This window comes from Bos indicus x Bos taurus, chromosome 6 (assembly GCF_003369695.1).
Source record: "Bos indicus x Bos taurus breed Angus x Brahman F1 hybrid chromosome 6, Bos_hybrid_MaternalHap_v2.0, whole genome shotgun sequence".
Classification (NCBI taxonomy): domain Eukaryota; kingdom Metazoa; phylum Chordata; class Mammalia; order Artiodactyla; family Bovidae; genus Bos; species Bos indicus x Bos taurus.
Window position 1 is genome coordinate 22054925 of NC_040081.1, and position 117428 is coordinate 22172352.

General features: G+C 38.2%; 1 protein-coding gene across 3 annotated transcripts; it reads left to right on the top strand.

Moving 5' to 3' along the window:
• The first annotated feature begins 6632 nt into the window (after window positions 1–6632).
• On the top strand, window positions 6633–91205 carry SLC9B1 (solute carrier family 9 member B1). 3 transcript variants are annotated; one of them, XM_027543944.1, is made up of 12 exons: window positions 6633–6731; window positions 46059–46128; window positions 47977–48115; window positions 62925–63095; window positions 64512–64654; window positions 65757–65884; window positions 73911–74086; window positions 80004–80110; window positions 80959–81108; window positions 88843–88951; window positions 89480–89616; window positions 90863–91205. In XM_027543944.1, the coding sequence occupies exons 2-12, from the start codon at window positions 46060–46062 to the stop codon at window positions 91073–91075; spliced, it is 1542 nt and encodes a 513-aa protein (XP_027399745.1). In that variant the 5' UTR covers window positions 6633–6731; window position 46059; the 3' UTR covers window positions 91076–91205. The 3 variants fall into 3 exon arrangements, with proteins under 3 accessions (XP_027399745.1, XP_027399746.1, XP_027399747.1); XM_027543945.1 differs by having other exon boundaries at window positions 6637–6735; XM_027543946.1 differs by lacking the exon at window positions 46059–46128 and having other exon boundaries at window positions 6639–6731.
• The last annotated feature ends 26223 nt before the right edge of the window (window positions 91206–117428 follow it).

Consider the following 117428-nt stretch of genomic DNA (forward strand, 5'->3'; position numbering starts at 1 on the left):
CAAATAGTTGGACAGGACTGAATGACTAACACTTCCACTTTCTCTGTGCGGTGTTGGTCTCTGCAGGACTCACTGTGAAGTCTCAGGTTTGTTTTGTCACCACAAAGTAAACCACAGCTCTTTTCTTGGTTGGTAAACTCAGAGTTAACTTGATACAGAATGCTGACTCAAGCCAATCAAACTTACCCCACCCCACCACAGATAGAAACCATTGCTCTAACCTCTGGGTGACTGAAAGAAAGGTGTATCATATACATACTTCTATCAGAGTACTTGTAGTCCTTTTTTCAGTTTGTTTCTGGGTTTGTTGCCTATTAAATTAACCCTTGAGGGGTGGGAGCCTTATCTTGGTCATCTTTGAAACCTCAGCAATTTTTACAGGGTATGGAGCAGGGTGGGCATTTAGTAAATTGTAATGAACTGAATCAGTGAGGAGATTCTCTTTCAGTATCAGAAACCTACCTGCCGCATAACAGTTTAGATTTTAGTCCACTTAGTGCATCTAAGCTGCTCGGGCTACTACAACAAAATACCATAGACTGAGTGACTTAAACAACCAGTAATTATCTTCTCACAATTCTGAAGCTGGAAGTCAAATGTGAGAGTTGCCAGCAATGATCAGGCTCTGATGAGAGCTCTCTTCCTGGCGTGCTAATAGCCTCCTTCTCACTGGGTTCTCACGGGGTGGTGGAAGGAGTGGGGTTGTGAGGGGATGGGAATGGAGGAGAATATGCAAGCTCTCTGTTGTCTCCTCTAATAAAGTCACTAATCCCACCATGAAGGCTCTAGCCTCATGACTTAATCTAATATAATTACCTCTCAGATTCTCCCTGTCCAAACACCATCACGTTGAGGGGTTATGGCTTCAGCTTATGAATTTAGTTGGGGGACAGAATTCAGTACACATCAAGGGCTTCATACTTTCAAGGACAGCGCCAAGCAAACACTGTAAACTTGCTCTCTTCAACACCCTTTTTTCCTAAGGTGGGTGCTGTCAACCTCTCCTCTGAGAAGTGTTTGTTTCTCTTTAGGCAGACTGATTAGGTTTCTGCTTTTTAAGTTATTTTCGCCTTCCCGTGTTTTCCTTTCTGGTATTAACTTCATATAACATGGACTGGACTTGAGTGTTCTCAAAATGTCCTCAGTCATGTGTTTGCAAATGATCTCACCCATTACATTCTTTAAAAATAGTAATGATTATTTTGTCTGATTACAAAATAATACATTTCCATTGCAGAAAATCTAGAAGGCAGAAAAGCACAAGAAAGAAAATGAAACTACTGTTAATGCAAACACCCATTTTATTTTGATTCTTTTAAATTTTACTTTTGCGGTCTGGGGGATGTCTTATTTTCAGAATGATACCTCATCCACTGAATTCGTTGGGTGAAAGGCAATATAAATATATTTGACTTCTGTGAAGATATATAGATTGAAAATTTTTTGTTGTATATAATGAATGCTAAGCCTTCCAAAAATTACTTATTCACCCTGTAATATTCAAATATTAATTTTGCAATGAATAAAACAGACAAATCCCTGCCTTTACGGAGTTTATGTTCTAAAATCCATTCATTCACTCAAAATACACTTGTAACTTTCCTACTGTGTGCCAGTTTTGCTAGGTCCTGGGGAACACAGTGATGAAGAATACATTCAAGATGGAACTTGAATTCTAGTAGGAGACTGACTCTAATACTTGCCTTCAGAAAGCTTTCAAGGAAGCAAGATGTGTACAAATAGCTGTAATCCAAATGAACGATTCAAAACTGTTCTCAGTGAAGAAAACTTCTTAAAGGTGATACGTGAACTGGATCTAGAAGAGTGGGCATGATTTGGATTGATGAGTTGATATTAGGGAGTAAGGCAAAGAAAGGAACAGCTAGGTAGAGGGTTGGTATATTAGTGAAGTGTGAAAACAGTAAAGCCAGGGGTACAATAAATGACTGACACTTAAGGTTGATAAAGAGAAGTAGTGAGAAGTAAGACTGGAAAAGAAAGTTGGCACTTAAATCATACCAAACTGGTCATTGGCCAAATTTCTATTTTTATTGAAGTGCTTTCAGAAGTACAGAACTATTTATATAGAAGATATTTTTGAAACTACTTTCATATCAAACTTAGGGAATACTGCTATCATGATTAAGGTTCTCTTTGTTCCTCAAAAGGTTTTTTGTTTTGCTTTTGATGACATTGTTGCAAATATAACCAATTTAACTATTTTTAACTTATCCTTGATTTTTTTTTCTTACCAAAAAGGCTTCAGATGTTTCTTTAGGTATTTTTAAGTGATTATTATTAAATTTTTATTATATTGTCTTTAAGTAAATGAAGGACATTACTTTTGAAACTTTTCAGAATATATTTCTATATGAATAATCTGTGTAGTTTTGTGTAACAGATGGGAACTGCTTCCTACCATTTTGGGAGCAAGTGATATCACGTGCTTTAGTTGACTAAAATTAAATACGGCCTGAATCCTCTGACCTGGTGAGAATTTCAAAACTCTATTTGTTGATATGCCTCCCATTTTCCTTCAGTAAACCCTAAAGCACTTGAACTCCAGCAGTCCATGGCACGTGAGGCTTAGAGCAGTGTCTTGGAGGCAAGCAGGCTCCTCTCAAAGATCCTTCTTCCCAGCTTAACCGTTTGGTCTTCATCCCAGTAACCCTGGGAGTCTCCTTGCTTTTTCCTTTCCTACCATGAGAACAAAGCATTTCCTTAACCCTATAAATCACAAAGGACCTTGTCTACTCTTATAAAATAAGGAAGAAAATGACTTTCAGTCCTTATTTTCTGACTTTCAGAAAACAGAAAATGAGCTACCTATACCATGCTGAAGGTAGGAAGGGGTTACAATGCAAGAATTTCTTAGTCATCCAAGAAAGAGTTGTGATTTGAATAAAATCTTAAATGATAAATAAGAAAAGGGGTAAAGGAACACTCCCCATAAACTGAATGACTTAAGAAAAAACATGGAGGCAAAAAGGAATTTGTGTGTGTGTGCAGGAGAAAAAGTCGTTTGGAGTATCAAAGAGGGAGAAAAAAGGAAAGGTGAGTTTGTCTTTCTAAGAAGTTTGGACTTTCTGTAATTTGTCTTTGTCTATGTTGTAGGAAGCTTGGGGATTCCAGAGAGGGAACTTTAAGACCACCTTTGGCACTGAGAACCCAAACTTTCTGGGCCCATCTTCAAGAGCAGTTCTGCTTCTATTTGTTTCATATGAAGGTTTCCACATAAGATTTCACGGTGCGGGGGGGAGGGGGGGGGCGGCGGGGGCGGGGCGAGGAGACAAAGCAAAGGTTTTACACTGATAATAGGATATTGAATGTTTACTTTGTACTAAGCTCTGTTCCAACAAGAGATGGCAAGAGTGAATGTCGACATTCTAGGAATCAGTGAACTAAAATGGACTGGAGTGGGTGAATTTAACTCAGATGACCATTATATCTACTACTGCGGGCAGGAATCCCTCAGAAGAAATGGAGTGGCCATCATGGTCAACAAAAGAGTCCGAAATGCAGTACTTGGATGCAATCTCAAAAACGACAGAATGATCTCTGTTCATTTCCAAGGCAAACCATTCAATATCACAGTAATCCAAGTCTATGCCCCAACCAGTAACGCTGAAGAAGCTGAAGTTGAACGGTTCTATGAAGACCTACAAGACCTTTTAGAACTAACACCCAAAAAAGATGTCCTTTTCATTATAGGGGACTGGAATGCAAAAGTAGGAAGTCAAGATACACCTGGAGTAACAGGCAAATTGGGCCTTGGAATACGGAATGAAGCAGGGCAAAGACTAATAGAGTTTTGCCAAGAAAATGCACTGGTCATAACAAACACCACCTTCCAACAACACAAGAGAAGACTCTGTACATGGACATCACCAGATGGTCAACACCGAAATCAGACTGATTATATTCTTTGCAGCCAAAGATGAAGAAGCTCTATACAGTCAGCAAAAACAAGACCAGGAGCTGACTGTGGCTCAGACCATGAACTCCTTATTGCCAAATTCAGACTGAAATTGAAGAAAGTAGGGAAAACTACTGGACCATTCAGGTATGACCTAAATCAAATTCCTTATGATTATACAGTGGAAGTGAGAAATAGATTCAAGGGCCCAGATCTGGTAGAAAGAGTGCCTGATGAACTATGGACTGAGGTTTGTGACATTGTACAGGAGACAGGGATCAAGACCATCCCCATGGAAAAGAAATGCAAAAAAGGCAAAATGGCTGTCTGGGGAGGCCTTACAAATAGCTGTGAAAAGAAGAGAAGCAAAAAGCAAAGGAGAAAAGGAAAGATATAAACATCTGAATGCAGAGTTTCCAAGAATAGCAAGAAGAGATAAGAAAGCCTTCCTCAGCGATCAATGCAAAGAAATAGAGGAAAACAACAGAATGGGAAAGACTAGAGATCTCTTCAAGAAAATCAGAGATACCAAGGGAACATTTCATGCAAAGATGGGCTCTATAAAGGACAGAAATGGTATGGACCTAACAGAAGCAGAAGATATTAAGAAGAGATGGCAAGAATACATAGAAGAACTGTACAAAAAAGATCTTCATGATCCAGATAATCACAACGGTGTGATCACTGACCTAGAGTCAGACATCCTGGAATGTGAAGTCAAGTGGGCCTTAGAAAGCATCACTACGAAAAAAGCTAGTGGAGGTGATGGAATTCCAGTTGAGCTATTTCAAATCCTGAAAGATGATGCTGTGAAAGTGCTGCACTCAATATGCCAGCAAATTTGGAAAACTCAGCAGTGACCACAGGACTGGAAAAGGTCAGTTTTCATTCCAATCCCAAAGAAAGGCAATGCCAAAGAATGCTCAAACTACCGCACAATTGCACTCATCTCACACGCTAGTAAGGTAATGCTCAAAATTCTCCAAGCCAGGCTTCAGCAATACGTGAACTGTGAACTTCCAGATGTTCAAGCTGGTTTTAGAAAAGGCAGAGGAGCCAGAGATCAAATTGCCAACATCCACTGGATCATTGAAAAAGCAAGAGAGTTCCAGAAAAACATCTATTTCTGCTTTATCGACTATGCCAAACCCTTTGACGGTGTGGACCACAATAAAGTGTGGAATATTCTGAAAGAGATGGGAATACCAGACCACCTGATCTGCCTCTTGAGAAATCTGTATGCAGGTCAGGAAGCAACAGTTAGAACTAGACATGGAACAACAGACTGGTTCCAAATAGGAAAAGGAGTACGTCAAGGCTGTATATTGTCACCCTGCTTATTTAACTTATATGCAGAATACATCATGAGAAACGCTGGACTGGAAGAAGCACAAGCTGGAATCAAGATTGCAGGGAGAAATAGCAATAACTTCAGATATGCAAATGACACCACCCTTATGGCAGAAAGTGAAGAGGAACCAAAGAGCCTCTTGATGAAAGTGAAAGAGGAGAGTGAAAAAGTTGACTTAAAGCTCAACATTCAGAAAACGAAGATCATGGCATTTGGTCCCGTCACTTCATGGGAAATAGATGGGGAAACAGTGGAAACAGTGTTAGACTTTAGTTTTTTGGGCTCCAAAATCACTGCAGATGGTGACTGCAGCCATGAAATTAAAAGACGCTTACTCTTTGGAAGGAAAGTTATGACCAACCTAGACAGCATATTCAAAAGCAGAGACATTACTTCGCCAACAAAGGTCCGTCTAGTTAAGGCTATGTTTTTCCTGTGGTCATGTATGGATGTGAGAGTTGGACTGTGAAGAAGGCTGAGGGCTGAAGAATTGATGCTTTTGAACTGTGGTGTTGGAGAAGACTCTTGAGAGTCCCTTGGACTGCAAGGAGATCCAACCAGTCCATTAGAAGGAGATCAGCCCTGGGGTTTCTTTGGAAGGACTGATGCTAAAGCTGGAACTCCAGTACTTTGGCCACCTCATGCGAAGAGTTGACTCATTGGAAAAGACCCTGATGCTGGGAGGGATTGGGGGCAGGAAGAGAAGGGGACGACAGAGGATGAGATGGCTGGATGGCATCACTGACTCGATGGACGTGTGTCTGAGTGAACTCCGGGAGTTGGTGATGGACAAGGAGGCCTGGCGTGCTGCGATTCACGGGGTCGCAAAGAGTCGGACACGACTGAGCGACTGAACTGAACTGAACTGAAGCTCTGTTCCAGACACTTGCCACGCATCAATTTATTCTCACAACACCACCACATCCTTTACAGAGAAGAAAAACCCAAAGCTCAGAGAGATTATATATTTCCCTGTGGCCCCAAAGCTACAAAGTGGCAGTGAATTTTGAGCGCAGTCCTAACCCCAGAAAGTGCTCCTTTTAAGGCTGTACTAAAATTGACGTAAAGAGAAACACCGTCTAAAGTTTTGACAAGGTACTTCCGGCACATGCATCCCGTGGCGTTGCTTTTTGGCTCATCGGCCCTCTGAGGTCAACGCCATCTCCGGACTTTTACAACACAAAAAGTCAATACTCTGAAGAGACGTGGAACGGGTAGAATAAACTGAAAACACACCAGGCGGTTCCAGAGGGCTCCAGAAACCTCCGTCTCCGAAGGATGGGGCGACCGTGACGCCACTTAAACGCGTCAGCTCAGCCCGCAGTCGGCAGCCCCGCCCCTTCGCATTAGCCCCGCCCATACTCTGGCGATCTGTAGCGTTTGCCTCAGGGCTGCGCGTGGGCCCGGTGGCGGTTGCTGTGCTCCCGCGTCGCTCCCTGGGCAGCGGGAGCTGCTGTAGAGATTGTAGGTACAGCCAATTTGTCTTTACCCTCCCTTTCGGCACTAGTCCCTCGTTTCCCGGGGTCTTTCCTCTCCGGTGGCGCCCAGGAACGCCTTCCCGTCTCCTTCGCTCTAAGGAGCGTACGCCTGCTCCTTTGCCGGGCTCTAGGGAAACAGCCACAGATGTTTATTTCTTCTGTCCTCTCTCTGACTCGTTTCTTTGCTCCCTCACCCCACGTGTCTCTCTATTCTCTCCGTTCCTCTTCCATTTCTTTCTCTCATTTTACGGAGTACTCGCAGATAAGAAAGAAGAGGTTTGTCAGTCAAGACTGACAGAAAAATTAATTTTATTAAGCGCAGACTCTCGTACAGATGGTGAATATCTGCAAATGAACGTTCGCAAGCTCCTGTGATTGAAGGTGTGCTCCAGGATTGGTTGCTGATACTGGAAGGCTCACCTCCCTCCTCCCGCGCCCCTCACCCCGCCTGTTTCTTTCGGCTTTGATCGCCGTGGACAAGCCCTTCAGATCAGTGCTTTTGAAGGATAGAGGGCTGTTGTTGCACAGGTACCATGTGTCAGGCTTATCGTGTAGGAGTCCTTGTGAGAGGCCTAGACCTGGCCCCCGACGCCGCTCTGTGTGTGTCCTGTAGTCTATAAAAGATCAGATGGGATGATGGAGAGGAAAGATTGGCTTGGGTCGCACCGAGAAAGGTCAGACCCCACTAAATAATTTTCCATAAGAATAAATAGTATTGTTATTTGTGCAACAGAAGTATGGGAAATTAACACGTTACTCTCACACGTAAAGAATTCAAACCCCAGACGTTTTGGTCACTGTGCCTATGAAATGGATATTCATATTTACTACCTTCTGTGAGTACTAGAATTTATACCACTGGTTTTGTCAGTTGACTCTCTTGTTTTAACTCCTGCCCAATACCAGACAAAAGGATAGAGGCAGGTGCAGTAATAGCAATATATAAAGTAACATTTTTATTGCACTTCCCATTTTGTACATTATTTTCATACTCATCCTGTTTATACAACCTGTGAGATAAAGCTGGTTAACAAAGCTCCATTTTACTGAAGAGGGAACTAAACACTGAGATTAGGCAGTCCCTGGAACATAGTACTTCCCCGTCCCTGGAACATAGGCTTCCCTGGAGGCTCAGACGGTAAAGAATCTGCGTACAGTGTGGGAGATCTGGGTTCGATCCCTGGATTGGGAAGATCACCTGGAGTAGGGCACCACAACCCACTTCAGTATTCTTTCTTGGAAAATCCCATGAAGAGGGGAGCCTGGCGGGCTACAGTCCGGGGGTCACAGAGTTGGACACCACTGAGCAACTAAGCACAGCACACTGAAACATAGTACGATATACAGTAAATACATTCAGTAAATAATTTAAAAGGGAAGATTTTCAAGGAGCTACACCATATTTTCTTTTGTATTCTCTAGACCCAGAGGTAAGTCTAGCAATGGTAAGCTCACAAATATAAGCTAGAGAGGTCGAGTGACTTGCTCAGGTCAGTGACTTGCTGAGATATTTTTAGGGGATTTGCCAGGCATTGTGAATATCATGGTTAAAAAAGACTGGCAAGATTCCTGTCTCATGGAACTTACATTTTAATGAAGATACAAAATAAACAGGTAAACAGTGTATGTATAAGGAAACTTGGATAATGGTGAGTACAGTGAAGAAGTAAAACAGTGTGAAGTGAGAGGACCTCAGAGAGTGGTTACTTTAGATTGATTGGTTAGGGAAGGCCTCTCTGAAGAGTTGATGTTTGTGCTGAGACCTCAGTGACATAAAAAAGCCAGCCAAGGAAATACTGGGGATCAGAATATTGCAGGTAAAAGAAATTACAATTGCAAAAACCCAAGGTAGGAAAGAACTTGACTCTTTCAAAGAACATCATTAAGAATGCTGTAGCTGGAAGGTAGAAAAAGTGGAACAAGATGAGCTTGGAGAGCATAGGTAGGGGCCCAAGCATGTAGGGCTTTGAATCGGTCATGGGGATCTACGCATAAGCTAGGAATTTATGTATTAAAAGTGTGATGAGAAACCAACAGGGAGTTTTTTTGGTAGGGAGTAATACAATCTGATTTATTGTATAAAGATTTGTTCCACCTGTTATGTGGTGAATGGGCCATAGGGGATGGGGGGCAAGAGTAGGAGCAGAATGTGGTAATCCAGGAAGGAATGACCATAGTTTTGGCTAATGTGGTATAAACCACATCATTGGGTGTGAGATATATTTGGTGGCATAACCTACAGACTTGATGATGTTTTAAATACAGGAGTGAAAGAAAGAAGCTTCTGGATTTTTGTATTGAGCCTTCAATCAGTTCAGTTCAGTTCAGTCGCTCAGTCATGTCCAACTCTTTGCGACCCCATGAATTGCAGCACGCCAGGCCTCCTTGTCCATCACCAACTCCCGGAGTTCACTCAAACTCACGTCCATTGAGTTGGTGATACCATGCAGCCATCTCATCCTCTGTCGTCCCCTTCTCCTCCTGCCCTCAATCCCTCCCAGCATGAGAGTCTTTTCCAATGAGTCAACACTTCGCATGAGGTGCCCAAAGTACTGGAGTTTCAGCTTTAGCATCATTCCTTCCAAAGAACACCCAGGACTGATTGAGCTTTAGTGCATGATTTTTCCACTTACCAAAGAATCTGCCTGCAATGCAGGAGATCTGGGTTCAATCCCTGAGTCAGGAAGATCCCCTCCCTGGAGAAGGGAATGCCACTCCTGTATTCTTGCCTGGAAAATGCCCTGGAGAGAGGAACCTGGTGGGCTACAGTCCATGGGGTTGCAAATAATCAGACACGACTGAGCAACTAACACTTTTCCATTTACCAAATAGTAAAAACTTGGGAAGAAAATGTGTATAGGGGGAGTATTTTTATTTTGCTCACCTTACATTTGATCTGCTTATTAAAAATCTAAAGTTCTGAATTTTGAGTTGTGTATATGGGACCAAAGATACAAAGTTGAGAGACATCAGCATGAATTAATAGATAAAACTGCCTAGGGAAAGTGTGTTCATAGAGAGCATTCCAGTGATTAGAGGTAAAACAGAGGAAAAGAAGCAAGCGAAGGAGATGGAGTAAGCAGTGAGATAAGAAGAAAACCCGAAGCATGTGGTGACTTAAGAAACCAAGATGACAAAGCATGGCTAATGGTACTGACACATGCTGAGAGGTAATGTAAAATAAATGACTGCTGAGTTTTGATAAGCGCAATAAAGAGTATGTGTGATGTGAAGAAATGGACGTAGCTCGTGGATATCTCAAGATATTTCACTATGAAGAAGAACTGAGAAATGGCATATATGGGGTCGAAGTAGAATTCTTAACCATGGGGATGCTTAAGTATGTTTTTAAGCTAATGGGAGTGATCCAGTGTAGAGGGAGAAAATATTGTACAAGAGAGAAAATGTATCTCTTAAAAGTGGGGTCTCTCAGAAAGTGAGAGGGAATTGAGTCCAGGGAATATGTAGAAATGTCGACCTAGAAACATGAACATAAAACATAGTAACGAGAAGAAAAGCAGTGAGTATAGGTAGAGATGCAGATACAGGGGTGGATTCAGTGATCAGAAGATGAGTTTCTGCCTGAAGTTCGTAGGAGAAGGAACATTTGGATGAAAGTTTTAAGAGGTGAAGAGAAAATATAAAAATAGTCATTTTGAACACAGAAGCAGTCATACTTGTCTTAGTTCGTTCAAGCTGCTATAACAACAACAAAAAATACAGTCTGGTTGTCTTACAAACAGAATTTTTTTCTCACGGTTCTAGATGCTGAGAGGTCCAAGATCAAGGTGCCAGCAGATTCAGTGTCTGGTGAGGGCTCAATTCTTGGTTCATATGTGTCTGAAAAAGGCAAGGGAGCTCTCTGGGTCTCTTTTATAAGACCATTAATCACATTCATGTGTGCTCTGCCCTCATGAACTAATCACCTCCCAAAGGCCCACCTCCTAATACCACCATCACAATGAGGGTTAGGATTTCTACATATGGATTTTGAGGAGATACAAATATTCAATCTGTAGCAATACTAGAGAAGCATAGTAGCATAGCTGGGCAGAATTGAGTGGCCATTTGATGTTTGTGGCCTTGTGAGTGTGTAGCTAAGATAGGATGGAAAAAGGATCATAGGAGCCAAGGAGATCAAGAAACTGAAAGATGAGAGTGGTGGGTGGGCAGCACTTGGGTGTCAGTAGGTAAGTTAGTGGCTAACCTAGTCCTTGAACCCACATATCCTGCCTTAGCATAACGTGGTACTATTTTACTGACAGAAATGATTCAAATTGTTACTGTTTTGTGCCACCTACACTTCCAGTTAACATTTTCTCAAAAATTGTGGCCTGATATTTTTTGTTCCATATGTCTAAATTCTAGACTTTCAATGACTGGTATTTCTAACTCTTTTGTCCCTTTAATATTTACTTGTTAAATGTTTTGGCTTGTTTATCTGTGTGTGTGTGTGTTTTGTTTTTGTTTTAAATCAAATTTATTATTCATATATCATACTATTCATAAACTATTTGTTTATTTAAAGTATACATTTCAGTGCTTTTGGTGTATTCACAGATATGAATAACTATCACTATGGTTTTGGAACATTTTCATCACCTTAAAAAGAAACCCCATGCCTTATTGCTAAAAACTTTGTGTCCTCCCCATTCCTAACCCTGCTGCTGCTGCTGCTGCTGCTAAGTCGCTTCTGTCTTGTCCGACTCTGTGTGACCCCATAGACGGCAGCCCACCAGGCTTCCCCGTCCCTGGGATTCTCCAGGCAAGAACACTGGAGTGGGTTGCCATTTCCTTCTCCAATGCATGAAAGTGAAAAGTGAAAGTGAAGTCACTCAGTCGTGCCCGATTCTTAGCGAACCCATGGACTGCAGCCCACCAGGCTCCTCCATCCATGGGATTTTCCAGGCAAGAGTACTGGAGTGGGGTGCCATTGCCTTCTCTGTTCCTAACCCTACCCAACTACTAATCTACTTTCTGTCTCTGTAGATTTCCCTATTATATACTTTCACATAAATGGATAATATGTAATCTTTTGTGATTGGCTTTTTTCATTTAGTATGATGTTTTTTTTTTTTTTTTTTTTTTTAGTCATCCATTCAAAGATTTTTATTTTTTGTTTAAACAATAATATAGACTAATTGCAGAAGCACTTTGGCAAATTTATAGAAAGACACTGATTATTTTTAAATGCATAGTTTTAAATTTTACAATGCATGTAACTGGAGTTAACCTAGAAATTAAAGACATTTTTCAATAAAAAGTATGTTTATGTTAAACTCCCAGTAGTCTTACTGTAAATATTTTTACAGTCAGTGAGTCATTTAAAAAAATAATTTTCTAAGTACCTTGTATACACTATAGAGTCCTATTTTACTTTATTTAGCAAGTATATCTTTATAGATAGTGGAAAGACAAATTCATCCCTGCCCTGAGTGAATTTTCACAAATTTTAAAAGTACAAATGAGCAATGTTAATTACACTAGAAACAAAATAAATTGCATTTGTTTAATTAACAAAGAGAAATCCCTGGTACTGTTAATTAAAAGTTCTCTCAAACAACACTGATCTCACTCTCACAGAACAAACGACATACAATTTTTATGGCTATGCAAAAATAAGCAAGTGATATTTTTATAAATTCATAGATATTATAGTTCTAAATTAAATCTTGAAAGATTTTAGCCATTAATTTTTATTATTTTTTTTTCTTTTTTTTTTAGAAAAATTTAATTAGTATACATGTGTTCCCCATCCTGAACCCTCCTCCCTCCTCCCTCTCCACACCATCCCTCTGGGTCGTCCCAGTGCACCAGCCCCAAGCATCCAGCATCGTGCATTGAACCTGGACTGGCATCTCGTTTCATACATGACGTTTCACATGTTTCAATGCCATTGTCCCAAATCTTCCCACCCTCTCCCTTTCCCACAGAGTCCATAAGACTGTTCTATACATCAGTGTCTCTTTTGCTGTCTCGTATACAGGGTTATCGTTACCATCTTTCTAAATTCCATATATATGCGTTAGTATACTGTATTGGTGTTTTTCCTTCTGGCTTACTTCACTCTGTATAATAGGCTCCAGTTTCATCCACCTCATTAGAACTGATTCAAATGTATTCTTTTTAATGGCTGAGTAATACTCCATGTAATACTCCATTGTGTATATGTACCACAGCTTTCTTATCCATTCATCTGCTGATGGACATCTAGGTTGCTTCGATGTCCTGGCTATTATAAACAGTGCTGCGATGAACATTGGGGTACACGTGTCTCTTTCCCTTCTGGTTTCCTCAGTATGTATGCCCAGCAGTGGGATTGCTGGATCATAAGGCAGTTCTATTTCCAGTTTTTTAAGGAATCTCCACACTGTTCTCCATAGTGGCTGTACTAGTTTGCATTCCCACCAACAGTGTAAGAGGGTTCCCTTTTCTCCACACCCTCTCCAGCATTTATTATTTGTAGACTTTTGGATCGCAGCCATTCTGACTGGTGTGAAATGGTACTTCATAGTGGTTTTGATTTGCATTTCTCTGATAATGAGTGATGTTGAGCATCTTTTCATGTGTTTGTTAGCCATCTGTATGTCTTTGGAGAAATGTCTATTTAGATCTTTGGCCCATTTTTTGATTGGGTCATTTATTTTTCTGGAGTTGAGCTGTAGGAGTTGCTTGTATATTTTTGAGATTAGTTGTTTGTCAGTTGCTTCATTTGCTATTATTTTCTCCCATTCTGAAGGCTGTCTTTTCACCTTGCTAATAGTTTCCTTTGATGTGCAGAAGCTTTTAAGTTTAATTAGGTCCCATTTGTTTATTTTTGCTTTTATTTCCAATATTCTGGGAGGTGGATCACAGAGGATCCTGCTGTGATGTATGTCAGAGAGTGTTTTGCCTATGTTCTCCTCTAGGAGTTTTATAGTTTCTGGTCTTACATTGAGATCTTTAATCCATTTTGAGTTTATTTTTGTATATGGTGTTAGAAAGTGTTCTAGTTTCATTCTTTTACAAGTGGTTGACCAGATTTCCCAGCACCACTTGTTAAAGAGATTGTCTTTAATCCATTGTATATTCTTGCCTCCTTTGTCAAAGATAAGGTGTCCATATGTGCGTGGATTTATCTCTGGGCTTTCTATTTTGTTCCATTGATCTATATTTCTGTCTTTGTGCCAGTACCATACTGTCTTGATAACTGTGGCTTTGTAGTAGAGCCTGAAGTCAGGTAGGTTGATTCCTCCAGTTCCATTTTTCTTTCTCAAGATCGCTTTGGCTATTCAAGGTTTTTTGTATTTCCATACAAATTGTGAAATTATTTGTTCTAGCTCTGTGAAGAATACTGTTGGTAGCTTGATAGGGATTGCATTGAATCTATAAATTGCTTTGGGTAGTATACTCATTTTCACTATATTGATTCTTCCAATCCGTGAACATGGTATATTTCTCCATCTATTAGTGTCCTCTTTGATTTCTTTCACCAGTGTTTTATAGTTTTCTATATATAGGTCTTTAGTTTCTTTAGGTAGATATATTCCTAAGTATTTTATTCTTTTCGTTGCAATGGTGAATGGAATTGTTTCCTTAATTTCTCTTTCTGTTTTCTCATTATTAGTGTATAGGAATGCAAGGGATTTCTGTGTGTTGATTTTATATCCTGCAACTTTACTATAATCATTGATTAGTTCTAGTAATTTTCTGGTGGAGTCTTTAGGGTTTTCTATGTAGAGTATCATGTCATCTGCAAATAGTGAGAGTTTTACTTCTTCTTTTCCAATTTGGATTCCTTTTATTTCTTTTTCTGCTCTGATTGCTGTGGCCAAAACTATGTTGAATAGTAATGGTGAAAGTGGGCACCCTTGTCTTGTTCCTGACTTTAGAGGAAATGCTTTCAATTTTTCACCTTTGAGGATAATGTTTGCTGTGGGTTTGTCATATATAGCTTTTATTATGTTGAGGTATGTTCCTTCTATTCCTGCTTTCTGGAGAGTTTTTATCATAAATGGGTGTTGAATTTTGTCAAAGGCTTTCTCTGCATCTATTGAGATAATCATATGGTTTTTGTTTTTCAATTTGTTAATGTGGTGTATTACATTGATTGATTTGCGGATATTGAAGAATCCTTGCATGCCTGGGATAAAGCCCACTTGGTCATGGTGTATGATCTTTTTAATGTGTTGTTGGATTCTGATTGCTAGAATTTTGTTTAGGATTTTTGCATCTATGTTCATCAGTGATATTGGCCTGTAGTTTTCTTTTTTTGTGGGATCTTTGTCAGGTTTTGGTATTAGGGTGATGGTGGCCTCATAGAATGAGTTTGGAAGTTTACCTTCCTCTGCAATTTTCTGGAAGAGTTTGAGCAGGATAGGTGTTAGCTCTTCTCTAAATTTTTGGTAGAATTCAGCTGTGAAGCCGTCTGGACCTGGGCTTTTGTTTGCTGGAAGATTTTTGATTACAGTTTCAATTTCCGTGCTTGTGATGGGTCTGTTAAGGTTTTCTATTTCTTCCTGGTTGAGTTTTGGAAAGTTGTACTTTTCTAAGAATTTGTCCATTTCTTCCTCGTTGTCCATTTTATTGGCATATAATTGTTGATAATAGTCTCTTATGATCCTTTGTATTTCTGTGTTGTCTGTTGTGATCTCTCCATTTTCATTTCTAATTTTATTGATTTGATTTTTCTCCCTTTCTTTCTTGATGAGTCTGGCTAATGGTTTGTCAATTTTATTTATCCTTTCAAAGAACCAGCTTTTGGCTTTGTTGATTTTTGCTATGGTCTCTTTTGTTTCTTTTGCATTTATTTCTGTCTAATTTTTAAGATTTCTTTCCTTCTACTAACCCTGGGGTTCTTCATTTCTTCCTTTTCTAGTTGCTTTAGGTGTAGAGTTAGGTTATTTATTTGACTTTTTTCTTGTTTCTTGAGGTGTGCCTGTATTGCTATGAACTTTCCCCTTAGGACTGCTTTTACCGTGTCCCACAGGTTTTGGGTTGTTGTGTTTTCATTTTCATTCGTTTCTATGCAAATTTTGATTTCTTTTTTGATTTCTTCTGGGATTTGTTGGTTATTCAGCAGCGTGTTGTTCAGCCTCCATATGTTGGAATTTTTAATAGTTTTTCTCCTGTAATTGAGATCTAATCTTACTGCATTGTGGTCAGAAAAGATGCTTGGAATGATTTCTATTTTTTTGAATTTACCAAGGCTAGCTTTATGGCCCAGGATGTGATCTATCCTGGAGAAGGTTCCATGTGCGCTTGAGAAAAAGGTGAAATTCATTGTTTTGGGATGAAATGTCCTATAGATACCAATTAGGTCTAACTGGTCTATTGTATCGTTTAAAGTTTGTGTTTCCTTGTTAATTTTCTGTTTAGTTGATCTATCCATAGGTGTGAGTGGGGTATTAAAGTCTCCCACTATTATTGTGTTATTGTTAATTTCTCCTTTCATACTTGTTAGCATTTGTCTTACATACTGCGGTGCTCCCGTGTTGGGTGCATATATATTTATAATTGTTATATCTTCTTCTTGGATTGATCCTTTGATCATTATGTAGTGACCTTCTTTGTCTCTTTTCACAGCCTTTGTTTTCAAGTCTATTTTATCTGATATGAGTATTGCTACTCCTGCTTTCTTTTGGTCCCTATTTGCATGGAAAATCTTTTTCCAGCCCTTCACTTTCAGTCTGTATGTGTCCCCTGTTTTGAGGTGGGTCTCCTGTAGACAACATATGTAGGGGTCTTGTTTTTGTATCCATTCAGCCAGTCTTTGTCTTTTGGTTGGGGCATTCAACCCATTTACGTTTAAGGTAATTACTGATAAGTATGATCCCGTTGTCATTTACTTTATTGTTTGGGGTTCGAATTTATACACCATTTTTGTGTTTCCTGTCTAGAGAATATCCTTTAGTATTTGTTGGAGAGCTGGTTTGGTGGTGCAGAATTCTCTAAGCTTTTGCTTGCCTGAGAAGCTTTTGATTTCTCCTTCATACTTGAATGAAATCCTTGCTGGGTACAATAATCTGGGCTGTAGGTTATTTTCTTTCATCATTTTAAGTATGTCTTGCCATTCCCTCCTGGCTTGAAGAGTTTCTATTGAAAGATCAGCTGTTATCCTTATGGGAATTCTCTTGTGTGTTATTTGTTGTTTTTCCTTTGCTGCTTTTAATATTTGTTCTTTGTGTTTGATCTTTGTTAATTTGATTAATATGTGTCTTGGGGTGTTTCGCCTTGGGTTTATCCTGTTTGGGATTCTCTGGGTTTCTTGGACTTGGGTGATTATTTCCTTCCCCAGTTTAGGGAAATTTTCAACTATTATCTCCTCAAGTATTTTCTCATGGTCTTTCTTTTTGTCTTCTTCTTCTGGAACCCCTATGATTCGAATGTTGTAGCGTTTAATATTGTCCTGGAGGTCTCTGAGATTGTCCTCATTTCTTTTAATTCGTTTTTCTTTTATTTTCTCTGATTCATTTATTTCTACCATTCTATCTTCTAATTCACTAATCCTATCTTCTGCCTCTGTTATTCTACTATTTGTTGCCTCCAGAGTGTTTTTAATTTCATTTATTGCATTATTCATTATATATTGACTCTTTTTTTATTTCTTCTAGGTCCTTGTTAAACCTTTCTTGCATCTTCTCAATCCTTGTCTCCAAGCTATTTATCTGTGATTCCATTTTAATTTCAAGATTTTGGATCAATTTCACTATCATTATTCAGAATTCTTTATCAGGTAGATTCCCTATCTCTTCCTCTTTTGTTTGGTTTGGTGGGCATTTATCCTGTTCCTTTATCTGCTGGGTATTCCTCTGTCTCTTCATCTTGTTTAAATTGCTGAGTTTGGGGTGTCCTTTCTGTATTCTGGCAGTTTGTGGAGTTCTCTTTATTGTGGCTTTTCCTCACTGTGTGTGGGTTTGTACAGGTGGCTTGTCAAGGTTTCCTGGTTAGGGAAGCTTGTGTCGGTGTTCTGATGGATGGAGCTGTATTTCTTCTCTTTGTTCAGTCGCGCTCCTTTCGAAGAGTTGGGTTGCTTTTCTGGGTGCCTGATGTCCTCTGCCGGCATTCAGAAGTTGTTTTGTGGAATTTACTCGACGTTTAAATGCTCTTTTGATGAATTTGTGGGGGAGAAAGTGTTCTCCCCGTCCTACTCCTCCGCCATCTTGGCTCCTCCCCTCTAGTATGATGTTTTCAAGGTTTATCATAGCATGTATTTTTAATGGCTGGATAATATTCCGTTGTGTAGGTGTACCACATTTTGCTTATCCATTCATCTGCTGATGAATATTTGGGTTGATCTGCCTTTTGGCTATTATTAATAATGCTGATATAAATATTTGTTTATAGATTTCTGTGTGGACATATGTTTTCTTGAGAATATACCTAAGAGTAAAATTGCTAGGTCATCTGGTAACTATGTGAAATCATTTCAGGAACTGCCAGATTGTTTTCCAAAGTGGCTGTATCATTTAGCATTATCACCAGCAGTAGAGGAGGATCCTATTTCTCCAAATCATTGTCAATACTTGTTATGTGACTTTTATTTTAGAGAGATATAGTTGATATATGATATTATATAAGCTTCAGGTGTACAGCATAGTGAGTCACAATTTTTAAACGTTGTACTCCATTTATAGCTATTACAATACATTGGCTGTATTCCCTGTGCTGTACAATATATCATTGCAGCTTGTTTATTTTATACATAGTAGTTTGTACCTCTTAATCTGCTACCCCTATATTGCCCCTCCTTCTTCCCTCTCACCACTGGTAACCACTAGTTTGTTCTCTATGTCTGTCTGTTTCTTTTTTGTTATATTCATTAGTTTGTTTTAGATTCCACTTATAAGTGAAATCATACAGTATTTACCTTTGTTTTTTAAAACATTCCCATGCATATGTGTTTATTAAAGTACAAAAGCCAACATTTTAGGTGCTAAAGGGAAGATGAAGGAGGAGATTTGGAACTCCTGTTTATAGAGCTGAGATGGCCAATAACAGGAAGACCTGATCTGTAGTCCTTCTAATAACAATAATAATAATATCATCTGGATACTCCTTTACATTTTGTGTTATACTTTCATTTTCTCTTATCTCATTTGAATTTATAACTACCTTTTTCGGATAAGAAAACTGAGGCTTAGAGAGGTTAAGGATCTTGACAAAGGACACATAATCAGAAAGCAGCAAAATTATTAACCATGGTATTCTGATAATAAGTCCCATATCTTTCACAGTAGCAGTTTGCTTTTACACTTTTTACACTCCATTATATCCAAAGTGATAGCAAAGAAAAACTCTGCTAAGTAGAAAGTCATGGTTGCCTGGAGTCCTCATACAATGTGAAAACATTTTGTACGTGTTTAAAATCCAACAGTTAATGGGATTAGGTATTTATCCACCATTTATTATGTTAGGTAATTCAAAGAACTCAGAAATGATTATGAAATCAGCACTGATTCAGTCTACTGAGAAAACAGGTGAAAATGCGAGTCTCTGAGAAGCATTTCTTGGATCCCATGTATCGTACATGGAGAAGAAAATGACAGCCCACTCTAGTATTCTTGCCTGGAGAATCCCATAGACAGAGGAGCCTGGCATGTTATAGCCCATGGGGTCACAAGAGTCAGACACGACTTAACAACTAAACTACCACTACCATATATCATATGTGCTTCCACAATACCCTGCTGCTGCTGCTGCTAAGTCGCCTCAGTTGTGTCCGACTCTGTGCAACCCCATAGACAGCAGCCCACCAGGCTCCTCTTCCCATGGGATTCTCCAGGCAAGAACACTGGAGTGGGTTGCCATTTCCTTCTCTGCCACAATACCCTATACTGACTAAATTCTATATAAGGAAGAATACAGTGCCAGTTACTTAGTGTACTCTCAATATTTATTAAGTGAAAAAGGGATGGTAATCAAACATGCAGTTATCATACTGGGGTGGATCCTACCATAAGAATGCAGACTGAAGGGAGCTTCTACTAGAATAACTTCTTAAACTATGTAGAATTAGCTGGGCCAAAAGCCAGGGTGTGGAGTGAGGAGACAACATATAAAATTGATAAAGTCTTGAAGATGTAAAGCATGACCACAGTGAAGAACTACAGTTTAGTACAGTTGAAGTTTAGAATGCCAAGTGAAGAATAAGGAGATACACAAGGACAAAGTTAGCTGTTATAACAGAGGGCTGTGTAAGCTGAGTTTGAGGAGTCTGGATGTTTTTCTTCTATGGGAAGCTATTCAAGAATATTAAGCAGGTCACTCTACATTTTAGAAGATTACTCTGCATTATGAAAATTACAGTAGGGAGGACCAAGGCTTGAAAAATGGGGAAAACCATTGGAAAGGCCATTATGGTGTTTAGGGAGAAAGGTTCTTATGGCCTGGACTGTGGTAGTGGCAATTTACATGGAGAAAAGTGGAAAAAATTTTTAAATATTTAGGACCTTGTGTTATGATTTAGTAACTCACTAAATGTTGGCAGAAAAGGAGAAGTGGGGAGAAGGAATGACTCCTTAGTTTCTAACTTGAGCAACTAGGTAGATGGTAGCTTTACTCTGAGATAGTAAATTTTCTGAAGAAGGAATAGATTTGGTGGGGAAAGGTCTTGGGTTCAGTTGTGCATAGACTGAGCTTAAGATACTTATAAAGGTGGTCAAGTAGAGATATTAAATATTTTGGTAAATATACCAGATAGAATCTCAGGAGGGCTTCTCTAGCCCAGACTCATCAGCTTACTGGTCATAATTAGAGCCATTGGGAGTAAAGTAAATTTCTTAAAAAATAGAGTGATAAGAAAAAAGGGCATAAGGCAAAATCCCAAGGAACTTCCACATTTAAGGGATAGATAGAAAGAAAGAAGCTTGTAAAGAAGCCCAAGGATAAACAACTAGAGAGAGAAAGGGAGGGTAGAGAAGTGACCAAATGATGTGAGAGTTCAAAAGAGATGACTTCCAGTTTTGGGTGTACCTTGCAGGAAGCTTTTCTTGAAATAACCCTTAAGCAACAGATATAATTTGCAAAAAAAGAGATGCAATAGAAAGGTATTCCAAGCAAATAAAAGTAAACAAATAAAACATAGACGAGCAGTTAACAGTTAGCCTTAAATATATTGTCAAAATAGCTACAGAGAAAGCGGACAAGATGGTTTGATGCCATGTTGTGAAAAACCTTGGATTCTGAGTAAGTTACTACTGTAGGTGAGAAAAACCATTGTGTTTGGTACTAAGGAAAAGACAAGAATATAAAACATACTCTGAATCCTGGAATACCTTACCATTTTATTGTGGAGACAACATCTGGGCACCTTAAAAGAATAAAAATTCACGATAATATCTGATTAATGAGAACTGAATATCCATAGAAATTTTAATAGTGGCAGAGTCCATTTGAATTGGAGTAGTATTGTTCAGATTTGTATTGTCCTTATTAAACAGTAATGCTAGCTAATCATTACCTTAAAAAAAACTGATCTAGATTGATTGTTCTTTATAAAAGGTAGTCTCATTAAATATAACTTTTATTTTTTTTAATTTATTTATTTTAATTAGAGGCTAATTACTTTACAATATTGTATTGGTTTTGCCATACCTCAACATGAACCTGCCATGGGTGTACACATGTTCCTGAACCCGCCTCCCACCTCCCTCTGCATACCATCCCTCTGGATCATCCCAGTGCACCAGCCCCAAGCATCCTGTATCCTGCATCGAACCTGGACTGGCGATTCGTTTCTTATATGATATTATACATGTTTCAATGCCATTCTCCCGCCTCCACAGAGTCCAAAAGACTGTTCTATACATCTGTGTCTCTTTTGCTGTCTTGCATACAGGGTTATCGTTACCATCTTTCTAAATTCCATATATATGTGTTAGTATGCTGTATTGGTGTTTTTCTTTCTGGCTTACTTCACTTTGTATAATTGGCTCCAGTTTCATCCACCTCATTAGAACTGATTCAAATGTATTCTTTTTAATGGCTGAGTAAATACTCCATTGTTTATATGTACCACAGCTTAAATATAACTTTTAAATTAATTTGTTCAGAAAGAATTATACTGTTACTTGTTTTCACTTGATGATCTTGATGTAAACTCAAAAAGACTTCTGTCTGAAAGGCAGCAATAGTTCCAAAGATTCTAAAGGCATACATGTGAACCCAGACATTGACATATATACTTTATCTAATGTTCATTTAACAAATATATGCGTCAGTAATGTGTGAACCGTGAACTTCCAGATGTTCAAGTTGGTTTTAGAAAAGGCAGAGGAACTAGAGATCAAATTGCCAACATCCACTGGATCATCGAAAAAGCAAGATTTCCGGAAAAACATCTATTTCTGCTTTATTGACTATGCCAAAGCCTTTGTGTGAATCACAATAAAGTGTGGAAAATTCTGAAAGAATGGGAATACCAGACCACCTGACCTGCCTCTTAAGAAACCTGTATGCAGATCAGGAAGCAACAGTTAGAACTGGACATGGAACAAGAGACTGGTTCCAAATAGGAAAAGGAGTACATCAAGGCTGTATATTCTCACCCTGCTTATTTAACTTTTATGCAGAGTACATCATGAGAAACGCTGGCCTGGAAGAAGCACAAAGTGGGATGAAGATTGCCGGGAGAAATATCAATAACCTCAGATATGCAGATGACACCACCCTTATGAAAAGCCTCTTGATGAAAGTGAAAGAGGAGAGTGAAGAAATTGGCTTAAAGCTCAACATTCAGAAAACGAAGATCATGGCATCTGGTCCCATCACTTCATGGCAAATAGATGGGGAAACAGTGGAAACAGTGTCAGACTTTATTTTTGGGGGCTCCAAAATCACTGCAGATGGTGATTGCAGCCATGAAATTAAAAGACACTTACTCCTTGGAAGGAAAGTTATGACCAACCTAGAGAGCATAGTCAAAAGCAGAGACATTGCTTTGCCAACAGAGGTCTGTCTAGTCAAGGCTATGGTTTTTCCAGTAGTCATGTATGGATGTGAGAGTTGGACTGTGAAGAAAGCTGAGCACTGAAGAATTGATGCTTTTGAACTGTGGTGTTGGAGAAGACTCTTGAGAGTCCCTTGGACTGCAAGGAGATCCAACCAGTCCATCTTAAAGGAGATCAGTCCTGGGTGTTCGTTGGAAGGACTGATGCTGAAGCTGAAACTCCAGTACTTTGGCCACCTCAATCGAAAAGTTGACTCATTGGAAAAGACCCTAATGCTGGGAGGATTGGGGGCAGGAGGAAGAGGGGACGACAGAGGATGAGATGGTTGGATGACATCACTGACTCGATGGACATGAATTTGGGTAAACTCTGAGAGTTGGTGATGGACAAAGAGGCCTGGCGTGCTGCGATTTATGGGGTTGCAAAGAGTCGGACACGACTGAGCGACTGAACTAATGCTTAGTAGCTAAGGGCATGCACTACATATTGAAACACATCTGAACTCAGCTCTTGTACTGCCACTCTCAAAGGAAGGAAAAAAGTTCAAATCTCTCTTAAAATAGTTAATGTATAATTCTGTATACATTATGATTTTTTGAAGAAATTTTCTTCAAATGTTATGTGTCCAGTTAGTGCACCTGTCAAATTTAATTGATGTTTCTTAAATCTGTAGGGACAAGAGATGAGGAATGGTTTCAGGTGTTTAGCTAAGTCACAAAATGAATCACCCACATTTAGAAGGGTCTTCCCTGGTGGCTCAGATGGTAAAGAATCTGCCTGCAATGCAGGAGACTTGGCCATAAACTTTTGCTAAATAATATGTATAGTCACTAGATGTCACTATTGTCAACATTGCTCCAAAAGAATAAACCCAAAGTACATTATACACTACAGGAACACACACCAAGAGAAAGACAAGAAGTTGTTTCTATTAAGTGACAGAAGACGTGTGTGTGTGTGTGTGTGTGTGTGTGTATACACACATGATGTTTATATAAGATGTGAAGTTCCCAAGCAGCATGTATTGGTATTTTCTCACACTGTTTGTTTTGCAGTAGGTCCATAAGGGAATAGAAAGTGAAAGAAAAGTGAAAGTGAAGTCACTCAGTTGTGTCCAACTCTCTGCCACCCAGTGGAGTGTAGCCTACCAGACTCCTCCATCCATGGGATTCTCCAGGCAAGAATACTGGAGTGGGTTGCCATTTCCTCCTCCAGGGGATCTTCCCAGCCCAGGGATCAAACCCAGGTCTCCTGCATTGCAGATGCTTTACCCTCTGAGTCATCAGGGAAGCCCAAGGGAATAGAAGCATAGCCTTAAAACTGATAAAGGCATTAGATTATCTAACACCCTTCCACCTTACCCATTGTATAGGTTTGGAATTGAAGTACAGGAAGGTGAAGTACCAGGAAATTTACTCCAATTTAACAGATTAAAATAAATAAAACAGATTTACTCCATAACAGATTTAAAACAGAGAACTTAGATTGCCCAGCTCTTTTGTAGTACAAGCTTTTATAGTACAAGCTGTGTCCATTATTTATATGAACAAAGAGACATTGTAATAAAAACAGATGAAAACAGAACTTCTAAATCAATCAAAATTTTCCACAACTTTAAAAGCAAAGCTTAGTAATATGATGATAGTATATACTTTTAATAAAAATTATCAATTGAATAACCATACTTTTGCTATGAGCTGTAAAAACATCTCACTAAAAAAACAAAACAAAAAAACTCACTTTATCCCCCAATAGCAAGATATGTAGTATGTATGTATTTATACTGTACCTCATTCCAAAAGGGATTTTAAGAAACTTACTTCAATAAAGCATAATTTTTTTTGAATACTGAGGTGATTATAAATATACTGGAATAAAATTACAACGAAGTCATCTTTTAGTTTACAAAAAGCATGATGTCCAGTAAACTTAAATTTGGATGTGGTTTAGTTGCTCAGTCGTGTCCAACTCTGACCGCATGGACCACAGCCCACCAGACTCCTCTGCCCATGGGATTTCCCAGTCAAGAATACTGAAGTGGGTTGCCATTTACTTCTCCAGGGGATACTCTCAACCCAGGGATTGAACCTGTGTCTCCTGCATTGCAGGCAGATTCTTTATCCTAAATTTGGATAATTGTTCCCAAATTTGATTCTGCTTTCTCTAGCTGTGAGCACAAAGTAAGAAAAGTATATATATAGTACTATACCCATTAAAAGATGACAGAAGATTGTTATTTACCCAAGGTCATACAAATAGCATATTTCTGATTTCAAGTCCCTAATTCCTTGCATTATGCCAGCTATCCAGGTACACAGAGCACTCCTATTCCAGATATACAATGAGAGTACTCCTGTCATCGAACCAAGCTTGGGTCTGTTCACATGATATGTAGTAAAGCCAATCTACTGACACAGCATTGTGGTGAAAGAAAGTACAGTTTATTGCAAGGCACCAAGCAAGGGGAACAGGCATCTAATGCTCAAGAGACCCCAACCCCTTGATGGATTTCAGGGAAGGGTTTTTAAAGGCACGGTGAGGTAATGGTCAATGGTACGTAGTCAGCTTATGTACATCCTTCTGATTGGTTGGTGGTGAGGTAACAGGGTGATACTTTGGGAGTTGGCATCATCAGTCTTGTTGCAGTCAGTCTGGGTCTGTGAACTTGTGGGCAGCATGCTGTTAACTTCTTTCACCTGGTAGTGGTTTTGGTGGTGGTGGTTTAGTTGCTGAGTCATGTCTGAATCTTTGCAAACTCATGAACTGTAGCCCACCAAGCTCCTCTGTCCATGGGATTTCCCAGGCAAGAATTCTGAAGTGGGTTGCCATTTTTCCAATCCTGGAGTGGGTTTAGTATCTGCAAAACAACTCAAGGATATGGCTCAGAATATTATCTGTAGCCTTTGAGGAAGAACTAAGGGTCTTTTACTTTGTTTTATGGCTAAACTATTATTACTTTATCTTGCTTGACTGTTTTCCTCTGTTTCTGTATTTTCTCACTTCTGTGATTAAGTACGCTCTTTGGAACTTGCTGAAGGCCTAGGAGGCTAAAGCTTTTCTACAATCAAGGAGTGGAGGACATGGTGCTGGTGGTTTGTGCCTGCAAAGGCCCTGCAGGGTCCTGCCTGGTTTCACTCCTAACAGAAGACATTCACTATAACCATCAGACACTTGGATTACCACAGTTACTTCTAAATTACACAACAAGGCTTTTGCTTATGTCAAGTTTATTTCAGATAGTTGCACAGAACTGTTAACAGGAGTTTTTCTATCAAGAAATTTCAACTCCCCCCAAAACCAACTGTTAAGAGAAAGGTAAAATTCATTAATTTATCTGCATTTTAAATTACAAAATTCATCTTAAGGAAATAGGCATTTTTTAAAGTGTCAGAAAAAAAAGATGTGTCCAGGGAAAGTGAGAAGTCCAAAGGAAAATAGAGATAAGGAGCTATCTAGAGCAAAGAAGAAAGCAGACAGGCACAATATTAAAAAGGGGGGAAGGGAAAATGGGATGAGATCTAAGGCCCATGTGTTCTGCCCAGTCAGCTTCTGATCCCTACATTCCTCACATATTTGGTTTTTCCCCTTCAACTTGCCCCATTAAAGTTATGCCAAAAATCTATCCTAGGCAGAGTCTTAGTTCTTCAAAAGTTCCAATCTTTTAAGTTTTTGTTCTGTAGGACCAGAATCTTTTTCTTAGTTGTCCTGTTAACTTCTTATCTATCTTTACAGCATAGTCTTTAAGGATCTTATTCTTATCTTAGTCTTTAAGGATCTTTATTTTTCTTAATGTATTTGAAATGCTTATGATTGATGTTAGAATCTCTTTTCTTTCAAAGATGTCCTTCCTGTTAACCATGCAGAATGTTTTTGTTGTATTTTCAGTATCTGGTATACTTTTATTCTCAGTTCATTCCACAAATATTTATTGAGTGCCTTCCATTTATCAAGTATTGTGAAGATCAAGGGTGCTGCTGCTGCTGCTGCTAAGTCGCTTCAGTTGTATCCAACTGTGCGACCCCATAGACAGAAGCCCACCAAGCTCTCCCGTCCTTGTGATTCTCCAGGCAAGAACACTGGAGTGGGTTGCCATTTCCTTCTCCAATACATGAAAGTGAAAAGTGAAAGTGAAGTCGCTCAGTCATGTCCCACTCAGTGACCCCATGGACTGCAGCCTACCAGGCTCCTCCATCCATGGGATTTTCCAGGCAAGAGTACTGGAGTGGGTTGCCATTGCCTTCTCCGGAAGATCAAGGGTAAAAAACCCCATATGGTCCCTACTGTCCTGAAGTACGGAGGCTTCCAGTTCCACTCAAGATGGAGTAAGTCCACTACAACCTCTTTTTCACTGCTCATGACCCAAAACTGAAGGAAATGCAAAGAGCAACTACCTGAGGACTCAGAAAGTAAACAAAAGCAGGTAGATTGGGAAGGAGAGTCAAAACTATGAAGGTCAATTTCTCTTGCTCTTGTGGCTTTAACCTGAAGGTAGGCCTCAGTCATTCAGCTATTTAAGGCCCACACTGGAGGCCAAAAACTATAATAGAAAACCTACTTTTATTGCCTGAAGATCTGAGAAATGGACCCTATAGTCCAAAGTGAGTGTGAGGAATCATTGTTATCACAGTTGTTTTTGATTTTTGGCTTTTCCCCAAGGGCAGGCACTATTTATGGAATTATGGACAGCTAAAACTCAGAGAAAAGCCTCAGCTTCTGACTAGAGAAGCCAGGGAAAGAGACCTTGAGAGAAATAGAATTGGGAGGAGGTATGGATTCAGGAGAGGAGAAAGCTGGAGAATAGGGCTCCTTAATTCTGTGTTTGAACCCAACCAAACGTCTTGTGTCACCTCCAGCTGTGCATGAATGAGATAGGCCCAAAGCAGCATAGCAATGGCTTTAAAAACTGACATAAGAATTTTTAAAACAAACAAAAAAAAACACTGCCCAAGTCACAGTGGCTGAATGCCCAACCCCTGAGTGGCTTCATGTGGCAAACTAATGAGAGTATAGAAAAGGCTTGGAAACAACTGAAATTGGAACATGCCCACAGAAAGTAAGGGAGAGCTTATGATCTGTACCAACTCAAGTTGATTGTCTGCTAAAACAAACAAAAAAGTATTCCTCAGAGGATTTTAGTAAGACCCAAAATCTGTGCAACAAAATGTCCAGGATATACTCCAGGAGTACTTGACGTATAAAGAGACAGAACATGATAAAAAAATCAACAGAGGCCAAGCAAAAAATGACACAGATGTTGGAATTATCAGATAAAAATGGTGAAGCAGCTGTGTTTCAGCTGGTAAAGATAAGCATAGTCATAATAAATGGAAAGATATTAACAGCAGAAAAATAAAAACAGTTAAAAAAGAAGTAAAAAATTTTAAACTAAAAAATACAGTATCTGAAATAAAACATTCACTGAATGGACTCAATAGCAGAATGGAAATGAACTAGGAAAGAATCAGTGGACTTGACAGATAAATAGAAATTGTTCAATCTGAAGAACAAAGTGAAAAAAAGATTGAAAAATAAAATGAACAGTTTCAAGGACCTGTAGGACACTATTACAGAGTCTGTAGTCTAATGAGAAAAACACATGAAACAGTCACTCTAATGAATACATGATTACGAACTGAGATAATACTCTGAAAAAAAAAATGATCAAAATTCTTTAAGAACATAAAATACTTGACCTTACTTAGCCTAGGGTCAGAGGTGGTGTCATAAATATTTCTCTGAGGATATGGTCCTTGAGCAGAAGGGTAAAAAGGAGTTAACCAGATGAAGGGAAGTTTGTAGTGCAGAGTGTTTCAGTTGGAGGGGAAAGCAAGTATATTGGGCTTCCCTGGTGGCTCAGATGGTTAAGAATCTGCCTGCAATGTGGGAGACCTGGGTTCGATCTCTGGGTTGGGAAGATCCCCTGGAGGAGGGCATGGCAATCCACTCCAGTATTCTTGCCTAGAGACAAAGGTGCCTGGCAGGCTACAGTCCAAGGGGTCACACAGAGTCGGACACTACTGAGTGACTGAGCACATACTCACAAGGCTCTGCAGAAGGAATCTAGCAATTTCTAGAACTGTAGAAACATAAAAACACAGTGGCAAGAAGTGAAAAAAATGAATGTGGGGGGGGAGGAGCCAAGATGGCGGAGGAGTAGGACGGGGAGAACACTTTCTCCCCCACAAATTCATCAAAAGAGCATTTAAACGTCGAGTAAATTCCACAAAACAACTTCTGAATGCCGGCAGAGGACATCAGGCACCCAGAAAAGCAACCCAACTCTTCGAAAGGAGGTAGGAAAAAATATTAAAAACAAAAAAAAAGAGACAAAAGAGGGAGGGACGGAGTTCCGTCCCGGGAAGGGAATCTTAAAAAGAGAGAAGTTTCCAAACATCAGGAAACCTTCTCACTGCCGAATCTGTGCCGAGCATTGGAAGCACAGAGGGCAACATAACAGGGAGAAAATATAAATCAACAATTTAAAACTCGCAGATTGCGAGCCCTACGGTAACTCCCCCAGCAGAGAAGCAGCGCAGACGCCTGCATCCGCCATTAGCGAATCGGGGCTGGGCAGGGAGGCGCGGCGTGGGCTGCATCGCTGAGAGTAAGAATCTGGCCTGAATACCCTGAGCGCTATCTGAGCGAAATAATTTGGGCTAGCAAACCAGACTGTGGGATACCTACCACGCGAAAAGCCAGCCCTAACCTAAGACCGCCAGGCCCGCGCACGGAACAAAGGACTGAACAGAGATAGCCGGCTGCAGATCTTCCCCCTCCGGTGACAGGCAGCCAGAGCCGGAAGGGGGCAATCGCAGCCCCAGAGAGACATTATCTATAAAATTGTAAGCAGGCTTCTTTGCTAACTAAAACTTCTTGGGGGTCTGGACGGTCAACATCTGCCTGAGAAGGTGCGCCGGTTTTACATCCAGATAACCGAGTGGCGGGGAGGCGATAAGTCGCAGCATTGGCGCTCGCCTGGGAAGAGCAAATTGGCGCTCGGACCTGGGAAGAGTACAAAACGCAGGCCCAAATGAGTCTGCGCCTCTGAGGACTACCCGAGTGCCTGAACCTGAGCGGCTTGGACCTGGGAGGTGCATGCAGCCCAGGGCCAGCCTCGGATTGTTCCCGGCGGAACAACCTAGAGTCCGAGCAGTGTGGACAGGGAGGCTACACGCGCTGTGAGCGGGGGCAGACCCAGGGTGGCTGAGGCACTGCGAGCGCACGCCAGTGTTATTTGTTTGCACCCTCCCTCCCTCCCTCCCCACAGCGCGACTGAACAAGTAAGCCTAAAAAAAAAAAAAAAAAAAAAAGTGTCCTCCACCGTGCCCTTTGAGTCAGGGCGGAAACCAGATACTGAAGAGACTAGCAAACAGAAGAAGATATAACAGAGGGAAACGCCTTGGAAGCTACAGGCAATAGATCAAAACCCTGTGGTTACTACGGACTACATAGGAAGGGGCCTATAGATCTTGAGAAATATAAATCTGACCAAGGAACTAGCCAAAAATGAACTGAACCCACAACACCCACAAAAAAAGAAACAAAAAAGTCCTAGATATATTTTTATTATTTTTACGATCATTCCTTTTTTTTTTTTAATTAAAAAAAAAAAAAAATTTTTAAGTCCTCTATTGTTCCTTTAATTTTCACTTTTATAACCTATTACTTCGCAAAAAAAAAAAAAAAGACCCTATTTTTTTCTTCTTCAGCAAACTTCATATATATATATTTTATAATTTTTTGACCTTGTTGTTTTTTTTGTTGTTGTTGTTGGTTTTTGTTTTTTTCTTCTTTTCTTTAACATTGTATTTTTGAAATTCCAAACTCTACTCTAGATTTTTAATTTTCGCTTTTTGGTATATGTTATCAATTTTGTACCTATAGTTTTTTTTTTTATATAATTTCTGTGATTTTTTTTTTTCTTCTTCTTCTCTGTTTCTTTCTCTTCTTCTTTTATATAACATTGTATATCTGAAATTCCAAACTTTACCCTAGATTTTCAATTTATGCTTTTTGGTATTTGATATCAATTTTGTACCTGTATTTTCTTTATAATTTTTGTGACATTGTTCGTATTTGTTTGTTTGTTTTCTCTCTTTATTTTTCTTCTTTTTTTTTTTTTAACATTGTATTTTTGAAATTCCAAACTCTACTCTAGATTTTTAATTTTTGCTTTCTGGTATTAGTTATCAATTTTGTACCTGTACTTTCTTTATAATTTTCGCGACCTTGTTTGTTTTTGTTTGTTCATTTTTTCTCTCTTTCTTTTCCTTCTTCTTTTCTTTAACATCGTATTTTTGAAATTCCAAACTCTACTCTAGATTTTTAATTTTCGCTCTCTGGTATTAGTTATCAATTTTGTACCTGTACTTTCTTTATAATTTTCACGACCTTGTTTGTTTTTGTTTGTTCGTTCTTTCTCTCTTTCTTTTCCTTCTTCTTTTCTTTAACATCGTATTTTTGAAATTCCAAACTCTACTCTAGATTTTTAATTTTCGCTTTTATGTATTTGTTACCAATTTTGTACCTTTAAGGACCCAATCTTCAGGACCCATTCTTCACTAGGGAGTGAGATTACTGGCTTGACTGCTCTCTCTCCCTTTGGACCCTCCTTTTTCTCCACCAGGTCGCCTGTGTCTCCTCCCTAACCCCTCTCTACTCTACCCAACTCTGTGAATTTCTGTGTGTTCCAGACGGTGGAGAACACTTAGGGAACTGATTACTGGCTGGATCTGTCTCGCTCCTTTTCATTCCCCCCTTTTATCCTTCTGGCCACCTCTGTTACCTTCCTCCTTCTTCTCTTCTCTGTATAACCCCGTGAACATCTCTGAGTGGTCCAGTTGTGGAGTGCACATAAGGAAGTGACTACTGGCTAGCCCACTCTCTCCACTATTGATTCACCTCATCTCATTTGGGTCACCTCTAACTCCCTCCTCCCTCTTCTCTTCTCCGTGTAACCCTGTGAACCTCTCTGAGTGACCCTCACTGTAGAGAAACTTATCATCTTTAATGTAGATGTTTTATCAATGGTGCTGTATAGAAGGAGAAGTTTTGAAACTACTGTAAAAATAAGACCGATAATCGGAAGCAGGAGACTTAAGTCCAAACCCTGACTCCAGGGAACTCCTGACTCCAAGGAACATTCATTGACAGGAGCTCAGCAAATGCCTCCATACCGACACTGAAACCAAGCACCACACAAGGGCCAATAAGTTCCAGGGCAAGACATACCAAGCAAATTCTCCAGCAACAAAGGAACACAGTCCTGAGCTTCAAGATACAGGCTGCCCAAAGTCACCCCAAAACTATAGACATCTCATAACTCATTACTGGACATTTCATTGCACTCCAGAGAGAAGAAATACAGCTCCACCCACCAGAACACCGACACAAGCTTCCCTAACCAGGAAACCTTGACAAGCCACCTGTACAAACCCACACACAGTGAGGAAACGCCATAATAAAGAGAACTCCACAAACTGCCAGAATACAGAAAGGACACCCCAAACTCAGCAATTTAAACAAGATGAAGAGACAGAGGAATACTCAGCAGATAAAGGAACAGGATAAATGCCCACCAAACCAAACAAAAGAGGAAGAGATAGGGAATCTACCTGATAAAGAATTCCGAATAATGATAGTGAAATTGATCCAAAATCTTGAAACTAAAATGGAATCTCAGATAAATAGCCTGGAGACAAGGATTGAGAAGATGCAAGAAAGGTTTAACAAGGACCTAGAAGAAATAAAAAAGAGTCAATATATAATGAATAATGCAATAAGTGAAATTAAAAACACTCTGGAGGCAACAAATAGTAGAATAACAGAGGCAGAAGACAGGATTAGTGAATTAGAAGATAGAATGGTAGAAATAAATGAATCAGAGAGGATAAAAGAAAAACGAATTAAAAGAAATGAGGACAATCTCAGAGACCTCCAGGACAATATTAAACGCTACAACATTCGAATCATAGGGGTTCCAGAAGAAGAAGACAAAAAGAAAGACCATGAGAAAATACTTGAGGAGATAATAGTGGAAAACTTCCCTAAAATGGGGAAGGAAATAATCACCCAAGTCCAAGAAACCCAGAGAGTACCAAACAGGATAAATCCAAGGAGAAACACCCCAAGACACATATTAATCAAATTAACAAAGATCAAACACAAAGAACAAATATTAAAAGCAGCAAGGGAAAAACAACAAATAACACACAAGGGAATTCCCATAAGGATAACAGCTGATCTTTCAATAGAAACTCTTCAAGCCAGGAGGGAATGGCAAGACATACTTAAAATGATGAAAGAAAATAACCTACAGCCCAGATTATTGTACCCAGCAAGGATCTCATTCAAGTATGAAGGAGAAATCAAAAGCTTTTCAGACAAGCAAAAGCTGAGAGAATTCTGCACCACCAAACCAGCTCTCCAACAAATACTAAAGGATATTCTTTAGACAGGAAACACAAAAACGGTGTATAAACTCGAACCCCAAACAATCAAGTAAATGGCAACGGGAACATACTTATCAGTAATTACCTTAAATGTAAATGGGTTGAATGCCCCAACCAAAAGACAAAGACTGGCTGAATGGATACAAAAACAAGACCCCTACATATGTTGTCTACAAGAGACCCACCTCAAAACAGGGGACACATACAGACTGAAAGTGAAGGGCTGGAAAAAGATTTTCCATGCAAATAGGGACCAAAAGAAAGCAGGAGTAGCAATACTCATATCAGATAAAATAGACTTTAAAACAAAGGCGGTGAAAAGAGACAAAGAAGGTCACTACATAATGATCAAAGGATCAATCCAAGAAGAAGATATAACAATTATAAATATATATGCACCCAACACGGGAGCACCACAGTACGTAAGACAAATGCTAACAAGTATGAAAGGAGAAATTAACAATAACACAATAATAGTGGGAGACTTTAATACCCCACTTACACCTATGGATAGATCAACTAAACAGAAAATTAACAAGGAAACACAAACGTTAAACGATACAATAGACCAGTTAGACCTAATTGATATCTATAGGTCATTTCATCCCAAAACAATGAATTTCACCTTTTTCTCAAGCGCACATGGAACCTTCTCCAGGATAGATCACATCCTGGGCCATAAAGCTAGCCTTGGTAAATTCAAAAAAATAGAAATCATTCCAAGCATTTTTTCTGACCACAATGCAGTAAGATTAGATCTCAATTACAGGAGAAAAACTATTAAAAATTCCAACATATGGAGGCTGAACAACACGCTGCTGAATAACCAACAAATCACAGAAGAAATCAAAAAAGAAATCAAAATTTGCATAGAAACGAATGAAAATGAAAACACAACAACCCAAAACCTGTGGGACACGGTAAAAGCAGTCCTAAGGGGAAAGTTCATAGCAATACAGGCACACCTCAAGAAACAAGAAAAAAGTCAAATAAATAACCTAACTCTACACCTAAAGCAACTAGAAAAGGAAGAAATGAAGAACCCCAGGGTTAGTAGAAGGAAAGAAATCTTAAAAATTAGAGCAGAAATAAATGCAAAAGAAACAAAAGAGACCATAGCAAAAATCAACAAAACCAAAAGCTGGTTCTTTGAACGGATAAATAAAATTGACAAACCATTAGCCAGACTCATCAAGAAACAAAGGGAGAAAAATCAAATCAACAAAATTAGAAACGAAAATGGAGAGATCACAACAGACAACACAGAAATACAAAGGATCATAAGAGACTACTATCAACAATTATATGCCAATAAAATGGACAACGTGGAAGAAATGGACAAATTCTTAGAAAAGTACAACTTTCCAAAACTCGACCAGGAAGAAATAGAAAATCTTAACAGACCCATCACAAGCATGGAAATTGAAACTGTAATCAAAAATCTTCCAGCAAACAAAAGCCCCGGTCCAGACGGCTTCACAGCTGAATTCTACCAAAAATTTAGAGAAGAGCTAACACCTATCCTGCTCAAACTCTTCCAGAAAATTGCAGAGGAAGGTAAACTTCCAAACTCATTCTATGAGGCCACCATCACCCTAATACCAAAACCTGACAAAGATCCCACAAAAAAAGAAAACTACAGGCCAATATCACTGATGAACATAGATGCAAAAATCCTTAACAAAATTCTAGCAATCAGAATCCAACAACACATTAAAAAGATCATACACCATGATCAAGTGGGCTTTATCCCAGGGATGCAAGGATTCTTCAATATCCGCAAATCAATCAATGTAATACACCACATTAACAAATTGAAAAATAAAAACCATATGATTATCTCAATAGATGCAGAGAAAGCCTTTGACAAAATTCAACATCCATTTATGATAAAAACTCTCCAGAAAGCAGGAATAGAAGGAACATACCTCAACATAATAAAAGCTATATATGACAAACCCACTGCAAACATTATCCTCAATGGTGAAAAATTGAAAGCATTTCCTCTAAAGTCAGGAACAAGACAAGGGTGCCCACTTTCACCATTACTATTCAACATAGTTTTGGAAGTTTTGGCCACAGCAATCAGAGCAGAAAAAGAAATAAAAGGAATCCAAATTGGAAAAGAAGAAGTAAAACTCTCACTATTTGCAGATGACATGATCCTCTACATAGAAAACCCTAAAGAGTCCACCAGAAAATTACTAGAAATAATCAATGACTACAGTAAAGTTGCAGGATATAAAATCAACACACAGAAATCCCTTGCATTCCTATACACTAATAATGAGAAAACAGAAAGAGAAATTAAGGAAACAATTCCATTCACCATTGCAACGGAAAGAATAAAATACTTAGGAATATATCTACCTAAAGAAACTAAAGACCTATATATAGAAAACTATAAAACACTGGTGAAAGAAATCAAAGAGGACACTAATAGATGGAGAAATATACCATGTTCATGGATTGGAAGAATCAATATAGTGAAAATGAGTATACTACCCAAAGCAATTTATAGATTCAACGCAATCCCTATCAAGCTACCAACAGTATTCTTCACAGAGCTAGAACAAATAATTTCACAATTTGTATGGAAATACAAAAAACCTCGAATAGCCAAAGCAATCTTGAGAAAGAAGAATGGAACTGGAGGAATCAACTTACCTGACTTCAGGCTCTACTACAAAGCCACAGTTATCAAGACAGTATGGTACTGGCACAAAGACAGAAATATTGATCAATGGAATAAAATAGAAAGCCCAGAGATAAATCCACGCACATATGGACACCTTATCTTCGACAAAGGAGGCAAGAATATACAATGGATTAAAGACAATCTCTTTAACAAGTGGTGCTGGGAAATCTGGTCAACCACTTGTAAAAGAATGAAACTGGACCACTTTCTAACACCATACACAAAAATAAACTCAAAATGGATTAAAGATCTAAACGTAAGACCAGAAACTATAAAACTCCTAGAGGAGAACATAGGCAAAACACTCTCCGACATACATCACAGCAGGATCCTCTATGACCCACCTCCCAGAATATTGGAAATAAAAGCAAAAATAAACAAATGGGACCTAATTAACCTTAAAAGCTTCTGCACATCAAAGGAAACTATTAGCAAGGTGAAAAGACAGTCTTCAGAATGGGAGAAAATAATAGCAAATGAAGCAACCGACAAACAACTAATCTCAAAAATATACAAGCAACTCCTACAGCTCAACTCCAGAAAAATAAACGACCCAATCAAAAAATGGGCCAAAGAACTAAATAGACATTTCTCCAAAAAAGACATACAGATGGCTAACAAACACATGAAAAGATGCTCAACATCACTCATTATCAGAGAAATGCAAATCAAAACCACTATGAGGTACCATTTCACACCAGTCAGAATGGCTGCGATCCAAAAGTCTACAAATAATAAATGCTGGAGAGGGTGTGGAGAAAAGGGAACCCTCTTACACTGTTGGTGGGAATGCAAACTAGTACAGCCACTATGGAGAACAGTGTGGAGATTCCTTAAAAAACTGGAAATAGAACTGCCTTATGATCCAGCAATCCCACTGCTGGGCATACACACTGAGGAAACCAGAAGGGAAAGAGACACGTGTACCCCAATGTTCATCGCAGCACTGTTTATAATAGCCAAGACGTGGAAGCAACCTAGATGTCCATCAGCAGATGAATGGATAAGAAAGCTGTGGTACATATACACAATGGAGTATTACTCAGCCATTAAAAAGAATACATTTGAATCAGTTCTAATGAGGTGGATGAAACTGGAGCCTATTATACAGAGTGAAGTAAGCCAGAAGGAAAAACATAAATACAGTATACTAACGCATATATATGGAATTTAGAAAGATGGTAACAATAACCCGGTGTACGAGACAGCAAAAGAGACACTGATGTATAGAACAGTCTTATGGACTCTGTGGGAGAGGGAGAGGGTGGGAAGATGTGGGAGAATGGCAGTGAAACATGTAAAATATCATGTAGGAAACGAGTTGCCAGTCCAGGTTCGATGCATGATGCTGGATGCTTGGGGCTGGTGCACTGGGACGGCCCAGAGGGATGGTATGGGGAGGGAGGAGGGAGGAGGGTTCGGGATGGGGAACACATGTATACCTGTGGCGGATTCATTTTGATATTTGGCAAAACTAATACAATTATGTAAAGTTTAAAAATAAAATAAAATTGGAAGAATAAAAAAAAAAAAAAAAAAAAAAAAAAAAAAAAAAAAAAATGAATGTGGGATGGTATGAAATTAGGCTTGAGGGGGACCCAAGGACAACACTGTGCAGAATCCTGTGGGTCGTTGCCATGAACTATGTGTTTGTGTCCACCCTAATTTCGTATGTTGATATCTTAATGCTCTTTGTTACTGCTCAGGGCTTTCTCTAGTTGCAGTGAGTGCGGGCTACTCTTCATTATGTTTTCAGGTTTCTCACTGCAGTTGCTTCACTTGTTGCCGAGCACAGACTCTAGGTGTGCGGGCTTCAGTAATTGTGCCATACAGATTTAGTTGCTCCATGGCATGTGAAATCTTCCTGGACTAGGGATTGAACCCATGTCCTCTGCGTTGGCAGGCAGATTTTTAACCACTTGACTACCAGGAAGCCCCCCTAAGGTCTTTATTTTTAATACTTCCTTTTCTAAAACAGAAAAGCCATAAAGTTAGATATTTGATATATTTTTTTTCTCTTTCTTTTTAAAAACAGATTTAAGTTACAATGGCCATTTTCTAAATGGGAGCATCTAAAGCCTGTGAGAGCTTTAGTCTATATCTGGCACACTGTCTGATATAGTATAAGCACTTTAGTTTTAAGAGTGTGGGCTTGGGAACCAAGCTGCCTGGTTTTGGCCCCACCTCCATTATTTATAGCTGTGTGACCCTGGAAAAATTAATTCAATTATTCCGGGACAGGAAGGCATAGACAATAGGGGTGAACAAAGGGAAAATGGTAATGTATCTCAGATCTAGGAAAAATAAGTGTGACTATCATAATTTGTTGGGAGCATCATCTCAGGCAAAATACCTAGAGAACTATTCCCTAGGAACTAGAGCAGAAGTAGAACTGAATGTTACGAAGCTACCACTACTGAGCTCAGTCCCTGATTTGCTTAAAGTGACCAGCACTCCCCAACTCCATACATTCTCTCTGGAAGAAGATATCATTTAGACACTGTATCATTTCTTATACACAATGTCAAGTTTTCAATAAAAATGATTAGCCATGCCAGCTATTAGACAATACTATATGACCACAAACCAAGACAGAACATTGAAAATAGAAACAGATTAAAAAATGACCCAGATTTTTGAGTTAGGAGACAGATAGGTTAAAATGACTATGATTCTAAGAACTGAAACTTTTATAAAAGTCTTGGGAGAAAAATAGGAGGGAAGCTTCATGAATTTGGATTTGGCAATGATTTCTTGAATATTATACCCAAAGTACAGGCAAAAAGAAAAAAGACGAATCGGACAACATCAAAATTAAAAACCTTTGCACGTGGAAGGACACTGTCAACGGAGTTTAAAAGGCAGCCCAGAGAATGAAAGAAGATATTCATGTTTGCAAGCCAGATGTCAGATAAATGATCAACATCCATAGTATTTAAAGAACCCTGTAATTCAACAACAACAAAAAAATAGTTTTAAAATGGGCAGAGGACTTTGAATAGACATTTCTTCAAAGGAGATATTTGAATAGCCAATAAATATTTGAATAGCCAATGAAAAGATTCCCAACATCAAAATCATTAGGGAAATGCAAATCAAAACCACAGTGAGATACCACTTCATATTCATTATGGTGGCCATTAATAAAATAACAGGTATTAACAAGTGTGTGGAGAAATTGGAACCCTTGTGTTTCACTAATGTAAATATAAAATGGTATAGTCACTGTGGAAAACAGTGTGGCAGTTCCTCAAAAAATTATAGAATAACCATGTGATCCATCAGTTCTCCTTTGTATGTACCCAAAAGTACTGACAGCAGAGACTTGAGCAGTTATTTGTACATCCTTGTTATCACAGCAGGATTCACAATAGCTTCAAAGGTGAAAACAGCCCAAATGTTCATCAATAAACGAAGGGATAAACACAATGTGGTATATACACAAATGGAATATTATTCAGATTAAAAAGGAAGGAAATTCTGATAACTTGTTACAACATGGATGAATTTTGAAGACATTTTGTCAAATAAACCAGATGCAAAAGAACAATTTTTTGTGATTATATTTATATGAAGTACCTAGGGTAGTCAAATCCTTGAGAGACAGAAAGTAGAATGGCAGTTACCAAGGGATTTGGAGAGGGAAGAATAGGGATTTATTGTTTAATGGATGCAGAATTTTGGTTTAGGATGATGAAAAAGTTCTGGAGATGGAGAGTGGTGATGTTTGTTTAACAATGTGAATGTATTTTGTTGTTCTTCCTCAGTCACTAAGTTGTATCCAACTCTTTTGCAACCCCATGGACTGTAGCCCACCAGGTTCCTCTGTCCATGGGATTTTCCAGGCAAAAATGCTGGAGTGGGTTGCCATTTCCTACTCTAGGGGATCTTCTTGACCCAAGGATTGAACCCACGTCTCCTGCATTAGCAGGTGGTTTCTATACCACTGAGCCATCAGGGAAGCCCGTGTGAATGTACTTAATCCCTTTAAAGTGGTTAATTTTATATCATGTATTTTTTATTAAAATTAAAATAGTAACTATGATTAATTAGTATCAGCCAAAGGGAGGGAAAATACATTATCTTCAAAGGAACCATGGTAAAAGTGATAGTTTAATTCTCAGCAGAAATTATGGGACCCAGAATACAGTGGAACATTTTTTAAATGCTTACAGAAAATAACTTCTAGAATTCTGTATCCAGTGAGAATCCCCTTCAAAAGTGAAGGTAAAAGTGAAAGGTGAAAGTGAAGGTGAAGGTGAAATTAAGACATTTCAGATGAATAAATAATGTAAGGCTTTATTACCAACAAATCTATAGTTAAACAGGGAAAGCATGAAAACAGACAATACCAAGGTCAATAAGAATATGAGGCAACATAAAGACAGGTTACAACACGTGCAATTGGTTGTAAGAAAGAAAGAAAAAGAGATTAAATGCATAAATACAACATATTTGCCAGCAACATAGTTTATACTTAAAAAATCCAAAATAATCTACAGATTATTAGAATAAAGTGAATTTTAAGGCCTGCATTATATTAGTAAATACAAATAATGAATTTCTAAAATGATACTATTTTGGTAATATTGAAAAAAGCATCAATGCCTAGAAATAAACCTACCTAGAAATAAGCCTAATGAAAGATGTGCAAGACCTTCTGAAAACTGCAAAATGTTAAAGAAAATCTAAATAACTGGAAGGATATACAATGTCCAAGGATTGGAAGACTCGATACTATTAAGATGTCAATTCTGGGAATTTCCTGGTGGTCCAGCAGTTAAGACTCTGTGCTTTCCTGGCCAAGAGCACAGGATCAATCCCTGGTCAGGGAATTAAGGTCCCACAAACCTCACAGTGTGACCAAAGGAAAAAAATATCAGTTCTCCCCAAAATAATCTGTAGATTCAGTGCAATTTCAGACAGAATTCCAGCAGGTTGTATATGTGTGCATGTGTGTGTGTGCATGCACGTGTGTGTATTTGTGATTTGACAACTTGATTCTAAAATTTATACGCAAATGCAAAGAGTCAGTCCAACTCTCTCAATATGTATTATACATGGACTAATGTAGTGTTGCGTAAGGATAGAAAACTAGGCCAGTGGACTAGAATAGAATCCCCAGATAAATTCACACATATGTGGTCATCTGATTTACAATAGAGGTGACCCTGCATTGTGATGGATAAAGATGGTATTTTAAATGAATGTGCTGTGCTGCGTGTCATCGCTCAGTTGTGTCTGACTCTTTGTGACCCCATGGACTGTATCCTGCCAGGCTTCTCGGTCCATGGGGATTATCCAGGCAAGAACACTGGAGTGATTGCCATGCCCTCCTCCAGGGGATCTTCCCAACCCAAGGATGGAACCCAGGTCTTCCACATTGCAGGCAGATTCTTTACCATCTGAGCCATGCTGAGTCAATTAGATATCATAAGGGAAAAAAATGAACTTTCATCTCTTCCTCACACTATACAGAAAAATCAATTCCAAATGAATTATAGACCTAAATGTGAGAGACACAACACTAATGCTTCTAGAAGAATATGTAAAGAGAATACCTTTATGATCTCAGGGTTGGCAAAGATTTCTAAAATAAAGCTCTAGCCATAAAGGAAGAAAAGAATAAATTGGACTAAGTTAAAAACTTCTGTTAATTCAAAGACATCATCAGAGTGAAAATGCAAGCCACAGAGACTATATAAATGGGTATTTATATATTCAAGAAAAGATCCATTCTAGACTACATGAAGAGTTCCCAACAAATCAGTTAGAAAAAGTCAACCAATTCACTTTTTAAGTGGATTAAGTGAGTTAAATAGATACTTTACTAAGGAAGATATTTAAATGGCCAATAAATATATGAAATATGTTGGTCATCAAGAAAATGTAACAAATCCGCAATGCAGTATCACCAGAATAACTAAAAGAGACAGATGATACCAGAGTTAACGAGGATTTGAATAATACTCAAGAGTATTTGGTTCAAATTCCAGCTATGCCACTTGCTAGCTGTGTGACTTTGGGAAAATTACTTAACTTTCCTGGGTCTCAGTTTTCACATCTGTAAAATAAGGATAATAATAGTAAATAATTCATAGAGTTATGAGAATCGAATGAGATGATTCATGTTAAATGTTTAGCACAGTCCAGCTTGTGTCAGCTGTTATCTTTTAATCCTCACAATAACCAATAAATTAAGCAATATTATACCATTATTTTACAGATAAGGAAATTGAGGCCTAGGGAAATAAATCACTTCTATCTCAGCTCCAAATTTCTTGCTTTGCATATGACCTATCAGTTCTACTTTTGATAAATATTTAAAGAGTATTGAATAATTGGGCTTCCCTTGTGGCTCAGCTGGTAAAGAATCTGCCTGCAGTATGGGAGACCTGGGTTTGATCCCTGGGTTGGGAAGATCCCCTGGAGAAGGGAAAGGTTACCCACTCCAGTATTCTGGTCTGGAGAATTCCATGGACTATATAGTGCATGGGGTCGCAAAGAGTCGGACACGACTGAGCGTGACTTTCACCATAAACACCATTGAGTAATTGCCAGGCACAAATATTGCTTTAAAAATACCAAGTTTCTGTTATAGCTTCTAACCTGTACATTTATTATTCAGACTCCTTATCTAGGTTTTAAAGTTCTAATGTTTGCTCCCCTGGATCCCAGGTCCTGCTATCCTAATCATGTGGGTGCATGCGTGGTAAGTCACTTCAGTTGTATCCAACTCCTTATAACCCTATGGACTGCAGCCTGCCAGGCTCCTTTGTCCTTGGGATTCTCCAGGCAAGAGTACTGGAGTAGATTGCAATTTTCTTATCCAGGGGATCTTCCTGACCCAGGGATCAAACCCGAGTCTCTTATGTCTCCTGAATTGGCAGGCAGATTCTTTACCACTGGTGCCACCAGTGGGAAAGTAAAAAAATGTTAGTCACTCAACTGTGTCTGATTCTTTGTGACCCCATGGACAGTAGCCCACCAGGTTCCTCTGTCCATGGAATTCTCCAGGCAAGAATACTGGAGTGGGTAGCCAGTCTCTTTACAGGGGATCTTCCTGACTCAGGGACTAAATCCGGGTCTCCTGCTTTGCAGGCAGATTCTTTACCATCTGAGCCACCAAGTAAGCCCAGTGCCACCTGGGAAGCGCAGTCCTAATGATGACATAGTTGCAGATCTTAAAATATGCTCCCTGGTCTCTTGATATGATTCTTGATGTATCGTTGTATGATTCTTGATGTTATATTTGTGTGTTCCTAGTCCATCTGCCTAGTTATAACTAAGAGTGTCGCCTCATTCAGGTCACAGTTGAAATGTCCCCTTGATCAGTGTAACATCATGCTGGTTTATTTTCTTCAGTATTAAATTGCAGTCTGAAAATACTATTTTTCCCTTACCCTCTATAGAATATAAGCTCCATGAGAGCAGAAACCTATATTCCTGTTTTGTTTTGCTGCTTTAACCTTCAGAGTCCAGAAGAGTAACATTCAGAAATTATTAAGTGGGTGAACTTTGTGCCCTGACCTAATGACTTATGTGCACTGGAGCTCAAATATTTTAATGGTGCTAATCCTCAGCCAAAGAATTTTTGGAAAATTCTTCAAGAGATGGAAATACCAGACCACCTGACCTGCCTCTTGAGAAATCTGTATGCAGGTCAGGAAGCAACAGTTAGAACTGGACATGGAACAAACAGACTGGTTCCAAATAGGAAAAGGAGTACATCAAGGCTGTACACTGTCACCCTGCTTATTTAACTTATATGCAGAGTACATCATGAGAAACGCTGGGCTGGAAGAAGCACAAGCTGGAATCAAGATTGCTGGGAGAAATATCAATAACCTCAGATATGCAAATGACACCACTCTTATGTCAGAAAGCGAAGAAGAACTCAAGAGCCTCTTGATAAAAATGAAAGAGGAGAGTGAAAAAGTGGCTTACAGCTCAACATTCAGAAAACTAAGATCATGGCATCTGGTCCCATCACTTCATGGGAAATAGATGGGGAAACAGTGGAAACAGTATCAGACTTTATTTTGGGGGGCTCCAAAATCACTGCAAATGGTGATTGCAGACATGATATTAAAAGACGCTTACTCCTTGGAAGAAAAGTTGTGACCAACCTAGACAGCATATTAAAAAGCAGAGACATTACTTTGCCAAAAAAGGTCCATCTAGTCAGGGTTGTGGTTTTTCCAGTAGTCATGTTTGGATGTGAGAGTTGGACTGTAAAGAAAGCTGAGCACCAATGAAGTGATGCTTTTGAACTACGGTGTTGTAGAAGACTTTTGAGAGTTCCTTGGACTGCAAGGAAATCCAACCAGTCCATCCTAAAGGAAATCAGTCCTGAATATTCATTGGAAGACTGATGCTGAAGCTGAAGCTGAAACTCCAATACTTTGGCCGCCTGATGCGAAGAACTGACTCATTTGAAAAGACCCTGATGCTGGCAGAGATTGAAAGCAGGAGGAGAAGGGGACAACAAAGGATGAGATGGTTGGATGGCATCACCGACTCAATGGACATGAGTTTGAGTAAACCCTGGGAGTTGGTGATGGACAGGGAGGCCTGTGTGCTGCAGTCCATGGGATCGCAAAGATTTGGACACAACTGAGCAACTGAACTGAACTGAACCCTCAGCCTATCCCTTCAGAACTTGACCCAGCTTAGGTGACTGACCCACATTTCTTGATCACAGAGCTTACGAACACTCAGATTTTGGTCTAACAGCTAATGACAGGTAGTCAGTCTAATAATTTTGATATTCCCTTAAAATGAAATTCTACTTTAAAAGGACTTAGAGATCTAATTTGTTTCATCATATTTTTAAAATAAATGTTATTTTCTGTTTTAGTGTCATAAATTCAGTTATGATTCCTTACAGGATTTTATTTTTTTTAATTGAAAGATAATTGCTTTACAATGTTGTGTTGGTTTCTGCTGTATAACAACATAAATGAGCCATAATTATACATATATCCCCATCCTCTTAAGCCTCCCTTCCCCTCTTTAAGGATTTTAAACACTAATATTTTGCTTTATTAAAGTGAGAATATATGTAAGCACTCAGCATATGGTCTACTCAGATGTTAATGTTCCATTTCATTAAAAACTTTCATTATTAAAATTCAGGGCTTCCCAGGTGGCACTAGTGGTAAAGAACCTGCCCACTAATGCATAAGACATAAGAAACAAGGGTTCAATCCCTGGGTCAGGAAGATTCCCTGGAGGAGGACATGGCAACCCATTCCAGTGTTCATGCCTGGAGAATCCCATGGACAGAGGAGCCTGGTGGGCTATGGTCCATAGGGTTGCTGTAAGAACCCAGCATATGGTTTGCTGCTGCTAAGTCACTTCAGTCGTGTCCGACTCTGTGCGACCCCATAGACGGCAGCCCACCAGACTCCCCTGTCCCCAGGCTTCTCCAGGCAAGAACACTGGAATGGGTTAGTATATGGTTTACTCAGATGTTAATGTTCCGTTTCATTAAAAACTTTCATTATTAAAATTGTTTGCCCTTAAAAAATAGATACTTGAAACACATTCTTATCAAGTACTTAAAATTAAAACTTGAAATCTTTAATTTTGTCCTCAACAGTAACTCAAGAATTGAAAGATATTTTTAAGGCAAATATACTCTCCCTCAAAGAAGCAAAGATCACAGAGAAGGTAGAAACAACAGATGTTTTCAAATAAGCTTTTCCAGAAATAATTCTTCCCTTGATGTGGTTCTAGTTCACTCTTTTTTTTCCTAGTTCATTCTTATTCAAAATAAAAGCTATTTTATTTTGTTTAAATGTTGGACCTACAGACCTTTCTAATGGACCACATATAAAGACATTATTCTGATAGATGTAGGTTTTAAGTTTAAATCTTTTTGCAGGAGTTGACTGAGTAGAGTAAATCGATTATGGAAATTATCTCAAACGTACTAGTTCAGTGCATGAAATGAAGAACTGAGTTTTCTAATACATGCCTTTAAGATATGGCCCAGGATTATGAGCTACTGAGAAGTATTAAATTTTTTGTGTTACGATTTTTAAAACTCATGCACATGACTTTGGTTAATAACTTTAAACATAACTATTTGGACTATTTAGATTATTCAGATATCTGACTTGACTGTGATAAAACTTTATGGTAACAAATTAATCCCACTTAACCATGTTTGTTTTCAAATGGACTTAGAGTATTTTTCTTTTTTCTTTCAAATTACTTTTAAATATTAGCATGTACACTGAAGAACCACAAAATGAACACTTGGAGGATGAAAATGTCCAGTCATCTACAACTCCTGAGGTAAAGGCTTAAAACTATATTGTAACATATGACGTAAAAACCTATCTAACATTCAAATTTCTTTTTAAAGTTAATAAGTTTTTTCATATATTTGGTTTAAAAATGAGAAGTGGTCATTTAAAAATAACTAGTTTTAATAGGCCCTATTAAGAAAAGGAATGAAAACATGATAAAAGGTGACTGTAGATTATTTTGGAACTAAAGCAGATTTTAGAAATAATAGAAATTTGACTTATTATTTCTTGCCATGTCCAGAATAAACTTAGTAGAGTATAAGAGGTAAAGAAAAATGTAAATTAATTAAAATGTTCTGCTGTACATTTGAAGAGACCCAGGTTTTCATATTTGCAAGTGTATAGAGTAAGTCATTAGAGTAAGTCATTAGACCAACTTTTGTTGGTCTTATTTTACTAAATAATAATTGGTCACAATTAGAATTATAAATTGTTTACTTTTAAAATAGGGGTTTCTACAGCTTTTAAGAGTCAAAAAAAGTCCTTTTTAAAAATATTTAAAATACTCACCATTGATTTTAATTACTTTTATCTATAAAGACTTCAAAATCACTGCAGATGTTGATTGCAGTCATGAAATTAAAAGACGCTTACTCCTTGGAAGGAAAGTTATGACCAACCTAGATAACATGTTCAAAAGCAGAGACATTACTTTGCCAACAAAGGTCCGTCTAGTCAAGGCTATGGTTTTTCCTGTGGTCATGTATGGATGTGAGAGTTGGACTGTGAAGAAGGCGGAGCGCCGAAGAATTGATGATTTTGAACTGTGGTGTTGGAGAAGACTCTTGAGAGTCCCTTGGACTGCAAGGAGATCCAACCAGTCCATTAGAAGGAGATCAGCCCTGGGGTTTCTTTGGAAGGACTGATGCTGAAGCTGAAACTCTAATACTTTGGCTACCTCATGCGAAGAGTTGACTCATTGGAAAAGACTCTGATGCTGGGAGGGATTGGGGGCAGGAGGAGAAGGGGATGACAGAGGATGAGATGGCTGGATGGCATCACTGACTCGATGGATATGAGTTTGAGTGAACTCCGGGAGTTGATGATGGACAGGGAGGCCTGGCGTGCTGTGATTCATGGGGTTGCAAAGAGTCAGACATGACTGAATGACTGAACTTAACTGATAAAGACTTCATTCTAATCTATGTAAATTTATTATAAATTCTGAAATAAGAAAATTTAAAATAATATGGTTCTACTGGACAGACTTCCAGAAAATGATTTCTACATCAGAACTCCAATAGATTAGTTGTGATCCAGTTTAAATAACTTTGATACGTTCCTTCTAGCTAATTTATGGAACAATTTCCTCTTTGTCCACTTATTTCTTGTAAATAGGGCTGCTCATCTAATTTTCCATGTTCACAATAATAATGTGAATTTAGTTATGAGATTTGGTGTTTTCTTACACTCATAAAATTGTATGAAAGTATATTTCTTTTTAATTTATTTATTTATTTTAGTTGGAGGCTAATTACTTTACAATATTGTGGTGGTTTTTGCCATACATTCACATGAATCAGCTGTGAGTGTACATGTGTTCCCCATCCTGAACCCCCCTCCCACCTCCCTCCTCATCCCATCCCTCAGGGTCATCCCAGCCTGAGCACCAGCCCTGAGCACCCTGCATTGAAACTGGACTGGCAATCTATTTCACGTATGATAATATACATGTTTCAATGCTATTCTCTCAAATCATCCCACCCTCACCTAGAAAGATGGTAGTCATGAACCTATATGTGAGACAGCAAAAGAGACACAGATGTAAAGAACAGACTTTTGGACTCTGAGGGGGAAAGTATATTTCTTAAGAAGCTTTTTTGTTTTACTTCAGATCCTCAAAGCTACCAGTGCTAATGAACATGAAGAAACTAAGGAAACCATCTTGCCAGAAACAGAGGAAACAAAACCACAGATGGAAAAGAAGGGCTCTTGTCCTCCACAAGGAACACTGAATAAAGCTATTACAAATGGTATGTGAAATAAGAAATGTGAATGGATAGAAAATGAGAAATGTGGATTTGATAAATATTAGAAGAGCGAAAGTCACTTAGTCGTGTCCAACTCTTGGCGACCCCATGGACTGTAGCCTGCCAGGCTCCTCTGTCCATGGGGATTCTCCAGGCAAGAATACTGGAATGGGTTGCCATTTCCTTCTCCAATAAGCCACCAAAGCCGCTGCTTAATCTATACACTCCAAATCACACGAGCAGCTCATATTTATAAGCAATATGTGGACAAAGAGGAAATAGTTCCTTGAATGTGTCAAATATAATAACTGCTTAACAGATCTATATTTTAGTATTTGTCATGACTGTTGATGTCAAATTTTGGAAATTAGAAACAATAGATTTTTATTTAAAACCTACTTTTGACATTTAGTTTTAAGGTAGCTAGAAGGAACATTATACTTCTGGCAATATTAATGTTCTTATTAAACTTAAGCCCCAAATTTTCAAACAGCTGTTGCCTTTAAAAGTTGTATAAAACTTAGCTTCCCTACTAAAATTTTAGAACATTTCATTGTCACCAAATATTTATAAAAGGTTAATATCGCAGATACTTTCAGTTTCTGGTCCAACATCATCACTCTATCCTAACAACAAATAAAGAGCTGAACAAATTGAAAATTCAACAAATCAACACTTCTTAGTTCCATCCAAGAACTGAGGTCACAGGGCAAATCACTGCCCCCCAAATTAGGGATAGTCAGATTGATACAGATAGGAGGAGCAAAAATGTGTTTAGAATCAAACCCCATACCCGCCAGAAACACTCAGAGGGCTCAGACAAACCTTGTGCACACCAGGACCCAGAGACCCCACAGAGACTGAGACAGAACTGTGTGTCAGTGTCTCCTGTGGAGGTACAGGTCAAAAGTGGACTGCTGCAGGGGCTCTGGATGCAGCAGACCTGGGTATGGCATAAGCCCCCTTGGAGGAGGTCGCCATTAACCCCACCACAGAGCCACCAGAACTTACATAGGACTGGGAAACAAACTCTTGGTGCGCACAAACAGAACCATGTGTGCTCCAGGACCCAGGAGAAATGAGCAGTGACCCCACAAGAGACTAACCCAGACTTGCCCATGAGTATCCAGGAGTCTCTGGTTGTGGCGTGGGTCGGCGGTGGCCTGCTGCAGGGCTGGGGGCACTGAGTATAGCAGTGCATGCATGGGACCTTTTGAAGGAAGTCGCCATTATCTTCATTACCTCCATCATAGTTTGAAAGTGAAAGTGAAGTCGCTCAGTCATGTCTGACTCTTTGTGACCCCATGGACTGTAGCCTACCAGGCTCCTCCATCCATGGAATTTTCCAGGCAAGAGTACTGGAGTGGGTTGCCATTTCCTTCTCCAGGGGATCTTCCTTACCCAAGGATCAAACCTGGGTCTCCCGCATTGCAGGCAGATGCTTTACCATCTGAGCCACCAGGGAAGCCACCATGGTTTGGCCTCTGGTAAATAACAGAGAGGGAACACAGGCCCACCCATCAATAGAAAATTGGATTAAAGATTTACTGAACTTGGCCCCATCCATCAGGACAAGACCCAGCTTCCCCCTCAGTCAGTCTCTCCCATCTGGAAGCTTCCATAGCCTCTTATCCTTCTCTATCAGAGGGCAGACAGAATGAAAACCACAGTCACAGGAAACTAACCAATCTGATCACATGGACCACAGCCTTGTCTAACTCAGTGAAACTATGAGCCATGTGGTGTAGGGCCACCCAAGATGGATGGGTCATGGTGGAGAGCTCTGACAAAACATGGTCCACTGGAGAAGGAAGTGGCAAACCACTTCAGTATTCTTGCCTTGAGAACCCCTTGAACAGTATGAAAAGGCAAAAAGATAGGACACTGAAAGATGAACTCCCTAGGTCAGTACATGCCCAGTATGCTACTGGAGATCAGTGGAGAAATAACTCCAGAAAGAATGAAGAGACGGAGCCAAAGCAAAAACACCACCCAGTTGTGGATGTGACTAGTGATGGAAATAAAGTCTGATGCTGTAAAGAGCAATATTGCATAGGAACCTGGAATGTTAGGTCCATGAATCAAGGCAAACTGGAAGTGGTCCAACAGGAGATGGCAAGAGTGAACATCAACATTTCAGGAATCAGCAAACTAAAATGGACTGGAATGGGTGACTTTAACTCAGATGACCATTGTATCTACTACTGTGGGCAAGAATTCCTTAGAAGAAATGGAGTAGCCATCATGGTCAACAAAAGAGTCTGGAATGCAGTACTTGGATGCATTTCAAAAACAACAGAATGATTTGTGTTCGTCTTCAAGGCAAACCATTCAATATCACAGTAATCCAAGTCTATGCCCCAACCAGTAATGCTGAAGAAGCTGAAGTTGAATGGTTCTATGATAACCTCCAAGACCTTCTAGAACTAATACCCCCAAAAAGATGTCCTTTTCATTATAGGAGACTGGAATACAAAAGTATGAAGTCAAGAATTACCTGGAGTAACAGGCAAATTTGGCCTTGGAGTACAGAATGAAGCAGGGCAAAGGCTAATAGAGTTTTGCCAAGAAAATGCACTGGTCATAGCAAACACCCTTTTCCAACAACACAAGAGAAAACTCTACACATGGACATCACCAGATGGTCAGTACCAAAATCAGATTGATTATGTTCTTTGCAGCCAAAGATGGAGAAGTTCTACACAGCAAAAACAAGACCAGGAGCCGACTGTGGCTCAGATCATGAACTCCTTACTGGCAAATTCAGACCTAAACTGAAGAAAGTAGGGAAAACCACTGGACCATTCAGGTATGACCTAAATCAAATCCCTTATAATTATACAGTGGAAGTGAGAAATAGATCCAAGGGATTAGATCTGATAGACAGAGTGCCTGAAGAACTATGGAGAGAGGTTCATGACATTGTACAGGAGGCAGGCATCAAGACCATCCCTAAGGAAAAGAAATGCAAAAAAGGCAAAATGGCTGTCTGAGGAGGCCTTATAAATAGCTCTGAATAGAAGAGAAGCGAAAGGCAAAGGAGAAAATGAAAGATATATGCATTTGAATGCAGCGTTCCAAAGAATAGCAAGGAGAGATAAGAAAGCCTTCCTCTGTGATCAGTGCAAAGAAATAGAGGAAAACAATAGCATGGGAAAGTCTAGAGATCTCTTCAAGAAAACTACAAATACCAAGGGAACATTTCATGCAAAGATGGGCACAATAAAGGACAGAAATGGTATGGACCTAACAGAAGCAGAAGATATTAAGAAGAGGTGGCAAGAATACACAGAAGAACTGTACAAAAAAGATCTTCACAACCCAGATAAAAAGAGTCGGACATGACTGAGGAACTGAACTGAACTGAGATTGATACAGAGAATCATAGTTTAACAGAGGAGAAACCTCTCTAGCTGAGGGTAGGAAAACATAAAATGTAATTAACAAATTAGCTGGAGGCTCAATGTGGGCAAGTCTGAGAGTTAATGACTCCAAGGGTAGCCCTGTTGTGGTGTTGGGGGGATATTCTTATGTGAGTTTTACCTTGAAGATCTTTCTGTCAAAGGGAGAGAAAAAGTAACTACTTTCAGCAACAGAGCATTCTGTGCTTAACAAGAACTGCCCTCAGAGAAATTATTTTATCAGAGTACCACCTCTAGGGACTTTTATTAGCCTAACCAACTGAGAAGAAAAATACCCAACTTCAGCCCTTTCTAGCCATCCCACACAACCTAAGGGGATGAGAAAAGAAAAAAAAACAACCCTGAGGAGCACTTGTGAAATTTCTAGCTCAGGAGGCACAGGCTCACTAAAAGACTGAGGCCTAATCACAGGACTAGAGAACTCTTCTTCTTCCCCTACAACTAACCACCACGTTACCACAGGTCCTTTTATACAGGACATCATGTTCCCCTTTAAACAAAAATATATAGCATGTATTAAAAAGCACAGAACACAGTTGGAAGAGACAGAGAAACCATCAGAACCAGACCCAGATATGCTAAGGGTGTTGGCATTATCAGACCATGAATTTAAAACAACTCTGACTGATACACTAAGGGCTCCAATGGAAAGGTAGACAACATGTAAGTAAAGATGGGCAATACAAACAGAGAGATGGGAATTCTAAGAATCAAAACAGAAATGCTAGAAACTAAAAACACTTAACAGAAATGAATGCCTTCGATGGGTTCTTTAGGAGATTATACACAGCTGAGGAAAGAATTGCTGTGCTTCGGATTTGTCAGTGGAAACTTTCAAAACTGGTAAGCAGAGAAAAAATTGGGGAAAAAAATACAAATATCCAAGAACGATGGCACAACTACAAAAGTTGTGACATATGGGTAATAGGAATGCCAGAAAGAAAACAACAGAAGAGATATATAAAGTAATAATGACTGAGAATTTTCTCCAAATTAATGTCAAATAGCAAACCATAGACCCAGGAAGCTTGAGTACATGAAGCAGAATAAGTTATTTTAAAAAAAACTTCAAACACTATACTTAACTGTGTAGTATACTCAAACTGGAGAAAATGAAAGATAAAGAAAACATCTTGAAAGAAGTTAGAGGAAAAAATACCTTACCCATAGAGAAACAAAGGTAAAAGTTACATCTAGTTTATTCTCAGAAACTATGTAAGCAAAAAGTGAAATATTTAAAGTGTTGAGACAAAACACACATACACACCAACTGTATTCTATGAAATTATCCTTCAAAAGTGAGAGAGAAATAAAGGCATTCTCAGATTAACAAAATTGAGAGAATTTGTTGCCAGTATACCTGCCTTGCAAAAGTTTTAAAAGTTTTTCAGAGAGAAGGAAATGATATAGGTCAGAAACTCAGATGTACAAAAGTAGTATTCACAGCATTTTCACCAGGAGTAGTTTCCATCTTAAGAACCAACCCCAACCCCCACCCCCACCCCCCGCTTTTTTTTTTTTTTTTTTTTTTTTTGCTCATTCATAAGGAGCAACTCCTCATCTGTTCAAGTTTTATCAGGAAATTGTAGCAATTCCTTCACATCTTCAGGCTCCACTTCTAGCTCTCTTGCTATTTCTACTACATCTGCAGTCTTTCCCCACTAAAGTCTTGAACCCCTCAAAGTCATCCATTTAAAGCTATAATCAACTTCGAAACTCCTGTGAATGTTAATATGTTGACCTTTTCCAGTGAATCATCAATGTTCTTAATGGCATCTAGAATGGTGAATCCTTTTTAGGAGTAGAAGCTTTTCAATTTACTTTGCCCAGATCCATCAGAGAAATCACTATCAATGGCATCAATAAAATGTGTTTCTTAAATAAGACTTGAAAAGAGAAATTACTCCTTGATACATGAGCTGCAGAATAGATGTTGTGTTAGCAGGCATGAATATATTGTATCTCTCCAACTGAGCTCTTGGGTGACTATTTGCATCATCAATGGGCAGTATTATTTTGAAATCTTTTCTGAGCAGTTGGTCTTAACAGGGGGCTTAAAATGTTGAGTAAACAAAAAAATGTTGTAAACAAATGTACTGTCATCCAGGCCTTGTTGTTCAGGATTAGATTTAGCATTATTCTTAACGGCCCTAGGACTTTGGGAATGGTAAATGAAAATTGGCTTCAACTTAAGGTCACCAGCTGCATTAGCCCTTAAGTTCCTCCTGTCCTTTGAAGTCAGGTATTGACTTCTCTGTAACCATGAAAGTGCTAGATGGTGTCTTCTTCCAATAGAAGACTGTTTTATCTGCACTGTAAATCTGTTGTTTCATTTAGTCATTGTCATTTAATTATTTTAGCTCAATAGTCTGCATAACTTGCAGCAGCCTCTGTATCAGCATTACCTTGCACTCTGATGTGATGGACATGGTGTCTTTCCTTAAAACTCATGAACAAACCTCTACTAGCTTCAAAATTTTCTTCTGCAGCTTTCTCATCTCTTTCAGCTTTCATAGACTTGGAAAGAGATAGGGTCTTGCTCTATTAGGTTTTGGTTTATGGGAATGTTGTGGCTTGTTTGAGGGCTCCCAGGTGGCACCGTGGTAAAGAATCTGCCTGCCAGTGCAGGAGGCACAAGAGACACAGTTTTGATTCCTGGGTCAGGAAGACCCCCTGGAGTAGAAAATGGCAACAGCTGCAGTATTCTTGCCTGGAAAATTCCATGGACAGAGGAGCCTGGCGGGCTACAGTCCATGGGGCTGCAAAGAGTCAGACAGGACTAAGAACAGACACACACACACATGGCTGGCTGGTTTCATCTTCTATCCAGACCACTAAAACTTTCTCCACATAAGCAACAAGGTTGTTTAATTTCCTTATCATTGGCATGTTTGCTGGAGTAGCACTTTTAATTTCCTTCAAGAACCTTTCCTTTGCATTTAGAACTTGGATAACTGGTAAAAGAGGCCCATCATGGGCCTTCATGGGTTAGGCTTTCAACGTGCCTTTCTCTCTAACTTTTGATTTAAAATGGGAGACCTGTGACTCTTCCTTTCACTTGAGTACTTGGAGATTACTGTAGAGTAATCTCTAACTTTTGTAATCTCTCTAACTTTTGATTTAAAATGGGAGACCTGTGACTCTTCCTTTCACTCGAGTACTTGGAGATTACTGTAGAGTAATTAATTGGCCTAATTTCAGTAATGTTGTGTCTCAGAATAGGGAGGCTCAAGAAGCCCCACATTCTGGGACATACAATGCACCTTAATAAACTTAAAAGATAAAAATCATACAATGTATGCTCTCAGACCACAGTAGACTTAAAGTATAATTTGTTAACAGAAAGGCAGATGGAAAATCCCCAAATACTTGGAGATTAACCAATAACATGTGTTCTAAACAACACAAGAGTCAAAAAAGAAAGGAGACATTTCTGAATATTTTGAGCTAAATTACAGTGAAGCTATAACTTACCAAAGTTTGTGGGATACACTGAAAACAGTGCTAAGAGGGAAAAGAATAGCATTTAATGCATATATTAGAAAAGAAGAAAAATCTAAAAATCCATCTAAGCTTCCACCTTGTTGCTGTTTAGTTGCTAAGTCGTGTCCGACTCTGCGACCCCATGGATTGTAACCCATCAGGCTCTTCTGTCCATGGGATTTCCCAGGCAGGAATACTGGAGTGGGTTGCCATTTCCTTCTCCAGGGTATCTTCCCAATCCAGGGATCAAACCCCGCATGTCCTGCATTGGTAGGCAGGTTCTTTACCACTGAGCCACCAGAGAATCAAGCCTCCACCTTAGGAAAGTAGAAAAAGAAGCAAAATAAATTCAAGTTAAGCAAAAGAGAAGAAATAATAAAAATTAAAGAAGGTATCAATACAATTGAAAACAAGAAATAGAGAAAATCAATGAAACAAAAAGCTTGTTCTTTGAAAAGATCAGTAAAACTGATTGCCTTTCACTAGGCCAAGAAAAAAGAAAGTGAGTGAAGGCATTCAGTTGTGTCCGACTCTTTGCGACCCCATGGACTGTAGCCTACCAGGCTCCCCTGTCCATGGGATTTTCCAGGCAAGAATACTGGAGTGGGTTGCCATTTCCTTCTCCAAAGAAAAAAGAAAGCACAATCACTAATAGCAGAGAAATGGAACATCACTATAGATCCTATGGGCATTGAAAGGTTAATAAAGGAATACTACAGACAACTTTGTGTCCACAAATCTGATAATTTAGAAGAAGTGGACCAGTGCCTTGAAGGACTCGTTTGCCAAAATGCACACAAAAAGAAATAGGTAATTGGAATAAGACTATGTCAGTTAAAGAAATTGAATCAATGATTAATAACCTCCCCAAACAGTAAGGATCAGGCTCAGATGATTTCACTGGTGAATTCTACTGAACATTTAAGGAAGAAATTATACCTATTTTCTACAGTCTTTTCCAGAATATAGAAGCAGAGGGAAGCTTGCCAACTCATGAGTCTAGCAGTACTCTCCTACCAAAACCAAAGACATTACAGGGAAAAAAAACAAACACAAAACTATAGACCAGTACCTCTGATGAACATAGATGCAGAAATTCTCAGTGATGTAATTCTCTATTAACAAATAGAGCTCAACAACATATAAAAGGAATTATGCTTCACAACCATGTGGGATTTATCATAGGTATGCAAGTTTGGCTCACATTTGAAAATAATTTAATGTAATCCATCACATCAAAAAGATAAAGAAGAAAAATCATGATCATATCAATAGATGTGGGAAAAGCATTTGACAAAATCCAGCATTCATTCATGATAAAAACTTTCAACAAATTACAGAGGAGAACTTCCTCAATTTGACAAAGAACATCAACTAAAAATCTACAGCTGCCATCATAATTAATCTTGAGAAAACAGCTTTCCCTGCAAGAATGTCCTCTCACCACTCCTTTTCAATATTGTATTGGAAGTCCTAGCTAATACAATAAGACAAGAAAAGCGTTAAAAGGGTATACAAGGCATACAGATTGGGAAAGAAGAAATAAAACAGCCTTTGTTCACAGATGCCATGATCGTCTGTGTAGAAAATCCAAAGAATCAAGGGAAGAAAACTCCTGTAACAACTAAATAGTGAGTGTAATAAGATTGCAGGATACAGGGTTAATATGCCAAATTCAGGGGTTTTTTTCCTAATTACAATGATCAAATGGAATTTGAAGTGAAAAACATACCACCGTTTACACTAGTACTCCCCAAAATGAAACACCTTCATATAATCTAACAAAATGTGTATAATAGCTACATGAGGAAAACTGCAGAATTCTGAAGAAAGAATTTAAAGAAAAAGTTAAATGTATAGACTTTCCGTGTTCATGGAAGACTCAATATTGTCACGGTGTTAGCTCATCTCAACTTGATCTATAGGTTCAATGTAACTCCAATCAAAATTCCCACGTGTTGTTTCATGGATATCAACAGGCTCATTCTAAAATTTATATAGATATGCAAAGGACCAAGAACAACTAGCTCAGTATTGAAGGAGAAAAATTAAAAATTGGAGAACAGACCCTACTCACTTGCAAGACTTACTATAAACCTGAAGTAGTCAAGACAGTGTGATTCGGTTAACATGAAGTCCATATATTAATGGAACGGAATAGAGGGCTCAGAAGTAGATCCACATAAACATAGTCAACTGGTATTTGACAAAGCAGCAAAGGCAACCCAGTGGAAGAAAGATAGTCTGATGGTAGATCTACTATTGGACATACTTATGCAAAACAAATTAATCTAGATCAGACCTTATGCCCTTGATAAAAATTAACTCAAAGTGGATCATAGACCTAAATGTAAAATGCATAACAATGAGACACATAGAAGGTAACATAGGAGAAAATCTAGATGACCTTAGTTATGGTGATTACTTAGGAAAAACAGGAAATCCATAAGTAATTGGTAAATTGAACTTCTTTAACATTGAAAACTTCTGCTCTGTGAAAACAATGTCAAGAGATTGAGCACACAAGCCACAAACTAGGAAAAAAATATTTACAAAACACACCTGATAAATACACAAAATATACCAAGAACTTACTTTTTTAACTTTTATTGGGTTATAGTTGATTTACCACGTTCTGTTGGTTTCATATATACAACAGACTGAATCTGTTATACATATACATGTATCCCCTCTTTTAAAAATTGTTTTCTTGTATAGGCCATTGTAGAGTGTTGAGTAGAGTTCTCTGTGCTATACTGTAGGTCCTTATTAGTTATTTATTTTATGTATATTAATAGTAGTATGTGTATCTCAATCCTAATCTTACCACTTTATCCCTGCCCACACCCTTACTCCCCAGTAACCGTAAGTTTATTTTTTACCTCTATAACTCTATTTCTCTTTTGTGCTTACATGTGTGCTAAGTCTCTTCAGTCGTGTCTGACTGCAGCCCTCCAGGCTTCTCTGTCCATGGGACTCTCCAGGCAAGAACACTGGAGTGGGTTGCCATCCCCTCCTTCTGTTTTGTAGATAAGTTCCTTTGTAGACTTTTTTTAGATTCTACATATAAGTAATATCATATGATATTTGTCTTTCTCTGTCTGGCTTACTTCATTATGACATTCTTTAGCCCCATCCATATTGCTGCAAATGGCATTATTTCATTCTTTTTTATGGCTGAATAATATTTCATTCTGTATATGTACTACATCTTCTTTATCTATTCCTCTGTTGATGGACATTTAGATTGCTTCCATATCCTGGCTATTATAAATAGGGCTGCAGTGAACATTAGGGTGCATGTATCTTTTCAATTATGCTTTTCTCTAGATATATGCCTAGGAGTGGGATTTCTGGATTGTATGGTAGCTCTGTTTTTAGTTTTTTAAGGAACCTCCATACTGTTCTCCATAGTGGCTGTACCAGTTTGCATTCCCACTACCAGTATAGGAGGGTTTTCTTTTCTCCACAGCCTCTCTAGCACTTACTATTTGTAAATAAAATATACCAAGAACTTTTAAACTCTATAATAAGAAAACAGACAACCTGATTTAAAATGGACCAAAGACCTTAAAAGGCACCTCATTGAAGAAAATATACAGATGGCAAATAAGCATATAATAATGTTCCCAACATCATATGTCATTACTGAATTGCAAATTACAACAGTAAAATACCACTATACACCCATTAGAATGGCCAGAAATCCAAAACACTGACACCAGATGCTAGTGAGGAGACAGAACTACAGGAACTCTCATTCATCACTGCTAAGAACACAAAATGGTGCAGCCAATTTGGAAGACAGTTTGGCAGTTTTTAACAAAACGTAATATACCCTAACTATATGATTCAGCAGTCACTCTCCTTGGTATTTTTTACACAAATGGGCTGAAACATTTTGCCCACAAAAACCTGCACACAAATGTTTATAACAGCTTTGTCCATAACTTCCAGAATTTTGGGGAATGCTAACACTTAACCAATTTGTCAGCATCATACTCCTGTTTCTTCCAAACTGTCCATCATCTCATAAACTTTTTCTTGTTAATGGTACTTTACTGAATTATAGTCAACATACCAGAAGTGTACAAATCTTGGAAGTGTACACACCTCCATGAATGTAGACAAATATATGCAGTGGAAAGTGATCACTCAGATGAAGATAACATAAAAGAGCTTTGCACAATATGACTTTACTGATCCCATTTCTGCTCTTTGGCATAGTCAATAAAGCAGAAATAGATGTTTTTCTGGAACTCTCTTGCTTTTTCAGTGATACAGTGGATGTTGGCAATTTGGTCTCTGGTTCCTCTGACTTTTCTAAAACCAGCTTGAACATCAGGAAGTTCACGCTTCACGTATTGCTGATGACTGGCTTTGAGAATTTTGAGCATTACTTTACTAGCGTGTGAGATGAGAGCAATTGTGCAGTGGTTTGAGCATTTTTTGGTATTGCCTTTCTTTGGAATTAGAATGAAAACTGACCTTTTCCAGTCCTGTGGCCACTGCTGAGTTTTCCAAATTTGCTGGCATATTGAGTGCAGCACTTTCACAGCATCATCTTTCAGGATTTGAAAGAGCTCAACTGGAATTCCATCACCTCCACTAGCTTTGCTCGTAGTGATGCTTCCTAAGCCCCTTGACTTCACATTCCAGGATGTCTGGCTCTAGGTGAGTGATCACACTATTGTGATTATCTGGGTCATGAAGATCATTTTGTACAGTTCTTCTGTGTATTCTTGCCACCTCTTCTTAATATCTTCTGCTTCTGTTAGGTCCATACCATTTCTGTCCTTTATTGAGCCCATCTTTGCATGAAATGTCCCCTTGGTATCTCTGATTTCCTTGAAGAGCTCTCTAGTCTTTCCCATTCTGTTGTTTTCCTCTATTTCTTTGCACTGATCACTGAGGAAGGCTTTGTTATCTCTCCTTGCTATTCTTTGGAACTCTGCATTCAAATGTGTATATCTTTCATTTTCTCCATTACCTTTCGCTTCTCTTCTTTTCACAGCTATTTGTAAGGCCTCCTCAGACAGCCATTTTGCCTTTTTGTATTTCTTTTCCTTGGGGATGGTCTTGATCCCTGTCTCCTGTACAGTGTCATGAACCTTCGTCCAGTTCCAGGAAACATCTAATTTTGCTTTATTGACTGTGCCAAAGCCTTTGACTGTGTGGATCACAATCAACTGTGGAAAATTCTGAAAGAGATGGGAATACCAGACCACCTGATCTGCCTCTTGAGAAACCTGTATGCAGGTCAGGAAGCAACAGTTAGAACTGGACATGAAACAACAGACTGGTTCCAAATAGGAAAAGGAGTACGTCAAGGCTGTATATTGTCACCCTGCTTATTTAACTTATATGCAGAGTACATCATGAGAAATGCTGGGCTGGAAGAACCACACGCTAGAATCAAGATTTCCAGGAGAAATATCAATAACCTCAGATATGCAGATGATACCGCCCTTATGTCAGAAAGTGAAGAAGAACTAAAGAGCTTCTTGATGAAAGTGAAAGAGGGGAATGAAAAAGTTGGCTTAAAACTCAACATTCAGAAAACGAAGATCATGGCATCTGGTCCCATCACTTCATGGGAAATAGATGGGGAAACAGTGGAGACAGTGGCTGACTTTATTTTGGGGGGCTCCAAAGTCACAGCAGATGGTGATTGCAGACATGATATTAAAAGACGCTTACTCCTTGGAAGAAAAGTTATGACCAACCTAGATAGCATATTGAAAAGCAGAGACATTACTTTGCCAACAAAGGTCCATCTAGTCAAGGCTATGGTTTTTCCTGTGGTCATGTATGGATGTGAGAGTTGGACTATAAAGAAAGCTGAGCGCCAAAGACTTGATGCTTTTGAACTGTGATGTTGGAGAAGACTCTTGAGAGTCCCTTGGACTGCAAGGAGATCCAACCAGTCCATCCTAAAGGAGATCAGTCCCGGGTGTTCATTGGTACGACTGATGTTGAAGCTGAAACTCCAATACTTTGGCTACCTGATGAGAAGAGCTGACTCATTTTAAGAGACCCTGATGCTGGGAATGGAGAAGGAAATGGCAACCCACTCCAGTGTTCTTGCCTGGAGAATCCCATGGATGGAGAAGCCTGGTAGGCTGCAGTCCATGGGGTCCCACAGAGTCGGACATGACTGAAGCGACTTGGCAGCAGCAGCAGATGCTGGGAAAGACTGATGGCAGGAGGAGAAGGGGACAACAGAGGATGAGACGGTTGGATGGCATCACTGACTCAATGGACATGAGTTTGGGTAAAGTCCTGGAGTTGGTGATGGACAGGGAGGCCTGGTGTGCTGTGGTTCATGGGACGCAAAGAGTCGGACACGACTGAGTGACTGAACTGAACTGCATTTCTGCTCTTGTGCTAGATTTATCATATATTTTACTTCTACATTTGTATTATTTTTACTTAAAAAGGCAAAAGTCTTTTTCTTTTTTTAAGTTAAAACAATCCCTTATATTTTTCCACATATTCTCTGATTCTTTACATTTCTTTCTGGCAGTCTGAGCTTCCATATGGTATACTTTACCTTCAGCCTAAAAACCTTCCTTTAGTATTTCTTGTTGTGTAGTTACTCTAGCAGTTAATCCCCTCAGCTTTTATTTGTCTGAAAATGTCTAAAAATTGAAGTACATTTAACATATAACATTAGATTAGTTTCAGGTGCATAGCAGTGATTTGATATTTGTACATATTACAAAATGATCACTACAATACATCTGTCATACGTGGTTAAAATATTTTTTCTTGGGATTAAAACTTTTTAAGGTCTATTCTCTTAGCAGTTTTCAAAAATGCAATACAGTGTGACTAACTGTAGTCACCATGCTGTACGTTACCTTCACATGACTTATAACCCTAACCCTAACTCTTCATATTATACATTCTTTGGGTTTTAACGTATGTATTTAATGATATGCATACATAATAGTTTCAGTGCTCTAAAATTTTCCTGTGCTCTACTTATTCATTCCTCCTTCATCCTGGAATCCCCTGGCAACCACTGATTTGTTCCATAGTTTTATAAACTTTAAAAAATTCCTCCTTATTCTTGGAGACTTTCCTCTCAGAGACCTTCATTTTTCTGCTTCCACCTTTGTGGTTGTTTTCTAGGTCTGTGGAAAACTGTATTCTAGAGCTTTCAATGCTCTCCTGATTTCAGTCCCCTGTTTCCAAGATTAAAATCTTTCACTTTTGCTGGTTTCCTCCTGGTTTTATTAGTGTACATCCTCAAGTAACTGCCTAAAAGAAAGGATACATGAGAGCTAAACTTTCAGTGTATGTGTCTGACTCTTTTCGACCCTATGGACTGTGGCCTGCCAGGTTCCTCTGACCTTGGGATTCTCCAGGCAAGAATACTGGAGTGGATTGGCATATCCTCCTCCAGGGGAATCTTCCTGACCCAGGGATCAAAGCTGGGTCTCTGCATTGCAGGTGGATTCTTTCCTTTACTGTCTGAGCCACCAGGGGAGCCCAGCCATCAGACCTCACATATTATCCCCTTTAATAATTTGTATCAAACACCAACTGAGTTATCCATTCAATATAGATATTTAGTTTTCTGCCATTAAAAAATGTGGCACTCTGCCACTCTGCACTTCAATGAATTTGAGAATTCATATTATGACCAATCACCTTATTCCTTGTGAAAAAACTACTGTAAAATATAAAATGAAGTAAACCTCATCATATTGCTATGACATTTTTAAAAAGTCAAATGAGAAAGTTTATCACTTTTAAGTATTCACATATAGTTTTAAAATATTTCTTAATAAAAATACTTCTTTTAAGTTGACAAAGACTTTGTAATTTATGATTCATGTCTTACTGTATATTATCTATGTCTAGATAGATATATCAATATGTGCTTTTTTATATTTCAGGAGCTATACTTTTTATGATATGGTGTGTAGTCTGGGCATTCTCAGGCCCTGAAGTTCTTCCTAATGGAAGTTTATTTGGACTGTTAGTTATCTTTTATTGTGCCCTTATTGGGGGGAAACTTTTAGAAGTCATTAGACTACCTTCAGTGCCTGAAATTCCTCCTCTTCTTGGTAAGTGAATAATTAGCTTTTATTTGGCATTAACTTATATGTAAATTATGACTATATTCTAGTCAGAGTAGATATAATTTAGAACTATTTCAATGTAATATGATCTATATAGCTTTTTTGTATGTGTACTTACTATATATGTGTATATATAGCTTGCTTATAGAAGTATTTATTCTCCATACACAGATTTTTCCTGAAATATGTTCTTAAATAATTTAAATATGCTCAATATATGATTGTTGTTGCTTTATCATTTAATAGGACATTTTTAAATTAACTTTTACATTTTTTATAGAAAATGAAAAATTTGAAAGAAACTAAATTTTTCTATAGATAACCTAACTCAAATAAAATTTGTTGTTGTTTAGTCACTAAGTCATGTTCAGCTCTTTGCAATCCCATGGACTATAGCCCACAAGTCTTCTCTAGAAGTCCATGCAATTTCCCAGGCAAGAATACTGGAGTCAGTTGCCATTTCCTACTGCAGGGAATCTTCCCAGTCCTGGGATCGAACCTGCGTCTTCTGATTGGCAGGTGTATTCTTTACCACTGAGCCACCTGGGAGGCCCTCAAATACAATTACAAGATTCAAATACTATCATGACTAGGGCACCAAAATGTTTTATAGTTCTTGGGTGAGTTCCTTGGGCATCTCCACTATGTATATTCATTGGTGTATCATCTGCCTAAACAATGTTACATCCTATTTCTTCATCACCATTGCTATGTAACTCTCCAGGTAGACAAGAGGAAAATTAGCAGAAAAACTTCTTTTAGAGGTGTTTTATATCTTCTAAGTATTCAATACATTCTAATATTTAGTTACTGCCAAAAGAGGTAATCACTCCATCCTATCTCTAACACCCTTTCTGTGTTCATAACACCCTTCAGCACCTCACAAATATTTACTGGATCTCTTTTCCACCTCTCCAAAGCTTCCACTCTAGTCCTAGCTCAGGCTATTAGTTTCTAACTATTCCATGAACTATGGCAGAGCCTTTTTTCTGGTCCCTCCTTAGTTTTATGTCTATCTCATTTACCAGTACCGTCACATAGACAATGCAACACTCATTATCTCACTTCCTGCCTAAAACTTACCCTCAGTGCTTTACTCTGCCAAAACCAGGGAAAGTAGGGAGTAAAGGAAGCTTTCCATGATCTGGCCCCTCCTGCCCATTCCCCACTCCCAACTAGTCCTTAATGTTCCATCAATACTGAATTACTTGTTTCACACCATTGAGGTATATCATTTCTTATCTCCATTCCTTTATGCTGTCCCTCTACTTGTATGTAACCTATCCTTCACCAAAGTAATGAGAGATACAGTGTGTTTGAAGAAGGGATATTAAACATTTCTGATTTCTGTCTGAGAAAAATGAACTGAATCAGACATGGTTTATTTTTTTTTCTTCTAAGGGATGTTACTGGCTGGTTTTGCTGTTAGGAATGTTCCATTCCTCAGTGATATCACCTATATTAGTAATGAACTGTCTTCAACTTTAAGAAATACCGCCCTTACCATTATTCTAGTGCGAGCTGGGCTTGGACTCGATCCACAGGTAGATTTCCAATTACACCTTGAATATGGTTATTTTAAATATTAGAGGCTTATGGAAAAGAAAAATAGGAAGAATTTTTCTTATAGTTGTTTCAGGTAGAGCAAAACTAAGACAAAGAACAAAGATTTTGCAGAAATATTGGCACCTTAGTGTCTACTTCTGATCATATTACTAATATGAGAAGAAATCACTGTGATGTAAGATCTCTATTAGTAATAGTCTTTAATTATTTACATAGAGATAGATGTCCCTTATGCAACATTTGTATTATTTTGGAGTTACAGCTTTTCTGTGGAGAGCTCTTTACTTTTCAGTTAACAGAGGATAAGGTTATCCCATAAAAGGTTTTTGCTTCTGTTTTGTTTTTTCAGAATGATTATGAATTTCAGTAATATTATTCTTTCAGGAATTTTTCCCACAGAACTATGTTCCTGATTATATTTATATTTTTATAAAAGCTAATCTTTTAAAATATTTCTTAAAATATTACTATCAAGGAATCATAAATTAGTTTTTTAAAGATACATATTCATAAATATAACAGCTATTCAGGATATAACAAATGTGGCAAATATATAAGATTGGTGAAAGTATTTGAAGAGCATAAATAATTATAGACAGTGATAAGTTATTATATTATCCAGGTAAAAATTTGAACCAATGAGAAAATTGGAAAATTTTCCCTTTTAGTTAATTATGCATTTTTTATGTGATTTTCTCCTTTGGCATGTTATAATTATGACACTAATCACACAATTCATCCCTAAAAGTTAACTGATGGAAACAAACCTATTGGATACTTTCAATATACTATTTACTAGGAAGATTAAGGAGGGTAGAAATATTTATTTAATCACAGAAAACTGAGTCATTTTAATAATTAAAATAGAACAGCACTTTATAATATGAAATAGTTTATAATCCAATATATGATGACATATAAAATGAGCTGTATTAGCATTTAAAGCACATGGGGTATCTGGGAGATTTAATTTAATAAGATTATCACTCAAAAAAGATTATATAATTCAATATTTGCTTAAAATAATTTTCTTATTGGCCACTACAAGCTTGTCTAAGTGTGACTATGTTTGTATTTCAGGCTTTGAAGAATTTGAAGCGAGTTTGTTTAAGATTGTCTATGGGTCCATGTTTAATGGAGGCTTGTTCAACTGCTGTTATTTCCCACTTCCTTATGAATTTTCCCTGGCAGTGGGGATTTCTGTTGGGGTAACTTTTTCTCATTTTTCTCTATGAAAATATTCAGTTAAAATGCTTGGTTATTAAAATATTCAGAATATTGTATAGAAAATTTTATCATTAAAATTCTTTTCATGTGGTAGAGAATCTTGGAAATCAGTTGGTCCGAAATAGAACCATGTCCTAAATCTATTATATCCTTGACAAATATTCATAGCTCCTAAGTGCTTAATTCTAAGATAATTCACTTTATCAGTTTATTTTTTCTTCTATATTGTAATCCATCTCCAGTTTTTTATTTATTTTTTTGGTTGGCTGGATCTTCATTGCTGTGTGGGCTTTTCTCTAGTTGTGGAAAGCAGAGGCTTCTCTCTAGTTGCAGTGCACAGGCTTCTTATTGCGGTGGCTTCTCTTGTTGCTGAGCACAGGCTCTGGGGTGAACAGGCTTCAGCAGTTGTGGTTCTCGGGCTCTCAAGCACAGGCTCAGTAGTTATGGTGCGTGGCCTTAGTTGCTCCATGGCATGTGGGATCTTCCAGACCAGGGATCAAACCCATGTCTCCTGCACTGGCAGATGGATTCTTTACCACCGAGCCACCAGGGAAGCCCTGTTTTTTTTTAATTTTTATTTTTTGGCTTTGCTGGGTCTTCCTTGCTGTGTGCAGTCTTTCTCAAGTTACGGTGATTGGGGTCTAATCTCTAGCTGTAGTGCACAGGCTTCATTGCTGTGATTTCTCTTATTGCAGAACACAGGCTCTAAGTGTGGGCTTCAGTAGTAGAGGCACGCAGCCTCAGTGGTTGCGCTGCACAGGCTTAGTTGCTCTGTGGCATTTGGGATCTTCCGAGACCAGAATTCAAGCCCTGTCCCCTGCATTGGCAGATGGATTCCTAACCACTGGACCACCAGGAAAGTCCCTATCTCTATTTTTTAATTAATCTAATGGCCTTTTCCTTGTATACTATATGTGCACATATATATAATATGTATGTATTATGTATAGCATATGTATTTTATAATTATGAAAAATATTTTATGTAGATACTATAACAAAAACAAGCAAACACTATTTTCCTAGATCCTGTGTCCCATCTATTATTATCTATCATCTATTTCTTTTCATGTCCAAGTTCTTCAGAATAATAGTCTATGATTACTATCTCTATATCTTCAACTTGTTTTCATTTTTCAATCCATTTAATTTTTGCCTCCACTTACCGACTCGATGGACATGAGTTTGAGTGAACCTCAGGAGTTGGTGATGAACAGGAAGGCCTGGCGTGCTGCAGTTCATGGGGTCACAAAGAGTCGGACACGACTGAGCAACCGAACTGAACTGAACCCATTCCAGTGGATCCCAGTATGCATTTTCTAACTAAATTAACAATTTTTTGGTATCCTTAGGTGACTCTTTTAAAATTTTGATCTACTCAATATTTAGTGGAATCTTTTATTCAATCAAAGGACTCTATATCTATTTCTTGTCCAGGTCTTGAATATATCTTTTATCCCTCCTCAGTTCTCTTTTATTTTGTCCTTTTGTAACTCCCTTCTCCATATATATTAGTTTTTCTTTATACTTTTCATCTATTTACCTTTGCAGTACACACTGGAAAATTTTCTCTGCTTAGTTCTCTAGCCTTTTCAGTCACACTCTACTGTTATGTCTGTATCACCTATTTATTTATTTATTTTATTTTGACAATTAATTTCTAAGAATAAAATAGTTAAATGTTATGAACAGATACAGTGTACTTTTGTGATTCTGAGGATATTTATAGTTATTCTGAAGTCATGTTCTTATTGTTCACTTTTTAGTATATCTCTTTCCTCAGGTGTAAAATTTTCCATTTAATGAATATGGTGCCTCAATTCAAAGTATTGACTTTCCCCAAATATTTGGTAATAATTTAATGGGTACTAATTTTTTAAGTTGAAACTTACTATTAATTTGTGATTATTTTACCTGTTGCCTTCTTGCAGAGAATAGGCCACTCATGCTACCAAGCAAGTTTCCTTAGAAGATCAAACTGAGATTAAGATTCTTTTTTTTTTTTAAGTTGTACCATGTGGCTTTCAGGATCTTAGTTCTCTAACCAGGTATTGAACACAGGCCACCACAGCAAAAGAAAGCACCGAGTCCTAACCACAGGATTGCCAGAGAATTCACTAAGATTATTATGCAGATTATTTATTAAGGGAGCTCTCAGTAGAAACTTCTGAATAAAGAAAGCCAGATAGGAGTGTAGGAAAAGTCGGTGGTTCCAAAACTTTGCTACCCATTAAAAATCACCTGGGGAGCTTTTGAAAATCTGAGTAATTAGAGGAGTGATGCTGGGAAGATGGCAGAATAAGAAACTCCAGCCTCACTTTCCCACATGAAGATAGTATTATAACAATGTGAGGACCAGATTACCTTTATGTAACTCCAGAAACCACTTGAGAGGTTACAGCATTCCATGCAAGCACAAGGCCAAGAAGAGGCACATTGGAGCAATTAGAACATTATATTGCACTTAACCATCATACCCATGCCCCTCTTGCTCAGCAAGGGGCAATCAGGAGGAAACACCCAACATTTGGCTTCTCCCTCAAGAGGAAAAGAAAAAGCTAGAACATTTGTTCTGAATTCTGGCTTTTTAAGAAGCTGCCAAGGGACTGGTTTCTGTCTTATCTGACTTGGAGCACTGACAGAAAAGAGAGTGGCACATTTTAGATGCCTGAGGTCCACTGAGAACAAAGGTAAGTGCTATGTGTTGCTATACTCCAGAGATATTACAGTACTGCTAATAGACACTTGGGATACTCTGGAGTAGGAAAAGGCCAAAGTCCAGCTGGATATAATGCACCAAAGCCCAGAGAAGGCACATTACAGAAAAGTTTGAGAGATTTCCAGAATCTTTAGCTGGGTTGATTGGTGGTCTTTCCCTACTGAAGAAGTCCACAAAGATCAGGAGAGGTGGCTGTTTTTTCAAAACCCAAATTTCATTAAAAGATAACAAGACATACAAAGCAACAGGGAATTAGGGCTCAATCAAAGGAACAAAATTAAACTCCAGACACCAGCCTTAAACAAATAGAAATGTATCAGTTACTCAACAAAGAATTCAAAATAACTATCATAAAGAGGCCCAGTGAGCTCAAAGATGTCACAGACATCTAAAAGAAAACAGGAAAATAAGGCATGAACAAAGTGAGAATACCAACAAACATATAGAAACTGTAAAAAAAAAAAAAGAACCAAAAATAAATTCTGGACCTGTAGAATAATACAATTAAATGAGACATTGACTATAGGAGATCAACTGCAGACTAAATCAGACAGAAAAAAGAATCTGTGAACTTGAAGATAGGTCATTTGAAATTACAGAATCAGAGGAGCAAAATGAGAAACAAGGAGAATAAAGAGATCCTAAGGGACTTGTGGGATGCCATTTAATGGGCCAGTTACACACTACGGGAGTTTCAGAAAGAGAAGAGAGAAATAAATGGTTTGAAAGCCTATTTGAAGAAATAATAGCCCCAAACTTCCAAATTTGAAGGAGGAAATTGACATACAAATTCAAAATGATCAAAAAACTCCCATTAAAATAAAACCAAAGAGACCTACACTGAGAAATATACTCAAGCTGTCAAAAATCACAGCAAGTGAGAATTTTAAAAAACAATGAAAGAAAAGCAAGATCTCCTGTAAGATAATAATTGAATTTCTCAATGGAAACCTTGCAAACCAGAAGGGAATGGGATGATATATTCAAAATGCTAAAAGAAAAAAAGAAAAAGAAAAAAGCCCCAGCCAACCAAGAATATTATATCTAGCATACCATATGTAAAAACTTCATGACATTGAATTTGGCAATGATTTCTTGGATATGACACTAAAAGCACAAGCAACAAAAGTGAAAATAGATGGAACTGCATGAAACTTGAAAATTTTTGCATGCAAAGGAAACAAAATGAAAAGGCAGCACACAGAATGGAAGAAAATAATTATAAACCATATATCTGGAAAGAGATCAATATTCAAATATGTTTAAAAAAAAAAAACCCTATAACTCAGCAGATTTTAAAAACCTGACTATATAATGGGCAAAAAACTTACCTAGACATTTCTACAAAGAAGATATACAAATAGCCAATAAGCATATGAAAGTGCTCAACATTTATAATCATTAGAGAAAGGCAAATAAAAGCCACAAGGAAATAGCACCTCATACTCATTAGGATGGTTACTATTAAGAAAAAAAAAAAAAAAAAACTAGACAATAACAAGCACTGACACAGATGTGGAGAAATTGGAATATTCATACCATGCTATTAGGTATATAAAATGGACCATTCCTATGGAAAATAGTTTGGAGGTTTCTCAAAACACTTAAAGTAAAACTACCATTTAATCCAGCAATGCCACTTCTGGGTATATATCCCAAAGAATTGGAAGTAGGATATCAAAGAGATACTTGCACACTCACATTCATTGCAACATAACTCACAGTAGCCAAGAGGTAGAGGCAGCTCAAATATCCACGGACAGATGAATGGATAAAGAAAATACACACACACACAGGAATATTACTCAGCTGTAAAAGAGGAAATCCTGTCACATTCTACAGCATGGATAAACCTTGAGGATACTATGTTGGGTGAAGTAAGTCAGAACAAATACTGTACAAGTCCACTGATATATCTGGAGTCTTCAAAATCATCTTAACAGAAAATAGAATGGTGGTTGTCAGGGGCTTGGGTGAGAGGGGAAAGGGTACTGTTCAGTTACAGAGTTTCGATTTTGCAAGATGAAAATGTTCTAAGTTAAACGATTATGTGAATATCATTAGCACTACTGAAATGTACACATAAAAATAGCTAAGAAGGTTAACTTTATATTATGTATTTTTTATAATTAAAAAAACTTTACAGTATCCCAGTATTCAGATCAAACTCCTTCCTAAATCAGATCGGAGTGTCTTAGAATGTGACTCAGGCATCAGCATTTTTTCTAAATCCCCAAGTAAATGGTAAGATAACTCTCAGATATCACTGATTTCTGATATTTAAACCTTTGTGTAATGCTGCTGCTGCTAAGTAGCTTCAGTCGTGTCCAACTCTGTGCGACCCCATAGATGGCAGCCCACCAGGCTCCCCCGTCCCTGGGATTCTCCAGGCAAGATCACTGGAGTAGGTTGCCATTTCCTTCTCCAATGCATGAAAGTGAAAAGTGAAAGTTGGAAGTCACTTGGTCGTGTCCGACTCTCAGCAACCCCTTGGGCTGCAGCCCACCAGGCTCCTCCGTCCATGGGATTTTCCAGGCAAGAGTACTGGAGTGGAGTGCCACTGCCTTCTCTGTTTGTGTAATACCCTCTTCCTAAATGTGGGCTGAACTTACTGACTTGCTTCTAATCAATGGAATACTGAAGAAGTGATAGGACATTACTTTTATGATTAGGTCATAAGACGATGGCTTCTGTCTTCCTTGTTCTCTCTTGCAGCCTCTTTAATTGCTTTCTTGGGGGGGAGTAAGCTGCCATGTTGGGTGCAGCCCTGTGGAGAAGCCCCCATGGCAAGAGACTGAAGACCTATCAACCACCATGTGAATAAACTTGGGATCAGGGTTTCTCCTACTCACCTCATGAGAGACCTTGAGTAGGAAGAGGTATACAGCTAATTCATACCCAGATTGCTGACCCACAGAGGTTGTGAGTTAATATGTGTTGTTTTAAGCTTCTAGATTTGGGCATGATTTGTTAAGCAGCAACAGATAAATAGTAGACCAGGTGGTTCCAATGTGCATTAAAGTTCAGGAACCACTGAATTAGGCAAATACCTTTTTTCAGAGAATTCTAGGTTTTTCCTGAGTCCCTCAGGAAATCTTGTCTGTAAACCAGGAAGGTTGTACAGCCAGAGGCAAAGGAACTGAACTGTTAGACCCTCACATCAGTCAGTCACTGGCAGGAGCTGTCTGGAGCGGGGAAGTGGGGCATCTCCTTAGCATTAGTAGGCAAGCTTCTGTTAGCAGTGCAAGGCTCCCACAAAGCTGCTGGTGTTAGTGGTTAGGAGTCAACAAGCAGCAGCTGGGGAATGTGTGCACTGGCCTGACTCAAGGGTTCTGGTAGGGACCACGTGCTTCACTCCACATAGTTACTGCAGCATTGAGGAGGTGAAAGTGGAAATGACAAGGCAGGGTTGTAGATGGGATGTTCAGTTCAGTTCAGTCACTCAGTCATGTCCGACTCTTTGCCACCCCATGAATCACAGCATGCCAGGCCTCCCTGTCCATCACCAACTCCCGGAGTTCACTCAGACTCACGTCCATCAAGTCAGTGATGCCATCCAGCCATCTCATCCTCTGTCGTCCCCTTCTCCTCCTGCCCCCAATCCCTCCCAGCATCAGTCTTTTCCAATGAGTCAGCTTTTCGCATGAGGTGGCCAAAGTACTGGAGTTTCAGCTTTAGCATCATTGCTTCCAAAGAAATCCCAGGGCTGATCTCCTTCAGAATGGACTGGTTGGATCTCCTTGCAGTCCAAGGGACTCTCAAGAGTCTTCTCCAACACCACAGTTCAAAAGCATCAATTCTTCGGCACTCAGCCTTCTTCACAGTCCAACTCTCACATCCATACATGACCACAGGAAAAACCATAGCCTTGACTAGACAGACCTTTGTTGGTAAAGTAATGTCTCTGCTTTTGAATATGCTATCTAGGTTGGTCATAACTTTCCTTCCAAGGAGTAAGCGTCTTTTAATTTCATGGCTGCAGTCACCATCTGCAGTGATTTTGGAGCCCCCCAAAAAAAGTCTGACACTGTTTCCACTGTTTCCCCATCTATTTCCCATGAAGTGATGGGACCAGACGCCATGATCTTCGTTTTCTGAATGTTGAGCTTTAAGCCAACTTTTTCACTCTCCACTTTCACTTTCATCAAGAGGCTGTCTAGTTCCTCTTCACTTTCTGCCATAAGGGTGGTGTCATCTGCATATCTGAGGTTATTGATATTTCTCCCTGCAATCTTGATTCCAGCTTATGCTTCTTCCAGTCCAGCGTTTCTCATGATGTACTCTGCATATAAGTTAAATAAGCAGGGTGACAATATACAGCCTTGACGTACTCCTTTTCTATTTGAAACCAGTCTGATGGGATGTACCAACAAAGTATTCTGAGCAGGAATTTCTCCATTCCTCACGGGTGTCATCTGCCACCCTAGAAATTTTCCCATTTGCCTTTGTAACTTAGGTGCTCATACTATTCCTTCTTTTGGACAGATATCTTCCTTACTGACTTGTTCAAGAAATAGAAGTGGTGTGGAGACTACATCTTACCATTCTTATAGCAGTACTCTACATAATCATCATTCGATTTCCTCAGAGGTCCCCCCTACTCCCAGCATCTGCCATTTCTGGGCTTGGGGCATTTTTAGAATACACCATATCTTCTGTAGCAGTCTTATATGCATTTTGGCTTATGGATCCCTTTTTCAACCCTGAACCACCTGTCTCTTATCTTCCTGGGATACACTTAGTTTCTTGTCCACTGAAGATTCCCATTTTGTTTTCTAGCTAGCTTATGGACTTTCCTATTATTTTCATATCTTTATTTCAAATGTTTTTGAGATGGAGGTAGAGGCAGCAATTTGTGCTTGACCTAACATCTTGAACAGAATTTCTGTAAAATTTTAACAGCACTAAATAATATGTGAGTATTTTTTGTGTGTGCTCAGTCATGTCCAACTCTTTGCGACCCTGTGGACTATAGTTTGCCAGGCTCCTCTGTCGTGGGATTTTCCCAGCAAGAATACTGGGTGGGTGGCCATTTCCTCCTCCAGGGGATCTTCCAGATTCAGGGATCGACCCCACATCTCCTGCGTCGGACTCCTGCATTGCAGGAAGATTCTTTACTGCTGAACCACTGGGGAATTTTTCCCATTGTTAGATGACATTTACTCAAAAGCAGAATTTTTACTTTCAAAGTCATCATAAAGATTAATATATTGGTTGTACAATTTACTATAAAACACTGTTTCATTAAAAGGATGTTTTTAAATTGGTTTTCAAAGATTTTTCTCTCAGTTTTGTAGTCGGTGCAGTTTCTCCTGCTGTTGTTGTCCCTTCCATGCTACATTTGCAAGAAAAGGGATATGGTATTGAGAAAGGCATTCCAACCTTATTAATAGCTGCCAGCAGTTTGGATGACATCTTGGCTATCACTGGATTCAATGCATGCTTCAGCATAGTTTTCTCCTCAGGTAAACAAAACAGCTACCATATAATTCAGTTCTTTCTTTGTTCTTTAAACAAGTTTTCTAGCTTTCCTTCATTTATTGATGAAGACTTTCCAATTTAACATGTTTTTATTCTTCATAGAAAGCTCATTCTAGACCACAAAAGGAATTTCAATGGGTTAAGATACCACTACTTAATACAAATGATTTCCTTTTAATAACCAAATATTCCAATTAATTTTATAATCCATATTATTACCATTTATCTGCTCATTTTGCTTTGGAATTTTATCAGTTTTCAGTAGAAAAATTTAGGCCACAATATTATTAGTGCTACTAATATATCTAGTAGATAATTTGGAGATGTACCTTTCTGGCTATCATTTTAAATAACTGGTTGTTCTGTTATTAAGACAACTTAAATGTGTGGAGTGTGGACAACTGTGTGTCCTTTTGGTAGTGATGGGATAAGATCCTGTACCAATTCTAAATCCCAGGGAGACATTAGGTGTTGAATGTCACTCAGTGATTGCAGAAGTGAACATTCCACATTTAATAATACTTTAATTATCTGCCAATATATGAAGTCCAGTCTTCTGAATTATTAACCGAAACACCAAAACATATTAAAGTTGAAAAGTTACATATATATATAGGTTCTCTTAAAATCATAAGATATAAATGACTAAGAAGGAAAAAAGAAAATATAAGAATGAAATCTATTATAGTCATGTGTGTATGTGTGTGCTCAGTCGTGTCTGACTCTTTGTGACCGCATGGACTGTATGTAGCCCAGCGCCAGGCTCCTTAGTCCATGGGATTTCTCAGGCAAGAATACTGGAGTGGGTTGCCATTTCATACTCTAGGAGATCTTCCCAACCCAGAGATCGAACCCACATCACTTGTGTCTCTTGCACTGGCAGATGGATTCTTTACCACTTTGCCACCTGGGAAGACCCCCAGGAATAATATTAATCTTTTGATGTACATCCGCCCAGACTTCTCCTTTTCTCCCTCTCCACATCTATCTCTAGCTTGCTTTCTCTCCCTCCCAAAATTCTTATAAAATTAATGAACATTAACCATACTTACTTATAACCTGAGTTGTTTTCAATTTAACTGTGTATTATAAACATCTAATTTATTTGTAAATATGTTTCTATGACATTTTTATTGGTTCCATCATATTTGAGTGGCTGCATGACTTTCAACTTGACATGTTGAAATTTTAAATTGACACCACTATCTGCTATTAAAATGCTGGGTTGAACATTTTACAGCTGAATAGTTGTACTTAATATTTTATTAACCTTACAAGAGAAACTGTTAAGTTAAAAAAGGATATAACACAATAAGATTTTTGAAATATATTGCCACAATATCATGTCCCACCAGGATACATAAGCATGCCACTTTCTCTTCACCTTCTTCAAAATTAGATATTTAATAGTCCTTTTTACCTTAGCCACTTTGATAGGTCTCTTTAAATGAAGTATTTTGAATACTAGTGATGTTAAATGTTCATGTTTATTGTCTATTATCATTATTATCATTTGGGAATTTCTTAGAAATTCCCAATTCTTTTCTTGAAATATTTTGCCTATATCCTGTAAGCATGTTCGTCTTTTGTTTTGATTTGTTAAGGCTCTGGTTGTGCATAAAATTAAGAATGATAAACCATTTGTTTTATATCCTATGCTTTTTGTAATTTAACTTCATCTCTTTTTTTGCCATTCAGAAGACCTAAATTTTTTATTTCAGATCTGGCAATCTTTTCCTTCATGACTGATACCAGTCATTCTTTCAAAAAATATTTTTTGTGCTCCTCTTCCATTGCACCAGCTACTGTATCAAATGCTGAGGATAAACAGTGGATAACAGTATTAGTTTTTATTGAGCAATTGCTTGGTACTTGCTGTAAGTTCTGTCGATGTTTCAGCTCAATAATCACAACAGTGCTATGCTCATTTTACTGATAAGGAGACTAAGGAACAGAGATTAAGTAACTTGCTCGAAGTCAGAGATCCAATAAGTAGGGAACCAATAGGGAAATCTGGCAGTCTGACCTCAGACCCACACTCTTAAGTACTATTCTATACTGCCTCCCAACATAGCAAACAGAAAAGGCCATGTAGCCTGTGTTCTCAAGGAAATTATCTTAAACAAATAATTAAGGATGGAATAAATATTACATAGTATAAGATGCTAGGGGAACAGGCTACAGGAGACCAAACCTAATTTGAAGAGGACCAAAAAAGTGAAAACAAGCAGGTACATGCTTAAAAACATCCTCTTCCACCACATGACTGTGTAAAGTGTCTCTTGAAATTTTAAGAACTCTTTGAGTTTTATTATACACATTAGATCTTCAAAACATCTATATTTTGGAGTTTGGTAGATACTGAGATCTCACTTTACCTGTGGAGTCAATTGGCCCTTTTACCATTATGCAGTATCCTATCTTTATCTCTTGTGACAGTATTTGACCTAAAGTCTGTCGTGTCTGGTAAAAGTATGACTGCCCCTTCTCTCTTTGAGGTACCATTTGCATGGAATATCTTTTTCCATCTTTAAAGTTATAGTAATCTGTTTAAAATGATAGCAACTTCAGTTGCATACAAAAAGTCTACTTTTCTACTCCTCTCTCACCCTCCTCACCTTATGTTACCTGTGTCACAAATTACACATTTTATTGTATATACATTAATATAATTTTATAATTAGTTATTTTTTGTGCTTCTATCTTCAATTCTCTAACAGAATTAAAAGTGATTTCCTCACCACCATTACAGTATTACTGGATTCTTAATTCATCTATCTAACTTTACTGGAGGTTTATATTTACATGCTTTTATGTTCAGTTCAGTCGCTCAGTCATGTCCGACTCTGTGACCCCATGGACTGTTCATTACCAACTCTTGGAGCTTACTCAAACTCATGTCCATCGAGTCGGTGTTGCCATCCAACCATCTCATTTTCTGACATCTCCTTCTCCTCCCACCTTCAGTCTTTTCCCAGCATCAGGGTCTTTTCAAATGAGTCAGTTCTTCGCATCAGGGAGCCAAAGTATTGGAATTTCAGCTTCAGCATCAGTTCTTCCAATGAATACTCAGGACTGATTTTCTTTAGGATGGAGTGGTTGGATCTCCTTGCAGTCCAAGAGACTCTCAAGAGTCTTCTCCAACACCACAGTTCAAAAGCATCAGTTCTTTGGCACTCAGCCTTCTTCATAGTCCAACTCTCAGATCTATACATGACTTCTGGAAAAACCATAGTCTTCATTAGACAGACCTTTGTTGGCAAAGTAATGTCTCTGCTTTTTAATATGCTGTCTACATTGGTCATACCTTTCCTTCTAAGGAGTAAGTATCTTTTAATTTCATGGCTGCTGTCACCATCTGCAGTGATTTTGGAGCCCAAGAAAATAAAATCTGACACTGCTTCCCCATCTATTTCCCATGAAGTGATGGGACCAGATGCCATGATCTTTGTTTTCTGAATGTTGAGTTTTAAGCCAACCTTTTCACTCTGCTCTTTCACTTTCATCAAGAGGCTCTTTAGTTCTTCTTCACTTTCTGCTATAAGTGTGGTGTCATCTGCATATCTGAGGTTATTGATATTTCTCCTGGCAATCTTGATTCCAGCTTGTGCTTCATCCAGTCCAGCATTTCTCATGATGTACTCTGCATATAAGTTAAATAAGCAGGGTGACAATGTAGAGCCTTGATGTACTCCTTTCCTGATTTGGAACCAGTCTGTTGTTCCATGTCCAGTTCTAACTGTTGCTTCTTGACCTGCATACAGATTTCTCAGGAGGCAGGTAGGGTGCTCTTTTATTCTCATTTGTTTAAGAATTTTCCATAGTTTGCTGTGATCCACACAGTCAAAGGCTTTGGCATAGTCAATAAAGCAGAAGTAGATGGTTTTCTGGAACTCTCTTGCTTTTTCAGTGATCCAACTGCTACTGCTAAGTCACTTCAGTCGTGTCCGACTCTGTGTGACCCCATAGACGGCAGCCCACCAGGCTCACCTGTCCCTGGGATTCTCCAGGCACGAACACTGGAGTGGGTTGCCATTTCCTTCTCCAATGTGTGAAAGTGAAAAGTGAAAGTGAAGTTGCTCAGTCGTGTCCCACTCTTAGCGACCCCATGGACGGCAGCCTACCAGGCTCCTCCGCCCATGGGATTTTCCAGGCAAGAGTACTGGAGTGATCCAACAGATGTTGGCAATTTGATCTCTGTTCCTCTGCCTATTCTAAATCCAGCTTGAACATCTGGAAGTTCGCGGTTCATGTACTGTTGAAGCCTGGCTTGGAGAATTTTGAGCATTACTTTGCTAGCGTGTGAGAGAAGTGCAATTGTGCGGTAGTTTTGTGTGTTGCTAACATCTTTTTATTTACACTTGAAGGATTCCCTTTAAGATTTCTTGTTAGGCAGGTTTAGTGGTGATGAACTCCATCAACCTTTGTTTATCTGGGGAAGTCTCAATTTCACCTTCGCTTTGGAGGACAGTTTTGTGGGATATTATTCTTGGTTGGCATTTTTTCTTTTAACACTTTGGATATGTCATCCTGCCTTCTTCTGACCTATAAGGTTTCTGCTGTGTAAAGTATTAGTTGCTCAGTTGTGCATGACCCTTTGTGACCCCCATGGACTGTAGCCCAGTAGGCTCCTCTGTCCATGGAATTCTTTAGGCAAGAATACTGGAATGGGTTTCCATTTTCTTCTCCAGGGGATTTTCCCAACCCAGGGATCAAACCCAGGTCTCCTGCATTGAAGGCAGATTCTTTACCGTCTGAGCCACCAGAGAAGTTCTTCGGCTCTGTAAGCCTCTGACAATTTTATGGACATTCTCTTTTATGTGATGAGTTGCTTTTCTCTTGCTGTAACTTTTTAAATGAGCATAAAGCCTTTTAGACTGTATGTTGGTGTTAAGCTGGTGTCTCTGTGGGGGATCATGATTCTGGAGTTCCCATTCCACTATCATGCTGTTGTCACCCTACACTTCTGCTATTTTTAATGGGAAAATATTTCTAAAATATGTATATCGAGTACCTTTTTGTATTGAGCTGAAAACACAGAGCACAACTAGACTTTTTTGTGTGACTCTAGATCATTTTTTAAAATGTATTACTATAAAACTACGTGTATGCATAAAGCATAAAATGTATTGGAAAATCAGCTGATCCTTGAATAATCCTAGGATTGATCCTGGGATAAATCTTTTTTTATGTTGTTATTATTATTAAATTGTCCTTTTTATGTTTAAATCATTTGCCATAATAGAATAGCAGAGAACAACATTATTAGCCATGTGCTAGGTGCCCGAGATACTCCTCTGCCAGTCTCTATGCATTCTTCTACCTGACCTGGTTCTTTTAGGTTGGGTGTATAAGGGGAGAACCACCCCACTCCAGTACTCTTGCCTGGAGAATCCCATGGACGGAAGAGCCTGGTGGGCAGCAGTCCATGGGGTCACACAGAGTCGGCCACGACTGGGCGACTTCACTTTCACTTTTCACTTTCATGTATTGGAGAAGGAAATGGCAACCCACTTCAGTGTTCTTGCCTGGAGAATCCCAGGGATGGGGGTGCCTGGTGGGCTGTCGTCTATGGGGTCACACAGAGTCGGACACGACTGAAGTGACTTAGCAGCAGCAGCAGCACAAGGGGAGAACATTGTGGTTTCTTCTTCATTTTCTGGCCTATTTATTCAATGAACATTTCTGAGTTGTGTATACATATTAAATCTCTGGAGAGTACACTTTTATCAAATAAATCTGCATGTTTTCATGAGCGTGAACTTTAAAGGTCCATTTTTGTGTATTTATTCTGTAATAACATACCTTTCTTTATGAATCACCTACATTTGATTCCCTACTGTGTTGGCTATATGAAAATACCTCTCTATGACATGTTTTTCTTATTGTGTACCCTTACAGGTAACATATCTAGTAACGTCCTATCCTCTCTTCGGGATGTAACTCTTGGTGTGCTTTTAGGAATTGTTTTGGGAATGTTTGCTCGACATTTTCCAGGTAGCGATCAGGTAAATAAAAAATAATCTTTATTTGGAAGTACAGTATTAGACATTTCTCTTAAAAATTTGAACTTTTGATCCATGAAATACTTTAATCTTTAGTTTTCTTTCTCCAAAAGTAGCCTCCAATGCCTATTCTCTGCTTAAAACTGAGCATAGTTGTCATTGATCCAGGTCAGTGGCCCCAATCTGAAATCTCTGCTTCCTTATTACACAGAGAATATCAGAAAAATGTACTTAATTCAGAGGAACTTCTCCATTTCGTCCTACTTCTTCTTTCACCAAATTGCTGTTGACTCCTGACTTTTTTTCCTTATCTTTTTCCCGCAGACATTCCATTGAACATTTTGGGGGAAATATATTCCCATTCATTTCTGCATATTTTCTGACTTAAATTCTCTCCCTCTCCCTTTGAATAAGGCAGCACTATCAACTCTTTCCTGCTCTAAAAGATATGCCATTACTCTTTGATTTCTGTAACTTCCATCTTAATTTCCCTGTAGTTATTGTTTCAGCTAAAAAGATATTCAGACATTTATTTTTAAGAATTCTTTGGATTTGTTATGTGCAACTACAGATTATATGGGTCTCTTTTCTTTCTCTCTTCTCTTACAGTTAAAGTATTATAACCATTTTACTGACGGTAGTATCAGAGATGTGGCAGAAAATGAAACTTAATAGTTGCAAATTTTGTCACAAGTCTGCTAAAATATGTGGTGAGAAATAAAGTCAAACTTTAGATGTTATTTGATATAGCATATAAAGACATGGTATCAAAGGGTCAGTAATAAATGATAGATAATATAATTATTGTATATTTAATGTAAATTAATTTCCAAATATCTGTCTAATTCTAGGGAAAACTTGAAGTGAAGAGAGCATTTTTAATTTTGAGTATGTGTATTTCTGCTGTCTTAGGCAGCCACCGATTTGGTATGAACACAGCTGGAGGATTGTGCGCACTAGTATTGAGTTTTACTGCAGGGACAGGTTGGTCCAAAGAAAAGGTGAATATTTTTATACAAATTTTTTAAAAGATAAAATAACTGCATTTTTTACATCTAAAATGGACATTTAAGAAATCTTACTCTATTAAAAAATATATGACATTTTTTTTAAATATATGACATTTTGATTCCACTTGTTTGACTTAATATGAATAGAATGCTAGATTTCTGATTAAAAGATAGATATGCAACAAAGGCTTACTGTATATAGCACAGGAAACTATAGTCAATTTCTTGTAATAACCTATAATGGAAAATCATTTGAAAAATAAAATATGTGTATATGTCTAACTGAATCACCTTGCTGTGTACCTGAAACATTGTAAGTCAACTATACTTCAATAAAATATGTCTATTAAGAAAAAAAACTAAAAAAGAAATATTAATTCTAGGAAGATGTTCCATAAGTTTGTATCTTCAAGGTGAATGAATCAATCAAGGAAATAAAATATTCAAGAAAAGGAACTGGAAATACACTAAAATGCAATCAGAAGTTGAGTGATCACATTAGTCTTTTTCCTAAGTTTAATGCAATATGATTATATAACTTTTATTTTAATTATGCAATTAATATGTGAAACTATGCTCATAAAATATTAAGAATAAGAAGGTACACATATGTAATAAAATGAGAAATACTCCTTTTCCTTCCCCATCCCCAAATATCAAATCCCCTTCCCAGGTCATTTCCTCTAATCACTCCTCTATTTGTAGACATTCCATTTTTTGTTATTACAAACAGCACAACCATGAACAGTCATATTCATATGTGGTTTTGCAAATGTATGAATACTTCTGTAGGAATAGATTTCTAGAAATGGAATGACTGAATTTAAAAATGGTACATTTCTATTTTGGTGGTTACTGACAAATTAGGCTTTCCAGGTAGCACTAGTGGTAAAGAACCTGCCTGCCAGTGCAGGAGACGTGGGACATGCAGGTTCAATTCTTGGGTAAGGAAGATCTCCTGGAGTACGAAATGGCAACCCACTCCAGTATTATTACCTGGAGAATCCTGTGAACAGAGGAGCCTGGTGAGCTATAGTCCATAGGGTCACAAACAGCAGGACATTACTGAAGTGACTTAGCACATTGCCAAATTATCCCTTAAAAGATTTTATTTATACTATTTACTACACTGGACTGGAAGAAACACAAGCTGGAATCAAGATTGCCAGGAGAAATATCAATAACCTCAGATATGCAGATGACACCACCCTTATGGCAGAAAGTGAAGAGGAACTAAAGAGCCTCTTGATAAAAGTAAAAGAGGAGAGTGAAAAAGTTGGCTTAAAGCTCAACATTCAGAAAACGAAGATCATGGCATCTGGTCCCATCACTTCATGGCAAATAGATGGGGAAACAGTGTCAGACTTCATTTTTCTGGGCTCCAAAATCACTGCAGATGGTGACTGCAGCCATGAAATTAAAAGACGCTTACTCCTTGGAAGGAAAGTTATGACCAACCTAGATAGCATATTCAAAAGCAGAGACGTTACTTTGCCAACAAAGGTCCGGCTAGTCAAGTGGTCATGTATGGATGTGAGAGTTGGACTGTGAAGAAGGCTGAGCGCCGAAGAATTGATGCTTTTGAACTGTGGTGTTGGAGAAGACTCTTGAGAGTCCCCTGGACTGCAAGGAGATCCAACCAGTCCATTCTGAAGGAGATCAGCCCTGGGATTTCTTTGGAAGGAATGATGCTAAAGCTGAAACTCCAATACTTTGGCCACCTCATGCGAAGAGTTGACACATTGGAAAAGACTCTGATGCTGGGAGGGATTGGGGGCAGGAGGAGAAGGGGATGACAGAGGATGAGATGGCTGGATGGCATCACTGACTCAATGGACGTGAGTCTCAGTGAACTCCGGGAGTTGGTGATGGACAGGGAGGCCTGGCGTGCTGCGATTCATGGGGTCGCAAAGAGTCGGACACGACTGAGCGACTAATCTAATCTGATCTGATCTGGGTAAAAAACTTTATAACATTGGTATTCTGTATATTTCTCTGATTAGTAGTGGAGTAAACTTCTATTCAGGCTTCCCTGGTGGCTCAGTGGTGAAGAATCCACCTGCCAATGCAGGGGATATGGATTCAGTCCCTAGGTCAAGAAGATCCCCGGAGAAGAAAATGATAACCCACTCCAGTGTTCTTGGTTGGGAAATCCCATGGACAGGGGAGCCTGTCAGACTACAGTCCACGGGTCACAAAAGAGTTAGACATGACTTAGTGGCTAAACAATGACAACAAGCTTCTATTCATATATTCTTTTATAACCACCTATTCATATTCTTTGCCCAGTATTAACTGGTTTATTTGCCTTTTTGTTCCTAATTTATAGAGTTTATTTATATGTTAAGGCTACTAATTCTTGTTATCTAAACGTTGTGTTTAATTTTTGTTTATCTTCATTTATGATGTCTTTTGTATGGCAGTAAAATTTCCTATAGTCAAGTCTGTCAGTTTTTCCTTTTTGGTTTTGGGTCTTTATCTTGTTTAAGAAGGACTTTTTCACCCAAGATCATGAGATTATGAACATTATATCATCTTATATATTATCATTTAATACACTAGACCATTCAGGTATGACCTAAATCAAATCCCTTATAATTGTACTGTGGAAAAAATAGATTTAGGGACTAGATCTGATAGACAGAGTGCCTGATGAACTATGGACGGAGGTTCGTGACATTGTACAGGAGACAGGGATCAAGACCATCCCCATGGAAAAGAAATGCAAAGAAGCAAAATGGCTGTCTGAGGAGGCCTTACAAATAGCTGTGAAAAGAAGAGAAGCAAAAGGCAGAAGAGAAAAGAAAAGATATAAGCATCTGAATGCAGAGTTCCAAAGAATAGCAAGGAGAGATAAGAAAGCCTTCCTCGGTGATCAGTGCAAAGAAATAGAGGAAAACAACAGAATGGGAAAGACTGGAGATCTCTTCAAGAAAATCAGAGATACCAAGGGAACATTTCAAAAAGATGGGATTGATAAAGGACAGAAATGGTACAGACCTAACAGAAGCAGAAGATATTAAGAAGAGGTGGCAAGAATACACAGAAGAACTACAAAAAAGATCTTCACAACCAAGATAATCACGATGGTGTGATCACTGACCTAGAGCCAGACATCCCGGAATGTGAAGTCAAGTGGGCCTTAGAAAGCATCACTACACACAAAGCTAGTGTAGGTGATGGAATTCCAGTTGAGCTATTTCAAATCCTGAAAGATGATGCTGTGAAAGTGCTGCACTCAATATGCTAGCAAATTTGGAAAACTCAGCAGTGGCCACAGGACTGGAAAAGGTCAGTTTTCATTCCAATCCCAAAGAAAGGCAATGCCAAAGAATGCTCAAACTACTACACAATTGCACTCATCTCACACGCTAGTAAAGTAATGCTCAAAGTTCTGCAAGCCAGACTTCAGCAGTACGTGAACTGAGAACTTCCAGATGTTCAAGCTGGTTTTAGAAAAGGCAGAGGAACCAGTGATCAAATTGCCAACATGTGCTGGATCATCGAAAAAGCAAGAGAGTTCCAGAAAAACATCTATTTCTGCTTTATTAACTGTGCCAAAGCCTTTGACTGTGTGGATCACAATCAACTGTGGAAAATTCTGAAAGAGATGGGAATACCAGACCACCTGACCTGCCTCTTGAGAAATCTGTATGCAGGTCAGGAAGCAACAGTTAGAACTGGACATGGAACAACAGACTGGTTCCAAATAGGAAAAGGAGTACATCAAGGCTGTATATTGTCACCCTGCTTATTTAACTTATATGCAGAGTACATCATGAGAAACGCTGGGCTGGAAGAAACACAAGCTGGAATCAAGATTGCCGGGAGAAATATCAGTAACCTCAGATATGCAGATGACACCACCCTTATGGCAGAAAGTGAAGAGGAACTAAAGAGCCTCTTGATGAAAGTGAAAGAGCAGAGTGAAAAAGTTGGCTTAAAGCTCAATGTTCAGAAAACTAATATCATGGCATTTGGTCCCATCACTTCATGGCAGATAGATGGGGAAACAGTGGAAACAGTGTCAGACTTTATTTTTTGGGGCCCCAAAATCACTGCAGATGGTGATTGCAGCCATGAAATTAAAAGACGCTTACTCCTTGGAAGGAAAGTTATGACCAACCTAGATAGCATATTCAAAAGCAGAGACATTACTTTGCCAACAAAGGTTCGTCTAGTCAAGGCTATGGTTTTTCCTTTGGTCATGTATGGCTGTGAGAGTTGGACTGTGAAGAAAGCTGAGTGCCGAAGAATTAATGCTTTTGAACTGTGGTGTTGGAGAAGACTCTTGAGAGTCCCCTGGACTGCAAGGAGATCCAACCAGTCCATCCTAAAGGAGATCAGTCCTGTGTGTTCATTGGAAGGACTGATGCTAAAGCTGAAACTCCAATACTTTGGCCACCTCATGTGAAGAGTTGACTCATTGGAAAAGACCCTGATGCTGGGAGGGAATGGGGGCAGGAGGTGAAAACGACAACAGAGGATGAGATGGCTGAATGGCATCACCGACTCAATGGACATGAGTTTGAGTGAACTCTGGGAGTTGGTGATGGACAGGGAGGCCTGGCGTGCTGCAGTTCACGGGGTCGCAAAGAATCGGACACGACTGAGCGAGTGAACTGAACTGACTGAACACTTTGGTAGTTTTGCTTTGCATTTAGTTCTCTACTTCATCTGGATTTTATTTTCATGAATATTGTGAGGTAAGGATGTACATGCATCTGTTTACATATGTATATATTCATCAGATCAGATCAGATCAGATCACTCGCTCAGTCTTGTCCGACTCTTTGCGACCCCATGAATCGTAGCACACCAGGCCTCCCTGTCCATCACCAACTCCCGGAGTTCACTGAGACTCACGTCCATGGAGTCAGCGATGCCATCCAGCCATCTCATCCTCTCTTTTCCCCTTCTCCTCCTGCCCCCAATCCCTCCCAGCATCAGAGTCTTTTCCAATGAGTCAACTCTTCGCATGAGGTGGCCAAAGTACTGGAGTTTCAGCTTTAGCATCATTCCTTCCAAAGAAATCCCAGGGCTGATCTCCTTCAGAATGGACTGGTTGGATCTCCTTGCAGTCCAAGGGACTCTCAAGAGTCTTCTCCAACACCACAGTTCAAAAGCATCAATTCTTCGGCGCTCCGCCTTCTTCACAGTCCAACTCTCACATCCATACATGACCACAGGAAAAACCATAACCTTGACTAGATGAACCTTTGTTGGCAAAGTAATGTCTCTGCTTTTGAATATGCTCTCTAGGTTGGTCATAACTTTCCTTCCAAGGAGTAAGCGTCTTTTAATTTCATGGCTGCAGTCACCATCTGCAGTGATTTTGGAGCCCAGAAAAATAAAGTCTGACACTGTTTCCACTGTTTCCCCATCTATTTCCCATGAAGTGATGGGACCAGATGCCATGATCTTCGTTTTCTGAATGTTGAGCTTTAAGCCAACTTTTTTACTCTCCATTTTCACTTTCCTCAAAAGGCTTTTGAGTTCCTCTTCACTTTCTGCCATAAGGGTGGTGTCATCTGCATATCTGAGGTTATTGATGTTTCTTCCGGCAATCTTGATTCCAGCTTGTGTTTCTTCCAGCCCAGGGCTTCTCATGATGTACTCTGCATATAAGTTAAATAAACAGGATGACAATATACAGCCTTGATGTACTCCTTTCCTGATTTGGAACCGGTCTGTTGTTCCATGTCCAGTTCTAACTGTTGCTTCCTGACCTGCATACAAATTTCTCAAGAGGCAGATCAGGTGGTCTGGTATTCCCATCTCTTGAAGAATATTCCACAGTTTATTGTGGTCCACACAGTCAAAGGGTTTGGCATAGTCAATAAAGCAGAAGTAGATCTTTTTCTGGAACTCTCTTGCTTTTTTGATGATCCAGCTGATGTTGGCAATTTGATCTCTGGTTCCTCTGCCTTTTCTAAAACCAGCTTGAACATCAGGAAGTTCACGGTTCACATATTGCTGAAGCGTGCTTGGCGAATTTTGAGCATTACTTTACTAGCGTGTGAAATGAGTGCAATTGTGCAGTAATTTGAGCATTCTTTGGCATTGCCTTTCTTTGGGATTGGAATGAAAACTGACCTTTTCCAGTCCTGTGGCCACTGCTGAGTTTTCCAAATTTGCTGGCATATTGAGTGCAGCACTTTCACAGCATCATCTTTCAGGATTTGGAAGAGCTCAACTGGAATTCTATCACCTCCACTAGCTTTATTCGTAGTGATGCTTTCTAAGGCCCACTTGACTTCACATTCCAGGATGTCTGGCTCTAGGTCAGTGATCACACCATCGTAATTATCTTGGTCGTGAAGATCTTTTTTGTACAGTTCTTCTGTGTATTCTTGCCATCTCTTCTTAATATATATATTCTTAGACATACATATATGCATATAATATATATATGCATGTGAATTCATAGTCAATTTTGTCAAATTATTTATTGATTAATCCAATAATTCATAGATATATATATATATATTTGCTTCTGAAGTCTCTTTAAACACCTATTCCTATGCCAGTAGCACTCTAAATCATTGTGGTTTTATGTCTCAGAATCTAGTATAGAAGATTCCCTCTTATTGTACCTGTTTTTAAAGTATTTCTTAACTGTTCCTGTCCATATTCTTTCTTAGATAAATTTTAGAATAAGCTTAAGAAGTTCCCAATTTGTTTAGTATTCTGATAAAGTCATAATTATAAAGGAAATTAAATGACTAATAATAAATTACAAATAAAATGAAAACTACTTGATCTCTTTACATGATAAAGAAAATCAAAGAGTAAAGATTAAATATATTTTAAAGATTAAATAAGTAACAAATAGGATAATGTGCTGTTAAGAAGACAGAATACTGGTTTTCCTTTGTTATTTCATTTTTCAAATTTACTTTTATAAGCAGTAACCAGAAAACCTAGTCATAAGGGGAGTAGTTATGAAAATAATTTTTGCCTCAAAGGATATGAATGTTTTATGAATCTCCTCCTGTTAAATAAAATAAAATAAACACAGACTGAGACTAAAATCTGTTCATCCAACTTCCTGGAAAAGAGCCAGAGTACTTTTATGTCAGTGGGAGCGTTTCCTGTAACCATGTAATTGTGGAAGCAGCACTGGGAGGGATTCATTCCCAGAAAGGGAAGTCAGGAGGCAACCAAATGAGAATGTATTACCTATTTTGGTTTGGTTCATGTTTTTAATATGAGTCGTTTGGAAGCAGGCCTAACAGATTACCAGAATTTTTTTCCTAGTAGTTTAGGACATATCAGGATTCATTTTCATGGGATTTGGTCCCAGGATAACTGAGTGGAGCTCTTCCCCAACTCACTTTTGAGAACTAAAATATTTGAATGAGCTTGAATATGTTCTCATCAGGCATGGTGTAGTTCTATCCCTGCTCAGTTGCCTCACAAACAAAAGGTAGAACTCTTACTGCACCATCAGAACATGTATGGAACTCCAAGGATAAAATTGCCAAATAATATCTTTTTTGTTCCATGACAAAATTACCAACTAATATTTTTATTGTGTTGTAAATTTCTTTTAATCAAATTCTGTACAAAGAGTTAACCTACTCATTTAATTTTTATTGTTTTAAAATTTATTCTACAAATAAAATATCTTAAGTTTATTAAATGTTGAGAACCATTACATGTCTGAAATGCAAATACTTTTATTCGTCACAATAACTGAAAATGTATTACTCTTTTCTACAGGTTAGAGTCCAAAAAATCATTGGAACTGCATGGGATATTTTCCAACCTCTTCTTTTTGGTTTGGTTGGAGCAGAAGTATCTGTTTTATCTCTTAAATCAAATGCTATTGGTAAGAATGTAGAGGCACAAAAATGTAAGATTTAAAAATATTTAAGAAAACGGAGTAATTTTTATTTTTACTTACAATATGTCTTTGAATGCTACAAGGACCTTCAGAAGCTCATGTTGTAATATGCATTTGTTCTTCCTTTACCCTGTATAGTCTTTGTAACCAAAGACAATCCTGAATATCTTCCCTGAGTGATCTGAGGAAATAGAATTTTTTTCTGAAGGGAAATATTAGATACCAGCAGCACCTTCTAAATACTTTCGTTTATAGTAAAAGTTCAAAGCCTGTTAGCTCAGAATTAAATAAATGTAATTTATCTTACTTTTCATCATACCTCCATCATCAGATTATCTCTTGTACTTGACATAGAAGCCTCAATCGTATTTTTATTTTTATGATTATTATTTTTACTTAATACAGATATAGACAGATAGTAGCCCTAAAATGTTTTCAACACTTCTGCAAATTACATTTCTAGGCGTAAAGAACCACTTCTTCCCAAATACTGTTCGTCTTTTTCTGTTGCAGGCCTTTCTGTTGGTACCATGAGTTTGGCATTATTGATTAGAATTTCTTTTACATTTGTGTTGATGTCTTGTGCTGGTTTTAATTTTAAGGAGAAAATATTTATTGCTTTATCATGGATGCCGAAAGCTACAGTCCAGGTAAGACTATATTAAGACATTCTAATTATTTAATGTTGATTTTTAAAATTCTAAATGAAAAAAAAAAACTAGTCACAAAATGTGGGCTATTAGTCTTTTTAAATGCTTGTTTGATCATAACTTCTCATTAAAAGTAACATAATCTTTAAAACACTGTGCTTTTAATGACAAATACTTGCTAAACTTATGAAAACATTTTTCTGTTTTCCCAAAACTTAAAATAAGAGTACTTCTGAAAACTGGAATTTTATATTTTGCTGAATATTGTAGAGTTAAGTGTTAGGATTTTAGAGTAGAGACACATTGATTCTTTTTAAAATATATCTTTCCTACCCCTGCCACTGTCTCTACCATACATAAATGCATATATATTATTTTTAATTATATATTTAATTTGCATGACTGATTTATGACTGAATCTCTCAACTAGAATATATAGGAAGGATAAGAAGTGTCTGTTTGTTTGTTTTTGTTGTTATTTTTCCCTAATACTTAACACTTAGCATGCAATAGGTATACAGTAAATAAGCTCTGTATGCCTACAAAAATTAATGCTGAATGAATGAGTGAAAGAGAGAAAGAGAAAAAGGAAACTTTGTAGTTATGCTCTCTGATTTCCTGAAATTCTTTTCTCTACTGTTACTCCAAAACAGAAGCTTGTGAGATTCCATGCAGCAAAAATCTATGTCATGATAAGCAAAGCAGGTCCTTGGGATAAGGCTGCCTGTTTTGAATAACAAGTTACTTGCCTATAACTTTAGGCAAGTTATAAATTCCAAAACTCTTGTCAGTTTTACTATATCACACTGCTCCCAGTAGGAAGAACAAGGAGAAGATGGACAACAAAATCCTAAAGAACCATAAGAAACCTTAGCATTTTGTATTGTCTTGTTGTAGCCAGGAACCTAGTGGTTCATGGTAAAGACAAATATGCAAAATTCTGGTTCATCTGAACTCCTAAGTTTCCAAAAGTATTGTGAGCATTCAAAAAAGCTACTTAAACGGGAAAGCTGAGATGACAAGAACACAAAATCAGCCGTTTGTCACTACTTTACTGTCTTTCCAGATATATTTGCTAAGAACATAGAATTGATGAGTCATTTACCAAAATTCCTTAACACTTGTCTCTTTACTAGTAGTCTAATACTAGGTGTTATTTGTTTTAACAGAGTTCTTTAATTTTACTATATGTTAACTCCATTTAGCATTTTTCTTTATGCCTCATCTTTTTCTCCTCTAAATATAGGCTGTATTAGGTCCTCTGGCTCTAGAAAAAGCAAGAATGAGTGCACCCCATTTGGAATCATATTCGGAGGATGTGATGACAGTAGCCTTTTTAGCCATCTTGATCACAGCTCCAAATGGAGCTCTAATTATTGGCATTCTGGGACCTAAAGTACTCACTCGCTATGATAAAAGCAAAGTGAAAATGGAGTTATCAGGATTAGAACTTCATTAAAAAGTTGATTTGCCATCACTTGCCTGCTTCTCTTAATGAATTCTCTTACATAAGAGAAAAATTAAAAGGTACACATATGTGAAGAATGAACATAGAAGCAAAGTTTTAATAAATATATGATTTGACTACAGAGGATTCCTATGATTTTTTATCCCAAAGTTAATTTAATAAAGATAATATAAAATAGAATACCCTCTTAGTATTGATGTATTTCAAGAACAAAGTCAAAGCATAAATACCCTAGGAAAGTTAAAGAAATCTGTCAAGTTGGATTTACTGTCATAATACACACTAAAAACAATCAAAAATTAAATGAACCTAATGTAAGAAAGATAAGATAGTATAAATCTCTAAATAGGAGAATCTTCATCAGGTTAGTAATTCAGTTAGAAAAGATTATCAGAAAAAGGAAAAAGAATTGACAAGACAAAGCACCTTTCAGTGGGTGAACTAAGTGAATTTTAAATTCTAGCTTTAGTGACTGATTGAATTAATAAAAGAACCAAAGTTAGACTTACATTTCTTCTGCAGTACCCTTAAAATGACCCGGGAAAAGGTCAGTTTTCATGCCAGTCCCAAAGAAAGGCAAAGCCAAAGAAAGTTCAAACAAATGGACAGTTGCACTCATCTCACACACTAGCAAAGTAATGCTCAAAATTCTCCAAGCTAGGCTTCAACAGTACATGAACTGAGAACTTCCAGATGTTCAAGCTGGGTTTAGAAAAGGCAGAAGAACCAGAGATCAAATTGCCAACATCTGTTGAATCATCAAAAAAGCAAGAGAATTTCAGAAAAACATCTACTTCTTTTTCATTGACTACACCAAAGCCTTTGACTGTGTGGATCACAACAAATTGTGGAAAATTCTTTTTTTTTTTTTTCTTTTTTTTTTTTAAATTTTATTTTATTTTTAAACTTTACATAATTGTATTAGTTTTGCCAAATATCAAAATGAATCCACCACAGGTATACATGTGTTCCCCGTCCTGAACCCTCCTCCCTCCTCCCTCCCCATACCATCCCTCTGGGTCGTCCCAGTGCACTAGCCCCAAGCATTCAGTATCGTGCATCGAACCTGGACTGGCATCTCGTTTCATACATGATATTTTACATGTTTCAATGCCATTCTCCCAAATCTTCCCACCCTCTCCCTCTCCCACAGAGTCCATAAGACTGTTCTATACATCAGTGTCTCTTTTGCTGTCTCGTACACAGGGTTATTGTTACCGTCTTTCTAAATTCCATATATATGCGTTAGTATACTGTATTGGTGTTTTTCCTTCTGGCTTACTTCACTCTGTATAATAGGCTCCAGTTTCATCCACCTCATTAGGACTGATTCAAATGTATTCTTTTTAATGGCTGAGTAATACTCCATTGTGTATATGTACCACAGCTTTCTTATCCATTCATCTGCTGATGGACATCTAGGTTGCTTCCATGTCCTGGCTATTATAAACAGTGCTGCGATGAACATTGGGGTACACGTGTCTCTTTCCCTTCTGGTTTCCTCAGTGTGTATGCCCAGCAGTGGGATTGCTGGATCATAAGGCAGTTCTATTTCCAGTTTTTTAAGGAATCTCCACACTGTTCTCCATAGTGGCTGTACTAGTTTGCATTCCCACCAACAGTGTAAGAGGGTTCCCTTTTCTCCACACCCTCTCCAGCATTTATTATTTGTAGACTTTTGGATTGCAGCCATTCTGACTGGTGTGAAATGGTACCTCATAGTGGTTTTGATTTGCATTTCTCTGATAATGAGTGATGTTGAGCGTCTTTCCATGTGTTTGTTAGCCATCTGTATGTCTTCTTTGGAGAAATGTCTATTTAGTTCTTTGGCCCATTTTTTGATTGGGTCATTTATTTTTCTGGAGTTGAGCTGTAGGAGTTGCTTGTATATTTTTGAGATTAGTTGTTTGTCATTTGCTTCATTTGCTATTATTTTCTCCCATTCTGAAGCCTGTCTTTTCACCTTGCTAATAGTTTCCTTTGATGTGCAGAAGCTTTTAATTTTAATTAGGTCCCATTTGTTTATTTTTGCTTTTATTTCCAATATTCTGGGAAGAGTATATCGGAGAGTGTTTTGCCTATGTTCTCCTCTAGGAGTTTTATAGTTTCTGGTCTTATGTTGAGATCTTTAATCCATTTTGAGTTTATTTTTGGGTATGGTGTTAGAAAGTGTTCTAGTTTCATTCTTTTACAAGTGGTTGATCAGTTTTCCCAGCACCACTTGTTAAAGAGATTGTCTTTAATCCATTGTATATTCTTGCCTCCTTTGTCAAAGATAAGGTGTCTATATGTGCGTGGATTTATCTCTGGGCTTTCTATTTTGTTCCATTGATCAATATTTCTGTCTTTGTGCCAGTACCATACTGTCTTGATAACTGTGGCTTTGTAGTAGAGCCTGAAGTCAGGTAGGTTGATTCCTCCAGTTCCATTCTTCTTTCTCAGGATAGCTTTGGCTATTCGAGGTTTTTTTGTATTTCCATACAAATTGTGAAATTATTTGTTCTAGCTCTGTGAAGAATACTGTTGGTAGCTTGATAGGGATTGCATTGAATCTATAAATTGCTTTGGGTAGTATACTCATTTTCACTATATTGATTCTTCCAATCCATGAACATGGTATATTTCTCCATCTATTAGTGTCCTCTTTGATTTCTTTCACCAGTGTTTTATAGTTTTCTATATATAGGTCTTTAGTTTCTTTAGGTAGATATATTCCTAAGTATTTTATTCTTTCCGTTGCAATGGTGGATGGAATTGTTTTCTTAATTTCTCTTTCTGTTTTCTCATTATTAGTGTATAGGAATGCAAGGGATTTCTGTGTGTTGATTTTATATCCTGCAACTTTACTATAGTCATTGATTAGTTCTAGTAATTTTCTGGTGGAGTCTTTAGGGTTTTCTATGTAGAGTATCATGTCATCTGCAAATAGTGAGAGTTTTACTTCTTCTTTTCCAATTTGGATTCCTTTTATTTCTTTTTCTGCTCTGATTGCTGTGGCCAAAACTTCCAAAACTATGTTGAATAGTAATGGTGAAAGTGGGCACCCTTGTCTTGTTCCTGACTTTAGAGGAAATGCTTTCAATTTTTCACCTTTGAGGATAATGTTTGCTGTGGGTTTGTCATATATAGCTTTTATTATGTTGAGGTATGTTCCTTCTATTCCTGCTTTCTGGAGAGTTTTTATCATAAATGGGTGTTGAATTTTGTCAACGGCTTTCTCTGCATCTATTGAGATAATCATATGGTTTTTATTTTTCAATTTGTTAATGTGGTGTATTACATTGATTTGCGGATATTGAAGAATCCTTGCATCCCTGGGATAAAGCCCACTTGGTCATGGTGTATGATCTTTTTAATGTGTTGTTGGATTCTGATTGCTAGAATTTTGTTAAGGATTTTTGCATCTATGTTCATCAGTGATATTGGCCTGTAGTTTTCTTTTTTGTGGGATCTTTGTCAGGTTTTGGTATTAGGGTGATGGTGGCCTCATAGAATGAGTTTGGAAGTTTACCTTCCTCTGCAATTTTCTGGAAGAGTTTGAGCAGGATAGGTGTTAGCTCTTCTCTAAATTTTTGGTAGAATTCAGCTGTGAAGCAGTCTGGACCTGGGCTTTTGTTTGCTGGAAGATTTTTGATTACAGTTTCAATTTCCATGCTTGTGATGGGTCTGTTAAGATTTTCTATTTCTTCCTGGTCGAGTTTTGGAAAGTTGTACTTTTCTAAGAATTTGTCCATTTCTTCCACATTGTCCATTTTATTGGCATATAATTGTTGATAGTAGTCTCTTATGATCCTTTGTATTTCTATGTTGTCTGTTGTGATCTCTCCATTTTCATTTCTAATTTTATTGATTTGACTTTTCTCCCTTTGTTTCTTGATGAGTCTGGCTAATGGTTTGTCAATTTTATTTATCCTTTCAAAGGACCAGCTTTTGGTTTTGTTGATTTTTGCTATGGTCTCTTTTGTTTCTTTTGCATTTATTTCTGCTCTAATTTTTAAGATTTCTTTCCTTCTACTAACCCTGGGGTTCTTCATTTCTTCCTTTTCTAGTTGCTTTAGGTGTAGAGTTAGGTTATTTATTTGACTTTTTTCTTGTTTCTTGAGGTGTGCCTGTATTGCTATGAACTTTCCCCTTAGGACTGCTTTTACCGTGTCCCACAGGTTTTGGGTTGTTGTGTTTTCATTTTCATTTGTTTCTATGCAAATTTTTATTTCTTTTTTGATTTCTTCTGGGATTTGTTGGTTATTCAGCAGCGTGTTGTTCAGCCTCCATATGTTGGAATTTTTAATAGTTTTTCTCCTGTAATTGAGATCTAATCTTACTGCATTGTGGTCAGAAAAGATGCTTGGAATGATTTCTATTTTTTTGAATTTACCAAGGCTAGCTTTATGGCCCAGGATGTGATCTATCCTGGAGAAGGTTCCATGTGCGCTTGAGAAAAAGGTGAAATTCATTGTTTTGGGGTGAAATGTCCTATAGATATCAATTAGGTCTAACTGGTCTATTGTATCATTTAAAGTTTGTGTTTCCTTGTTAATTTTCTGTTTAGTTGATCTATCCATAGGTGTGAGTGGGGTATTAAAGTCTCCCACTATTATTGTGTTATTGTTAATTTCTCCTTTCATACTTGTTAGCATTTGTCTTACATACTGCGGCGCTCCCGTGTTGGGTGCATATATATTTATAATTGTTATATCTTCTTCTTGGATTGATCCTTTGATCATTAAGTAGTGACCTTCTTTGTCTCTTTTCACAGCCTTTGTTTTCAAGTCTATTTTATCTGATATGAGTATTGCTACTCCTGCTTTCTTTTGGTCCCTATTTGCATGGAAAATCTTTTTCCAGCCCTTCACTTTCAGTCTGTATGTGTCCCCTGTTTTGAGGTGGGTCTCTTGTAGACAACATATGTAGGGGTCTTGTTTTTGTATCCATTCAGCCAGTCTTTGTCTTTTGGTTGGGGCATTCAACCCATTTACGTTTAAGGTAATTACTGATAAGTGTGATCCCGTTGCCATTTACTTTATTGTTTTGGGTTCAAATTTATACACCATTTTTGTGTTTCCTGTCTAGAGAATATCCTTTAGTATTTGTTGGAGAGCTGGTTTGGTGGTGCAGAATTCTCTCAGCTTTTGCTTGTCTGAAAAGCTTTTGATTTCTCCTTCATACTTGAATGAAATCCTTGCTGGGTACAATAATCTGGGCTGTAGGTTATTTTCTTTCATCATTTTAAGTATGTCTTGCCATTCTCTCCTGGCTTGAAGAGTTTCTATTGAAAGATCAGCTGTTATCCTTATGGGAATTCCCTTATGTGTTATTTGTTGTTTTTCCCTTGCTGCTTTTAATATTTGTTCTTTGTGTTTGATCTTTGTTAATTTGATTAATATGTGTCTTGGGGTGTTTCGCCTTGGGTTTATCCTGTTTGGGACTCTCTGGGCTTCTTGGACTTGGGTGATTATTTCCTTCCCCATTTTAGGGAAGTTTTCAACTATCATCTCCTCAAGTATTTTCTCATGGTCTTTCTTTTTGTCTTCTTCTTCTGGAACCCCTATGATTCGAATGTTGTAGCATTTAATATTGTCCTGGAGGTCTCTGAGATTGTCCTCATTTCTTTTAATTCGTTTTTCTTTTATCCTCTCTGATTCATTTATTTCTACCATTCTATCTTCTAATTCACTAATCCTATCTTCTGCCTCTGTTATTCTACTATTTGTTGCCTCCAGAGTGTTTTTGATTTCATTTATTGCATTATTCATTATATATTGACTCTTTTTTATTTCTTCTAGGTCCTTGTTAAACCTTTCTTGCATCTTCTCAGTCCTTGTCTCCAGGCTATTTATCTGTGATTCCATTTTAATTTCAAGATTTTGGATCAATTTCACTATCATTATTCAGAATTCTTTATCAGGTAGATTCCCTATCTCTTCCTCTTTTGTTTGGTTTGGTGGGCATTTATCCTGTTCCTTTATCTGCTGGGTATTCCTCTGTCTCTTCATCTTGTTTAAATTGCTGAGTTTGGGGTGTCCTTTCTGTATTCTGGCAGTTTGTGGAGTTCTCTTTATTGTGGCTTTTCCTTGCTGTGTGTGAGTTTGTACAGGTGGCTTGTCAAGGTTTCCTGGTTAGGGAAGCTTGTGTCGGTGTTCTGGTGGGTGGAGCTGTATTTCTTCTCTCTCCTTTCGAAGAGTTGGGTTGCTTTTCTGGGTGCCTGATGTCCTCTGCCAGCATTCAGAAGTTGTTTTGTGGAATTTACTCGACGTTTAAATGCTCTTTTGATGAATTTGTAGGGGATAAAGTGTTCTCCCCCTCCTACTCCTCCGCCATCTTGGCTCCTCCCTCGGAAAATTCTTAAAGAGATGAGAATACCAGACTACCTTACCTGCCTCCTGAGAAACCTGTATGCAGGTCAAGAAGTAGCAGTTAGAATAAGACATGGAACAATGGACTGGTTCCAAATTGGGAAAGGAGTACATCAAGGCTGTATATTGTCACCCTGCTGATTTAACGTCTGTGCAGAGTACATCATGCAAAATGCCAGGCTGAATGAAGCCCAAACTGGAATTAAGATTGCAACAAGAAATTTCAATAACATCAGATATGCAGATGAACCACCCTTAAGGCAGAAAGTGAAGAGGAACTAAAGAACATCTTGATGAAGGTAAAAGAGGAGAGTGAAAAAGCTGACTTAAAATTCAACATTCCAAAAACTAAGATTATGGCATCCTGTCTCATCATTTCATGGCAGATAAATGGGGAAACAATGGAAACAGTGACAGACTTTATTTTCTTGGGCTCCAAAATCACTGCAGATAGTGACTCCAGCCATGAAATTAGAAGACGCTTGCTCCTTGGAAGAAAAGCTATGACCAACATCAGTTCAGTTCAGTTCAGTCGCTCAGTCATGTCCGACTCTTTGTGACCCCATCAATTGCAGCACACCAGGCCTCCCTGTCCATCGCCAACTCCCAGAGTTCACTCAGACTCACATCCGTCGAGTCAGTGATGCCATCCAGCCATCTCATCCTCTGTCGTCCCCTTCTCCTCTTGCCCCCAATCCCTCCCAGCATCAGAGTCTCTTCCAGTGAGTCAACTCGTCGCATGAGGTGGCCAAAGTACTGGAGTTTCAGCTTTAGCATCATTCCTTCCAAAGAAATCCCAGGGCTGATCTCCTTCAGAATGGACTGGTTGGATCTCCTTGCAGTCTAAGGGACTCTCAAGAGCCTTCTCCAACACCACAGTTCAAAAGCATCAATTCTTTGGCACTCAGACAGCATATTAAAAAGCAGAGACATTACTTTGCCAACAAAGGTCCGTCTAGTCAAAACTATGGTTTTTCCAGTAGTCATGTGTGGATGTGAGAGTCAGACTATAATGAAAGCTGAGTGTTGAATAATTGATGCTTTTGAACTGTGGTGTTGGAGAAGACTCCTGAGAGTCCCTTGGACTGCAAGGAGATCCAACCAGTCCGTCCTAAAGGAGATCAGTCCTGGGTGTTCACTGGAAGGACTGATGCTGAAGCTGAAGCTCCAATATTTTGGCCACCTGATGTGAAGAACTGACTTATTAGAAGAGACCCTGATTCGGGGAACGATTGAAGGCAGGAAGAGAAGCGGACGACAGAGGACAAGATGTTTGGATGGCATCACCGACTCAATGGACGTGAGTTTGAGGAAGCTCTGGGAATTGGTGATGGACAGGGAGGCCTGGTGTGCTGCGGTTCATGGGGTTGCAAAGAGTCAGACACGACTGAGTGACTAAACTGAAAGTGAAAGTGGCTCAGTTGTGTCTGAGCCTTTGCGACCCCGTGGACTATACAGTCCATGGAATTCCCCAGGCCAGAATACTGGAGTGGGTAGCCATTCCCTTCTCCAGGGGATCTTCCCAACCCAGGGATCGATCCCAGGTCTCCCACATTGCAGGCAGATTCTTTACCAACTGAGCTATCACAGAAGCCTAACTAAACTGAACTGACCCATAAAATGACAGTCTGTTTTAATAGTTTTTAAGTGAAACACTGTGTGTAATACTTACTTACAGATATAAAATTAAATCCTAATGGAAATAAACTGTTGATTTTTCAGTTAGTGTAAACAATGTAGAAAATGAAGTCAGCCTGCATAAATGAAAGATTAGTGGACCATTCTTCACATGAGATTTTCTTTTTATCAGTAATACAGAATAATCTTTCAGCTGTAGCAACTAATGAAGTCTGCTATATAGAGAACCCATCACAATCAACATACAGTTTCAATTGATCTTCAAGTTTCTCCATTTTAAAATTTAAAGGATCATGTAAAATCTTCTCAAACAGCCTTCATGAATAACCTTTAAGAAACTGTTCACATTTCCTTGGCAAAAGCCAAATATAGGGACTAAACATTACTTTGGTTTCCCTCCTCCCTCATCTATATAAGCAAGGTATTAAAATAGCACAGAATATGAAATTTACCCATAAATTTACAAAGTGAAGCAACTGTAATTTAAGGCAACCAAAACTATGTATCTGTTCCTACTGAGACTTTTCACAAAATATATCATTAAAGCTGCCAAAAGTGGAAACACACCCAGATAATTTTGGGAAAAGAGAATAGCTACTGTTCTAGTAGCATCTTCTATACTTTGGCATGTTAGCACACTTATGACTCCATGCCTCATTTTTAACTATTTTAATTCTAGTAGTGAAGAAGTGAAGTGAAGTTGCTCAGTCGTGTCCAACCCTTTGTAACCCCATGGACTGTAGCTTCCCAGGCTCCTCCATACATGGAATTTTCCAGGCAAGAATACTGGAGTGGTTTGCCATTTCCTTCTCCAGGAGATCTTCCTGACCCAGGGATTGAACCCAGGTCTCCCGCATTGTAGGCAGACGCTTTACCGTCTGAGCCACCAAGGAAGTAATTCTAGTAGTAACATTTTAAAAATGTAAACTGCAGCAGTATTTTGATTAATGTTTAAATCATGAGGGCATATCATTTTTACTAGTAAGAAAATATATTTATATGAAAATTAGACTTTAAAATAGAAAGTTGACTTTAGTAAAAAAAAATAAAGATATAATAAACCATTTTCAGAATGAGGACATGTTTTTAATTAAGGGGAAAACTGTCATTTTGTGGTTTATAGGTTTTTCTATAGATTTAGTGTATCATGTGTTTTATGTGTTCATTAGACCAAAACATTCTACTTTTTAAGACAATCTTGCAGATATTCATATATAATTTGAATTTAGAATTTTCTATTTAGAAAAATAAAAACTGACTTTATTAATGTCATTTAAAAGTTGCAGCCAGTTAACCATGTACACATTATTAAGTGTTTATATAAATAAATATAAGAATATTGTTCCTAAAAAAAAAAAAAGAATATTGTTCCTTATAGATTTACAGAGTATTTTTATTTATTAATTTTTTTTTGCTGTTTAAGGAATTTTTATTAAATTTAAAGATTTTTTCATCCAAACTACATTTCCTTGCTTCATCATCAATTCTGTTATTTAAAACAGAACCAACTGCCTGCCGCTGCCAAGTCGCTTCAGTCGTGTCCGACTCTGTGCGACCCCATGGACTGCAGCCTACCAGGCTTCTCCGTCCATGGGGTTCTCCAGGCAAGAACACTGGAGTGGGTTGCCATTTCCTTCTCCAATGCATGAAAGTGGAAAGTGAAAGTGAAGTCACTCAGTCGTGTCTGACTCTTAGTGACCCATGGACTGCAGCCTACCAGGCTCCTCCGTCCATGGGATTTTCCAGGCAACAGTACTGGAGTGGGGTGCCATTGCCTTCTCCAGAACCAACTATTTCACAATAAAAAATTATAAAATTAGAAGAATGCTTAAAATTTTGTGTTTTGCTGAAAATTATTTCTCCCAGGGTTTTATAGAACATTCACTTGTTTTTATATTTTGCTAATTTCTTTCCCAGTTTTGTGTGTGTTTGTGGCTGATGAGTGTTTGGGGGGTCTTGTTTTAATTTTTATTGGGATATCCAATGATAACATTTACAATGTTGTGTTAGCTTGTACTGTATAGCAAAGTGAATCAGCTGTCCAGTTCAGTTCAGTCGCTCAGTTGTGTCTGACCCTTTCAGTTCAGTTCAGTTCAGTTCAGTCACTCAGTCGTGTCTGACTCTTTGCAACCCCATGAACCGCAGCACACCAGGCCTCCCTGTCCATCACCAATTCCCAGAGCTTCCTCAAACTCATGTCCATTGAGTCGGTGATGCCATCCAACCATCTTGTCCTCTGTTGTCCGCTTCTCTTCTTGCCTTCAATCATTCCCCGCATCAGGGTCTCTTCTAATAAGTCAGTTCTTCACATCAGGTGGCCAAAATATTGGAGCTTCAGCTTCAGCATCAGTCCTTCCAGTGAACACCCAGGACTGGTTGGATCTCCTTGCAGTCCAAGGGACTCTCAGGAGTCTTCTCCAACACCACAGTTCAAAAGCATCAATTCTTAGGCACTCAGCTTTCTTCATAGTCCAACTCTCACATCCATACACGACCACTGGAAAAACCACAGCCTTGACTAGACGAACCTTAAGCTTTACGTATGTGTATATCCCCTCTTTTCTGGATTTCCTTTCCATGCTGGTTGTGGCTGATGATTGTTTGGCACTTGCTGCTATATCATCCAGAGAAGGCGATGGCACCCCACTCCAGTACTCTTGCCTGGAGAATCCCAGGGATAGGGGAGCCTGGTGGGCTGCCGTCTATGGGGTCACAAGAGTTGGACACGACTGAAGTGACTTAGCAGCAGCAGCAGCAGCTATATCATCATCACTAGAGCCAGAAGTCCCCTGTATTCTTTTCATGTCAACTCACAATTTTTAAATATGCAGTGTGTTTCATTCACCCCCATCATTATTTTTTATTTTCAAATTGTCCCAAATAATGGCCCTTGGGTCCCTTCACACTTGTTTCTGCACTCTTAGGACATGGTACCATAATGTTTGAATGCTTTCTTCTTTCAGGCATAATAATATGTCTAGATTTATATTGCATTTTCCCTATTCCAGACCTGGAATCAACTATTCTCCAAAAGACACTGGTATCTTTCCATGAGGATGGGTATGTTGAAAAACAAAGTCTAGAGACCAAAAATGTTCACTATTACTAGAGTATCATTGCATCTAGACCTCCACAGTAAACATTGCTAAGGAATATATGTTTTAGAAATCATTATACTTTTAATATGAACTATAGAATAAAAGCAGTGCTTTTTTAATATTATTGATGATTTTAGAATATAGTTCATAGCACTGGTTATATTTTGTCAAAATCCTTTCAATGCTGGTTAATGAGAACAAGTGAATGTTATATAAAAAAATATAATTCTAGGACATAGACCTGAGTCAGCCATGGCTCAGATGGTAAAGAATCTGCCTTCAATGCAAGAGACTCAGCTTCTATCACTGGGTCGAGAAGATTCCCTGGAGGAGGGCATGGCAACCCAGTTTTCTTGCCTGGAGAATCCCATGGACAGAGGAGCCTGGTGGGCTACAGTCCATAGTGTCGCAAAGTCAGACAGGACTGAAGTGACTTAGCATGCCTGCACATGTGGTTAGCATACATAGGACATAGGTCCCATAAGAACTAGACATGTTAATGTTTCCTGTCATCATAGTTTCAAATCATTAAAAAAAACAAAGCTATAAAAAAGATCAGTTTGATATTTCTAATTCAAATGTACCTTTATAAGGGCTTTTGCCTAACTTATCTTTTTTCTCTTATACTGAATACCTTGATTTTTAATAAAAATAACATAATATTAATTAGTTTCATCTTATTAAAATTTTTCAAAATTACAATACCAGTATTATTACTTACAATAAAATCATGAATGAAGTTTAAGATATTTTGTAGTTTATTTTGTTCCTTTCCTGGACTATATCTCATCAAAGATATTCAGTAAGAGTACTGTATTTTAAAATCATTTGATGTAATTCCTAAAGAAAATGCATGTATATGTGTGTGTGTATATATATATATATACACACACACACACACACACACACACTTTGATATACAGTTTGATTCATTTATTTCCATTTGCTTCCTGTTCTAAGATTTCCTTTTAAATAAAATTTAAATACAGTTTTTGAATATATGGTTTAAAAAAGTCAAAACTGTATGAAGAGGCTTTTTGGGAGAACTCTTGCTTCTTTTCCTGTCCTTAAGAATTCCACTACACTTCATTTATTTAGTTTTTGGTTTCTTCTTCCAGTATTTCCTTTATCAAATATAAACAAATATGTATTTATCTTTGAAATATATCCCCCTCTAATTATACAAATGGCAGCATACTTTTCTGTCCCACATCAGTACATAGAAATTATTCTCATTTCTATTTACCGCTAAATAGAACTGTGTTGTAACTCTGTCATAATTGGTTTAAGGAGCCCTCTCTACTTGAGGATAGTTCTTTCCAGTTTTTTGCTATTATAAATAATCTCACAATAAATGAATACAAGAATATATCTTTGTGTCATATATATGACACACAAGAATATATCTGGGTCATACCAAGAGCATTTATTTTCAAACTTTGAGATTTTTGCCAATCTGATAAATGATAGATGGTATTTCAGTATAACTTTTAAGTCTCTGATTATGAGTGGACATCCTTTCATAGGTTCAAGGGCTGTTTGCCTTTCTTTTTTTTGGTAAACTATCTGTTCATTTCCTGTGTCCATTCATCGGATTCTGAGTATTTCTCTTTTCTATTTTAAAAGATTTTTACATGGAGAAGATAACCAACTGTCTGTGATATAAATTACAGATATTTTTCCAGGTTTTTTTTTTTTTTTGTCTTTTGCTAGTGGTGCATTTTGTTGTTGTTAAGCAAAAGAGTTTTCTTTCATACAGTTGAATATATGAATCTTTTCTTATTTGCCATAACTCTGTTTCCAAATAAGGTCATGTTCTGCGACACTGAAGGTTAGGATTTAACGCATCTCTTGGGGGGACACAATTCAACCATAATAAGTACCATTTATTAAAATATCCTTTTCTGCCTGTGACTTGGGGTATCTTCTTTTTTTTTAATCATATATTAGTGTTAAATTTCCATATATACATGAGCCCTTTTCTGGAGTTTTATTCTACTCCATTGACTTATTTGTTTATATACTAATACCAGAATATTTTAATTTTAGTAGCTTTATAGCCCCCCTCTTTTTTTTTTTTTTGCAAAAATGTCCTCTTAATGATTGTGCCATGAAAGTCAAAAGCAAAATCAAAGACATTGTATCACACAATTAAAAAATCTATTCAGTAAAATTATGCCTGCCAACTTAACATTTGATTTATTCTTTGTTCAAAGGATTTAAAAAGAGTTGCATTTGCGGCCTACTCTAAATATAAGCTAAAACAAACTTTTTCATAATTTGTCATTTCTTTTTAAATATGAAGATAACAAATATTCATTTCTTTCCATCTTCTTATATGGCTTCACTTCATGAATTTTTTTGATATCAGTTTGGTCTCTTTCATAACAAAGATGTTTCCTTCCCTCTGTCCCCAGTTCTAGGCACTGTAGAGTGCCCCAGTCCAGCCCCAAAGTTCCAATGCAGGGGTCTTCCCTCAGGCAATCCCTCTGGTGCCTAGTGGTCTCCTTAGGCACCGCCTGTGGGACTTGGGATTTGATAGCATCTTTCCTAGAGACCAAACAGTTTGACATGTGAAGCCTCAGAGCACTGACCGTGCAGGTTCCCATTAATATGATGGCTGGGTCATTGCTGGGCAAGACTCAGAGGCAAGACACAGCTGTTCTGACTCAAATGTAGGCTTGTGCAGGAAACAGTTCTGTGTCAAACAGGAGACACAAGTAGTGTCTTTGCCATAGTTCTGAGCTGGGACTGCATAGTACACTGAATTCTAACCTTACAAAAATCATTCTTCCCTCCTTTCTCTCCTTGGGGGCTCTGTTCTATCTCTTCTTGACCCTAGAAGTTGCTTTTATCTTCTCCTGACATCCTGAGAGCTGCCTGAAATATTCTCCCACCACTCTGCCAAGGGTAGCCTCCCTAAATTTCTACATACATCCCATGGATAGGGTGTTAGCTTTAGTGTCTTAAAAGAAAAGGGACAAAAATTAGATTGAGTTTTAAAGAGAGATTACATTTTCTTTTCTTTGGAATATAGTTTTCCAGCATTTCTTATTTTTTTTTTTTTTCATTCAGGCATAGTTGATTTACAGTATTTGTTTCAGGTATACACCATAGCGATTTAAAGCTTTAAAACTAACACTCCGTTTATAATTATTATCAAATGTTGGCTATATTCACTGTGCTGTACAGTAATCCTTGTAGCGTATTTATTTTATACATAGTAGTTTGTACCTCTTAATCCCATATCCCTATCTTGCTCCTCTCTGCTTCCTTCTCACCACTGATAACCACTAGTTTGTGCTCTTTGTGAGTCTGTTACTTACTTTCTTGTTATATTCACTAGTTTATTTTTTAATTCCACATATACATGATAATGTACAGTATTTGTCTTTCTCTGCCTGACTTCTTTCACTTTAGCATAATACCATCCAGGTCCATCCATGTTGTTGCAAGTGGAAAATGTTCATTCTTTCATGGCTGAGTAGTACCCCATTGTATGTATGTACATCTTCTTTATTGCTTCATCTGTTGGTAGACACTTAGATTGCTTCCGTATCTTGGCTGTTATAATACTCCTGTGAACACTGGGGTACATGTATCTTTTCAAGTTAGTGTTTTCGTTTTCTTCAGGTATATACCCAGGAGTGGAATTGCTGGGTTATATATATACGATAGCTCTATTTTTAGATTTGTGAGGGGCCTCCATACTGTTTACCAGAGAAGGAAATGGCACCCCACTCCAGTGTTCTTGCCTGGAGAATCCCAGGGACGGGGAGCCTGGTGGGCTGCTGTCTCTGGGGTCGCACAGAGTCGGACACGACGGAAGCGACTCAGCAGCAGCAGCAGCAGACTGTTTTCCACAGTGGCTGCACCAACTGACCTTCCCACCAACCATGTACATCTGTTCTCTTTTCTCCACATCCTATTCAACATGTGTTATTTGTGGTCTTTTTATGATACCTGTTCTGACAGGTATGAGGTAATATTTCACTGTGGTTTTGATTTGCATTTCTCTGGTGATTAGTTATGTTGACCATATTTTCATGTGCCTTTTGGCCATCGACATCTACATCTTTGGAAAAATGTCTGTTAGGTCTCCTGCCCACTGAGTTGCATGAGCTGTTTATGTATTTTTAATATTAACCCCTTATCAGTCATATCATTTGCAAGTATTTTCTCCTAAGTCAGTAGGTTGTCTTTTTGTTTAATCAGTGGTTTCCTTTGCTGTGCAAAAGCTTTTCAATTAGGTCCCATTTATTTATTTTTGCTTTTGCTTCCTTTGCCATAGGAGACAGATCCAGAAAAGTATGTCTACAATTTATGTTAAGAATGTTCTGCCTATGTTTTCCTCTAGGGGTTTTATGGTTCTGGCCTTACATTTAGGTCTTTAATCAGTTTTCATTTATTTTGTACATGGTGTGCAAAAATATTCTAACTTCATTTTTTTACATGTAGCTGTCCAGTTTTCCTGCCACCACTTTTTTACAATACAAATATAGTTAATTTACAATATTGTGTTTTATGTATATAGCAAAATAATTCTGTTTTATTTACATATGTATATTTATACATATAGCTGTTGTTCAGTCACTAATTCTGACATGTCAGACTCTTTGCAATCCCGTGGACTGCAGCATGCCAGGTTCCCCTGTCCTCCCGTCTCTTGGAGTTTGTTCAGATTCATGCCCATTGATCTCGTTTAGGATTGACTGGTTTGATCTGTCCTCCAGCACCACAATTCAAAAGCATAAATTCTTCAGTGCTCAGCCTTATTTTCAGTCCAACTCTCATATCTGTACATGACTCCTAGAAAAAAACATAGCTTTGACTATACAGACCTTTGTCAGCAAAGTGATGTCTCTGCTTTTTAATATTCTGTCTAGATATGTCATTGCTTTCCTTCCAAGGAGTGTCTTTTAATTTCATGGCTGCAGACACCATCTACAGTGATTTTGGAACCCAAGAAAGTAAAATCAGTCACTGCTTCAACATTTTCTCCTTATATTTGCCATGAAGTGATATGACTAGATGCCATGAACTTAGTTTCTTAAATGTTGAGTTTCAAGCCACCTTTTTCACTCTCCTCGTTTACCATCGTCAAAAGGTTCCTCTTCACTTTCTGCCATTAGAGTGATATTATTTGCATGTCTGAGTTTGCTGATATTTCCCCAGCAATCTTCATTCCAGTTTCATCCAGCCTGGCATTTTTCATGTTGTACTCTGCATGTAAATTAAATAAGCAGGGTGACAATATACAGCCTTGATGTACTCCTTTCCCAATTTTGAACCAGTCTTGTTCCATGTAAGATTCTAACTGTTGCTTCTTGACTCGCATACAGGTTTCTTAGGAGATAGGTAAGGTGGCCTGGTATTCCCATCTCTTCAAGAATTTCCCACAGTTTGTTGTGACCCACGCAGTCAAGGCTTTAGAATAGTCAATGAAGCAAAACTGTATATTTTTCTGAAATTCCCTTGCTTCCTCTATGAGCCAAAGAATGCTGGCAATTTGATCTCTGGTTGCTCTGCCTTTTCAAAACCCACTACATCTGGAAGTTCTCAGTTTATGTACAGCTGGAGCCTAGCTTGAAGGATTTTGAGCATAACCTTCAGTTCAGTTCAGAGCATAACCTTACTAGCATGCAAAATGAGCGAAATTGTCTGGCAGTTTGAACATTGTTTGGCACTGCCCTTATTTGGGATTGGAATGAAAGTTGACCTTTTCCAGTCCTGTGGCCACTGCTGAGTCTTCCAAATTTGCTGACATATTGAATGCAGCACTTTCACAGCATCATGTTTTAGGATTTGAAATAGCTCAGCTGGAATTCTATCACCTCCACTAGCTTAGTTCGTATTAATGCTTCCGAAGACCCACTTGACTTCACATTCCACAAAGTCTGGCTCTAGGTGAGTAACCACACCATCATGGTTATCCAGGTCATTAAGATCTTTTTTGTATAGTCTATGTATTCTTGCCACCTCTTCTTAATCTCTTCTGCTTCTGTTACTTCTTCCTTACAATTTTTGTCCTTTATTGTGCCTATCCTTGCATGAAATGTTCCCTTGATATCTCTGGTTTTCTTGAACAGATCTCTAGTCTTTCCCATCCTGTTGTTTCCCTCTATTTCTTTGCATTGTTCATTTAAGAAGGCCTTCTTATCTCTTCTTGTTACTCTCTGGAATTCTGCATTCAGTTGGGTATATCTTTCCTTTTCTCCTTTGCCTTTTGCTTCTCTTCTTTCCTCAGCTATTTGTAAGGCCTCCTCAGACAACCACTTTGCCTTCTTGCATTTCTTTTTCTTGGGGATGGTTTTGGTCATTGCCTCCTGTACAATGTTATGAACCTTCATCCATAATTCTTCAGGGACTATGTCTACCAGACCTAATCCTTTGAATCTATTCATCACCTCCACTGTATAATCATAAGGGATTTGACTTAGGTCATACCTGAATAGCCTAGTGGTTTTCCTTACTGGCCTCAGTTTAAGCCTGAATTTTACAATAAGGAGCTCATGATCTGAGCCACATTCAGCTCCAGGTCCTGTTTATATTTATTTAACTACAATCAATATTTTATAATAACCTGTAAGGGAAAATAATATATACATATGTATATATATATATATATACTTATTATATTTAAGAAAGTACAGAGGAGTCTGGCAGGCTGCAATCTCACAAAGAGTCAGACATGACTGAAGCAACTTAGCATACATGCATGCATGTACATATATATATTCGTGTGTGTATATATATATATTTATATAAGAATGTATATATATATATGTATATACATTTATTTCCCTTATAGGTTATTATAAAATAGCCTATGATTATTAACTACAATACTATGATTATAGTTTCCTGTGCTATTATCTATTTTATATGTAGTACTGTTTGTTGCTATTCCCAAACTCAACTTTTCATTCTTAAGTATGATATTAGCTATGGACTTATCATTGTTGTTGTTTAGTCACTAAGTCATGTCTGACTCTTTGCAACCCCGTGGACTTGGCCTGCCAGGATCCTCTCATATATGGCATTTTTAATGTTGAGATATGTTTCCTCATTTGTCACTTTCTGGAGAGTTTTATCTTAAATATTGAGTTTTGTCAAAACCCTTTTCTGCATTTATTGAGATGATCGTATAATTTTTATTCTTCAGTTTATTAATGTGGTATATCACCTTGATTGATTTGCAGATATTGAACCTTCCTTTCATCCCTGGAATAAATCCCAGTTGATCATGGTGTATGTCTTTTTAATGTATTGTTTAATTATCATATGTATAGTATGTTTTAATATCTGGTTGAGCCAGCTACCCTCAGTGCCTTTTTTCCCCTAGTACTTTACTTGATTATTTATTTTCCTTGTGAATTTCGAGACGAACTGTTTAGATCCAGAACATAACTCTGGCATGTTACTCTGCTTGCATCTTGAGTGTAGCAGCGTATAGTATTCAATCCAACATCCACTGCAGAAGGAAAGACCTATAGAAGGAGTGTGTGGATTGAGGAACACAAATGCTTTTCATGAAGGAATGGACGACTGATGTTCAGTTGTATCAGGGAAGGAATGACTATTACATTTAATACTATTGCTACTGTGTTAATTTATACATTATACTCCGTTGGTAAGAACGTTGTTGTTAATGCCGTATTATTTTTTGATACAAGCTAAATATTAAGTTTTTGCTGTGCTTCTTCATATGAATTATTGTGAACTGTAATTTACAGATAAGAATTATTTACCATGTAGGAATCTCTGCTGCTGCTGCTGCTAAGTCGCTTCAGTCATGTCCGACTCTGTGTGACCCCACAGACAGCAGCCCACCAGGCTCCCCCGTCCCTGGGATTCTCCAGGCAAGAACATTGGAGTGGGTTGCCATTTCCTTCTCCAATGCATGAAAGTGAAAAGTGAAAGTGAAGTCGCTCAGTCGTGTCCGACTCTTAGTGACCCCATGGACTGCAGCCCACCAGGCTCCTCCGTCCATGGGAATCTCTAGGTTATGATAATTGTATGTAGCATTGTATTGAAGAATAATCTTCCATTAGTAAGCCAGTTGCAGATTTAAAGCATTGTCCCTCAGTGCTGTATGTATGTTTTACAGAGGCCTTTAGAATTACAGAATACAGGAACTGGAAGACATGTGAAAACTGAAGTCCAGATATATCATTAGTGCCAGTGCCCAATCTGGGCCTCAGATCCACCGCTCTCAGCTGCTTTCTACTCAGATAACCATCTGAACTTCAGTGGCCCTCACTGACGGCATCATCATGGTTTTCTGTCCTCTCACCAACAGCCTTCACTCTGTATCTGCTTGTCTCCAAGTTTTATTTTTCTTTCCCTAACAGCATATTACTTAAAATTCTGTTGGCAACAATTAATATGAATTCCAGTCAAGTAGTCATTGGATATGTACTGCCCTCTGGGTGGAGTATAATTTGGACTACATAGTTTCTTTTGTCTGAGGGCACTCCCTACGGTATTCCTAACTATGGAATATGCTGCCTTCCAAACCCAAAGAGGCCTGTGAGGTATTGTACTTCCTTCTTTGTGGTGGGAATGTGACATGCAATAATTTGTCCTTTATTTTAAACCTACTCCAGACTATTGGATCCCCCTAAAATTGTTACTGATGTGGCAGGTCCCTTAATCTTTAAAGAGTTTTTTCTTATTCTCAGGGATGTATGTGTCACAGATGTGCAGCATACTTACTACTTCTTAGTTAGACTGTTTGAAATGATCAATAAGCGAACATATATGATATTCTATAGAATGTCCAGATGGCCCAGGTTTCTTTGGACTAATTTATGACATAGAGTAGAAAAGCCAGTACAGACTGGACAGACTGTCAGGGTAAGCTGTTTTCCTTCCCATGAAAGTGAACTTCAGTTCAGTAGCTCAGTCATGTCCAAGTCTTTGCCACACCATGGACTATAGCACATCAGGCTTCCCTGTCCATCACCAACTCCCGGAGCTTACTCAAACTTATGTCCATTGAGTCGGTGATGCCATCCAACCATCTCATCCTCTGCCATCCCCTTCTCCTCCTGCCTTCAATCTTTCCCAGGATCAGGGTCTTTTCTATCAGGCATTTGGCATCAGGTGGCCAAATTATTGGAGCTTCACCTTCAACATTAGTCCTTCCAAAGAATATTCAGGACCGACTTCCTTTAGGATTGACTGGTTGGATCTCCTTGCAGTCCAAGAGACTCTCAAGAGTCTTCTCCAACACCACAGTTCAAAAGCATCAATTCTTCAGCACTCAACTTCCTTTATAGTTCGACTCTCACATCCATACATGACCACTGGAAAAAAACATAGCTTTGACTAGACGGACCTATGTTGGCAAAGTAATGTCTCTGTTTTTTAGAATGCTGTCTGTGTTGGTCATAGCTTTCTTCCAAGGAGCAAGCATCTTTTAATTTCATGGCTGGAGTCACTATCTGCAGTGATCTTGGAGCCCAAAAAACTAATGTCTGTCACTGTTTCCATTGTTTCCCCATCTATTTGCCATGAAGTGATGGGACCGGATGCCATGATCTTAGTTTTCTGAATGTTGAGCTTTAAGCCAACTTTTTCACTCCTCTTTCACTTTCATCAAGAGGCTCTTTAGTTCTTCTTCACTTTCTGCCATAAGGGTGGTATCATCTGCATATCTGAGGTTATTGATATTTCTCCTGGCAATCTTGATTCCAGCTTGTGCTTCATCCAGTCCAGCATTTCTCATGATGTACTCTGCATATAATTTAAATAGCAGGGTGACAATATACAGCCTTGATGTACTCCTTTCCCGATTTGAAATCAGTCTGTTGTTCCATGTCTAGTTCTAACTGTTCCTTCTTAACCTGCGTACAGATTTCTCAGGAGGCAGGTAAAGTGGATTGGTATTCCCGTCTCTTGAAGAATTTTCCAGTTTGTTGTGGTCCACACAGTCAAAGGCTTTGGCATAGTCAATGAAGCAAAAGTAGATGTTTTTCTGGAATTCTCTTGCTTTTTCAATGATCCAACGAATGTTGGCAATTTGATCTCTGGTTCCTCTGCCTTTCTAAATTAAGCTTGAAGATCTGGAAGTTTACAGTTCACAAACTTTTAAAGCCTAGCTTGGAGAATTTTGAGCACTATTTTGCTAGCATGTAAGATGAGTGCAACTGTGTAGTAGTTTGTGCATTCTTTGGCATTGCCTTTCTTTGGGATTGGAATGAAAACTGACCTTTTCCAGTCCACTGGCCACTGCCGATTTTTCCAAATTTGCTGGCATATTGAGTGCAGCACTTTCACAGCATCATCTTTTAGGATTTGAAATAACTCAACTGAATTTCATCACCTCCACTAGCTTTGTTCGTACTGATGCTTCCTAAGGGCCACTTGACTTCACATTCCAGGATGTCTCACTCTAGGAGAGTGATCACACCACCATGGTTATCTGGGTCATGGAGATCTTTTTTGTACAGTTCTTCTGTGTATTCTTGCCACCTGTTCTTAATATCTTCTGCTTCTGTTAGGTCCATACCATTTCTGTCCTTTATTGTACCCAGCTTTGCATGAAATGTTCCCTTGGTATCTCTGATTTTCTTGAAGAGGTCTCTAAATCTTTCCCATTCTCTTGTTTTCCTCTATTTCTTTGCACTGATCACTAAGGAAGACTTTCTTATCTCTCCATGCTGAACTCTACATTTAAATGGATATATCTTTCCTTTTCTCCTTTGCCTTTAACTTCTTTTCTTTTCTCAGCTATTTGTAAGGCCTCCTCAGACAACCATTTTGCCTTTTTGCATTTCTTTTTCTTGGGGATGGTCTTGATCACTGCCTCCTGTACAATATCACAATCCTCTGTCCATAGTTCTTCAGGCACTCTATCAGATCTAATCCCTTGAATCTATTTGTCACTTCCACTGTATAATCGTAAGGGATTTGATTTAGGTCATACCTGAATGGTCTAGTGGTTTTCCCTACTTTCTTCAATTTAAGTCTGAATTTGGCAATAAGGAGTTCATGATCTGTGCCACAGTCAGCTCCTGGTCTTATTTTTGCTGACTGTATAGAGCTTCTCCATCTTTGGCTGCAAAGAATATAATCAGTCTGATTTTGGTGTTGACCATCTGGTGATGTCCACATATAGAGTCTTCTCTTGTGTTATTGGAAGAGGGTTTTCCTATGACTAGTGCGTTCTCTCAGAGAAGGCAATGGCACCCCACCCCAGTACTCTTGCCTGGAAAATCCCATGGATGGAGGAGCCTGGTGGGCTGCAGTCCATGGGGTCTCGAAGAGTCAGACACGACTGAGCGACTTCACTTTCACTTTTCACTTTCATGCATTGGAGAAGGAAATGGCAACCCACTCCGGTGTTCTTGCCTGGAGAATCCCAGGGACGGGGGAGCCTGGTGGGCTGGCGTCTGTGGGGTCACACAGAGTCAGACACGACTGAAGCGACTTAGCAGCAGAAGCAGCAGCAATGCATTCTCTTGGCAAAACTCTGTTAGTCTTTGCCCTGCTTCATTTTGTACTCCAAGGCCAAATTTGCCTGTTATTCCAGATATCTCTTGGCTTCCTACTTTTGCATTCCATACCCTATAATGAAAAGGATGTCTTTTTTGGGTGTTAGTTCTAGAAGGTTTTGTAGGTCTTCATAGAACCGTTCAACTTCAGCTTTTTCAGCATTTCTGGTTGGGGCATAGACTTGGATTACTGTGATACTGAGTGGTTTATCTTGGAAATGAACAGGGATAATTCTATTGTTGTTGAGATTGCATCTAAGTACTGCTTTTTCCCTCTAAATACTTCTTCAGCTATTACATATCTATTGGTATGTAATCTTTTCATCTTCACCCAATTTTAAATATGTTCTAATTTTTTTATTTTAATTACTTCTCAGTTCCATGAATTATTTGGAAGAGTATTTTTAATTTCTAAAATTTTACATCCTTTTGGGTAATCTTTTATTATTGATTTCTAATAGTAGTACTTTGTGGTCTCCATATCAGTTTAATAGTTTGATACCTTTAGGCCTAATATATATTCAATTTTTGTAAATATTTCAAGTGTGCTTCAAAACAAGGGGTATTCTTTAACTGCTGATTTGAGTTCTATAAAATCTATATAGGCTTACTAATTTTTTGTCCATTTAGTCAATTACTGAAAGTAATGTGTTACAATCTCTTTCTCACTGTATTTGTGAGCTTGTCAATTATTCTTTGTAATTTTATTCATTTTTGATTTATTTATTTTGAGGATTTATCAGGTGTCTACAATTTCTGAACTGGTGTATCTTTCTGGTGAATTTTTACTTTTATATTATGTAGCATAAGGGAGTGAGTTTGAGCACTTCGGGGCTGAGCAAAGATAACGTTGTGGCCATGAGGTGGCAGTAGCTGCACACGAGCTGTTCTGGCACTACTCGATAGGTCTGCAAGTTGGGAAAGGCCCTAGTACCACCCAGAGCTTTAAGGCATCAGGCCCCCTTCAAGAAGGGAAGGAGGGCAAGCATACTGGGGGGAAAAGGCATCAGAGACAGAGGTTTTTTGTCTAGGGGGCTTATGTATTATGTTACTCAGCAGCACATCAGGAGTCTCTGAGTTAGAGAGTTCCAAAGCAAAGAGGCAGCTTAGAGTCTTTGTTGCCCAAAGGCTTATTTCATCTTTGGCAAGCAGATTTTGGACAGTTTCACAGGTTATAAAAAGTAGGCAAGCTCTAAATGGCTAAAAATTGTTTGTTTGGATTATGTTTAAAACAAGTAGATGGGTGAAATTTTGGTTTGGTGCCAGCGGCTTTTGAGCTAGTGGGTCACAACCTACTCTGAAGAAATAAACCACCCATGGGCCAATATACAGAGGCCACCTTTGCTTCATAAACATAACATATGATAGCTTTCTTTATCCCTTTTTTTGGTTATCATTGTTTATTGTATTTTACTTTTTTATTAGTATTATATTATTTGGCAAAGTTTGTTTATAATGGTCTGCTATCTTACTATTTATTTATTATTCAAACTGCTCTAATAAGAATTTTACTTTATTCTTTGCTTCCACTTACCCAAAACTTCTCTGGGTAAGGTCATAAAGTGACCTTCATGACATCAAATCCAATTAATGTTTTAAAACTTTAAAAGCTTTCTTATTTTATATGCACATGTTTAATTGATATAATTTGAAAATGAGATCTCATACATGAAATTTTTTTTTCTATTTGCTTATTCTTTCCTCTCTCCTCTTCCCTTTCCCACCCAAATTCCCATCTTTACCTACCCTCTCTAGATAAAAGATATCATCTACTTTCAGTTCAGTCGCTCAGTCTGCCTGACTCTCTGCGACCCCATGGACTGCAGCACTTGTCCATCACCGACTCCCAGAACTTACTCAGACCCACGTCCATTGAGCCGCTGGTGCCATCCAACCATCTTATCTTCCATTGTCCCCTTCTCCTCCTGCCTTCAAGCTTTCCCAGCATCAGGGTCATTTTTAATGAGTCAATTCTTTGCATCAGGTGGCCAAAGTATTGGAGCTTCAGCATCAGTCCTTCCAATGAATATTCAGGACTGATCTCCTTTAGGATTGACTGGTTGGATCTCCTTGCAGTCCAAGGGGCTCTCAAGTGTCTTCTCCAACACCACAGTTCAAAAGCATCAGTTCTTCGGTGTTCAACTTTCTTTATGGTCCAACTCTCACATCCATAAATGACTACTGGAAAACCATAGCTTTGACTAGATGGACCTTTGTTGGTAAAGTAATCTCTCTGTTTTGATACATCATTTTCATTTTTCTTCATGCTATAAATCATATGCAAACATATATACATACACACACAACCCAAAATAAGAGTATATAATATACATATTAATATATATCCCATCACTACTGCATAGAAATACTACATCAACTAATATAGCTCTAATATGTATTTTCCCTTAAGATCAATGTTGCAATAAAATATATATATATATATGGACAAATATACTGTTTTTATTTCTGTAGGATTGCTGTGACAAAGAATATATTTCCTCCTAAAAGACTGTCACAATCTGTACTTCTTACTGCTCATATATGAGAATACTTGGTCCCTCCTGGAAAATTCCCACCAGCGATGGGTATTGCTCCTCTTTACATGTGACTACCTATCTACTGGGGTATAAAATGACAGTCTTCTAGAGCTTTATTTGTATTTTCCTGATCACTAGTGAGTTTGAGCATAATTTTATATATCTTGTTCATTTGGACTTATTCTTCTACGGTTGTATCTTTGTATTTGCCCATGGTTTTGTTTGCCTTTTTTTTTTTTTTTGCCCATTTTTCAGTGCTCTATAATACATGTTATCATTACATATTACATAATCCAGAGCAATATAGATATTAACTCTTTGTAACCTACATTGCAGTTTCCTCCATGTTTATTATGTATAATTGATATTTGACTTTACCTCTTTTGTCACAAAAAATTGTTAATTTTTGCCACTTAGGTTTCCCTATCTTTAGTCTCTTTTCTTCTTCCCCACCCCCAACTCTCTTTCTAAAATAATAAAAAATATTTTTTTTGTTTTTGGCCATGCCCTCTGACTTGTGGGATCTTAGTTCCCCAACCAGGGGTTGAACTAAGGGCTCTGGCAGTGAGAGCACTGAGTTCTCACCCCTGGACTGCCAGGGAATTCCCAGTAATTATTTTTAAAATAATTTTATATCACATCAAAGCTTTTAATGAAAATTAGGAGTCCAGTGTTGTTTTCTGTTTGAATTAAAGCACCATATTCATCATATGTTAAATTTTCACCTCAATTCTTTTCTACCAATCTAGTTTATTCTTATTTAATGCAGTTATTTTTCTTACCATATTGACTTGATTCCAATGACTGTAGTATATGCTGATATCTGGTGAGTAAAGTTTCTCTCATATTGTTTGTTTTTGTAGAATTTTCTGACTATTCCAAATGAATCTTAAGATAGTTTAATCCAATTTAAAAATACTCATAATTCTAATGTGTTCTATTCAATTAACTTTAAGAGATTTGTATTTTTACAGTAGTGTTTTTTAGTATGTTTAAATTTTGTTCAGTATCTTATAGTAACATTTTTATAGGTTATTTTTTTCTTATAAGTATTGTACTTTTCTGAGCAAATTTATTCTACCTTTTGGGCTTTTTTGCTATTGTGAATGAAATATTTCTCCCATTAGCACTTCTGAGTGCTTATTGCTATTAAATTTTGTATATTCATCTGGTTTCTGAGTACTTTACTCAAAATCCCTCTCTAATTCTGTCTTTTC

Excerpts from the sequence above, each read along its gene's own strand:
- SLC9B1 (XM_027543944.1), top strand. The coding sequence starts at position 46,060 with ATGTACACTGAAGAACCACAAAATGAACACTTGGAGGATGAAAATGTC. Across the intron at positions 63,096-64,511 it reads TGAAATTCCTCCTCTTCTTG|GGATGTTACTGGCTGGTTTT; the intron begins GTAAGTGAATAA and ends TTTTCTTCTAAG. Across the intron at positions 64,655-65,756 it reads GGCTTGGACTCGATCCACAG|GCTTTGAAGAATTTGAAGCG; the intron begins GTAGATTTCCAA and ends TTTGTATTTCAG.